The 112,643-nt window shown below is 44.0% G+C and overlaps 3 protein-coding genes across 3 annotated transcripts; 1 reads left to right on the top strand and 2 right to left on the bottom strand.

Annotated features, from left to right (window-relative positions):
• Positions 1-6,455: 6,455 nt before the first annotated feature.
• On the top strand, positions 6,456-16,117 carry tspan33b (tetraspanin 33b). The gene is made up of 8 exons (XM_071900372.1): positions 6,456-6,551; positions 9,269-9,326; positions 10,092-10,219; positions 10,332-10,406; positions 12,931-13,026; positions 13,439-13,567; positions 14,398-14,559; positions 16,049-16,117. The coding sequence occupies exons 1-8, from the start codon at positions 6,456-6,458 to the stop codon at positions 16,115-16,117; spliced, it is 813 nt and encodes a 270-aa protein (XP_071756473.1).
• A 63-nt stretch (positions 16,118-16,180) lies between these two features.
• ttc38 (tetratricopeptide repeat domain 38) lies at positions 16,181-27,426 on the bottom strand. The gene is made up of 14 exons (XM_071900338.2): positions 27,326-27,426; positions 25,892-25,969; positions 25,615-25,696; positions 24,700-24,871; positions 23,286-23,459; positions 21,802-21,877; positions 21,286-21,405; positions 21,050-21,109; positions 20,785-20,823; positions 20,202-20,283; positions 19,596-19,761; positions 17,937-18,096; positions 17,385-17,458; positions 16,181-17,000 (listed from the first exon to the last, which is right to left on the bottom strand). Exons 1-14 carry the CDS (start codon positions 27,353-27,355, stop codon positions 16,913-16,915), a joined length of 1,401 nt encoding a protein of 466 aa, XP_071756439.2. The 5' UTR covers positions 27,356-27,426; the 3' UTR covers positions 16,181-16,912.
• Positions 27,427-27,831: 405 nt separating this feature from the next.
• mical3a (microtubule associated monooxygenase, calponin and LIM domain containing 3a) lies at positions 27,832-89,644 on the bottom strand. The gene is made up of 45 exons (XM_078282841.1): positions 89,360-89,644; positions 73,091-73,506; positions 72,474-72,681; positions 72,208-72,324; positions 71,981-72,082; positions 71,041-71,196; positions 70,578-70,678; positions 68,383-68,640; positions 67,789-67,904; positions 67,293-67,419; positions 67,030-67,123; positions 66,114-66,261; positions 64,780-64,976; positions 64,449-64,567; positions 64,264-64,335; positions 63,944-64,120; positions 62,615-62,716; positions 59,966-60,076; positions 59,395-59,457; positions 59,092-59,205; positions 58,709-58,807; positions 58,018-58,131; positions 57,041-57,142; positions 55,504-55,611; positions 54,870-55,056; positions 54,023-54,117; positions 53,787-53,880; positions 50,889-51,084; positions 48,801-49,087; positions 48,372-48,464; positions 47,538-47,699; positions 46,993-47,055; positions 45,578-45,652; positions 45,334-45,447; positions 45,126-45,208; positions 42,974-45,044; positions 42,325-42,419; positions 41,989-42,183; positions 40,665-40,715; positions 39,740-39,847; positions 39,162-39,255; positions 37,099-37,149; positions 31,542-31,641; positions 30,402-30,475; positions 27,832-30,190 (listed from the first exon to the last, which is right to left on the bottom strand). Exons 2-45 carry the CDS (start codon positions 73,367-73,369, stop codon positions 30,006-30,008), a joined length of 7,557 nt encoding a protein of 2,518 aa, XP_078138967.1. The 5' UTR covers positions 73,370-73,506; positions 89,360-89,644; the 3' UTR covers positions 27,832-30,005.
• Between the last annotated feature and the right edge of the window lie 22,999 nt (positions 89,645-112,643).

Genomic DNA, 112,643 nt, shown 5'->3' with positions numbered 1-112,643 from the left:
CACGATTCATATGTTTGTCAGTCAGGGATAGAGATGTTGGGAATGTGAGTGTGAAGGTGGTGAAGGAATGATTGGTGGATTTTTGTGAATCATAGGGCAGCCATACATCCTTGCAGTGTTCTCAAAATAATTGATCTCTATTCTAGTGCACACATACTGTATGCATGTGAACACACACACACACACAAAGCTACTGTACTGTCACACTGCAGCAGTAGTCCCATTCCCTGTGACACAATACAAATGGTGCAAAATGGCTGTTCATTAGAGCCCCACCAGGACTGTCGAGTGAAGAGATCTAGGTGATGTAGTTCCCCCTTTGAGAGACTGAAGTGTGCGTGTGTGTATGTGTGTGTGTGTGTGTCCGAGCTGCAGAGAAAAACAGCACATAGAAACACAGAGAAGCAAGAGCGGAGGGGAGGGCGGGGGGGAGCAAGAACAGAGCAGACACGATGTCTCCGGGCGTCACTGCTGCCATCAGTTGTGTGAGCGAAGCCTATATTGCAAGAGCCTTTCACTTCTTTACTCTTGATTTCTTCATCCATCTGTTCTGCTCTCCCCATTCCTCCTCCCTCTCTCTCTCTCTCTCTCTCTCTCTCTCTCTCTCTCTCTCTCTCTCTCTCTCTCTCCCCGCTGGCCCTCAACTCCCTCTTGCCTCCATCTTTCTTTTTCCTCCCAATTTCCCTCCCACGTGTCAGAAAGCAACGAGCATCTCTCTGCTGACATTCCTGCTCATCGCGGTCGTCACGCGTCTATACCTCTAGTTTTGTTTTTTTTTTTGGGTTTTTTTGCGACTTCTCCGATTTCTATACGCCTCCTTCTGTTGCAGTCACAGAGGAAGGAGGGGGGGGGGGGGTAGGCAGATCAAAGCCGAGACAGATAGGTATGGCAGCGCGCCATGTAGGACACGTCTGTTTATGTGTGTTTACCACTGATTCTCTGCAGGAGGCCTGAATGTCAGCATGGCTCCATAACAGTGAGAACACTGTGCATCTGGTCTGGCGACTTTGATAAAACTGCCTTTCTATTTTTGCGGTGCATCGCGCTTTCCAACGGCATTTTCTGCTCTTGGCGGCCCACTTCTATATGTGTATGTTCATGCGTGTGTGTATGTGTGTGTGTGTGAGAGAGAGAGAGGTGTAGGTATAATGGACTAGCTCAACATGAGAGAGAGACAGGTAACTGGTCAAAACTGTCCAGTTGTTTACTGCTATGTTGGAAACTGGGTCGAGTAATCATTGGGACCAGAAGTGGCTCTGTTCTGATTATCATAAACGGGATGAGACGTTGCTGTGGATGAAGCCTAAGAGCTCAGACACGGCACACTGCTGCTACACGGGCGAACGGGCGACATAAGAGGGAAGTCAACGACGAAAATTAACCAAGCATGACTTTGAAAGTAATTTGCATTCTTTCACTCTGGCAGCCTGCAAGCCTCCGAGAATCACCTGAAGTCATTCTTAGCATCCCCCCCCCCCCCCCCCCCCCCCCCCCTTGTCTTTATTCCCTTTATAATGACTTCTTCTCCGAGCCCATTTGGGGAAGGTGGAAGGGGGGGGGGGTGTGTGCATCAGAAAGCAACAGATTTTGGGCTCTGATGTGCAGTGGCCCTGTTGGTGGGGGAGGGGGTGTTGGGGGGGGGGGTGGACATGACAGCTGCTGATATGCGCAGGCATGAGCGGTCAGATCTCCTCCGCTCGGCTGCCTCCGCAAACTCCCGACACATCCCCCTATTTACTGCCTCAGTCAGCGGAGAGCCGGGCGCCGCGTACCTGGCAGCACTGACACCGCAGAAATACAGTCGTGCTCTTTGGAGACTTTTCTGTATAAAAAACCCCCATGACTTGTTCTCCCCCCCCCCCCACCCCCCACCCCCCACCCCCCGGTGAGGGAGAGAGCAAGGGCAGGAGAAAGATCGCTTTACCTGCGTTACCCATAAACAATACTGTAAATCAGGCTGCGCTGTCACCTTACTGCAGGCAATAGTTGCACAAGAAACCCATGTGATTTGAGGTGGATAAACATTTTTTGTTGTGTGGCCGCGTCTGGCGTTGCCAGCAGTGGTGGGTGGAGACGCGACTGAACGCAGAGCGGCCCGATTTCAAAGCGAAATACGAGAATGTGGAAGAACAGGGGGAGAAAAAAGAAAAGCAAAACTCATGTCTGTCTACAAATCTGATGTCATACTTCAGAAACTCACACCGCCTTTGCCCTCGCTGATCTGAGGGGATTGCGCTGATGCCATTCTGACACTGTTCTTTCTCGCTCTGCGTTATAAGGCTTCACTTCACTTTCAGCCTCTCTCCCAGTGTCAATTAGTTCCCATTGTGTTATCAAAGGCAATGTTGTTCCGCGGCGTTATTAGAACGCAGGGATGAACGCCTACCGCTTTACCGAAAGCTGATTAATGATGTTATTTTTGTACATTTTGTCGTCATTGTGTCATTGTTTGTTTTTATACGATATGCTGTTGTTTTTTTGTTTTGGGATGTTTTTTCGCCCCGGCTCCGTGTCACACGACAGAGGCTCAATGTCACTCATTGTGAGGACATGACACCATTAAGCGTTTGTTTCCGAGGGGATTAGTCTCCACGATGTTCCTCTACAAGGTGCAAAAATGCCTTTCTGTCTTAACATTGCCACAGGCAGTTAAAAGTAATTTAGTCAGAATTGAGAGAGAGAGGGGGAAATTTGGCATACAGCGTCGGGTGAAGCCCACAAAAGACATACTGCACGCTTGTCGCCGCGCTTCTCTATATTCAAATGGGGTTTTTAATTAAATTAGGATGTGCTAGTATTAGCTGCAGTATGTCTTTTGAAACTGCCAGTGTAAGGCCCATTATGTAAATGCCAACTGCTCATCTTCTAGAGTGTGATCTATTAGATGACACCATCATCTCACTATATCACTCCTGTACCTTTAGCACCCGGATGTAAATATACTCACTTTACAGCTGATGTGATTTACTGTTGAACTGTACCTCTGCCTACTTACATTTGCATTAACGTTAACTTAATTGGTGTCTTCTAATTTTTCAAATTACCCATCAGCCCATGCTCTTTTGACTGTGTATGTACATTTGTGGAAGTCATGTTTCTTTCATCTCCAGGTGTGACTCCTACCACCCCCCCCCCCCCACACCCCATTTTATCCATCCTTTCATCCGTTTGATCATTTTTCCTGTTTGCATTTGTACTTTTTAAGTTCAGGAGCAGTGTAAATTATATGTAAATTGTGTTTTTTCTCTCTTTTTTTCTGTTAGTACGCTTCTCATATGTTATTTTACAGTATTTGCATCTTGTCGTGAAAGACGCATTTTTCATATAAGTTTGTTTTTTTTTTTTGGGGGGGGGGGGGGAGTATAAAATATTCCCTCTCATCCATGGAAGCACCAGTAAGCCACTGAGATGGAAAAGGAAGAACGCACACGCAGTAATTGGGTTTTGTCCGCTGTGAGGAATTTTGAGACATAGCAGCTGTTTTTCTTTTCTTTTTTTTTTTATATATCTTTTTTTTTCTTTAACCACCTTTGACATATTTTTTCAATAATCTCCTCCTAATCCTTCCCCCCGGTCCCAAAGCTGAATCTGAGCAGTGGAAATGTACGCTCTTGACATGGTGTGTTTGATGTTGTGTTCTGCTGGGTGCCACTATCTGATACCTGTACGCCTCGTCCTGTGGAGTTCTTTTCTTTTTGCTACATGTAAAAGCACTCTGAATATCTATACTAGGTGGTGCACTACATTCTCTTCATTCTCAAAAAAAAAAAAAAAAAAAAAACATAACTATTTTTTAAATAAAGGAAAAGAGTGTCACAAAAATCCCACGATACCGTACGCTCATTGCCTTTCATGTCTTTTATGACTTGACGCTCTTGATGTATTCCCTTTTTTCTTGTCACTGTCAACTATATAGACGGTATTTAAATAGTGTTTGAAGCTGAATGGCTTGTGAAATCATTTTTTGGGTGGTGGGGGGGGGGAGGGGGTTTTGGAAGAGAGGACTTGGCATGAAGAGCAAAGTGAAAACGGTGTCACGGCAGTTCCCATGGTGCGCTATATGAAAGAGAGAGTGGCGTCTCCCCCCTTCAAAATGGCCTCTTTTTTTTTTTTAAGATAACAAAACCTGAGGGAGCGCCGGCCTCAGACGCCGAGATCAACTAATAAGTCGTCGGCCAACTGAACAGAGGCTTCATGGAGAGAAAGGAGAGATGATGAAAGTGCTAACGTCGGCCAATTTGTCGAGTATTTCTACAGCATGGTGTGCGCAGCAGAGTATTTTTGTACTGAGCTTTATCCCTTGGTTCCCCTAATTGTTATCAGGCCCCCTGTGTGATAGTGAGTGGAGTTTATTGTGCCATTCCATCCTGGCTTTTCTTTTACATCACTGTTCCTTCTATGCAAAAATATGACCTATTTTAGCCTTTGTACAGATTATTTTGTATTAGTAACATGTACTGAAATAAAGTGAATAGAATCAACGGTGAATACTTTTTTTTTTCCCCTCCCTGGTTGTTTTTTTTTTTTTTTTACAGCATTTCACATTTGTTTCCTCATCCCCGGCAGAAACCCATTTCATTAACCCAAATTGGGAAAGCTTTGGTTTTGATGAGACAGTTTAGTTTGTCCCCACGTAACATGGCTCAGCTTGTTAGCGTAGGTGCCTCGCAGAATGTTTCAGCAGCTATCTGCTCTCAATCTGTCTTCTGTTTCCCCAAGTAAAGCTCAGTCTCTTTTTAACTCAATCGCAGCTAGTCTTTTTTTTTTTTTTGTCATGCTGTTTTGACATATGCAGTCGTGTCAAAACAGCATGACTAATACCGCTGAAGGCTACGCTTCATACCATTTGTTCTTCTTTTAAAACTTCAGAGCTCGCATTTTAAAGTCTACCGTATTTAAATGTCCCTCATTATTCCTATCTGAGGGAGACTGGATTGTGTGCTGAAGTCCGTTTGTGCGAGACGCACAGTGCTGTGATGATCACATAAAATGCAATTAAACTAAAAACTATTCAGACCATTCAGAGATCTGAGGAAATGTTCAGAGACGGAGAAAAGCTGCATTGTTTATGGCATTTGAAAGGTGAAAAAAAAAGAAAAAAGTTTTGAAAACGACAGAGGGTTTCTAGTGAATCGGTGCGTTGGGTTAGAATCAACCTTTATTGTGTCTAGCCATCTAGCATCTAACTCTTCCCAATTACGCCTTTGGACACAGTGTGGGACCAGGCTGCTATCCAGTCTCAAAAACACAGATCAATCTCATTGAGCCTTCATGTCCGTCTGGTAGACACAAGGCAGGCACGACCTGGGGGACCTCATGTCCTTCTGTCACTCCACAGGAGAGACTTGATGTAAAGATAAAAATAATAAATAAAAAAAACCTTCTGATTATGTATTCACATATTCCCCGCTGCCAAGGACAGTTCAGTCGACGTTTGTGAATTCTAAGCAACTCTTTCCCATCATTAGAAACCAGAGAACCACTATACTGAACTTTACTTTATAATAGTGCGATCTCTCCTGTACTGTAACATCTATCCCCAGATAATCACTCTGTTCACTCTGACATATGTTTTCCAACTTTGCCAGTCGATTATCAGTTGAGTTTTACATCTCAATGCCATTACACATTAGTTGGCCCGACATTCTTTGCTCTTTCATTCAGTGGGGGCATTATGTAACATTATGCAAAATTATGGAAATGCTGAAATTCACTACATTTACATCAGCGGTAAGCGCACAGGGATGAACTGCTGGACAGTATCAGTAAACAACATCAGATGTTCTTCTTCTCTAAGATTTGTCTTTGTCCGGCTTCTGTCAACTGCTTTCTTCTTTGCAGGTGTGCATCTTGTCTTTGAAGATCTGATACTATTTTGTAGATGCAAGCAACCAGGTGGACTTAAAGAGGATCACTGGCTCTCTGAGGGGAAGTAAACAAATTTTCTAGAATGGGGCACAAGCCTTTCAGAAGCCGTTATTGACATGATCCCAACTAGAGCGGTAGGCCTCTGTGGGACCTGCACACAGCAGCAGGATCTGGGAACTTTGAGGCAATGGAGACAGCGAGAGAGAGATAGCAGAGAGAGCAGTTTTACTCAGAGAGAGAGAGAGAGAGAGAGAGAGAGAAGGTCTACAAACCAGTGACAGGGCGACAATACTCCAAAGCTCTCGCACCATTCAGCTGCAGTCAGGCCAGAGATATTTTTTGTGTAATCTGACTCGTGGGGCAGCAGAGACAGTTCTGGGCCCTACCAGCGCTGGCAGGGCAGTGTCACAGCTCCATGCCCCCCTTTTTTTAGCCGGCCCGCAGCTCATCGCAAACTTAACCCCTTTTCACAGCTGCTGAGTCGCATGGTGGCCAAATATCTCTGGGGTGGGGCTGGATCTGGGGAGCGTTTCTGGAGTAAAAGTCACCGTAGCTCTGCGTCTCGGACTGTACTAAAGTAACCGACAATGGACAGGAAACTGAATCTGAACCGAGCAGAGACATTCTCTTTCATCAACCCCTGGATCAGATATTTCCTCTTCTTCTTCAGCTTCTTGTTCTGGGTAAGTTGAGTTGCTCGGTTGAAGGGGATCTGTTTTGTAAGCAGTACAGAGAGAAACGCTGCTGTTGTCAGTCCTGGGACAGCAGCATAGTCTGAATGTTTCTGTGTACAAATAAGAAATCAAGGAGTTGTAGCTTTCCAAAAAGAGAGAGAGAGAGATATTTGCTCTGAAGCAAAGGGGAAAAAAATAAAAACAAATAGGCTATATAAAGGCAAAAAAAAATAGCCTATGAATAATAGATTGAGAAATATAAATCAGATAGTAGCCTAAGCTGTAAACAGTAGGAGCACCCCAGCCTCCCCGCTGCTACCTACAGTACTTTAATATGATTTATAATAGTAATACATGCGCATTCAGACCGCCCATACATCAGTGTAACACATGTTGAATGGTGCATTGGGATGCTTATCAAATCATTCCAGTACTGGCTCATGTTGAACCATCAAACACCTGGCAGCCCTGTAGGTTTGTAGGTTTTTAATCAAGTCTGGATGTATTTTCTGACAAATACTGCAACTTCAAAGACATCAACTACTGTATAGACAACAGTTGGATGTGCTACACATTGAATGTGCTGTCTCCTGCGCTGTTTCACAAGATCTGTATGGTGCAGATTTTAAGTCCTTGTTGCATATCGTGGGTGTGAAGCAGTCCCAAAACACATGAGCTCCACAGTTGGCTGTTATCATGAGTGGGTGGCCATGCGACAACTGGGATTGGTAGGGAAGGCGACATAAGAGGATGGGAGACACTTTCATGCAACCATCAAGCAATCCATCAGGCCTTTGTCCTCCATCACCATTGCTCAGCTCGGTGGCTTTCACACACACACACACACACACACACACATATATACACATATATACACACAGTTAGACTCTGACTCACTCACTTTCCTACTACAGATACCACTTTCAGCTCATGGATCATATCTAGAGCTCCAAGACGTCCCTACACCTCCATCATATCCCCGTTCATCCAATCCTACACAAACACTGCTCTAGTCTTACTGCGCGCGGAGCCAATCAACAATAAATGCAGCCAGCCAAACAGCCCCGGCCTGTGTTGTGTTTGTTTATCAGAGACGGGCTCAGAAGTGAACACTGCAGCCCTAATCCATCAGGCCTTTGTCCCCCTGTCCCCGCGGCTCAGTTCAGCTGGCTTTCCCCTCCCCGCACAATCCACCAGGAGAAGCCTGATTCATCCCTTTGAAAAGCCTGAAAAACAGAGCTGGATACATTCACTGTGCGTCTGCTCTACTCCGACTGCACTCGCATTGCCACACATATTCGCACAAACACACACAGTAGCAAATGACAGTGCGGGCGCACACGCTCCGTCAGCCTCAGCCAATATTCCTCTTTTCAGCACCTTGAAGCGCCCGAGACAAATTACAGTATTGCTTTTAAAAACCTTGAAAATACTGCCACTCCGAAGAAAACATGTCATCGATGTGCTGTGTTTTGTTAGCTATTGTCTTGTCATGCCAACAGTTTATTGATTCAAAAATGTGAGGGAGACAAAGCCAGCCATTTCAAAGTAACAATTCACTTTCCCCGTAGCGTGGAAAAGTTTGATAATTCTCTTTCAAAGCAAATTAGACCATCAACCATGGATCCTCTTGACCTCCAAAAGATCCAGAACAGGCCTTTGAAGCTATTGATAGACAGACTCTGGGTAGTAAGAAATAAACAGAACAGTCACGTTTACCCAAACTAAACAAAATGCATTTAGTACACACGCACATAAATGCACGATTGCATGCATGCACACACAATTGCCAATCAGATGAAATGTGTGTGAATTTGGAGGCTGGAAATGAAAGCCAAGCCATGCAGATGGTTATTCAAGGTGAGACAAACAATCATGGATGGAAAATTACTGTTGACAATCCAATCAACAGGAGGCTCTAATTCCACCCATTATCTACCCTGGTTACTGGATAGAGGAATTTACATCATCATCACCTCATAACACCCAACACACACACACAACCAACAACCTGGCTGGCATCAAATAGCCTACAGTCATTTTACAGCTCCACTCTTCTGTGCTACCTGGATGTTCTCTCTGTTTCGAGGCATCATTAGTGAAGCGCTCTTTCCTTCATCCATTGCATGCATAGTGTGGGCCGTCAACACTTCTTTGGCGTTAAATATTTTACACAGTAGGAGCTTGTGTTGCTACTGTAATGATTTTTAAAGCTTTTCCCCAGCACAGCGCTGTAGTCTCAGACAGAGCAACAACAGCGCACAAAGACCCATCTCAAACACCTACACTAAGAAGACCAAAACATCAAGCTGTTGACACAGACCACCTCTCTCTCTCTCTCTCTCTCCCTCTCTATCTTCTCTCTGCCTCTGCATTTCATCCCACTGAAAAGAAAAAGAATTCTCTATAGTAGGCTTTCAACAATAATCGACAAAAAAAAAAAAATACTCAGTAAAGACTGGGCAGACAGTAACCATGGTTTTCTAACCAAGGTCGAGTTCAACTTAGCAGAGAGCTTAAGATAGGCAATACTTTCATGTTCAATACTGCAGAAAGGAGTACTGACTTCTGAAGGTTCTTCTCATACAGGCCTCAGGTCTGAAACTACCATAGGAGAAAAAAACATAAATCAGCAGCCTATCCAATATGACATTAGATTCAAGTTTTGTGTTTCTCGTTTTCTGATGTGGGTGTGAAAATCAGAATATCCTTCTATTTTTCCCCAGGTTTTCTCCTTGTTGATTGTTGCAATAGGGGTGTATGCTAAGGTCCAGAAAGCAACAGGTACGTACTTTCTCCAAGTACACTTTCCAAACTCTAGAGAAAGTGCCTGTAGTCTTGTCTTGACTGTTGAAACAGAATATTTTTTGTTATATTTGAATGTCACCTCGGCTCCTGCTTTGCCATCACAGTGGGGAAAAAAAACAAGGGAGCGAGAACTGTGAGGAATTGCTGCTTGCATACATTACAGTTCCTATAGCTGTGGGGGTGTGAGATGGCGGCCTTTTTATAGTTGCACACGTTGAGTCATGCTGACACGCGTCATAAACACATCATGAACACATTTAAAATGAGCGGGTCAATGAGTTTAAGATTGACATTGTTTGCTGGCGTCATTATATTCACTTGGTTGTATGCAGAGGCCAATAAAGACCCATGCTGAAGTGTATATCGACATGAAATCCATGTTGCACTGTAGAGGAGCGGACAAAAGATTTAGCTCATCCCACTACTTAAGCTTTGACTGTATTATATATCGTACTCTATACTCCACTACAGATTATTGATTTAAAAGAATGAAGGAAGGAAAGAAGAAGGAAGTAGGAATGGAGGACAGGAGAAGGGGAGGAGGTGTGAGGGAGGGAAGGAATGAAAGGAGGGAATGAAGCAAAGAAATATGCTTCAGAGAGGTCTCAGAGAAGGAAAAGGGGGAGGGAAGGAAGGAGAACAGGTACCTAAACAGGGTTTTTGTTCTGAGAACAAAAAAGGAGGGAGGGAAGGAGGAGAAAATGTATGTAAAGAGGATTTGTTTCTGTCCGTTCCTGTCAGACACGGTGCGGGACACGTTCCTGATCGACCCGGCCATCATCCTAATTGTGGTGGGGGTGGTCATGTTCTTCATCACCTTCTGCGGCTGCATCGGAGCTCTCCGAGAGAACATCCGCCTCCTCAAGACAGTAACAGACGCAACAGACGCATTACTAACACTGACGCTTTAGTTTGCTTCTCATAAAGTACCTCAGATTACATGCGTGTGTTTCAACACGTCGCTCCTCTCTGTCTCTCTAGTTCTCCTTCAGCCTGACACTGGTCTTCCTCACCCAGCTGGCCATAGCAGTTCTGGGCTTCTTCTACTCGGATCAGGTATTGTTGCGTTTATCGACTATTCCGCACTCAGGATACTAGTTTAGTGATTCAATAATAATTCGCTGCACTGCCTTCAATAATGTGAAGGCAGTGCAGCGAATCGGTATCAGGCAGCATTTTATGTATCCATCATTCAGAACTGGTCTCCAGTTCTCTTCCACAGTGAAATACACCATCGACCATGGATGCCCCTGAGCTCCACTGATTTTGTGAAATTATTTCCAATTTTTTTGGACGTACTGTACATTTGTAAACTATGTGTGGTAACACAGATACAACTTAAAAAAACCTTTGCCTGGTCTATGTCTAAGCAATGTTTAACTTTTGAAGGAGCACACAGAAAAATGGGTGCATGTACAAAAACAGATACATATATACTTAGGCGCGCACACATACACTCAGTATCACTTCAGTAGAAATCAATGTGTTTGTCTGAGCCCTGCAAACAACCTGTTGTTTGATTTGTACACTACCAGGAAAGGAAGGAAACCGCCCCTCTGTCTCTCTAGCATTCACTTACTTTCTACTTTACCCTCGTACAAGGGTGTGTGTGTGTTTGCATTTGAGCATGTATGTGCTTGTGTACAGTCTAAATGTATATGTGCTTGTGTATGCATGAGAACATGCATCCCTTTAACTGTTTCTACACGTGGTTGTGTGTGGATTTAAGTGTCAGAGTGTGTGTCAGAGCCCCCTATATGAGCCCATGATTGATTTGCAGACTACGAGGAAGGGAAGGATCCCCCCTCTAGCATCCACTTATCTCCTACAGTACCTTCCCATTAGGGCTCCACAGAGAATAAAACGACAACAGCGAGCGGTGGCAGCGTTCCCTGACACCGGCGTCTGGTGGCGAGGTGCCTGGTGCCAGATGATACACCTCTCCTCCTCTCTCCCTTGTGTTCTCTGTCAGCGTTCGCGCTGCCTGCTGCTAAACAGAGCAGTTTAACAACCCTCCCAGCATCCTTCCTCGCTAAATGATTCAAATGCTTCGGCACTTCAAAGTGGAACCAAATGTTCCATTTCAACAGATCCCTTCAAGGAGACTTTGCCGCTAATGACACAGGGAGGTGTGACGGAAGGCACTGAGGCCCACGAGCACGCCATACCGCATGGAGAGGCGGTGGGAGAGAGAGGGAGAGAGAGAGGGAGAGGAAGAGAGACAGAGAGAGAGAGAGAGAGAGAGAGTGCACTGTAAAAACCTTTGCACGACTTCGTAAAACTAATTCATGATGAAAAATCACTCTATTTTGATAATTATAATAATTTGATCTCATAGTAGTTATCAACATAACCTGTTGTAACAAGAGTTGCAACTCAAAATTACAATTCACAAAGCCCTCAGCGAACTGCTCATAGAACTTCATTTCAAGTTTAATGAAATTTGCAGTCAGTTCATTAGCATACATTGGGCTTATTAGCATGTATCAAATCTGAATTTAGTCTGTAATGCCTCCCTTTTGTTTTTAGAGTTTTAAAGGAAAGACACTTGCCATTATCTGTACTCTACTTTGTTTCTAAGTAATAGAGAATAGAAAAATTAAAAGATTAATATGTATGAAACCCATAACTTTTATGGATGCTGAGAGGGTGGCACTGGCACTGCGAGAGCTTACTAATACCCTGAAAGTAAGAATAAATGGATAAAATGGACCTTATCCAATTATAAATGCTGAGAGCTTACGAAATATAGTAGCACACAATGTTAGTATCTGAATCAAACCCATTTATATTCAAATCAATACTTATTACACATTATACCATTAAAGCAACATATTTCATCTACCACTATGCAAAAAAGGGGTTTGTTTATTCAACATGCTGTCGAGCCAATGGAAAATTACCACATTATGACAACTAAGTGATAAGTTGAAATAATTATCCACTGCAGCTGAAATCACTGTTAAACTTTTTGTGTGCTCATATGCCTTGTGTGTATAAGAGTATACACACTCAAATGCATGTGTGCGTGTGTGTGTGTAGGTGTGTGTGTGAGAGTGCAAGCCTGAGTGTATAAGTGTGTGTGTGTGTGTGTGTGTGTGCAAGCCTGAGTGTATAAGTGTGTGTGTGTGTGTGTGTGTGCAAGCCTGAGTGTATAAGTGTGTGTGTGTGTGTGTGTGTGTGTGTGTGTGTGCAAGCCTGAGTGTATAGGTGTGTGTGTGTGTGTGTGTGTGTGTGTGTGTGTGTGCAAGCCTGAGTGTATAAGTGTGTGTGTGTGTGTGTGTGTGTGCAAGCCTGAGTGTATAGGTGTGTGTGTGTGTGTGTGTGTGGGTGTGTGGGTGAGAGGTGTGGGATGGAGTGTTTGATCTCTAAGGAGTGAATGGTCTCATTATCATCCTATTACAGCCATCACACTGCATTAGGAGCTCCTGCTCCTTCGCCATGTTGTCTTGTCAAGATGAATCCCGTTGGATGCTCATACAATGCTAACAAGAAGATGTTACGTGTCTCACTCACACATGTGCTGATGTCATTATACGCTGTGGAAAATCCGCCCTCTCTCTCCTCTCTCTTGTCTTAGACTCGAGATGCTTTGGGGAAGTTCGTGAAGAAGGCCATAGTGCACTACAGGGACGACTTGGATCTGCAGAACCTGATGGATTACATTCAGAAAGAGGTGCTCCGGTCCATTCCGCTCCGGTGTGCTTGTTTCTGTAGCTAGCCACATCACACACTGTCTCCAAACTGATCACAGCTAGCGCTTTATCAAACATGTCAGAGCAGCAAACCAGGAAAACCACAGCCAGTGACCGCAAAGCAGTAAGCCTTATGTATGTTATGTTGACCTCAGCGAGGATTTTCCACATGACAGACTAAGCGCAATATACAGTTCCTGTGCCCTGCGGGTCTCCTCATGTGGTGTTCCTCTTCCATCTGCACATACTGGCACACTTCTGAGCCTGGACTTTCCCCTGGGAGAAACCCAGACTGGCAGAATGTACAGTACAGTGCAAGACCGTGTTTCTAAATATATACCTGTGCTCTTCTTTCTCTCTCTCTCTCTCTTTCTCTGTCTCTCTGTCTCTCAGTTCAAGTGTTGTGGGTGGAACAACTACACAGACTGGTCGTGGAACCTATACTTTAATTGTACGCAGGGGAACCCCAGTTCAGAGCGCTGTGCTGTACCTTACTCCTGCTGCACCCCTGTTCCCGGAGAGGTGGGTTCTTCCCTGCAGAGCTTATGCACACACACAGTATAGAACCTACACATGCATAAAAACAGACGTGTGCAGATAAGAATACACGTGAGCACACAAACACTGCATATGCACATACTGTACATACATACTGTACGCATGTATGCATGGTCGCACACACATGCACACATTTGCACTCCCACACACGGACTCAGACGCACACAGAATGCCGGACCGACCCCAATGCACACACACACACACACACACAGCAGCACAGCTTACAGGACATTGACAATTCCTCCTCGTTTGCACGGAGACAGAAAACTAAAGGCTGCATGTAGATCCATCACACTCATATTGATTATACATCATACCAGACAGAGAACAGTTCACAGCAGCCTTTTTCTACATGGCTGAAAAATCAATTAATTAAACACGAGAAGGATTGATGTGGTGCTGCGGCCTGCTGTCCATGCGCTGCAACTGCACGGTTATTATAGGAATTACATAGTCTACATTGTCACATCCAATTAATTTGGTTGTGTTGGATTTTTATCTCTCTCTTGCCCTTTCCCTCCCTCTTTCTTCCTCCAAGCCCTTGCAGACAACAGGCTTCTGCAACAGTCACCCTCGGCTGTCACAACAGTTAATGTCTGTGTCAAGGCCAAATAACACTGAGTCTTCAAACAGCAGCCTATAAAAGTATCCTCGGAATATACTCTTTCCAATATTTTTGGTTTATGTTGTCGATAAAAGAAGAGTTCAACAATAGGTTAAGGACGATTTTTAAATCTCTCTCTCTCTCTCTCTCTCTCTCTCTTTCTCTCTGCTGGTGCCCATCTGGCATACAGACGGTGATCAACACTATGTGCGGTTTTGGGATGCAAACCCAGACTTACCTGGAGGCGACTAAGTCAATCTACCCAGTGGGCTGTGCAGACAGAGCCGTCACGTGGATCGAGTCTCATCTACTGCTGGTGGGGTCTCTTGCCCTGGGTCTAGCCTTGCCTCAGGTAACCCCACGCATCTCATTCCCTTCTGCCTCAGCATGGGCCTTACTAACCCTACACATCCATGGGCCAACACGGGGCTCGTCTCACCTTAAGTAAACTCACTCACACACACGTGGGTCAATACAGGTATCAACTGGAAGCTCACCAGATTGAGTGTGTAGTAATCAACATATTGATGGGTGCTGCTGCCTCGTAGGTAACCTCACGGGGTGCATTGGACGGGGCTGCGAAATACTCCGAGCAGCACTTCATCAATCAGGACCCATCACCTTGCCTTAAGTAACCCACATGCAAACATCAATCGGAGAGCTTCCAGCCACTGCCCTGCACAGTCTGGGGCTTGCCTGACTTAGAATATCCCCATCCCTGTAAAAAAAAATAAAAAAATAAAAAATAAATCTGCTATTCTACCCTACCCAAAACAAACCTACATAGGGTTAATGTGAGGCTGTTTGAATAAAATCAACTATGCCTAGACAGAGATGACAAGGCACACTGTTGATCCAGGGGATATGAAACTTTAACTGCACATGTGATTAATTTATTGCTTTGCTACTCTTGAGTGAAAGTGCAGGTTAATGTGCAACTAAGGCAGAAGTCTGCATGAGATAATGTGCTGTAGTATAGCTAACAAAGGAGGCAACCGACTACTCCCTCCTACATACTGAGCACAGCACTGCAAATCGCACCTCAAATCCCATGGCAATAACTACTGTTAATAATGCATGCCAAAATCTTAGATTGGCCATGAAATCAAATTTGCACTTATCAAGAACTTGGCTTACTTGTCAAACTTATTTTTTGCTACTGTCGCCCTGCAGACTGTCTCACACAGCGAGCAGCTGAGCTCTGCTTATGCGTCTTTAGCCTGATATGAAATGTTGTCTTTCTCCTATCTGTCTGATTGAGTCCCCAAAGATTCCACAGAGGGGAACGCGTGTGAATTACCCATGAGTCCTGTCAAAACAATTGCATTAGTATTCCAATTGCTTTGATGTGCAGTAAATCTGATGAGGATGTTCCCTCTCTTTTCCTCCACATGTGGTGATGGGGATCGTATTCGCACTAAAAACTATTGTTAGAGCAACTTCCGACGATCAAACTACAAATGTCTAGTTTTGTCTGCACGAGTCAAATTTAAGTCAAGCTGTGTATTATTAACAAGCTCTCATAAAAGCTATATGTGGGTGTTCTCTGTGAGAGAATTGCTTCCCTGTTCAGGTCTATAGGATCTTCTATCATACGAACTGTATCTAGTCTGAATTACGACCTAGAAAGACAGCAGTCGTGTATTATGATCATTTAAATGGGAGTTTACAGTGTTGCAATGAGTAACGCTGGCCAAGCAGCCTTACCTCATTGTTTAGACATTTCATTCCTGTGCCAAATGAGCATTACAACACACCACCGGAGGGACCTTGAGATGTACAGGCTGTACAGTCACTGAGAGTCTGCTCTGTAATCTGAAGTGGCTGCTGCTGTCCTCTAGATTGCAGGCATTGTGCTGTCCCAGATCCTGATCTCTCAGATCCAAGATGAGATTGGCTCAGTGTTGTGAAGCGGCCCGACACGGGGGAAGAGGAAGAAGGGGAAGAAAAGAACCAACAGTACTCCACTCAACTCCGCTGACATCTGCAAGGACATCTTATTTACTGCTACTGTATCGCGGCAACTCTTAAGTACATTTCTCATTCTTTAATGTGCCGTTGCCTGCGGGCATAGTGTGGTGCAATTCTCTGTGCCAATCAACAACCAAGTCATCACATGCAAAGTGTATATTTATTGGTTTTGAACATGGCTTTTGTATTGATCTTGACATGAAGATTTTATTTCTGAAAAGTATTTATTTATATTTAAATGTGATTTGCTAATAAAATTTGGTTAATGAAGTACTGCTCATCATAACAAGAAAGTTATTATGCTCCAAATCATCTGTTTGCATAAGGAAAGCAATAGAAATAATCTTTGCTTCAACATTTGCTAAATAACTGACCCCACTGGTCCATACTGATTAAAGAGCACAGCAATATCAGCAAAAAGAATGCGCTCACATAAAGCACATAATTACATGTATATGCGAGTTTTAGGATTTTCAAAATGCAAATTGGCAACACAGGGTTAATTTTACCTCAAGGTTTTAGCCCTAAGCCTTGTGAGAATTTGATCATTTGTTAGCTTTATAAGGCTACACAGGTCAGCACCCAGCCCTATAATAAGCCAGGGAGGGCAGTGTGAAGGTGCCACCCGTCTTCACGACAGTCCCAAGTCCCTGTCCAAAATCAGACCAACTGGATTGTCTTGGTGCTTTTGATGTTTTTTGGGGAGGAACCGCTCTGTGCAGCTTGCAGCCAGTCTAGCCATGGAGAGCCTGGGCTCTCAGGATCAGACGATCAGTCAGCGGGGAGTTGGGCTTCACAGCATCACGCTCCACCAGAAGACATCTGGAGGAATTCGGTAGAACACAGACAGAACAAAGACGTGAACACAGACACGGAGAGACTACAGGCTGAGAGGCTAATCTGATCAATAAATAAAGGTGTAACATGGTGTGCTGCTTATATAATGGGGGTATACAGCTCATGTTCTGTAGGCGCACAGAGGGAGCGCGGCACAAAGACAGCTAGAGCGAGCAGCAGCCCCAGCAGTGACTTATACAGCATCATGATGAAATCCAGTGGTACGGATTGCGCAAGATCATCCTTTTTCCTCTGCTGCTCCCTCGGTAGCTTATAAAGAAGAAAAAAGAAGCTGGGAGCAGGACTGAAATCGTACTGGACAGAGATGCAGAACCATGTGTTCGACTTCAAGTCCCTGCTGTACATTACCTTGCCAGTTTCTGGTGCTGCTTCTTCTCAGACTTCATGGCCGCATGGATAAGCAGTTGATTGAAGATGTCCCTCTGCAAACAATAGCAAGCAAAACCATTAGGAAACACACAAAACAGTAGCAACACTCAAAATAGATTCCCTCTACCTTTTTAGTGTTATATGTACACTGTTGCCCCTGGAGGGATGGTTTCCTTAACGCACGATGCATGAAGTCCATCAGCATCCATCACAGAGATCCATTATTCATACTGATGCATTGTGCTGTACATTCACAAACTCTATAGAAGTGTGTATTAATGGACTGGGTGGCTGTAGTTGTTATTATGCAGCCCGTTCTTCACTTCTGGCCTAACTCGGCTGTCTGAGATGAGTGGCCTACTTTCACAACAACAGGGATTTCAGTGTCTTCCACATGAACACACCATCCAGTAGGATCAGTGATATCCGGAGAAAGTAAAGCCTCAAGTCTGAGCTGCAGTTCGGTTTGGCTTTTAATTGTTGCTCGTTTGCTGAGGGTTTACCACGATTACCCCTCACTGTGGACCTCACCTGGGCATCGCTGCCTCCTATCTCCGTCATGCGGTAGCGGACGGGGTGCAGGAGCTCCACAGCCCCACTGTAGTTGCCCTGGTCGTACTCCACCAGAGCCTGACACATGGGTACACCGATGGTCTCCGCCATCTGAAGTTGGTAATAGTCCCCCGGCTCTCTGCGAGGTAGAGTACGGGTGAGGAAGAAAAGGCACGTCTCGGTAAGGGAGGGTGGTTAAGAAACTTGGGCAGAAGATGGAATGTTTTTTGGCACGCAAGTTCGGAAGTATACGGAAGAGTAAACTTTGCTTGGCAAGGAGGGTAATGCTGTTTTTTTTTGTACATCTATCTACTACTCACCAAGCTGTTACACCAAGGGGTGGAAAGAGACCAAGTCACGGCTTGCACATTTATTAAATTCACATGAAAGCGCCAAACAATTTTCTAGAGTGGATTTTCTAGGAAAACAGGCAGGATTTTCACCCAGATCTGCTTAGATTTTTTTCAGATTAGCAGCTGGATTGCTGCTAAATGGGTCAAGCCTCTGATTTAAATCAAGTAAGTTCATTTATAGAGCTTTTTCAACAGGATTGTCACAGAGAGCGTTTCAGGAAGCAGAAGAGATAAAAGATAAATAGTTAGCTCCAATTTAGCTGTTCAACACATTTAGGCTCTTGCCATATTTTTTTTTAATTGAGGAGATTTGTTTAGATTCTTGAATGACACTAATATGTAATGTCTTTCATTTTCCAAAATCATCATAGGATGAAATTAATTATGAAAATCAACAACAAATTCTGCAGATAAGGCTCCCGCTTGTTTTATTTTACAGTGTGAAAAGGGTATTATAGCATTACTCTACTGAACTGTGAAAGGCATAATCATCTGAGTGGGTTTCACTCTATTCTGAGGCGAAGGATCCCATACAGTTGTAAGGCTTTTTTGGATTAGCCAATGCTTAAAGGCTGCCACTGCCTCTGACTGCAAGAGCAAGTATGTAAAATGACATTATAGCAAAATGTGGATTATGCAAAACTATGCAAGCCTTCCAAACCAAGGTAATACACGTGACATGGCACAAGTCAGTGATGGAATTAAATGAATGCAAAGCTCAAACATCTCATAGAGCGTTGCCTGATGATTCCAAGTAGAGTGGAGTTAAGGAGAAAATTTCCATCCCTCACTGAGGAATTGATTTTTCACTCTTTCAAGAGCCGCTTTTGCCCCAAAGGTGCTTCATCCTCCAAACTCTGCTGACTTTCTTTACGTTACGTAACGGCCAGAAAAACATGACATTTTCCGAGGACTGGTTTTTAAATGCGGTGGCTTTTCTGTGGGTTGTGTGCGAGGGAAAATGGAGAGCTCAGGCTGCCCGTGGTCAGGATGCCAGAACACATTACAACCACACACATCCACAGGGGCAGCGGCTGCTAGCACAACGCCTGTCAGAGAGGGAAAGCCCTGCTCTCTGTGACGGATTGCAGCTCCGAATTCACTTTTTTTTGATTGCATCCCCTCTGTATCTCTCTCTCTCTCTCTCTCTCTCTCTCTCTCTCCGTCCTACGCTCACGCTCCTTGCCGTCTCAGTTTTACATAAGGCCTGCTCGGCTCCGCTTATGTAACGCTGACAGTGTGTTGAGGTGTGCGGCGGGGAGGGGAGAAACGGTGCGGAACTTACTTAGCCGCCTCCCGCAGGCCCTCCAGCAGACGCCGGGAGGTCGCGGTCTCCCCGGCGCCCAGCGACGCCATGAGGAAGTGGAGGTCGTTGAACAAGGTCACGTGGTCGTCCGCGTGAGGCCGCGTGACCTGGAGCAGCTCCCGCCAGCGGTCCTTCACGCACACACCTGACACACACACACACAGATATCACATGAAAGTGCAATTTCCCTTAAAACAAGTGAACATTTCAGAAAGCAGTTTCACTTGTCTCAGGAGTTTTCGAGTGTCAGTATCTTGAAACAAGGCAGAATAACACAGAACGCTTCACTAGTACTATTGAGAAAATAACACTTCAGTTCAATTCAAGAAAACGCATGAAACAAGTTGATTTGCACTGAAAACAAGTGCGATTATCTCAGTCCATTGGGACCTTTTTTTTTACACTTGCTTTTAGGGAAGAAAAAAAGACTTTAAGGCAATGCTAGATTGTATGACTATTTAAAATGAACATTTCTTTTGCAGTGAAAGGACATGGATATATGGTGGATATCCATCTGTCAGTGGGAAAAACAATGACCCTAGTGCTGACAGGCCTTGTGGACGCCCAGATCAGACTGTATCTCACCCTCCATTTCCAGTCTGTAGAGCAGAGAAGAGGCGTCTACAGTGTCCAAAATGGCTCCAGCGGTCTTGTAGCGTCTGGACACCTTATGGGAACGGGACACAGTTTTACCATCCACCTCAAACACTGTAGACTAGGTATGACAGGAGATAGAACCATGACAAAACACATTTTTGCTGGATTCCACCAAAGTGAATGGTTCAACAGTCAAGAATTTAGCCGGTATAAGAATCAATAAAGTTCAAAGTAACATTACGAAATTTGCTCCGGGACATCATGTGGCTTAGGTTTCCATCTGTGTCTTCTATTTCTGGATAACAACCGAATTAAAAAATCATCACGTGTGACAGGCGACACTGGAAAGGGCAGATGCGTTTGGCTCTCGCGCCGTATGTGATATGTATCGTCAAATGGACTTGACTTCCATTTGCTCACACGTGCCCTCTCAACTCACAGGGGCACAACACATTGCTTTTACTCCGCATCCCCTGTGTATCGGCACAGGCATCGCTCTCGAAAGGTCTCCGTATGTGTTCAGACAGAGATAGCGTTAACGTTTTGATGAAACCTCTCAGCGCTAACCGACCTGGCTGTCGAAGATGTTCAGAGCGGCTTCGTACTGTCCCTGCGGAGAAGGGGAGAGCGGAAAAGAGAAATCAGAATAACTTAAGACAGGAGAGATAAACTAGTGATAAAGTCTGTTGCCTAGATGCAAACACAAATTAATCTCCCAATATAATCAACTCTACACTTCAAATAACCCGAGGGGGAGCATATCATAAATAGAATTTCCACAAACACTCCTACTGCCAGCTATGCGCTTGACTGAGAAAACTCATTATAATCGTCACCTTCTCGATGAAGTATAGCGCCCAGTGCCAATAGTTATGACAGGCCAGCATGTCACATCCCTGAAATTAAGCAAACACACATCTGAAATATGAATTTTCTGAGCGGCATTTCAACTCGTGCTGTTATTTCAGTGTGCGGCGCCCAAGATGGAGCTTGTAAGAAGGTGATGAGATGTGACTCATCAGTGTAATTCACTGGGAAGGGACAAAAAAAAAAGAAAAACGATTGACCGTACCTGCCAGTCTTTCTCGGTGCTCTCCATGAACTTCAAGCCTTTGTCCAGCTCTGCTTTCATCTCATGGACGTGGGCTACAGAGTGGGCGGCCCAGGCGTCCTCTGGGGTCAGAGCCAGGCCCTGCACAGAGGGACGGAGGGAAGAATGAGGAGAAAAAGTGAGGATTGGAAGAAAGGAGAAAGAAGCACGGGTGCAGAAAAAAGGAGTATGATTCTGTGCCACAAGAAAACGCCAATATAACAATATCGGCATGCTTAACTCTCGGTTTCTGTCCGTCTTTGACATTGCGGCTGGCTTGTGCTGCTCCACTGTTTCACACTCACCCTAATGTCACTATGACTTCTTCTTCTGCATCAAGTATTCAGCAGAGACGAGTCATCCCTGTGAGGTCTGAGTGAGCTATTTGCTATTGGACTTCAATGGCAAAATGACTTCAGGCAGAGACAAATTGCACCACCTGATCACAATAAGAGCAACACCGTGTACAACAGGCTGTAATGGAGAAGAAAATCTCACCTCTTTAGCTACTTTCTCAGCCTGGTCGTAGGAACGACTCTCCAGGAGACCAAAAGAATACAGTCCTTTCAGGTAGCTGGTAGCACAAATACAAAAAAAAAAAATCTCATTACAAAAATATATAGGCAGACAGAACTTTTGATCTACCTGTCCAATTTATGATGGGATTATTACGTCTTCCAGGGCGATAATAAGCATGTATTGATTTTGTGGGGAGACACGCCTGGAGCAACAACAAAGACAGTTAAGAGTGAATAAATGGGGCAGAGTTGAAGAGACCCCAATTTGCTTTTAAAATAGTCGATACGATCATTAGATTGGAATCGACTGTTGTGACGTGCTTCACGCGCCAAGTGCCATCGCTAACCTTTGATTGCTCCACAAGTAATTACTGTCTGAGAAAAAAAAAATATATATATATATGGGCCTTTCTTTTCTCTGTGGGAATGTGGTGACATAAATAAGCGGCCCTGTCACAGAGGCGCAGCTTGGAGATATCAATGTTGCAATCACACTGAGGCTTGAATATTAAAACATAAGCTGACTCCTTTCTATACTTCAAGTAGACAGATAAAGTGGAGGAGCACATTCTCTTTTACAATATCACTCCCTGCCAGTTCTCACCCATCAAGGATTTGCATGATTGCAGGGTGAGGCTGTGTTTGCTTTAACTCCTCGCCGTGTGAGGAATGACGCTCTGGAGGATGGCGGCGCTCCATCACCGCCGGCTTCTTCCACAACTGTTTACTTTCTAAGCACCAATAAGTAACCGCCACCCACACACCCATACCAATAAAGGTTCTCATTTGCTGACTCTGTGACCCTGAGCAGCAAGGCTATATTAGTATTTACACTGTCTTGGCACATCCTTGTGTCACTTACTGTCACTTGCACAACCTAACTCAATGACACTAAGTGCTCCGAATGTCTTAAAATGTGTATATTTATGTGTCCCGTCCTGTGATAACCAGTGTTGGAGGTAATTATTGCACTGAAATTACGTTTTCCTGTAACAAAGTATTACTGTTCCAATGTCAGTAATCATATTACAGTTACTGATCTGGGTTGTTACATTCTTTAGCCTCTTTAAAGACTTTAATGGTGTAATATCTATCAAAAGATCCCCCTTGTCTTCTCCTGCCTTCAAGTCATGTTGGAAATATCTGAATTTATGAGCAGAGCGCAGATGAACGAGCCAACAAAGTGGAAAATATGACTCGGAAAGTCGGAATTTAACACTGTGGGCTCTGTCTCTATTAAAAATTAAAAGAAAGATTTTGTGTCTGTCATTATTTCGACTGCTTCTGCTGGTAATGTGAGCTATGTTAGGTCTGCAATATTTACAGCACAACTGTTTTAGGGTGTAACTCAAAAGTAATAATGTCACAGTAGAAAGAAAGTAACGAGTAATGTGTAATGTATTCATTTTCTCCAGTAACAACCCCAACGCTGGTGATAGCTACATTCAGGTTGCTCTTCTGTACCTGTATAGAGGCATATGTGGCTTCCAGTGAGGCAGCACCCGGGCCACGGAGTCCCTCATCCGGGTCTGGGCTCCGGTGTAGAAGAAGCCATCATGAGAGAACTTGAGAGCCAGCAGATCAGTGGGGTGCTCGAGCAGAATCTCTTCCCACACATCGCAGGCTTTGGGAAAATTCCTGCGAGGAACATCAGTAGCCGTTAAATACCGGTACAGTTCTGTGAGGCAATAAACTCCCGAGCGGCAATAGAACCAGCCCGCCACGAGAATCGCAGAGATACCAGTACGCTCCCGTCTCGGATGAAGGGAATCAGAAAAGAAGAGCGTGAAATATAACACTTTTCTCCGAGACAATATTGAGAAGCGGAATGTCTTCTCCGTATAATATATCCTACAGTACCACGGGGAAATAAGACACCGGAGATAAAATACTAATATTACCGGGCCAGAGTGTGGGAGAAAATGAAAAGAGGAATGTCTTTGGCTTATAGACTGCGAGAGATGAATACTCTGGATCTGAATGATGAGACTGCATCGTAGGGAGCGATAAAGAGGAGGAGGAGCCGCCTGGCACGGCAAACACATAGTTGTGGTTTTCTGCGGTGTGACCAGGTGCCGTCCCCTCGCAGGCTTCGCGGGCCTATTTCCATGGAGATAGGCCCGCCATGGAGATAGGCCCGCTGATGTTTTCTCTGGTAGGAGCCACTGGTGAGCGCACTGAAGCCTTATCTGACAGCCTGCTACAGCGGGTCCCCAGCCTTTTCATCCCAAGGACCCCATTATCGATTATAGATCCATGCATTAGTTCATGGACCACCACTTGATACGATTTTGTCTCAGGGACCCATGTCTAGGGCTGGGCGATGTATCATATAATATCGATATTGTGACATGAGACTAGATATCGTCTGGGATTTTGATTATTGTAATATTGTGAAATAAATTGCTGTTCTGGCTGAGTAAAATGAACAATGATTGGCTTTACCTGCTCATCATATGCACATTACTATTGATTACACATTACTGATTACTAATGATCATTACTAATTTTCAAAATGCTCTTGAGTGTAAATATCTTATAAAAGCACAAATACTCATTCCCCCAAAATATCATCATATTATTGATATCGAGGTATTCAGTCTAAAATATTGTGATATTTGATTTTGTCATGTCTGAGAACATTTTTGATATAAGGGGGAATTCTGCACCTTTCTACATTGTAAGTAAGGGATTGTAGCTGAGAGTGATAACTATATTCAAAACAAGCAAATTCACATGAGTTATCTAATACATGTTGGTGAAATGATCCTCTCATGTTCCCGGGAACCCACTTTGCAAACCACTGGCCTGTTACATTCAAATTCCTACTCATAGGTCCATCTCTCCCTGTCTTTCCAGTGGCTACACCGGTTCTCACCCGCGAGAGAAGAGCTCCATGGCCCGGACATGCAGCCTCTCTCTGGGGGTGATGTCCTGAGCGGCGGCCAGCTCCACCGTGCGCCTCACAGCGCCGGCCAGGCGCTCGTTCAGCCGGACGGAGCTTCCCGTTCCCGCCAGCTCCAGTCCTGTGCTGATCACATGGCCCATAACTGCAGGGGGAGGAACAGCACAACAATCGTCTTTTCATTCTGGCCTCTGGTCACTGCAGCACACCGGTTTAAGCGCCAAATTGGACGTGCTGGTAAAAGGTTTTCCCTGTGCTTTGCAGCCGAACAGGAAGAAACCTTCAAATAAACTCATTCAGCTGAAGTCAACGCTCCCTGCCCTCTGCTCAACTTTTGTTAAACTTTAACAAAAGTTGAGGGGGGAAGTGAAAGCTTTTAATCCATGACTCATGAACTATTGGTTCCAATAAATAAATGCCTTTCATATTTTCTTTTAACAAAGGGCATCACCCATTATGTGCTTGGCTGATAAAATGATATGCTGTAACTAGACAGCAACAGCAGGAATAGCTGGTTTGGTGAGGTGATGAATTGACGAGTCGGCATGTCACCAAACCTCACCTCATTGACTGTGTTTGACTGGAGGTTTGTTCCAGATACAAACAATGTTATAATGGGCTAACAAGCACAGGGACGTCTAGATAGCAGAGTGCAGAGGAGGCAGCTGCAGCACTGAGTCCAAATCAGACAGTCTCTACTAGGGATCCAGCTTACAGTTAAGTAAATTTGAATGACATTTGCAGATAATTGCTGACACTAATGGTGTAACAAGGGAATTCAGTATTATGACATGAGCATATTACTTGCAACTTTAGACAATCATTATCTTAATCAAACCACAACTCGTCTCATGAGTTTGCTACTTGATTGACCACATTTCCAGTTACCAAAGTCTGGATCAGCAGCCTGGATCGCAGACATGCATCTTTCAATTCCTCCAAGGGTTTCATCATTACGCCAGGTCACATACTGAGTGCCAAACAAAACAGGGAAGTAGTTTATTAGCATTAGCTTGTATTACTTTAATTGGAGACAGTCTGCAGGCAATGTCAGTGTGTGTGTGTGAGTGAGAGAGAGAGTGGAGAGAGAGAGAGAGAGAGAGAGAGAGAGAGAGAGAGAGAGAGAGAGAGAGAGCAAAAGACACCTGGTGAGTATTTAGGCTACCTGAGTGAGTACGGCATCATACATTTTGCAAGCCTCATTGCTGCTGGTGGACAATGGAAGACCCTCTGCCCTCCACGCCTGTTGTGAACGCAAGTATTTACAAAATACATAAACATGTCAATGCAAATTCTGTATTCAGACATAGAAAGATATACTGCAGCCGTATAGCAGATTCTCATTGATTCAGGTGAGCTGGGGAGATTATGGAAGGTACAGTGGGCTATAGTGCACAAGTTTGCCTTCGGGATCAAAGGTGGAAGTAACGAATTACATTTACTCCCGTTACTGTAATTGAGTAGCTTTTTTGTGTACTTGTACTTTTTTGAGTATCTTTTAAAGTCAGTAATTTTACTTTTACTTAAATACATTTTTGCTGACATTTTAAATCACATCCTTTTGAGCTTTTGTGGCTCTCAATCAGCATCAGAAACTGGACCAGTGTAAATTGACAAATTGTGGAGCCATTCACAGTGAGAAGAGTAATCTGGCTTTACTTTGTTTGTGCACTTTATTTTGTAATTTCTCATTTTTACAATTAAATGAATCAAGCTTGAACTCTGTCCTCTCGTCTTTCTAGAATTGCATGGGAAATATCACATCTGACAACGTTCTCTTTTCTGAAAAGTAACTCAGTAACTTTTACTTTGATTTTAAATGAGCTACTTTTTACTTTTACTTTCTTTTACTTTTCTTTACACCACTGCTTAGGATGCAGGTGCTAGAGGTTCATTACTGTATGCAAATGAAATGTATAGTGAACTGGGGTTTGGGAGAGTAGAACACACGAAAAAGCACTAGTAATCTAATAAAGTTTATCATGACACTGCACAAATATCACAGCAAAACGACAGGTCCTGATTGGAATATCAGAGGAACAAGATAAAAAAAAAATATATTATTATTATTTATTAATATTATTATTATTATTATTATTATATATTATAAACTAACTATCAAGACACAGTATGTGTAGGAATATTATAGTGATTTTTCGTCTGGAATTTGAACTATTTTCTATATCTTATAGCCCTATCTATATGTATACTTTATGTAACACCAAATATAAGTGTAGTTAATAAAATCAAATTAAAAACCTAAGGATAGTTTGCCCCCCAGAAAATAGTTTTTTCCAAAATTTTGCCTTATGCACCATCAGCTAAACCTTATAGACTCTGGTAGAAATTGCAGCATCTCCCTCTCCACAGTATCTCAGAATACAAAACAAGCCCCGCGCACTCTGCCCCATATTAAGCTCATGTGACGTCCGTAGCCTGATACCTTCTAGCGTTGAAAATAATTACATAAACGCCAACTCAGACATTGGTTGGTCTATCGTGGGACAATACCAGAGTAGGCTTTTACTTTCTGGTGTGACACTCTGCTAAAAAGTTTCTCTCTTTACTGTGCGAATAATGCTGAAGGTCCCTCACTTACCTCGCAGTCCCTAAAACTCGAAGCAATCATCTTGTACTTCTGCCTGCAGACTCTTCGGAACAGAGGTTAACTTATCTCAGGTGCGTCAAGTCGAACACAGTGAGCCACAACAACACCGGAACTACCATAAAGTACTTTCAAAATAAAAGCGACTCTAGGGAAAAACCATAATAAAGCACCGAGTTTACAAAATAACAAAAATGATATCGAAATACAAATGTATTTTCACATAACACATGTTTTCGTAAATGTATTATTTTTTGTTACTTGGTGCTTTGTATTATCCTACACAAAAACAAGTAGGCTATAATCAAGTATATTCAGCATAAAGGCTTTCATTTTGAAAATTTGGATCGGAAGTTTGCACATATTGGCTGGATGGACGACAGATGGTTATTTCGACATTCTTTAGTTTTATCAGCTGATAACAGCTGGGCGGAAAAAAATGCCTACAGCCAGCTCCCCCAAAAAAACATTGTATGGACAAAGAAAGATAGGGAGATGAGTTAAAAGAACAACTGCATTGTTTTATTGCCATTTCAGCATACATCCAACACCCCTATGCATTTTAGCTACATGAAGCATTTACATTACAGGTCATGTGTCAACAGAACACTTTAAAAATTAGGGTTCATTTTTCTTTACATATAATACAGTTTTGCACACATGTTAATAAATATCAATACAATCATGTCAAACTTATCACACACCATCTAAAACAACAAAGCCTTGAAATCGTGTAACTTTTTATTCACAGCTCATACCAAGTCATAAATAAAGCCTCTTGCTCTAATGTTTCTGTGCTGTAAAACAGAGACCACCTGGATTTTTACTGTTTGTCAAAAAGGCTATTATTAGATTCAAATGCCCAACAGATAAACGACATGTTCCTGTTGTTGCAGATCGAATGCAAGTTGTTCATAGCGCCTCTTGCATCTCTTCAGCTCTACATTTAAAATCTGCTGTTTGTTTGAAGACCTGTTGTATAAAAGTATTTGATTAAAAAAAAAAAAAAAAGACAAAACAAAAACGCTGACTTCCAGTGGGAAACGCAAACGTGAATACCTCAAAAACAAGTAAACTCAAGAGAAAAAAATTAAAATAAAATCTGAAAACTGTAAAGTATCGACAATGAAATGAAAAAGGCATCTTGTTCAAGGGCAAAGTATTAACACTGCCATATACTGATGTAAGTTCTTGTGTAGTGTGTAAGCTCTTGTGGTTTATTCCTTTAATATTGCAGCATATCCACCAGCGGAGACAGTCCTGTGGCACTAAATGAGCGATGTGTGCTACACCGATTTCTCCCGTCGACAACAGAGAGAAATCAGCTTCGTAAATGATGACATCACAATGTTAACACCATTACACAGTAGGAACCTGAAAAGACAATTCCTTCCCAGATGAATCACTTCAACAGTTGGTTTATCTTGCCACCGTTAACTATACTAGGAATATTGAAACTTTACACATCCAATATAGAATATGGACAAGTGATTGTAAACATGACGGTCGGTATGATATACAGTGGATGGCGTCTAACGGAGAGGCCCCATCGTTACACACTCGCTCACAGTCAGACCAATGCAAGTGTCAAGTGAGAAGCCGAAGTGTCCATATATATATATTATTAGGTATTCTAAGCCTTAGCTGTGCTCACTAGTGTTTTTCAGAGTCAAAAGACAATGTAACACAATGTAGATGCACTTTTTTTTTTTTTTCATTTTTATGAGCCTGCAGTCTTCATTCCTGACATGCAATGGCTTATAGGTGATGGAGTATTCAATAGGAGTAGACATAAGTGCAAGTTAATGAGATTCTGGGCACTCTCCTGTGAATGCAGAGGATATGAAACGAAAATCAAAAATTGTTTATCTGTTAAAAGCAAACAAAGCTAATAAATACATTAAAAAAAAAACACGTGGCCAGATTCAACGGATTCTTAGTGTCGACTCACAAAACACTCTGTGAGAGGGGGAAAAAAATAGTAAAATGAGTTTTTCATGGCCTCCTCGTGACTCCTTAGGATAATGGAAGCCAGTTTGTGATTGGACAGAAAGGCAGCCTCAGCAGAGGAAGTCCCTCCCACAGTCAGAAGTCACCGCTGAACAGGAGACCCGGAGAGTGTGAGACCGCCTCGTCCCTCCGGTATTTCAACACACCTCTGTAGCAGTCCTTTCCGGAAAAAAACCCACCCTCAACCACTGAAAACGTGACGCTCTACACAGCTATACACAAAAACACGAATCTTTACAATTCCTTTACATCAGCAGGACCTAACCGCATTCTTCCCTTTAGATGATCGAGATCGAAATAACTCAAAGTCTTACAAAACATTCTCCCGAGGTCCCCCCCCTTGTTCGAGAGGGTCCGCTTCAAGCCTTGCGACGATCAAGTTGCGACTGTACCCGTCTTTCCCGCCCGTAGAGAGACAGTGAGGCGAGGTGATAACTGGGATATGTAAACGTTACAGACCGCTTCAACTGCAATGTCAGTGACAGCCATAGTGTGTGTGTGGGGGGGGGGGGAGAAACTCTACACATTCACTGCTGCAGGTGTGACAGTAGGACCGAAGGGGCCCGTGTCCGTCTTCATCACAGAGGAAAACATAGACCGCTCTGATCACGGACCCTGGATGACCATATTCCGCTTTTCCCCCGGGACTTGGTTCGCCAACCCCTCAGGCCCAGTTGAGGTTGAAGCCCTTGGAAAGCATGACGGCCTCCAGGTCCTTGTCCTCCTCCTTCTCCCGGAGCCTCTGCTCCTCCAGCAGGGCCACCAGGGAGTCGCGCTGCTCCACCACCTCCAACATCTCGTTCAGGATCTGCTTCTCCTGAGCCAGCTCCTTCTCCGTCTTTAGGTGGTCTGAAAACAAAAAAAAGAGAAGGGGAGAGTGAGGGATTAAGAGGGGAAGAAAAAAAGAGAAAGACGGGGGAAGGAGCATGAGTGCGTGTGGGAAAATTGAAAAGACAGAGAGAGAAATAGAGAGAGAGAGAAGAGATGATACACAGAGACAAGAGAGCAGCTTAGAGCTATGGGGACAAGGGAGAAAGCTAATTAAGATTTCAGTACTCACCTTCCACAGCCATTCGCTCCCTGAGATCCTGCTGCAGTCGGCTCTGACGATCCTCCAGCTCCAGCTCTCTGGCACTTAGGGACAAAAAGGAAGGCAGAGAGAGAGAGAGAGAGAGAGAGCAGACAGTAAGGTTCCTTTCACTGGTGAATCACAGCTTTCAGCATTTCTGAAAAGATTTCAAGCAGTGTTGTGGCAACTGATAATGTAATAATTGTCGGATAATGTAATAACATTACATTATTACATTACTCAAGTGATTATTACCTACAAGGGGTAACATAATTTTAACTGATGACGTAATAACAATATTGAGTAATAATGTAATATCTGTAAGAATAAGAATATTACATCATTAGTCAGATGTGATGCTTGTTGTGATGCAATAAATTGCCAGATAATGTATTAACATCACATTATTACATTGTCAATTAATTATTACTCAATAAGGGGTGAAACATATTCTTAACTGATGACATAATAATGCTGACTAATAATGTAATATTGTTCTTATTCTTACAAGATATTCCATTATTACTCGATACTGTTATTACATCATTATACGTATTTTAACAGATGACATAATAATACAGTAATGTAATATTCTTATTCTTACAAGATATCACATTATTACTCAATATTATTATTACATCATCAGTTAAAAATGTTACACCCCTTATTAAGTAATAATTACCTGATAATGTAATAATGTCATGTTGTTACATTATCTGGAAATGTATTGCATTAACAGGTTTTACTCAATTTTTGACCCATTTAGATTTATATTTTTGTTACAGTTTGACAAGTTATTAAAATTTGCTTGTGCTTTGTTCTGCTTCCTTGTGTTTGTGTTACATCATTCAGTTAGATCTAGTTAGGCTAAAGTCCTTTGAGACATGCTTGTGATAAAAGGCTATATAAATAAATGAACTTGAACTTATTACATTATCCGACCAAGAGTTGGCTTAGCAACCAATAAAAGACAGCGAGCCGTGCTTTATGGAGATTATCAGCACAGTTGGAACTAATCTTTGACCAATCAGATCGCTCGACTGAAACCACTTCTTGTATGACTAAGTTTAGTCCACGTCTGGCAAAACAACTAGAAGCGCATCGATCTCAAGATTTCAGTTATGTGCTTACAATATCATGAGCTCCGACTCGTAGCGCACCAGGGCGTTTTTCTCCTGCACCAGCTTGAACCACTCTTGCATTAGCTTGGGATCGTCTTTCTTGCCCATGCCTGGAGGGAAGGAGGGAGGACAGAGTGGGAGTGAGGGGTCGGCCGGCCAGAGGGCGACACTGAATCTGACTCACACACGGACCGACGCAGGCAATGTGCAAATGAAAGCCAAGCCAGGATGTCCTCGCTGAGGCACGGTGAGGTGGCAGGATGGACTCGACACCAACGTGCTCAGTCGGGCCATCCTGCTGATGACGCACAGAAGATGGCGCGGAGATACAGGTATCAACTTTGGTCCGTGTGCGCACACACTCACACACATACACACACACATATATACTCTCACTCTCACACAGCCAATACCTGTTGTTGCAAAGTTGAGAGTTTGTGTTACCCAGTTTGGACTTGGTGTCAGACACAGCTGCTATGGAAGCAATCGCCTCCTCCTATCTTTTTTTTTTTTCCCTTTCAGAGTGGGTGGCAAGTCAAAAAAGGCCAATAAGCAGCCAAGACATAACACAGAACTATACCCAAGGACCTATGGAAATTCTTCATCCTCCCACTGCCCACATATTGACCCACCAGCAGAAATAAAATCCTGTCAGATCCTATTTATGCTGAGCGGTTCGAGGGGAGAAAAAAAAAAAAAATCCATGAATTATTCTCCCCTCTTTACATAGTCAATTACAAGGTCAAATGTACATGGGATGGTTTATCATTGAGACCAATAGCGAAGTTCACACTCCTCTATTGAGTCTGCCTCAGGGAGAAGCATGTTCAGTACTACTGGCGTCATGCATTGCAGTACTGCAGGTATCGCAATCAGCGCAATCAGTCAGCCACAGACTTTTCCTGCAGTCCCAACTCTACAGAGGAGACCAGTCCACATGGCATGCTTAGAAAGGTCTGCCGCTGCTGTGGCGTCACATTCCCTCTCTCATTATCTGACTGCAGCAGGTGGAGCCAAGCGGTTTCAATGAAACACCGGAAGGCGAACCTCGATGCAGCGTGACATACTTAGCTGGGGAAGAGGAGGCTCTTGCAAAACGAAAAGGAAAAACATCGTACACACATAAATCGCATGGCTGTGGTCTCGGGGGCCGGCTTTCGCTAATTAACAGACAAGGGACAAGAGAGAGAGGCAAAGCTGGGGAGAGAGTTCCTCGCACAGGGGAAGAACACAACGTGGAGACAGAGGAGGAATTATAAAAAAGCAAGGTTGAGCTTCCAACGTATCCTGCAACGGGTGTTCTTTTTGTTTTTTGTCTCTTATTCTATTTCAATCTGTTCCACCGCCAGCACCCCTCAGCCCAAGGCTCCAAGCACAAAGGAGAGAAGAGCCACAGGTAGAACACAACAACAGCAATAAAAAAAAAAAAAGAAAAAAGAAAAACCAGATCGCATACAAAAAACAAAAGCATTTTTCTCTACATAGATTAGAAGCTCAGGCAGAATTTCCACTGACAGGTGTTAGATACGGGAACAGACCAGATGATCCATTAATTTTTCATCCTTGTTTTGTCTAGGACTAGAATATTTATAACAAATCTTCACACCATGCAAATTTCTCACTCTTTGAACTGCAAACTTGCCCGTGAGCTAGCAATTTCTCAGGTGTTCATCACTCATTTCTGTTATTATTTCATGATTACTTCACACACCTATAACGTTGATCCTAAGCTTTGGGGCAGAATTGCTAAAAAATTGAAAAACTAGAGTTGTGCATAATTGTACAACTATTCATTTTCCATTAGTTGAACAGCAAACAGATAACATGCTGTTGATTGAACGCACACACACTACAGCAGAGTAGTTTCCCCTTTAACTGACTGCAGCTACCCACTAATAATGAGAGAAACATCAAATATCTTCTTCCTTTTTCAGTGTTGCTATGCTTGTGGGGTTACATGAGGATACTCCAGCACATCACAGCTAAATGTATTCTGTGATTTGGGTTGGAGGCTTTTGTGATGTGTTGTTGAGCTATAGGCTAGAGACAGCTAATCTCAAAACATGTTAATCCTCACAAGTGGTGTAGAAGGCAGCTAAAAAGCCAACTGAAATATTAAACTGTTGACTCAAACAACGCAGCCAAGATTAAGAATATCATCAAGTCTCTGTGTGCTGTTATGGTACTTAAAAATAAAAGAGAAAAAAAAAGAAACAGAAGACCACCATCTCCAAAATATGTTATATTCTGGCACAGTGTGCATTCTGTGAACCTAATGTTGACAAGGTTAACTTAGTCTTACAGTATCCAGCGATGCTATTTGCATGTTTTCTGTTTCTAAACGATGCATTTCGCAACGTTTTTAATGAATATACTAAAGTTCTTTCCTCGGGACGAACGCCTGAACACTTCACTGAGTTTGGGGGAAATCTACTGAGCCTGATCACACACAAAGGGACGAGGACAGGAAGAGGAGGAGAGGTTGGCAGGTGACCCGGCGGGGAAGGAAGGGTGGGACGGGGAGGGGGGTTCTGCAGATCCTTACGGTTGCCATGGTAACCCGCCACAACCGTCAGCGGAGGCGGCGAGGTTACGTTACCTTCAGGGGAACAGCAGGGGCAGAAGGAGAGAGGTCTTCGGCGAGGAATCCCCACAAAGGGCTCAACTTCCACAAGATAAAGGGAGACAGTGTGAGGGAGCAAAGTGGGTGGGTGGGTGGGTGGGTGGGGTGTAATGGTGGCCAAGAAGAGAGAAAGAAGTGCGGAAATAATGGAGGAGGGAGAGTAGAGAAGTTACAGACAGAGAGAGAGAGAGAAAAAAAAAGTGCAGAGGACACAGAGAGGCCGGAGGAGCGGGGGGAAAGAGAGGGGCGATGAGGAAGAGAGAACATCGAGGAGAAAATCAAAAAAAGGGCGAGAGCACTATGATAGGGAGAAGACAAATCACCTGGAGAGAGGAGATGGGAGAGATCAGCTGTGTGCGGTGTGAGGGAGGGAGGGAGGGAGGGGGGAAAAAGGAGAGTAAAAATAGGAAAGAAAGAAATCTTAAAAGGAGGGAGAGGGAAAATAATCCTCCTGTTTGATCTTTCATCTGTAGCTGTTGTATCTGTACTCTTCAAACAGGTGGGAACGTGACCGTCCGCCGTCAGCTCTGTCTGGAGAGGGACTAACACGGTCTGGTGTTTACAAGACTCCACCAAATGGATTAATCCCATTATAAAAGCCATTATTGATCACTAGAGGAGAACCGCATCTCCCCCGTAGAAGATAATTACTTCATCTTTAAAGATGTTTCAGCTCCTCCAGGTGAACACTACATGAGCTCCGTTTAAAGCGCCGCACTCAAATTTGTTGAGTGTGCCTACTTTTGAAGTGTGGCTACTTTTGAAGTGCAAATTAGGATTTTTTTTTTTCCTCGAGTATGTACCAATACTCTGAACCTCCAAATATTATTATTCTCAGAGAAAATGAGATCACGGATAGTGAGTAGTTGCTAGCATAATAAAACCATCTCCTCAAAATTAAGACGGGAAAATAAGTAGAAAGTGATATAAAAATAACTAAAAATGGAAGGGGGAACCTGAATGGAGATAACTGGGGGAAACAGATTCTGATAGAAACACAGGAGAAAGGATTATGTATCATCACATGACAGAGGAAACTGACACTGTTACGCACAGACTGAAAAGTGAAAGAGCTGGGGAGTGTGAAATGTTGGATAATTACTACAAGGGACTATCACAGAGAAAAAAAAAGTGAAAGGTTGTTGGGAAAACTGCAATGTGGAATATCTGTTTTGAAACAAACTTGGCTATCATGCCCTAACAACTGAGTGCCATTAAGATTTTAAGGCCTATGGTTTCGGCGAATCATAAAAACATGACTATGAAATGCATCTGTAGCACTGAGCTACAGTGAATTATAAAAACGCTGGCAATTATTGAAGATTATTAAAGTAATAAACAGAGATAATGTATTGTTGCTAGAGCAGCAGCAGCAGCTCCTGACCACCTATAAAAGAGACTCCCTGGCTTTAGCTTTTGGCGCCCCCTGCAGGCCTGAACACCGCCACACTGATAAAGCATACATCTAGCCTCTGTTGAAGGGTATTCAGTCAAAATGCAACCATTCCTTATCACTCCACCAAACACGGTAACACAAAGTAACACTGACAAAAATCCACCTACATAGGCAGCATTCCTCCTCCATAATTCATCCCAAAGTCTCGAGACACACCGCACCCAGTTATGACATTCAAAGCAAGATGCCAAACCATTGCTTTCAGGGTTCACACATACTTACCGCATGCAATGGAAGAAGCCGTATCAGACTTAGAGATTTAACTCAAACGGGTTAGAGTTGAGTTGATTGCAACTGGATCATCATGCCTGATCAACCAGTTAGGTAAACAGCTTTCGGGAGAGGTTAGAAGAATTGACACAACACCATATTTCTGTTCTTTTGGGTTAGTATGCACCTCTCCCTGACAAAACTCCACGCAATCTCCTGTCTGATGAGTGACAACAACAACCAGCGGGACAGAACCACAGAGAAGCACAGGCCCTGCTCGAATACTTGGAAATGCACCTTTTCCTCACCTCACTGTCACTGAACCAGAAATGATTGCAATAAACAAACCTAGTTGTCTAACACAAAGCTAGGTTTAGGAGGAAAGGATGCATTTCAGTCATATTCAAACAAAGGCTACAGTCTACCACAGAGAAAACACCAGACACCACAAGACGTCTCATCCACTATGGGACGTGGGGGGGACACTCGGTTACTGCTGGCCAATCACAGTTTAGACAGGACGGCTAGGGGTCAAGGGTCGCAACGCCGCTTCTCAGCAGCACACAACACACACACACACTGGGGCAGTTATGCAACTGAGCAGGTATGAGAGAGTCAGGGGAGCCGTAGCCAGGACTACAGGACGAAACTACAGCAGCACACAGCTGTGAGGGGAAGCCGGTTATCAGGAGCCAGGCCAGCGGTTTAGTAGGGGTCAGTCAAGGGGAAATTATAATACAATACTTTCCAAGGTGTGTGTGTGTGTTTGTATGTATGCGTGTGTGCATGCTCCAACATGTGTCCCTTCTGTATGTAAATTTCCAATAACTGTCAAAGGTCGAACTTCATCTGTTAATTTTGTTCAATAAAATCTAATTACAATTGGATGATAATTGAGCTTGATGTTGAAGTCCAAATTGTACAAATGTGTCTTTCCTAACATCCATGCAAGACCAGATCAGAATCAACAAACCAAAAATGTTAAGACCACATCACTTAAAGAGATCAAAGGGGGTCTTAAGAGGACAACATGAGGCAAGTGTGTGATGTTTATTTGATGCAAGTGGTGCTTGAACTGGCGAGATCAGAGCGGGTGGGGTGGGGCGGTGGGGGCAAAGGAGCAGAAAGTATTGCAGCAAGGCTAAAGCCAGCCAGCCAGCCAGCCAGCCAACCAGGGTAGATGTAAGGGGTACAAAGCTCAAGTAGTCAAGGGGAGAAGGACAGATTGGGTTAGCCATTAGGTTAGTTAGTTGAAAGCGACAGATTTGAAATACATACCGCCCAGATGCAAGTCCAGGATTTCACTGTAATTAGAATCTCCCCAATAGTCTACAACGACAGGGATATATTAGAGATAGGAGTTATTTCACACAGCCCCAAACTGGGCACGCACACAAAATTCTCCAACAACAGCAAAGTCATGCATGTTCTTGCAAACACACAGACACACCTACACACACACACCTACACACAGACACACACACATACACACTGCAGCAACACACAGAACAAAGAGAGTCCATCAGTACTCACCACGGTGCATAATGCAGTAAAGAATAGCTTTTGCAGAACTACATGGCATTTCCCAAAATGATGAGACTGCTACATAGATTTGCTGTATTGCTGTTTACTGGCTCTGTATGCTTAATTTGAAGGAGTGGTGTTTTATACATAGCCACTCTTTCTGAGAACAAACTGTCAATTGTATATTATTGTATGAAATTTAATTTAATCTTACAAAGTTGTAATGAGGATAGGAAGGGATTTTTATCACAGAAGGGGAAAATAACTTCCCCATTCCATTATGTAATATCCAAAACCATGTACCAATGGTCGCTTACAATGATGTAGTGCTTTAATAATCATTACACAGACTAAAAGGGCAACTGAGTGTAAAGTGTGACCTTTGAGTAATATAGATGAAGTCAGAAATGACTCTGGATTGCTGTTACGTACTTCCAACAATACCAAATAGTTGAGTTTGTAATGGGTAAGAACTCAGCAAGTATCCCCATCATGTCACTCAGCCATAGCAAATATTTGCAGAAAATATTTTCAGCTTTTCATAAAGGGATTGTGCACCTGCAAAACCAATTCAAATCTGGTTTCTTACATTGTCAAGGTATTTAGAATAAAATAACGTGATCCGAGTCTTGATTAGAGAACAGAAACTCTCCACATTGAGACAAAACCACATCCAGAATGAATACACACAAATCTATGTCGGGACACACATTCTCCTGATCGCATGCAGCTCGGACGGACGATGACGGACATGTTATGAACGAACAAAGATCAAAATGTTCAAGGATGGAGAACTGTTGCAGTGTGTCACCACAGATGGCACCTACATAACAGTGTTAAAAATGGTGTTTAAAAAAAAAAAGAAACTACAGTAAATCTAATACCTGATCTTCTTTTGTGCTGTTTGGGTAATGTATAAGTACCTTTATACAACCCTTTAAAAGAGTAGAGTAGTAAACAGGTTAAAACATCTTCAAACATTCGATTAGAAAGACAATTGAAAAATTAACTGTTATTTAGTCAGAGGGACAAAAGGCCAAATTCTAATTAAAGACTAGATAAAAAGAAATGCCCTCATCACTATACAATGCATCCAAAAACTATGTGCATGCATTTGCATTATAAAAACTTCTGTTTCATTAGGCAAGCATCACCATTAAATAAATTAGGATGGAATGCATTGTCAACACTAAAAATAACTCAATACTGTATTCATACCAAACCCTCATCACGTAACTAAATTGTTATTGCTACTGAGCGCCATTCATGCTTCACACGCTTATAAAAAAATGTACGAAATAATGAACTGTACTGCTCTCTAACAAATAATGTATTCTCCACCGCGTCAGTGTGTTGTCTGTGATAGTCCCTTGTCAAACATGGTTTGGATTTATTGCTTTGGAGAAACAAATATGCCTTTCCACGCTCAAGTTTACATCTCAATAATGACAGTAATACAGCTCTGAAATAGCCTACAGTACAACTGAATAAATACAGTGCATGCAACCAGTGAATTCAACAATCTAATTGATCGTACAGGGACAGCTTTCCTAACATGATGCAGTCCTGGGCTACATCATCATCATTAGCATTATTATTATTATTCCCAAAGGGGCTCTTAACCCATTTCTGGGAAAACATCCCATAGAGATAAAACCCAGGCTCAGAGGACAGACTGAAACTGCAGACCGGTAATGTGGAATGGATGGAAATCTCCAAACTATCTCATGATCCTGAGACCGCACCACGTGGGCTGCGGCCAGTTCAATGAGAAAAACCAATGAGAAGGGGTGAAGGTATGAGTGACGGGTCGTTACCTGCTTCCCCTCGCAGGGCTTTCTCCACGGCCACGCCCCTCTCCTCCAGCTGCCTCTGCTTCTCCTCCACCTGCTCCAACTGCCTCTGGATAATCTGAAGGGACAAGAAGGTTAGACTCCCATCTTTCATGAAGCGCTCACCCTCACACACACACACACACACACACACACACACACATACAAAGAGAGGCACTAATAGATCATAAGCAACTCAAGTTATCTCACATGGGCACACAGCACCTATCAAATTTACTGCCAATAACTATTTACTTATCTGAAAACTTTCTTAGGGAGAAGGTTGGAGAGGTTATCTCCGACACTCTTAATTGGTTCTAGGTTTTACCCTCATTAAACATTAATCTCTAGCAACACCGTGGGAGAATGGCTAATTAGAATTGTCTTGATCTGTGTGCGAGCCTGTTTTGATGATCATCAAAGACATCATTTTAGGGTCTTGCCCAAAAAAATACATTAATAATTAAAAGTTTTCAAGGTTTAGCAGTTGGACCGAGTTGTGAACTTCAGCCAGTAACTTCTTTATTCCAATGTTTAAGGGAAAGTTCCTACTGGTCAGTTACCTGCGCTCTATGCAGCCTCTTGAGTTCCTCCTGCTTGGCCTGGCGACGCGCAGCTTTCTGGACCCTTCTTGTCAGCTTGGCATTCAGCTCTTCCTCTGTGTAGGTTTTCTGGTGAAACAACAAAAACACGCGTCAGAGAAGCCTCGTCGTCCGCCTGTCAGCGCGGTCTACTTGGCTCCATGGGGCCCGGGCCCTTCAGGCACAAAATGGAGAGGAAGGGGAAAACGTGACTCACAGTAGATCTTCTATAAGGTGAGAGACAACATGGACTAACACAACCTGCTCTAGTTTGGAATATGAACTGGATTCAAGACTTCACAATATGTCTAGAGACTTCTCCTGTGGCTCTATGGGGCTTTAATTAGGAATCTAACACAAAACACCACATCACTGCAGCTCTCACGGCTCTCATAAAATAACAAAAAAATCCTTCTTCTTGCAAAGTTTGTCAATCTTTCATAATAATATGCAATATGTGAATAAGCAAGGGTCCACCCTTATTGACTCATATAAAGATATCAAAAAGCTGCAGCAAAACAGGAGAAAGAGAGAATAGTGTTGAGAAAGCAAACATGTCAGGATTCCAGGTTTATCCAACAGCCGCACTGCAGTAGGAACAGTGCCACAGTGACAGATAGGCAGGTTATACCAGAGAGGAGCAGCCCCTGATATCAAGAGTTGCAGAGATCACTGTGACCAGAAAGGTGAGTAGTGCTGTAAAGTCGTGTTTTAACAGCCTGGACCTGCAGCAGTGTGGGGGCGCTGTGGTCCGGCTGTCACATGCATCCAGAGAGGACGGTTAGTCAATAATTGAATGCCCAGGCTAGACGCACAGAGGGGGGTTATGGCGGTGAATTGGCACATGCGCGGGGGGGTGGGGGTGGGGGGTGACAAGGGTTATCAATGGGAATGTATGTGATACTACCTTTGTGGCGTACGATCTCTTGAACGCCAGTGCGTGAGGGACATAAACAGACTTGGGGAAGACAAAACAAAAAAGGAGGAAACAAACATGATACAGATGATATAATTAAATGGGTTAATGATTATGTTAAAATCAGTCAACATAAAAAAAAATGTAATCATTCAGCTAAATTACTGGTACAATCAGAACAGGCAATGTTAATGTCCCACACCAGCACAAAAGGTCTGACAGGGTGCAGTGACATTTTGTAACTCTATGTTAATCATTAATTAGTCAAACCAGAAAATAAATTGACTAATCATACTGTAAGACCACAGATATTATTTGGTCACAAAGTGGTAATACTTCTGAAACAATCTATACTAGAATAGATCTAATGAATTCACAGCTAGAAACACCACATCTGTCACAGAACACTACTAGAGACTAAACTACGCAACTCCTGTTGGTCCCTATTGAATTACACAAGGCCAGGCAGGCATGGAAGTGCTTTAGGATCCGGTTTCCAGCAGTATAAACCTCTATGACATTAATGGCCAAATCAGAATTCATAACAGTATTTAACAACATCTTTAAGTCACCATACTCTTCATATATGTAGTCAAATTGTCAAAATAAAGAAAATACGATGGGAGCTTGACTTTCAGAGGTTTTTTTGAATGTGTTTACACTGGATAATGAATGCATGCCTCTGGCCCTGGACTCAATGTATCTCTCTAAACTTCCACAGAACGACAGAAACACACAGACCGAGCAGCAGTAGACTGAATACTTTTGAATTTCAGCCTAATGAATGCAAATGGAATCAAATAAATAGGACTCATATTGTAGACGCTTTGTTCATTGTGCCCAATTCTGCATCTCTCAATTTTTTTTCCTAATAGGATTCATACCACAAGCATATCTAATGAATCAAATCTTTTAGGATGTATGAATCCATTCATAATATCAATCGAAGAATGTTTATCCAGTTTGCTAACAGACGTCACTATTTGTTGGTTTAGTTTGGTTTGTTCTGGGATCCACTAAGGAAATAAATTATTTTTGATCATAAATAATACAAATATTACTTTTCAACGGAAAAATAATTACTCAAAATGCATTTGAGGTTAGCCTGTAATCATGTTTCCATAGCTAGGGGCAAACTACATTAACTTGAAGTAGAAAATCTGATCTGCGCCAATAAAACTTTACTATTCATTCCAGTGAGAGAGGTTAAAAAATGCAGTGAGTCCAATATCATTCATCAACATTTCATTTGCAATATTTGCACTATGACGTTTATTTGAAATTCAAAACTATTTAACCCTCTGCCGCACAATACCTCATCCTCTTCTTTCTCTTTTTCTCGATCAACCTCTTTTTCTCGTTCTCTCTGTTTTTCTCGTTCTCTCTCTTTTTGTCTTTCTTTTGCCCTCATTCTTTCCTTTAACTCCCTCTTCCTCTGCTTTTCCAGTTTCTCCTCCTTTATCGCTTCCTTCTGGATGCCTGACACTAGGTCAAAGATGTCCATATGCTGCTATAAATGGAGGAAATTGTTCAAAGGAAAGTGGCTTTAAAAGAAGCAAAACAGAAACAGATGCACTAGATATGATGGTGAGATGTCTAACCACCTAGTGACAAAGATGCCACACCTCTAATTGTGTCTACTGTTACTCACATCTGCCTTAGACTTCTGGGAGGATCTCTCCAGAACATCATCACAGGACAGGTCTGAGTCCTCGGAGAAGCTCAGGTTTCTGCGTGATTTCAAGTCTGTAACGCATAATAAACAAAGAAAGTAAATAAATAAATAGCATCTGTGTTATTTTTCTGTGGAATTCTTGCACATAAGCATAGTATGTAGGGATGGGGCAATCTGTTTAACGCACGATATGCTTTGATAAGCGATATGGGGTTCACGATTCGAGACAACCACGATGCCATGTAATAAATAAAAGTTGAATGACAACAAAGTCTGACTGTGCAGAATTAAGCTTATTTCTGAGCCACAAATCTTTCTAGCGATGGCATTGCCTTGCTAGAAAGTAAACAACAATTTAAAAATGTCATTACAAAGTGCAAATAATATAATTTGGATGAAGAGCTTGTGAAATTGTGATGGGCAAGCCGTCTCATTTGTGATTACTACAGCAGAATAAAATGGAGCTAATATCACTGATTCATTTTTCTTCCCACAATACATATTGTCACATTTTTGTATTGCGATATATTAGAATTTCGATATATCGTCCCATCCCTAATAGTATGGAATAATACATTAAAAAAGCATTTTAAGCTCTTGTAAAACTCTTGATCATCATTCTCACCTGATGACTTCCCAACAGGTGATGTTCTCTTCTTCCCGGAGTCCTGAGTGGTGGAGCTGGAGGAAGGCGTGCTGGGACATGACTTGTCATCCTTCTTCTTCTTGTCCTTCTTGTACCCTGAGAAGACAGCCTTCCACAATGACTTGTGCTTGGGCGGCGTCTCCGTGTCCGTGCCAGAGGGCCTACTGCTCTCATTCTTCGCTTTCTTCTCCTTCTTGTTCTTACGTGGCGAGAAGAGGGAACTCCGTTTCTTGCTCTTGCTCCCAGACGAGCCCTCGGACGAAGCTACAGAGCTGTCCAGACTCTTGTTGCTGCTGAAGAAACGCTCGGGGATCGTCTCGGCCTTCTTGGACTCCAGAGCTTTCACGGCTGACGTCTTTGGAGATCCTGCCGACTTCTTACTCTTTCCAGTGGCATCGGAGGTTACGTTCCAGGCCACTTTAGCTGAGGCACCCTTGGCTATTTCAGATTCTTTCATTTTGTTCAGCTGCTTGGCCATGGCATCTTTTAAAACCTGGCTCTTGACAGACTTTTCTCTGGCCCTCATTCTCTCTTCAGCGATCTCCTTGGCCTCTGGGGAGAACTGAGTCACCCTCTGGGGCTTTGAGGCTGGGTTGACAGGGATGTTGGGTTTACCGTTTTCCATGGCTAGGGCCAGGTGGAGGGGGGGTTTGTCCCTGCTGGGCTTGCTGGTGGGTGGAGTAAAGAATCTGTCCGTGCTCGTTTCTGGTGTCCGCTCGTCGAAGCTCTCCTCCACGTCATCAGCAAACGGAATCTCCTCCACAGTCTCCACAAATGACTTCCTCACCTCCTCCCGCCGAGGTTTCTTCTTCTCCCTCATGACCACCACTGGAGCTGTTCCTGGATCTGTGAGTGGCGATGTCGCCGTTACTGTCCTGGGGGCAGGCTTGGGCGCAGACACAGGGCTCAGCTGGGTCCTCGGCGCAGGAACGGGGGTCTTAGTTTTCGTGTGTGCCAGCTCCTTGGCAGGCTCAGACGCCGGCTTTTCTGTTCCGTTGCTCCAGGACACCTGGTGTCTCTGCTGCCTGAACATGGCCGGAGACTGGTTGGCAGGCACGGGTGGTGGTGGACTGGAGGGAGGGGTGAGCATGGTGGAGTCGGAGGTGTTATAGATGTCACTGTTTGCTGTCTGGCTGGTGGCCGTGCTCCCATTGAGGCCCAGGCCAGAGCTGCTGCTCAGGTCTCTCTTATCAGAGCCATTACTCTTGGGCTCCACAGGAGTAATGGGAGTAATGACCTGACCCTCAAGAGTGATGTTGAGCCTGCGAATGACAGAGCGTCCAGTAAAGGCAGGCTTCAGCTCCTCTGACAGGTCCGGAGACTGGGACTTGGCAGAGGAAGAGTCTTGGGTCACGCTCTTTTCTAGGATTTTACTACTGCGGTCCAAAGGCGTAAGACCCAGGCTCTTCCTGATCTCAGCACTCTTCAGCCAAAACTCTTCAATGATATCCGTCTTTTTAGATGGGGTTTCCTCTAGGGAAGAGTCCATGTCCTTTGAGGGCTCGGGCGTGTCCGTTTTGGCCATGGGCGTGGAAGTGACTGCGGGGACAGGCTGAGTTCTGACGGGGGAGTCGGAGGTGAGGGGTGAGGAGGGTTCGTGGCAGGGCAAGGGCTGGGAACAGATGGGGGAGAGGGGGTTGCCCGTCAGAGGGCAGATGGAGCGCTGAGGGTAGACGGGAGATTTAGGTGTGCAAGTCTCTGGTAGAGGGACAGGCTGGGAGCGGATAGGCGACCCAACTGGTGACCTGACAGGGGATCTGACTGGTGACCCGACTGCTGACCCAACTGGCGACCTGACTAGGGAGCCAATGGGTGATTTGGAGGGGGACTTGGGAGGAGGTGAGGCAGGGGCAGTGACGGAAGCAGTAGCAGGAACAGGAGAAGGGACAGAGGAAGGAGTGTGGACAAGAGCAGGGGAAGGACACTGCGGGCTCTTGGCAACTGGAGACGGAGTCGTCCTCTCAGGTTTCACTTCCTCCGGTGCAAAAGGTTCTGGGAAAAAGCGCGCTGCAGGAGATTTCACCAAGCAGGAAGGAGATGTTTGGGTTACCTGGAAAACAAACAGGGAAGATCAGGATTCAGTCAAAACAAGCATCACATACTGCAGCTTGATAAATGTAGAGATATCTACCTGTGTCTCAGGCTCTGGAGATGGTTTGACTGGGGAGAAGACAACATCATCTTCTTTCTGCATAGGGCTGATGCTGGATGGTCCTGAATGCACAAAATGAACTATTGTACTGCCATTCATTTACATAAAAATAACTACATCTATGAGTGATTCATTGGAAGGAATGATTTGTGAGATGTAGCAGTTTGTGCTTGTTAGAGTTGCTTACCAACACTAGAGGCCATTCCCAGACTTTCTGATTTCCTGTCCTCCTTAGGAAATGCTTCAGTGTGCTCAGACTGGTGCAAGCGAGCCTCAGCTTCTGCATCTGAAGGAATGTCATCTGGAACATAAACATAACATTATGAAATATGTATTGTTATTTGTAAACTACAAAAGTTATTTAGCATGTATAAAACTAACCAATGCAGTTTATTCATCATTTCATTATTTCTATTATCTTGATTGCCCACCTTGATCCATCTCTGTACCAGGCTCCAAATCTGGACTGTCTGCCTCTGCTTCCGGGTCGTCATCCTCACACAGTTCTGGTAAGACAAAGAAATGGCGAGAAATGAGTCAGCTGGCTATTACGCGCTCTGTTCAGTCAATAAAAAGAGTGAGTAAGAGAGAACTTTTCTCAGCTATATAACAACATAACCTTATCTCAACCTTACTGAGGTTTCTGGCTGCAGGGTAAAATAAAAAAACTGAAAATAAAGCGCCAAGGCGCAAGGATGAATTAATTAATGAAAAAAGCTATCAAGACCAATTTGGAGTGTGGAGCACAGATATAGAAAGGGATTAAAAGGTTGAAAGAAGATGAAAAGGGCTTCAAAACCAATTCTACAAAGTCCAATTTTGAAACTTGAAGGAAAAACTTCTGCAAGAAAATCATACTGACATTAGTTTAGCATAAAAATTAAGTCATACAGGTCTGTCAAACATAAACAAAAAAATAAGCACAGAATAGCATTAGTGATTAGATACATGCACTTATCCATTTCTGCTTTAGCAAATGGATGACATTTGAATCAGGCAACTGCGCAATCAAAAGACATTAATGACACTGGTCAAGAGACGAGCAGGAATCCCTCCTCTGAAACAATATTCAGTGTTTTTCTAACGAAAAACTCGGACAGAGAAAGGACCCACACATCTAATTCATGCAATTGTTGACATAGTAAGATTGAAATCTAATATTACAACATTAACCATCACTTCTGAGTAAACTGTTAAATATGCTTTTGTTCATGTGGGTTTACGTACTGTAAAAGCATCTGATTAAAGTGAGTCTGATCACCAGAACTTCAAGAAACTTTTAACCCAGAAAACCTGCAAGCGCTGCCCAAGAATAGAAATGTAGGTGTAGGGCTCACATTCCATTCATTTGGTAATCTAATGTCAAGCTTTTAAGCCAATAAACACAGAACCTCAACAGCCCCATTCCCTGGACTTCAGGAAAGTACAAGTGCCATTAAGGGGTTAGTCCACAACAATAGTAACTGTAACAGAGGCCACAGCTGTACTCACTAATACAACACACCCTACATATCTGGGCCAAAATTGCTGAAAGCATTGTAGGCAAAAAAAAAAAACAGTGATATTAAGTACCTTCTGTCTATCTAATTGAAGAGATAACCATAGTAACCATCTATTGGGACTTGGCAGGATAGGGTGAGAAGTCAGGTTGTGAAAAGTGAAATGCAGGTGTTGATCTGAACCCAAGAGAGCTGAGCTCTCAAGTGTCGCAGTATTACAGCATGCATGCTTGTGAGTCTACTGGTCTCCGCATGTGTTTCTGCATGCTCCAGGACAGGCCAGTTGATAGACAGATAGAATACGAGTCTAAGATGGGATCTCATGATCCCTTTTAAGTCTGTGCTACCTCCGGACATGGACTCCAACCAGACTCTCACTGCCTCGTGTCGGGCGGATGTGTGGGCAGGGGCTACATTAAAACCAGGAGATATAGAACAACGAGGGAGAGATGGCAGGAAAATAACACACAAGTAATTAGACACATGAGAAAGAACAGAGCAGAACACAAAAGAACAAAGCAGAACAAAATTCAAAAGAATTAACAAGGGGGTTATGGTGCACTGGGATGTGATTGGAGAACGTTCTGTTCACCCCAGAGAACCAGCAGCAACACTGAATGACAACTTAAAAGACTGAACACAAAATTAGACATTCCACGGAAAAAGCAACATAACAAAATGAACCAAAATAACAGATGATTATATGCAACAGGTGGGTTAGTGGGGAGGTGGCTCCTCCTATCACAGACACACAAACAGAACAGCAGCAGCCACACTGATAACAGTGAAATACCACGGTCCCCAACTCCCCCCGTCCCCCCCCCCCGGGGCCTACAGCCTGGGACTTGCCCAGCGAAGCCTTCCCAGGGTTCAGCTCCTCTGGGTGGGTTACCTGTGGAGGAGGGCTGCGTGAGCTCAGAGGGTTGGGAGAGTTGGGAGCTTGAGGCCGGTTGGCCCTCCTTGTCTCCCTCCGAGTCCAGGTGTGTTCTCACCAAGCCTGGAATGGCCTGAGGGTCCACAGGCTGCAGGACTTGTTGGATCTGTAGGTTCCTGGCTACATGTGGGTGTCGGGATTTGAGCGAACAGTACATGGTAGGCAGTGATAATGTTGTGTATCGGGGTGTGGTGAAGTCGTATGAGCCAAGGAAGGAGAGAGGGACGAAGAGAGATGGAGACAGTTGTGCAGATACAGTAGAATGAACAGAGGGAGAGGGAAAAGACAGGACAAGAATAGAAGAAAGAAGGCCAATTAGAATACAGTGGCAATGAAAAAAAAATCACCAGAGAGGAGAGGTCGAGGCTGCATGCACTAGAACTGCAACAAAAGTCAAACCATAAAAGTGAGCATCAAACATTTAAGATTAAGGGAAAAAACTCTTATCAATTTGTTGAACCAAATTATTCTGTCACTCTCAACCAAGTAGAATGCAAACACCTACAAATCTATGACATTCATCAGATTAGTGTTTTAAAGCCGTATATTGCACAAAATGGAGGTGTTAACAGGGTAAAAAGGGATGAAATATTTAAATCTTAAAAGGCACACATTTGAAACAGAACACAAAATCCACAATCACAACCAAACAAGAACAACAAAAATGAAAGCCACACTCTTATTGGAGACATCCTAGGAAAAGAAACCCAAACCTGGGTTGTTTATATATATATATATATCAGGCTGATATATCAGAGTTACTGCAAACGCATCCACAGGCAGTGCTGCTACCTTTAAATGTACCAACATCCTCTTCATCTGTGAGGTACTTCTCCAGCCAAAGGCCTGACTGGAGCTCCCTCTCCCAGGGGCAGTACTCCCCCTCTGCCAGCAGGGGGAGACAGAGCCCCGAAAATAACCCCCCCAAACACACACACACACACGCACGCACACACACACACACACACAGTGGACAGGTGGGACACATCGAGGGACAGAAGAAGAGAGGGGAGTCGTGAGGAGGAGGAGGAGAAGAAAAGAGGCAGAGGATGAGGAGACCAATGTTTGAAACAGTGACACCACAGATGAAACAGATTTCTATGAAAAGAGCTCTAGATCGTCCTGATAGGTCTAATGACGTCTGGACAGGGTGTAAACATTTACAGGAACCATGCTGAAACAGCACCATTTAATAATCCCAGAGTGAAAAACGAAATTTACCATCGCTTGACTCTTCGTCATCATCGTCCTCCTCCTCCTCATCTTCCTCCTCCTCGTCTTCCTCCTCGTCCACTTCCCCGTCCCTGCTGACTGCGTCGGCCAGAGCGTCTCCCTCTCCCTCTCCCTCAGCCCCATGGTCGCCGTCTCCCTTCAGTTTGGCGTGGAGCTCCACCGCCTCCTTCCAGGGAACGCCGCCGAGGTCCGAGGGGCTGAGGGGCTGCTGCTCCACCTCCTCCTGGTCCTGCTCCTCCTGCTCGTCCTCCTCCTCCATGTCCGACTCTGAACTACTGTTGGAAAACAGAGGGGGAGTCACAGGAAAGAGTTAGAAGAGGTAGGAGTCAGTGAAGGATTGAATTTCAGCCTATCCATATTTGATAGTAACTGATGTCCATTCTCTGTAGGATTGTATAAATCCATGCCCTTTGGATTTTCCATGTGCTTCTCCTGTGAACTTTTGGGCCGTTTTCTTAGATCAGGTGCTGAGGAGTAGGGATGGGAATCGAGAACCGGTTCCAGTTGAGAACCGGTTCCAAATTGTCTGATCCATCGGAATCGTATGCCTCCGAGGTTATCAATTCCTTTTATCGATGCCGGCATGTTTTTCTGACAGTTGCGCATGCGCATTGCAAAAACTCATGCGTCATGACGTCAAACTCTGCATCTACGCTGCTGGAAACTTGCAACAAGAAGGAGTCATGGCGGAGAGGAAGAAACGGTCCAAAGCGTGGCTTCATTTCACGAAGAAAGATGACAACAGTGCTACTTGTAACGTCTGTAAAATTATCATTTCTGTGTTCACACATAGCGTTTTTTGATGTGGAAAAAGCGCTGCCTGGAGCGCTTTTTGTGAGGAGAAATAAGAAGCGGATCACGGCAACGTCACCTGACGTTAGCTGAGCAGCTGCTAGCTCACTAACCAGCTGGTTCACTTCTAGCAGACAGAACAGTGTTGTGCAACAAGCAAAGGCTTACCAGATATTTCCAATACATGTCCAGTATAATCCATACTGCCTTTATGATCGCTGTTGCGGTAACGGAAATTCACTTATTACAACGTCCAATTTCTCCACCGGCACTTTCACTTTCTCCATATTTGTTGTTGCTATGGGAAACGGCCAGCGTCTCTGTCATCGTGATTGGTCGGCTGGGAAAAAGCGGTTCACGTCACCCGGCGCTTTTCTGAAAAGTTGAACATTTCTCAACTTTTGAAAGCGCTCCGCTCTGACGAAAAAAACGCCGCTGCAGCGCTTTTCGGGAGCCGTCGCCTTTTGTGCGCCTTGCGGCCGCTTCCCATTGCTTTTAATGAGAAAAGGGCGCTGGTGGTTGGGGAAAAAAGCTATGTGTGAACGCAGCCTTAAGGGTGGAAACACCAGCAATATGTTGAAACATCTTAGGGTAACCATCTAAAGATCGTATTTGTTTTCCAAGTTATATAATTTTAAGAAAAGGAGCATTGTAATTTATTTTAACATGTTCAAATGTTATTAGGCAGACATTCTACACTGTGTTCAGACTCGAGATAATAAAACAGCTGCGTTGATGCTGAAAACCTGTAGGCCTACTTTTTTTTTCACACAGAAAATTGATCGGGAATCGATAAGGGAATCGATAAAGAACCGGACCGATAAGCAGAATCGATAATGGCATTGGTATCAATAAAATCTTATCAATTCCCATCCCTACTGAGGAGTCAACTGAAATGTACACCAAGGCCATTAGGAGGAAGATAGAGGGAGTTGTTTGTATCACTGAATGTAATGGAATGTCTTAAAGTGACATTTGGAGAAAAATATGAGAATTCAGCTGTGGCTGTAAAACGATTTCTTCCCTTGCGGATCTACACCACACACCTGCTTCTATTAAGAGCGCTGGTGTTTGCCTTGAGATGATTGCTTTTTTACCTCAGTTAAAAAATACTCTAACCTTAACCCCTACATCAGCAACATAAAATGTCAACAAACAAATCGCGCAAATGGATCAGTTCCAATTTTCAGTATCATCATTTCAGCAAATGAGAAATCCTAGAATTCTCCACGCTGTCCATCGTTCTTGCCAAAGAGCATATCATACATGTCTTCACGCTCTTACCTGGAGCCCAGGTCAGCATCGGTGGCCTTGTCCAGCACACTGCTGAGGTTGTGCTCTGCCAGCGTCTCCTCCGGCACCTCCTCCAGCTCCTCCTCCCTCTGCAGGGAGAGGCGGTAGTTCTCCAACTCGATGCGCTCCGGAGTTCCCCTCAGTCGCTTAGGTAGGCTGGGCTCCTGCAGCCCGTTGACCTCCGGACCTGGGGTTGCCAACGCAAGATTGGAGCATAAGGAGGAGACCCCAGGTTGGAGAAATGATGACGCCAGGGTGGACCGGATGGTTGGAGAGACCAGGGTGGAGGGTAGAAGGCAGAGCACCCACGGCGGAGGAGAGAGGGTACAAAAAAAAAGGCAACTGAGAATCAGGTAGGGACAACATTACAGAGGAGAGGAGAGGAGCAGAGGAGAGCTGGAACATAATAACCCTCTGCAGTGCAGGAGCCATGCAGCATTGCTTGAAAGGACGCGTTTAGGCTTCTAACTGTAACAGCTGGGACTCACAAACTGGACTGGAACGCATCTACTGTATGACCATCTATGGAAAGTGCTGCAATGATAAATTTATGGATAAAAATGAATTTTGGCAATGGCCATTTCAATCTATTATAAGCACCATCAAATCCATCACACATTGCAAATGATCAATGGATCAATATCCAACAATGAAACTAGTGCATAAGTATTTCCTCATGCATTTGTCGCAAAATCACTTCTTCCCACCAAAGACACCTTGCATTCTAAGGACAAATCGACAAAGACACACCAATTAAGATCTATAAAGGAATTTATTGCATTAGATCATTTTCCTACAGCAAATAGTATCGTGAAACACAAATATGTTTAATACTCTATAATTCCTCTACCATAGTACTTGTGTTAACAGGTACAAGGTTGGTGCCTTGCCTTTTTCCCATCCTGAGAAGCAAAATCTTAAAACTGTATTCTTTCTAAAGTTAGTCTTTAGGATTTACTTGGAGATTAGAGAGTGGAATGGGTCAGATAGAAATGCTTTTTAACACATTCTGCCCATTTTTTAATACTTAACATGTTGTCTCTCCACTCAGTTGAGTAGAGATCAACTTGCCCTCCAACTAGGACAAAATGACTGAAAATGCTGTAAGCAATGACCCCATGCAAACCCCACCGAAGCAAGGACTGGTGAGACAGTGAATGTGTGATATTTGATACTGTGGCTTATGTTACCTTATGTAGATGGAAGGATGTGGTCAAACAGCTGCTATGGTACCTTTCTCTTAGGTATTCTGAACTACGCAAGATGACTGAAAATGCAAGAGCCTAATGCATCACCTGTTTCACTCAAGACAAGAAAAGTCCTGCTGCACAATCAGTTCAAATTTTATGGTTAGTCTTCTTATCTTCCAAAACTAACCCTGAAATTAAGACTAAGTTAGACCAAAATAGCCCACGACTTAGTAGATGTAATTTGTATTCAAAGTCATTCCCAAATGTTGTCATGTATGATGAACTGAGGTCATATTAATTTGCTCCAATATTTACAAATAACTATCTCCATTGTTCATGATATACTACACTTGCCACACAATGTAGCAGGCCTACACATTACTTATTAATTCCAGTAGATCGCTGTCATTCTCTTACCAATCTATTAAATGAATTCTTTCTAGTACTATTTTTAACAATATCAATATTTAAATTTAATATGCAATGCAATTAATGCAGCAAAGATGCAGTATATTGAGCAAACACAAGTGGGTATTAGCAGCAATGTGGCTGGGGGTGGGAGGTTGAGGGATGCAGGAGGACCGGGCAGCCAAGAAGGTCTGAGAGAGGAGGAGGAAATATCGCAAGAGAACCAATCACAGGCACTAATTCAAGCACTACGATAGCTCTCAGCTTTAAGCTGCTCTGATAGGAGGGGGGAAAGGTAAAGCTTACAAAGGAACCAATCACGAGCACCGATACAGGCACTTCATCACAGTATGGTGAGTTTCAGTAAGAGGGAGAGGTGCAAAACAGCTTACAGAGAGAGACACACATCACAAAGCAGGCTCTAAACTGAGCAGATCACACAGAAGGAGGTAGAGGTAAAAGAAAGCAGTCACAGGCCACAGGAGGTTACAATCACAATAGAATAAAGCATGGCCTTTCATTAAAATATAGGCAGGCAAAATAATTATCTTTAGGTACACAAATAACTTATATGTCTCTATATGTCAATATTTTGTATCAAGAAAGCTGGCATTAAGTACTGCCAGGTCTGCCGATAAAATCAGGACAAGCAGCTGCAAGAAAGGTCTACAAATGGTTATTATTGCTGTCTAGAGTGCAGCTACAGCAGCAGAAAAGTTAAGCTCCAAACTTTGCCTGACTCTTTTTAATTTCCAAGCCAAGAAAGAGAGAGATTTAAGATGCAGCATTCAATTCTAAAATTGAGCTGCCAGAGAGCCGCTTAACTGGCCAAGGCCAATCGCAAGTCATCCTCTCAGTTCCCAAAAAAACTGGATGCTAACAGGAACAGAAAGAATGCTGCATCTTCAAGGAATAAATCATATACTCAAACGGAGAATCACAAGATTTACATGACCATTCAGCAAGCTACAGTCAGTACAGTCAGAAGAGAACGCTTTTGCTAAATCTATACATTTGAAATTAGTTGGCAAAGTGTAAAAGGAAGTAAGGAAGGAAGGAAGGAAGGAAGGGACAAGAGAGTCATGCTAGAGGAGGTTGAGCAGGACATTGATGGTGAAACAGCAGAAGAGGTAGATGCAGTAGGTACACAGGAAGGGAGAGTCTAGGGGGTTGCGTGCCACCTGGTGGCAGGTCCAGGAGAGCGTGCGGCGGAGGGTACGCAGCGGGACTCCCACGCCCCGGGCCAGACGGCGGGGTACGGCCGCCGCGGCAAGAGAGGAAAGTGGGGTACCTGAGGGCTGGCGCTCGGCCGAGGGGGCTGCGGCTGCCATCGCCCTTCCGGGGGCGTCCACGGTCACTGCAGCGATCTGGGGTGCCTGGTTCTCCTACAGGGGTGAAGAGACAGAAGACATCAAACCCAGCAAGGCGTTGGGAGACACAAGAGCCCTGACCTTAGCGGTAATCAGTGAATGAGTTACTTGATAACGAATTTCATCAGCATTTATTCTAGTAAATGTAAGCAGGTACCTTAGCAGGGAGTGGAGCAGGGGCCGGAGCAGGCCTCTTCCTCTGAGCCTGGCCAGACAGACGGTAACAGTAGTGGGGCTTGCAGTAAAATTTCCCTGCAGGATAAAGGAGACAGACAAACCAATTAAGCAAACAAAGTGAATGCATAATCTCTAATAATAGACACATTCTGCTATTATCACCTCACAGAGTCCAAAATCTTAAGCATTTTTCCATAGAATCGGTTCTGCAGAAGTATACTGTGTCATTCATAGTCAAAAAATCCTCCTCCTTTCCGTCTCAGTTCAGGCCCCCAGTGGGCAGGAACAAGCCATGCTGTACCAGTGGGCTTCAGTCCCACGGCTAACTGGTCTAGGAGAAACAGCCACTCTGTCCCATCTAACAATCTGGTGTCTGTCCATGAGCACAATAGACACCTCCCAGAGAGGAAAAAATATGAAATCATGAGGCTGCACTGGGCTGTGAGGGCAATGTACCAAAGCATAATAACACCGGGGCCATCGCAGATAATCATGTCTTCTACAACAATACCCTTTATGTTGCATTTTAGGTGGAGCATTTACAAACAATCTTTGATATTGTATGCTAACATTGAATACATATGCATTATTAGAACATAGAATATGCTGTATAATACAATTCATAGCATACGTTTTTTTTGCTTGGTTTTTAGCCCAAGCCTTAAAAGTAATAATTCATCCTCATCATTTGCGCTGTTATATTCTAGTTCTGCAATTCATCTCATTTCAGCAAAAGATGAGCAATGTCTGCTGCTGACAATTAAGAATTATACGACAGATGGACTAAAGATAGAAGAAAGAGCAAGTTATCTTAATGTCAGACGTACCGTCCTCCACATCGAAGGCGTAGGAGGACAGTCGGAGTGTGGTGCCGCAGTAGTCGCACTTGAAGCAGCTGCGATGGAAGAACTTCCCCTCTGCGCTCAGCCTCTCCATCACGTACACACGCTTCCGGCAGAAGAAGCAGACGTCGCTGCCCCCGATGTTGACGGGAAACTCTTTCCTCAGAGAGCCCTGCGGAGGGAGAGGGCGCGGAATCAGAGTCGGAACAGAAGGGAAAAGCAAAAAAGACGGAGAAGAAGAGGAGAGGAGAGCCTTGACTGCAACAAAGACGTGAGGGAAATTATCAGACCACAAGCTCACACGAGGCCATTTTTAGATAAATTGGGTTTGGTGCTAATCTGTAGGATCACAAGTCAAAAGTTATTTATCTATAGAAACAGGGATTTGAAAACATATCTTTCATTATTGTACAATTTATTCACAAACAGAATAGCTTCCTAAATCACAGTTAGTTGTTGAGCAAACACACACAGTTCTCTACCGCTAAAGGGAGACGGATCAGGGTTAAACTCATCACCACATATTACTATGTCAAAACAACACTCTCTGATGAAAGAGAGATCCTGATTTGCAGCAACCGCATGCCTTCTACCCTAGTGACACAACAGTGGTTCTTACCAATTCCCTCTTTTCAAGCAGGGGCTTGGGGTCTTCCTGAGATTGAAGCTGATTGGCTATCTGCTCAGTCAATGAGCCAACTCCCCCTGTGTACATCCTTACATAGCGCTATCAACAGCATTGAGAAAAAGGGCAGAATATTGAGAGAAATTAGGAAAAAACGAATGAAGAAGAAAGGCGACACATGGGTACAAGGAGTGAAAAGACAGAAAACGACATTGATGAGATAGAGGAGAGGATGTGGAAGGAGAGACAGTAACAAGCGCTACAGGATGGGAGGTGCTCACAAGCAACAGTGTCTGACAGCACATTGAGAGATGAGAGGGTAAACAAAGCCACGTTTGCATGTTTGGTCGATCATGCGTGTAGATGTGTTGGCAGCCCCGCCTAACGGATACTACTTAGAGCCAAACCAAACATAGCTCATAACGACAACTCCAAAGCTGATTAAATAACTTCAGCCCTCAGTCATACAGTATGTACAAAATGATTCCATAAGTCATCCATTCCATTCCATAAGTGCATTTAGTAGCCCACAAAAAAGCATTATTGGATTTGGGACATTAAAAGAGATCACAAGCCATCAACTATGCCACTTCTTTAATGAGAGGCGACAGCTGTTGGGTGGCTCTGTGCTTCAATGTCCTGTATGAAAACTACTATGCAGGCTTACACACCCATGTACACACTGACATTACTCACTCACATGCACACACACATATTCACGCTGCACTGCCGTGTGACGAATAAAATTGAATAAAAAATGTGATGGTCACTGACTCTTTCACAATCAATGCGGGAAATGATTGTTCATACTGGTTTGCAACCAACTGAATTCAGCAAAGTATGTAGCATATGAAACCTTCTTCAGCTTAAATTCTCAACTGGTCTACCACAGGATTAGACTTCGATCTATTAAAATCCCAAAACAGCATTTTATCCTATGTCCTAGAGGAAGAATTGAGGTCACATTTAGTCCAAAGCAGTCTTAAGCCATGAAAACTATGATTATCATGGATGGGATTTGAGCACACTTTGCTGTGCTGCAGTCCCACCGCATTGCAAAGTTGTGATTACTCCGCCCCAGTTGGAACAGCGCTTGTCCACATGGGAATTACAGTAGATCAGGTTTTTTTTCTGCCAAACTGCTCTTTCAACCCAAAACAACTACTTGGGATTCCCAAGGCAAAACGACTGCAAAGAATTGTAATTCAGTGACAGTACGCCCCACTTGAGAAAATGTCGATATCTGTTCGAAAAGAAATCACTCACAGTCACTGGGACTGATTATTCGCCCACATACTGAGCTGAACAACCACAATGAGCAAGAGATAAGGTATTCAAATCATTCACAGTTTACTTTGTGAGGAGAGAGGTTGCAAGTGAGTTGCTTCACATTTCACAGCCAGTTTTTAAAATAAGTCTCTAGAGAGCTTGAGTCAAGTCAACCCAGACAGTGATGATATCTCCCTGCAGTGTGCAGGTGCAGTGTGTTAGTGTCAACACTCTCCATTCCTCGCCAGACTGAGAGAGCTACCTGTCTGAAAGTGTCAGGGGAGGAGAGGGGAGACTCGGGGGGACTCGGGGCTCGGGCCAGGTGCCACTGTTCCATAAAAAAACGTGAGGGCTTTTTCTTAGGCTCCAGGAAAAGGAAGGAGAGAGGGGATATAGTTAGGAATAAAGTTACTGCTGGAAAATGAAAGATTGGAAAGAGATACGGCAAACAATTGAAAAACCTGATGTGAAAATTCACTTGTACCGTTCTTTGCATTTTACTAATATATTCTGTTTCACTTTGTATTTGCAATACAACACACCACATTTTTGGGGGATTGGCTTGTTGGTCAACTTACCCATTAAGCAATGGCAACATAGACACCAAAATTATCCATGTGTCCCCACTACGCCATTCGCTCTGGTGCTCCATGTTAACACGTTAGCATTCAGTGTGAGTGATAGTAGGTGACTAGCATTAGCCAAAGTAAGAAAGACTGACCTTTTAGCAATAAAAAGTTGTTAGTGGTTCTTATTATGCCTACCTGCAGACTCATAAATTGAAAAAATGAAATATCCTTAACTCAATATAGTTGATGTAGCTACTGTTTATTTTTTAGAACCATTTCAGGTGAACAACAAACTGTGCAGTGATTTTTAGCCATGCACAGTCTCCCATCGCTCTATATAAACAGGGAAAGTAGTTCCTGGTAGTTCAAAACAGTACATCATTTTTGTAATCATATTTCAAGTAAATTCTACCTATCTCATGATTCCAGATCACTTACAATTTAGCTTTAGAGCCGTAACAAGTTCTAATTTCAATGCTAGTCACCTACTATCACTGAATAAAGTGTTAGCATGGAGCAACATAGCCAACAGTCTACTGGAGACACATGGATGAAGTCTCCCAAAAAGTTGGTGTATTCCTTTAACAACATGTATAGAGAAGAAAGCTTGGTGTCTGTGCTAAAACATAAGCTGCCTGACGAAGCACCAAGGTGGATGGGGATGTTTCACCTGTGGTCTGGCTGGCTTGCCTTCAAACTGAGAGGCAAGTTGCTCAGCCCTCTCCTGAATACTAAGCACATGTAAGGGCATTTGGTCGTCAGACCGCAGAGGCCTTGCCTGCTCCTGCAGAGAAATGCGTTATTAGATCACAAAGGAGATATAATGGGAGGAAAAATTCAGTTGTGCTCTCCCTTTTTAGTGGTTTCCAAAAACAGTCGCCCTTCCAAACAGCTTGTTATTGTGGTCAAGGCCATAGAGGGGTTGTTAGTCATTGTTTTGATAGTTTCGGCTGACAGCTTCTAATGTATGCACCCTGGCAGCAATGCAAGTCTGAATAAGCAAACTATGAAAAGAATTGTCCACAGTTAGTAAGGGGATCTAGCACTTATAGGGGACCTGTTTCAAATTAAGTCATATTGTCATTTCCAATGTAATTATTTAGTTGGGTATATTCTCTGAGGAAAAAAGGACCAATGTCTGATGTTAGCAGCTAGGGCATTCTTACAAAAATATAAAGCAAGACAGTAGACCGCACTTAGGTTAAATGAACTGAACAAGCTTGAGTAGTAGAGTTAACAAACAAGAATTAAGCCTCCCAATAAGGTCTTAGTCTCACAGTGAAATTTCCATAAGAGGCTATGATTAAGTAAGGCACTTGGTAATCTGTTAAAATCTCAGTTCCACAGCACCAAGCCCTAACCTTTCTGGGACAGTCGGGAGAGGAGAGGGGCGAGCTCTCGGTCTGGCCTCGGGACAAGTGCCACTGCTCTAAAAAGAAACGGGCCGGCTTTTTCTTTGGCTCCAGGGAGAAAGAGACAGAAAAGAAGGATGGTTCAAACTTGAGAGGATGTGTATACAGAGACTACCATGTGCTTATCATGTAGGTAATATGACACAATTCAGGCATTTAGACAGAGGTATGTCCCAACACGATACAACTCAAACTAATATGAAATAATACTCATACACCACTCATAGCAAAACAGAACCGGTCTGTTAAAACGGCATCAAGCTATGATGCTTACATCTCAAAACCACTCCAGGAAACCGTGCTCCCACAACATGCCCATGCATGGTGTTCACCTTTGGGCGTTTGTCAGGTTTGCCTTTAAACTTGGAGATTAGGCAGTCAGCCCTCTCCTGTATGCTAGGGATGTGAATAGGTCCCGGGTCTTCCAGGTGCAGCGGCTCCCACTCCTGTCGAGGAAACTCTATTGAGACTTGATGGAAAAGCCTGGTTTGGCTGTGCCTGTTCCACACTCTGGTCTGCTTAAAAGCTACGTAAACGTTCGCCATTAGCTCATTAAAAAGAACCAATCACAGAAAAACGGTGCGAGTTAGTAGTGACAAGCTGAACACATATTCATGCGACAACAGTTACTCTACCCCGTAGTTCAGAGGCATCTGGTCATATTCTGGTTTGTCTTCCTCTGGACTTTTACCCGAATGCTTGAAGGCAGAAATGAGCAGACAAGACATATTAACACTTGGGTCTGCATCTAGGGAAAAGAGGACCTTACAAAATGATGGTACTGTTGACTGTTGTGTCTGAATACAGATTATATGCACCATTTCTGGCAGTGCATGACAATGAATTGACACTACCCAATATCCCCTGAGTCTATATCTACTTATAAGGCGCCACATCCCACCTACACACCAGTCAGCATGAAAACAAGCGGCTCCTCTCATATTAACTTAGACTTCCCACTCACAGGGAAGCAAACGACCACACAGTTTATTTTCTCAAGATTGTATCCGCTCTAGGAAGTTAATGCGGGGAGAGGAAGATGACATCACTACATGATTTAGTCTCTACTTAGGCGACACACTGCAGAGGTAAAAGCTGAGGTAGGGACGCGATTAGGGAGACGGCTTAGAGAGAACAAAAGGGGAGGGAGGAGGGGCACAGTTGGATTTGTGGCACAGACAGACAGACAGACAGACTGCGTGTCACCTGTGAGTGGAGAGAGAGCGAGGAGGTGGAGGAAGAGGAAGGGAGCAGAATGGTTTTCTTAGGGCAGCTCCGAGCGCCCGAGCTGGACAGCTGGTCTGTGCTGCTTCTGGCCTTGAGAGATAAGAGATGAGGAACAGGAGGATGAGTGGAAGATCATGATGATGATGATGATGATGATGATGCCGATGAAGATGACGATGAAGATGATGACGGCGAGCCATCACTTAGTAGAGTAAATACGTCGTACCCTCTTTCATCTCCATTGATATTGGCATACTAAATTGCAATATTTACTCTCAAAAGCTTGTAAAATTGAGACACACATATCTCAAAAATAATTATTTGGACATGAACTCAACACAACTTAGTTCTGTTTTTATCAACAGTTTCTGGCAATTAACTAATCTATTGGGTTAATACAATCAGTGTGATGTCCCACTACCCACGATTAGGTTCACTTGGTGCGTTACACTGCAAACGCACTCATGTTAGCGATGCCTGACACACACACACACACACACACACACACAGACCACCCACAAAGTGTATGTGGAAACACAGGCTAAATAAACCACTTTGTGTACCCAGAGTCCAACGGCTGTCAGAGAGACATTTCAAAAAGAAAAATAATCCACCGGTGTAGGAATTAACCCCGTCATAAAGTTTAAAGCCTGGCCTATAGAAACTATGGGAAGCAAGTGTTTTCTCCTCACTGCTCATAAAAACCTAAAGGGAAGCACTGGGAAAAATGGGGCAAGAAAAGCATAAAGACAAGGCATGAAGATAGCATTACTTTATGATGAGTGCAGCTAAGGAGCGACTATAATGAGTTAACTAATATACAAGAAAAACCATTAAATGGAAAAGTGGCATTAAAGAGTCCGTCCCATCCACTTTATGTGGAGAACTACTTAAGATTACTTATGCATATGCCTACTTCAAGTCTTTATAGTTGACTTTCAGCTAATTAGCTCGGCTAAAGATTAACAGTGAGAGGTCATTCAAGAACAGCTGTGAATGAAATCCCCTTAAAACAGTGGAGCTTGAGGCTTTAAACAGCCGATGATGAGAACGCTTAATCTATTGACGGGAAGAAAAAGCCAACTAATCTAAGCATCAAGCAGGAGAAAACTAGCTGGCACTGCTGACTCTGTGTTTCTCATGGGAGAAAGGTAAAGCAGGGTGTCAACCAAGCAAGTGAGCTGGCTACAGCTCTTCTGTTGAGGCTGCAGGAGCTAATGTAGCGCTGGCTCTTATTTCTCTGCAAGCTACATCTGGGTGCACCTACAAGCAGGCTGGTGGGTGGCTATCAAGATCTAGTCCCCTAATGAAGCTAGAAACATATGAGGGAAGCTTGAACTGGAACTCTGAGCCCATAGAAAAGGAGAGGACAACACGCAACATGAAAGAAGGGGAAGGCAGACACCATGTAAGGACGCTTCCCATTAACACCAAAGTTAAAATTCATATTTTCTGTCTCTTGCTGCTTAAGCTGCTACAACTGTTCCTATGTTTCGAAAATGTATACAACATCCTTGTCTTGTGTCTGTTGTTTTTCCAGAAAACACATGCCTAACCCTTAGAACCCACTTGTCTTAAACAACTGAGATATTAACTAGCTAACAAAGGCTAAAGCTGGTTGAAAATCATGACATTAACATACTGTATATTTTCCTATGCTGTTTTTGGAAAGTTTCATGTATTTGTTGTACAGAAAGGGGCTGAGTTAGCACCCAGCATGTTACTGGGTGCTAATGCTAGCTTGGCTATTGTTTTATCTTTTTAACCTCACAACACTGTAACATAATTCCCGGCCTTTTAGCATTTTATGACTCTGAATCTAGTCATGTTTTCATGGTCGTGCAGTTGTCTGACACCAGAAACATAAAAATTAGAAAGCTATATGACACTTGTGGTCATACGTTTGATTGAAACTCAAAATGAGCGATGACAGACTGAGTAGGAGGTAACAGAAAGTGGGCTTCTTAACATTCCTGTTAATGGTCAGAACCCCTTCCCTTCCCTTCCCCTCGCTTCCGGGTTGGAACTCCAGTCCGTTTCCCTCTCTAGGTGGGGAAGAACCTAGAGTTTATGCAGGGGTGGGGATGAGGTGGGGGGGGTTGGGGGCGTACCAGGCCAGCATGGCTAACCATACCTGCTCCCCTCTGTCGGGCAGGGTTTGACACTTGACCCTTTCTCTGTAGCGAATGCTGAGCTGCTCCTGCTGCTGAGTGCGTCTCTGAACCAGGAGAAGAGAAGCAAGCAGGAGAGACCATGACGGTGTCGCACACTCATCTGTTTCTTTCTCTCACCTCTTTCACACACACACACACACACACACACACACTGCGAGATGCACAGCAGCTATCTGATTCAGAGGTTAGAACATTTTGCAGGTTTCGATTCTCAGTTAAATTAATCACACAACAGATTTTCAAGCACCTGAGCTACGGAGGTGATTGCTCCAAAATCACACACACCGTAACAGATCTACAGTCTGTCTACAGGGAGGGGACGGCTCAAGTGGTATAACTACTGTTTTGACACAAAGCAGCTTTCCCCACTATCACACAGCAGAGAGACAGATGGTTAGATGGTCAGTCTAGGGGTTAGAAACAGAATCTCTAAGGGAGGGGGTCCACTCTTTACCTTTCTCCATGCCGGGACAGGCGCCAGGCGGACTGGCTCATTCAGGGGGGCTGGGGGCGGGGAAGGGGACAGAAGGCGGTCCAGATTGGGCAGAGATTCCCCCTTTGTGGTCAAATAAAGATGAGTGACAGCAAGCGTGGCCAACGAGAGGCCGAACAACCATGCGAGCCACCATGAGTCACAGTCATGATCCATGATGGGAGGAGGAGAGGAGAGGAGAGGAGAGGAGAGAGAGAGACAGAAAGAGGGAAGTGAATCATGGGTGGATGGTGTCATGGTGGTTGGAAAATATGTGACCTTGTTCAAAACTCAAAAGGAAATGACAAAGGGTCATAAGGAAAACATGCTGAGAGAAAGAATACTACAGTATTATATGGCATGCATTTATAACAATACCTGGAAATTTTAGACAGTAAATGTCATGCAGAATATACATGAATGATAGAGGGAAAGAAATGAAATCTGCTGTTTGTTATACATAAAGTATCCCACCCACACAACTGCTATACAGTTACGGCAGCAGTGTGATATTACCCAATATGCCACGCAGGCCAACACAGGAATAGCATAAGAGCATAGGCAGGATTGGATTACATCTCGCATTCTAATGGGCTGGTTGGTTGTAGGTGATGAAGACTTAACAAATTACTAATACAGCATAGCCTTCATAGCTAAATCCTCCAAACCTTCCCCATAAACCTTAAAGTCACACACCATTCAGCAACACCCAAACAGAAGCTTTTGTATAATGAAAGATCATATCAGAAGCAGCTATTCCAAAACACACAGCAGACGGACAGAGAAGACGTATTCTGAAACGACAACAGCTGAGAGCCGTCTTTCTCTCTATGTCAACAATAGCGTCTAGTGTTCCCGTGGCCCACACCTCCCTCCCACCGCCTGGGCTCTGTTGGTCCCCGGTAGCTAGCAACCCAAAGCTCTGTGAACCTATTCACCCAGGCCTTGCAAGCCCAGTCAGCACTATGAGGCCACCTACTTCACCCAAGAACAATATCCCACAAGGGCAGCTTCACCAAAATTAGCATTCTGGACCACAGCTCATTAATACAGTGGCCTACGGCTCGTCCATCATGAGACTGAAGGTCCTGTCAAGACGCCACAAAATCTACATGTTCATCGGAATATTCATTGTCAGGACAAACGCAACACAATGTGTGCACGGAAAACCGAGACAGACAAATCTGAACACCGCAATCATCTTTGCCCTAGTCATCCATCTTCACTTGGTGGAAAGCTCTCTCCAAACAAATACTGAAGAGACTCTAACTGTAATACCACACACAGAGAGCCATGTGAGTCTCTCCATACCTGTCTTTTGAGCCCGCCGGACTGGGCGGGAGCGTTCTCCTCAAACTTGGCGAGCAGCTGGGTGGCCATGACCTTGACTTTGTTGTGGTTCCCCACAGCGGCTGAGTCCATCTTCCTCTCCGACAGGGCAGTGGAGGCAGACGGCCTGTCGTCGCGGCTGCTCCTCGATACCTCCTCCTGTGAGAAGGCAGGGGAAGCCATTTAAGTTTTGACCTACTTTTTAGCCTGCTGCTATCAGGAATAGTTGAATCAACAGTTAATATAATAATCACAAGCTCAACATCTGAAAGCCATTTCTGACTACTTTGTGTGCTACTCACATCTTCAGAGTGACCCGCCTGGCTGGTTTTCCTCCTCTTCCCCAAACCGTCCACATCCTTCTCTTTTTTGTCCTGTTGATGACATGTCAGGAGTTATTTTTAAAGCAGACAGAGGTCAACTCCTACCACAACAATGAAATGCTGGAGAATTCAGGGGTGCTGACAGGAATTTCTTGGACACTGACCTTGGGGTTTCGTTTCCTGGATATAGCAATGCTCTGACCAAGCTTGCTGAGGAAGGAGATGGGAGATTTGGTGCTAGATATCAGCGCCGCCTTCTCCTCAGGACTCAGGTTGTGGTTATCTGAACAGAAACAGAATAGAAAAATGACTACATAGGAAATGGAAGATTATGATGAAGAAACAGCAGTTTAAAAATGCCCTCAGGATTATGAGTTATTAAGTTTTCACAACATTTCTGCACTACAGTCAGAATCCCATCCAGACACTCCCATGCATGCGCCTCCAAAAATCAGGTTATGAAACGAACCGACCTTCTGCAACACCCTCTCTTACCTCCAGGGGGCACTGTGTCCTTGAACATCTCATAGAACTGGCTGAGGTACATGACCATGGAGAGTTTGTCTGGCTCTACCACAGAAGACATCTCCTTGCCCGTCATGCAGGGCGAGATGCCAAACTCCCTCTCCGCCACGTCAAAACCCAGCTGGTTGTTCTTCTCCTGGTTCCTCTCATCCAGAGAGTCAAAGTCACTGAGGACAAGGCGGGAGAGAGAGAGAGAGAGAGAGAGAGAGAGAGAGAGAGAGAGAGAGAGAGAGAGAGAGAGAGAGAGAGAGAGAGAGAGAGAGAGAGAGAGAGAGAGAGAGAGAGAACAAGAGGGACGTGAAAGGACAAAGAGAGGTAAGTATGGATGTGATGTAAGGGACATAAAGTAAATGTTAAATAGAAAACAACCCCTGAGCAGTCACAATCTCAGCACATAACTGACCAGCCAGAGCCACTTAAACAGCTTTGGATATAATGGATGTTGACCCTGCTAATGCTGAGCCTGCATTACTTGCAAACACTAATGATGAAGCATTTCTGTACAGCAGGCTACATGTTGCGGGTAGCATTACTGTAAATGCCATTATGGCTGCAAATGCCATTTAACATGGCTCATCAATACAGCTCAACATCACATATAACCCATTTAAAAGCATTAGCGCTGGGAACATTACATCAGTCAAAGTAATGGACCCTCCACTGAGTCCAAAATAAGTGCTTTAACAATAGTTGAAACCTTGTACTGTATGTGTGCACACGTGAATGCAGTTTTCCCATGGTGCTTGTACTTATCGGTCTCCCTCCCCTCCTCCGATCATCTGGCCTATTAAGAGGCAGCAGAGCAGAACTCCAACACCACTTGGTAAAGGTCAGGCAGCACACAGACACTAATAGATTATAATGATAATTGCTGTGTTGCCTTCAGAGAGTAACAACCCGCATTAGGCATTGTGGATGGAAGCTGTGTTGTTTATAGAGGGTTTGAAGGGGGGAGCTGTGCACTCTGTGTGTGTGTATGTGGGTGGGACCTGAGGGGCCATTGTGACTGGTAGCTGTCACCTCGTTTGCAGTGATATACGAACCTAAACCAAGGTCTCAACCAGACAATAAACATCACTCGTAACCAACAAACCGTCATAAACACAGCAGGCAAGCCATGCCACGGACCGCAGCCGTTTTAACCCTTTCACGGTAACCATAATGGGATACGCTTCGCAGAGTTTGCAGAAGACAATTTTTTTTTTTTACAAGAGTCCACAAATTCAAAACAAATTTGCCATCATGGCTTAATCTGTTCCCCTTTTGCCGTGTCTGTGCTGCATGTATTTCTTTCAAATACTCACATGAGATCCGGTCTGTATCGGTGGATGAGGGCACACAGGGCCAGACCGCTCTTCCAAGACATCGTCAGGTCTGTTACATTAACATTCCTATATCCCTCCGTCTGCCTCTGGCACCAGTTCAGCAGCTTACTGGATCGAGCTATGGATTCTGGGATAGGAAAAAGAGAAAGTTAGACACTTGATGCTAAAAGAGGAGGTTGAACAGAGCCTGGACTACACATCACAAGAAATGTAAGCCGCTTCTGGAGCGGTATACATCTCTTGCTAGGCAATCACATGGCCTTTTTCAGGCTAGGTTAAGCAATAAGCAATAAGATTGTTTCATCCACGGTCCCATCATCCATGTTAGTCCCAGTTTTAACCAGTCTGTGAGACAAATTATGAACAGTGAGATGTAAATGTTTTACTGAGATATACAGGAGTGAAGGAATGCAAATGAGAGGTTAGGAGGAGATGCAGAACTCTTTAAACCTTTAAAACTGTTAGATGTGACATTTTATGTTGAACATAACTAGTGAGTAGAAATGACAATATCGATGACCGAGTTAGTGCACGCAAAAGAAATTTCAGAGGCTGCAATCAGTCCATCCACATACCGTACCATCATTCCTCTATTCATTTAAAATAACACATTCATGAGTACATAGCAGATAAACTTTAGAACTGTTAAAACCATTAGGAATCCCTGAAAAGCAACACCATGCATTTAGACTTTGTGTTACCTCGCAACTGCTTGTCAAGCAGGTAATTTTCTAGAGTGAAAATAGTTCATTATTACATTTCAGCAATTGTGATTGCACACTGAGTAGAAACTAACAATCAGCATATCAACTAATGTCTTTTTTAAAATCACACTAATGAAACAGATTACAGTTTCCTTTCGTCAAAGTGTACTGAGTATGTAAAAGTTACAAACCATTCCTGGCCAGCTTGGGTGTCGATGAGTTGATCACATTCTCAATTTCAATGCGCATTTCCCTGGTTTCCCCTGTGTCAAGGAGGTGCCGGAGCTGCAATGTCCACATTAATAAAACATTAAAATTTGTAATTTCATAGTGGTTATCCTTCACTTTATTACTTCTGAGTATTCTTCTTCAGTCTTCAAACTGATACAATAGTTCCATCTATAAAATGAAAAAAATAAATAGACAGAGAGGCAGCGTTTGCCCTCATACCCACCTGGTTGGGCCTGAGGAAGTTAAGGCTAATGTTGGGGTAACGTGTGGTAGGATCCACACTGTACTGGCTGAAGTTCTTACTGACGTTTTCCGGTGTGGTCTGGGGCAGCAGACGGTATATACTCTCCCTAAAGTAAAGAGAGAAAGACATATTCACATACACCATAATCAGAGTCTAAGTAGTTGGGGGGTAACCATGGAAATAGAGGCTGAAACCATGGTAACCTTGTTATAGAAAGGAACATGAGAGTAACTGTAGGACAGAGGAGTCACATTCCATTCATTTCTTATGAGAACCTCTTATCCCATTAGTACAACCAGAGGTGGGACTGACACCCGAGATTTAATACCAGCACATTTCCTAGTAAAGCACTCAAGAGATAAAAGGGTGTGCTGAAGAGGGAGAACGTGTGTGTGCGAGCATTTGGGTGTGCAAGCGAGAGAGAGGGGGAGAGTGAGTCCGAAGTGTGTGTGCATCAGTGTTTCCACTCCCTCACCTCTCTGCCAGCACCTCAAGAGGGGTGTTTCCCTGAGCCCAGCTCTTCACCATCCAGCCCGAGTCCATGGCTGCCAGGAAACCTCGGGCGATGCCGGTGCCCATGGGCCAGAAGGGCTGGAGACAGCAGTAAACAAACACATTCAACAACCAAACACTGCCACGGAGGAATCAGAAAAAGAAAACAAAAGAGGAGTGGAACTGTGAAGCCAGCTTCAAGGGAACAACTTGAACTATTCTGAATTCGCTTCACCGCAACGGCTTTTCTCTGCAGCTTTTACCCTTTGGGGATCACCTAGTTTCTCACGCTTTCTCTCACACTATAACAGCAACAGCTTTAAAGGCCATCTGAAAAAAAACATCCCTTCTCAAACAACACTGATATCCACTTGAATCAAAATAAGCATTAACAGAATACACAATGCATATAACCAGAAAGAAGAAAGAATTCTGTCAAGTGTGAATCTTATGCAATTCTCACTTGGTCAATATCACTTTCCACAGAGGTGGGAGTACATCTAATACAAATTCTCCCTTCCAGCCTAATCCACTTATAATATCAAAGAATAGAACAACGCTACACAATATCGCTCACCTCCAGCAGGCTGTCTCCCACCAGCGCCACCAGCAGCTTGTGGCCGTTGCGCTGGCGCACCAAGGCGGCGTTCTCCGAGGCGTACATGCAGGTGAAGTCGAACATGGCGACGTCGGGCTGGCCGTAGTGGTTGATGGCAAAGTCCAGCGTGGGCAGCTGGTGGTTGGTGGAGAAGTCCGCCGCCTCACGGGCGTAGGACAGCAGCGCGGTCTGGTCCACGTTGGCCCGGGATAGCAGCATCTCCGTGTCTGCATAGTCCTAGAGGAGCAGAGGTAAGGGAACGGGCTTAGATCAGAAGAGACCGTGAAGAAGACTAATGAGAGCGAGAGAGGGCGCTGGGAGACGGACCAGAGGAGAAGGTGGTGATGAAAAGCGGGGGAAGATGCTGAGAATTGGAACTACTAAAACGTTTTGTATCCTTGTGTTAGAGTTTATATTTCCGTCTATCGGTGCAGTATGAGGTCACCATTAAAGATACTCTGTTATCCAGAAGTAAAAGTAATGAGAGTTCAATTCATGGGGACTTTAACTGTTTTGTACATGGGGGAAAAAGATCTTCAAATTGAAGCTACGCCAAAATACAAGCACATGAATCTGTCGGCAGCTGTCACGGACAGTTAGAGACATGGTTATGATAGAATAACTAGCCTCCTTAGCCGAGCTGAGCATGAGGGATAAAAGGCAAAAATCCTAGAAAATTAGCAGACTGAAATCCCTTACAGCAAAAGTCTCTACAATTAAAAAAAAAAAAAGCTGACTGGCCCTATCTTCATCTGCTAGTCTTTCTGAGGAAACAGTGGTTGGTTGTGTGAACAAGAAAGACTCGCTACCTTTGTCTGAGAAGTTAATCTGTCACTATTACGTATTCATGTGTGATGGCAACTTAAGATTCACGAAATAAGTGAAAGAAAAAGGTAGGATGGAAAAAGTATTTAAAAAATGTATTTCAGTATGCTGCAGGAATAACTAAACCTTACCAATTACCTAGAAAATGTGCCTGTGAAAGAATATATTTTAAGGTGACAGCTTCTTTTGCTCTTCACTCTATTACAGAGAGACCTAGTAGTTCCAGTGGACTGAACTGTGTTGTTCGCGAGTCTCTCCGACATGTAGCATCAAATCACTGCATGCTTCCAAAGTGACATGTTTTTAAAGAGGGCGGTGAGAGGCGCATTCTTCCCTCTTCAAGCTCCCTGGTCGGCCCATGCCAGGCAGCCTGGTGGTGACGGAGGTGGTGGAGGTGGTTTGGGGGGGGGGGGGCTAGTGGAAGATCTGAATGGCTGTTGTTTTCTGATTCATGGCGCTGCCCGAGGAACTGTGTGGACTCGCCACCCGTCTGCCAGCCCTCCCACCCCTCCTCCACCCCGTTCCCAGGAGCAGGACACAGTCATTTCCATTGCTATAAAAGGATCTGTCTAGGACATCGCATTAAAAGGAACCTTACAGAAGTTACTGTGCAAGTAGTACTTCAGTAAATTGCGCCTTTTCATGAACATGTGCCTAGTGACTCCTACTAACCGTGTGTGTGTGTGTGTGTGTGTGTGTGTTTTGGGGGGGTCAGGCTACTCATTTGTGGGCAGTGGACCTTAAATACTGAATCGATGACAAATCAACACTCCCATTCTGTGTCGAATCAAAAAAAGCCCAAAGTAATGGAAGAAGAGTAGGGATTGTGACTGAGTTGGCGAAAACACACTTTCAAAAGAATGTGCAATCTAAAAGCCACCACACAACCACACTGCACTTTCAGTAACCTTTGGATATAGAAGCCAGAAATGTAAAGCCCTGAGTGGAGTTCCTAAAGACTTTTTCCGGCTTCCTGGGGAAAGTGGCCAGGCAAAGGAAACTACCGTGTATTATGAGGGCACAAACTCTCAGCAAGTGTGGTTGAGTTGGCAGTTTGTTCCTGCACACTGTTGGCTTGGATAGACCATTAGGCCGATACTAGACAGAAACAGAGAAAGATTGAAAGATGGAGAAAGAGGTAGGGACAGACAGACAGAAACAGAGAGAGCGATAGAGAGAAAGAGAAGTGTGATTTTGTCAGCATGTATGTGCATATTGCATTCATGTCTGTATCAGAGAGAAAAAGAGACAGACTGACAGATTCAACAATTGTCTTTCTCTTTCCCTCTCTCACACACACACACACACACACACACACACACAGTGTGCTGCAGCCTTTGATCACTCACATGCAGAATGACTCCCTTCTCCAGCAGGCTCTGTTTTTTGGCAGTCATCACAAAGTAGTGCGTGTCATCCTTGTAGTAGACAATGTTTTCCAGGTCAATTCCTTAGGAGACCAATAAAAAGAAGTATTGTTATATACGTTCTCAAAAAGAACAATCCCTTCCCCTATTTCTGCGGCCGACCGTCCCTTAACAACCCGCTGCAAACGTCATCATTAGAGGACAACAGCGGCAATTACATGACTCACAGCACAAAACCAAAGGCCTCGGGACACTGCCATGTCAGCAGTAAACTCCTATGGCAGGCCTGGCATCAAACCCGACGTCAAGCATTTTAATTGGACGATCGGACACATTGAGAACAGATCTTTTGTTTCGCTTTCCTTCATTTTACCAAAACATCCTCTTGCAAAACCCCTCCAAATACAGGAACTGGTTGGGAATTCTAACTTTCTATGTAACAGACCTGTTGCTTCTCGGAGGTCTTGGAAGAACTTCTGGTTGAAGATGAAGGCCACGCCGCTGATCTCCTCGACCTTGGCCTCCGCCGTGGTGTTCCTGTTGATGAAGTTTGCCGTGATGGCGATGGCCAGCTTGCCCCGGAACTCCTTACGCCGAAACCCTGGGGAAAAGGAAAGAGGAAGGAGGAAGCAGAGAGGATGTGATCTCGAGGTCAGGAGTCAGGCGGGTTCAGATCATTACATAGACGGTGAACTGTGACACCATACATTTTCAAAGGTTTCCGAAATGGAGGGAGCAATCCGTCAAATCTCCGCACCGGGTTTTCTACCGCTTTAAATGCCCATATTTGCTTTTACATCACATCAAACCGTGTAAATGCATACATCCTGAATGCAACCAGATGTATCACGGCAACATAAACAACTTTCTAGTTTTTTCAAGCTGTGCGAGCGCACTTCATGGCTGTCCCAGAGGGAGCCTGCTTCCCTTCATTGATGTAACAGGCAGTAGAATTGAAAGGGGTCATGGTAGTCTGCTCCACAGGGGTTCGCTATGCCAGTGTGGCTGCCTGTGAGGCCCAGACACTCATACAGGAAACAGACAGCCAATTCACCAGTTCCTGCTCTGCTCTGCTCTGCCAATAGATCACTCGGGAGCAGGCCTAGTCTCTGAAGATGGATGTAGCAGCTAGACACGCACACACAAACACACAGGCAGATGTGCACAAACACACATTCTTAAGCGCACGTGAGGAATGGAGTGAGGTCAGGCGCCCGACCACAGCTGTGCGCAAGTGAGATCATAATTTCTCTGATTGGCCTCCAAGTCAACATGAAAAGAAAAACTCTTGTTTTTGCTTTCCTTGATGAGTCAAGGAAAAACTGTGTCGTACTATAACCGTTTCATACTATTGCATTACTCCCAGTCAGTAAATGTGTACTTGCCTGCTAGGGTGTTTCTCCTTCCATCTGCCCCAATGATGACATCAAACTCCAGCTCGCTGACAGGGTGTGTCTTGGGGTGGATCTCAGCCCTCCAGCCTATCCCTAAGAAAACACAGCATGTGTAATCAGACAGAAATACGTCAACAGAACCAGCTAAGACTCTCTGACAGACAGTTCTCTGATGAAACACAGGGTAATTTTGCCTGGCAGCAGTTTGAGTTACTTACTTTCAGTCTCTTGGTCTTCAGGCGGCTCGATCAGACCCTTGAACTCGACATTTACGTGGATCTCAATGCCCAGGAGGAGAGCCACTTTGAGCAGCATCAGCTGAAGCTGACGAATACCTAGAATGAAGAGAAAGAGAGCGAGAGAAAGAGTCAAACAATGATATAAAAACTGCAAAACTAACAACAAATTCCACTATCAAGAGGGCATTCGGACGATGGTAGTGCAAACACAGGAGAGATGGGAAAAGTCTGTGATGTCCACTCACTGATATGATCGATAGCACCGGCGCAGAACTTCCCATAGAACTTCTTGGCCCCGAGGCCCCTGAGGTCCTGGATGGTGAAGGGCCAGAGGTGGAGCACATTGTTCCTGGAGAAGGCATCCCTCTTCTCCAGCAGCACCACCTTGGCCCCCAGGAACCCCAGCTCGATGGCTGTACGCAGGCCGCATGGCCCCGCACCAATGATCAGACACTAGGGGTGAGAGAGAGAGAAACTAAGATGTTACAGATAGGATACAAGAAGTACGTGAGCAAGACACATGGAAGACAAATCCTAAGAAGATATAAATGCAGGCAAAGGTGAGATGCACATAGAAGAGAGTAAAAAAGCTATGAAGGCAATTATTTAAGTAAACTTTACTTTTAATTTAAGTTCAAATTGTCTCCTAAACAGCAGCAATCAAGGGCTCCGTCATCCCCTTGGTATCCTTTAGTATAAAACAAGGCCAGGTTGGTAATCATGAGCATGCTGTGTGCAGCTTACTGACATCACATTACATGATTTCTAATTATTGAGGTTCACATTTTTGTTGGCTCTCGCCTAGTGCAGCTTTAAATGAGTCATAAAAGGAATAATACCGTTTCCCATAATGCAGACCTACCTTTGAGTTGGCACATGCACGGCCCTTCTTGTACTCTTTATGGCTGGCCCTCTTGTCCAACTTGGCCCAGAGCGCCTTGGCCTTCCAGTAGTTGAGTCTGGACTTGAGCTTGTGGTAGAAGACCCGGTACTCGCAGGGCTTGAGCTCCAGGTGGTCGCACAGCTCCTGGAAGGCCTTGAGCGTGCCCTTGCAAGTGCTCGCCTGGACGAAGTTGTCGAACAGGACATGGGACCGGTTCACCCCGTCTCCCCCGGCCGCACCGACGCCTCCATCCCCCATGGTCCGGACTCACGCAGGGCTGTGAGGGGCCCTTCACCCCCAGACAGGGGTCTCTGGGTCCAGCCCGAGCCCTGGAACTGCCTCTGTCTCTCCGGTGGGGGGGGGGGCTCTAACTGCCGGCCTCAGGCATCCTCAACCTGTCAGGGAGAGCGAGAGAAGGAGAACCGTAAAACTGAGTGGATCATGAGAAGAAAATCAAGCCATGTGTTACAAAGTTAAGTATTGTCTCAAACATTACCACAGAAAAGCAAACTTTACAAAACCAAAACTTCTTCTTTTTAAGCCCAGAACGTTATCAACACACTCCACTTTAACATAAACAGAACTTTAATTACAGAGTAAAGAGAATTCAATCATGATAAAGGAGAATTCAATCTTGATGAAGGAGCACAGAAACAAGTGGGGATTTAAATTGCTTTGATTCAAATCTCCATAATCCCCATGATTGGTTCCTTCCTTTCCTCTATCAGTGATATACTATAGTCTACTATCAAGTTTCTTGTAAAGATACTGATTAAGCATCAGTTCTGTCTGACAGTGGAATAGTGCCCCCAATCTCAAAAGCTTGATTGATATTAAAATGCTGCTTCATCATAACAACTACAAGTAACATGGCTAGCCAGACAAGCAATCAAAGGAGCAATTGACGATAAAAGGCAGGTCATTCCAGGTCTCACTGCCATTCTTCTGCAGACACACAACCTAAAAACAGCCTCTTATCTGTCTAGGAACGGGGCTGCCGGACACAGGCAGCGCACTACTGCACCACACAAAGCCAAACAGGAAGCACACGGGGCACGAGTGTGTGTACACAAAACACTGCGGCACAGAATCACTCCACACAGTCTCCCTGCTCCAGACACAGGAAATATGCGGTTCATCCCAAAACACAATCATATTCATTCAAGAACATAATTTGGCGACAGTTCAACAGTGTTTCTATCCGCGTAAGCCAGACAGCACCTAGATTGCTACCTGCAATTCAGATGACAATCACTGTACTTGCCCCCTGGTGTGTTACTGCCTCCTGTATGAACACTGCGAGAGTGAGAGTTTGACTTCTGTTGTTGTTTTTACCTGCTATGACATGCAGCAGTGTAGCCATTGTGTGTTCTGCGTTTTCACCCCCAGGGGGAAGAGATCACTCTTGCTCTTTGGCGTCTGTAGCTCAGCTGTCAGGTCTGGAATGTCTTTATGGGCTCTCTCTCTCTCCGACTCTCACACTGGATTTTAGCAGAATAGGCAGCCTTTAAAGGTCAGCTTTTCTCAACGTCGATGCAAAGTTTACGGGGAGATAATGGGGAAATGGAGGATAAAAGAAACCTTACAAAGTGCCGCCGTGTCAGTGGCGATGACTGTACAAAACCTCGTCTGATCCAGTCTGTTTGCTGAGTAATGAGGATCGGGCCGAGCATTGTCTCTGTGTTTAAGTTTGCATCAGTTCCCCAGGGCGACGATGCAGAAACTCGCCTTGCCTGCTAGAGGTTTCACTGTGGCTCAGCAGACAGGATCATTTTACGGAGGCTTGCCTATGTAACACTTTGCCATTTGACCTCTAGAGATACTATCTGCAGAATCAGGATCTTTCAAAGGCTGCTTGAAACCATGAAACCATGAAAACTAAGTGTAGGCTATGTGTGTGTAAGAAAGAATGAAAGCAGATTTCCATTTTCGCAACGAATGATTTCGAACAGGAATCATTACGCTATGAATCAGAAAGGAAATGGCAAGTAAACAATGGAGATAGATTAATTATTAAACGTTCTTGTCTAGGGACTGGGCCTATGCTCTGTCTTTGACTGGATAGGGTTGCAGTCTGGTGCCAGGACAGGACAGGACTGGGTGGGGCACCTCATGGCAGGACATCACCCAATACTTTGATCCACAAGCCACAGTTCATGGTCCTCACGTCTCAAAAAAACACAGAAGCGTAAAACAAAAGGTAAATCAAAGCTATGTCTGTCATATCAGATATGACACAAAATTCACAATGGCAAAAATCTTTCCGTAACCTTATATTGACCTGTACAAGAGGAACACCTTCGTCACATACTGAAATGAGTTCGCCTACGATTACTGGAAAGCTGCAAATGTTTCCTGAGGAAATCACACATGAACTGCCTACTACTGTGTAAAAGGTTGACTGGTGACCATGAAGTGGTGTCCGTACACCACTGTCCAGGAAGCCCAGCTAGCTCATGGAAACCAATGCAGTCCCAGTCCCAGTGGCGATACATGATGAAAGGGAGGCAGGTACAGAGGTCGGCGGGCCTCCCTTTCACACCCTGCCAACTCCTCACTGCTGTGTGGAAACAGCAGGCTCTGGGTTTGGCTCGGCCTCAGTCCGTCAGGCCCAGCGCTGGAAGTGCAGTGCCAGCAAAGATGGAAGGGGCCTCTTCCACCACAGTCACTTAAATAACCAGCTACACCCTTTCCTCTATCTCACCCAAACCCACAGCACAGTCCGGTAGTGAAAGCGTACGGCTTGACTCTCACCTTCACAATGAAAAACTGCACACTGTGAAGTCTATCGGCACCTGCAGCAGCTGTGCAAAGTCTGTGGGTATGTGTACACACACACACACACACACACACACAATCACACACAAGTAGGAGCCACGCACATCTATGTTTGCCTTTGTGACTTGCCTGGCCAGAAAAACAATCAGAAACCATTTTAGACTCAATAAATCGTTACAATTAAGACTGGGCCTTATGAAACCTTCCATTCTTTTTGTCTGCGAAGGACCCCAGTGTAGTGTACAGTACATGTAACATACTGTAGTTCCCATACTGTAGTATGACAGTGGAGGTAAGACAATGACACCAACACCCATTTAACAAAACAAAAACCTGAAGCTCAGACCTGCCAAGTTCTGAAGGGAATTCCTCTGCTGTGCTCTTTGACCCTGCTGATGGTTTTCAGCTTAGCGACAGAAAAGGACACAAGGGAAGAGATCACAATTCATCAGCATTTAGACTGCTTTATGAGGCCGAGAACAAAAAGGCAGAGCAGCTCGATTATAGGCATCTCAAACATCTTGTCCGAAGCCTCATGGAACCATACTTAAATAAAAAAGAAAACCTTCTGCGCCCTAAAACAGAGCGTGAGCTTGAGAAAATGGTCACAGAAGGGTAATAAGAGAAACAGCTTCTATCTCTTGCTGCTGCCACCCTCCCCATTCCCAGCTGGGACAAACAATCAGTGGGTCGTTCTCCTCCTCACTGTAAGCAAGGGGGTTCTGGAGGACACATGAAGGGCCAAGGAGGGCAATTGAGCAGATAGTATCACCCCTATGGCACACTCCCGGGGAAGATCGCAGCAAACATTCCTTAGAGGTCTTTGAAGGGGAGGGGGGGGTGCGATCATTGACTGGATGTGCTGTGTCACCAGTGTGTGTGTGTTGTGGAAAGATGCTGCAGTACAGCTACAGATCAGCTGCGACAACGCTATTGACACAGCTAAACGACCAGAGACAACTTGACCTAGACAGAATTGCAGCCTCCTGCAGAGACTCATATGTCCACTCAACATGAAATGCTGCATTGTATATTTTTGCTCCGATTGTATTTATGACTCGAAGAAAAGGGAGAGAAACAGTGCTGGGCTGGGCTGGGCGGCTGGCTGGTTCAGTGGCTTAAGAGTAGCAACCCTGCACTGATAATATCGAGTGAGGGAGGGTGACGTTTATGAAATAAGCGACAAAAGTCCTTTTTTCGACAAAATCCTATTTCCTCCAACAGCACTAAAATTCCCGACCATGCAGTTTTAAGTGGGTAATGCAAAGGAGAATGTAAAAAAACAGCTTTGCCTCGGCGCACCCTCAAAATCTCCTGACATCTGGATGAGCTGCAGGATTTCACACTCTAAAGAATTACATCGCAACACGAATACATGCAAGCCCACACACCCCTCCTCCTCCTCCTCTTCCTCCTCCCCCACCGCGCACACACACACATACATATGGCATGCCTTTGTAGTTTACTGGTAGTATTACATCATCGTCTAATCCAAAAATAGATTCACAGATTAGGCCACTAGGCTACATGTTGGAAGGCGCTGCTTTCATTTAAACACATGCGGTACTTGTTTACTAGTAGTCAGCAAGAAATTGTAAATGAGAACCCGCCTGGATAAATATATTTCAAGTAGTGGTGGCTGATCTATATTTGTATTTTCCTTTTCCTGCTCGGTCACTGTGGAGAACGTATCTGGGGTTTCACACAGTTGCGCGTGTTTATTTTGTCTGCGTTCAATTTTGATTTTCATTCCAGGATCAAAGCCAGAGACTCAAAAAAAGAAGTATAAAAATGATACGGTGTCCAAAAGATGTCATTTTTTCCCCCTGTCACTATGAGAGAAAACAGACGACTGAAGGGATTTTGGCGTGGAACTCTGTAAGTGGAGGGAGAGTCGGTAAAAGAGCAACCAAGAGTTTTGGAGGCGTAAATGCAAGTTGAATTGCTTACTGACTACAACAGAATAACAAACTGGGCTACTGGAAGCTTGCGAGAGTCCGCCTGTATCCTTAAATAGCACTTTGTCCTGGGTCTCGGGCTCTTGGATGAGTGATGTTCAGAGGACACCCTAGAGATGAAAGTAATATCCCGGCCCCGTCTCCTCCTTTCATCCATCAGGAGACTTGGCAGGGAGGAGGTGGGAGGACAGGATGCAATGTGATCGGTCTCTCCGAGCGGTGGATATCTTCAGAATAATGGACGTACAAACAGAACATTTAGTCCTTCTAAACTGTAGCCCTGTTATTGTCCTACACCGCCCAAATCCCCCATCCTAAATGCCTGTAACAGTAGTTGGATTTGACAGCTCATTCCTTCCTGTTTGCCTTCAAATGACAGCTGCATTGTCTTTATGGCTGACAGTTATTGATCCCCTTAATGTTCCCCTCATACTCATTTAAGATAATCACCGGAGAGGGCTACATTACAGTATGACTGTACAGCTAATTGCGGTGCAATGCAGTGGCAGGTGTGGTGCATTCAGGGCCTGCCTGCGGGCTGTAAATAGATTGTACTGTACTAAGAGGACGGTTGGACAGAGTTGTTATCTCCTCTTTCTGTATCTTCTGTTCCACTGGTTATTATGTACACATTATTTAGGCTAGAAATAGGCTAAAGTTCACTGTCATTGTAAATGAGGACACAGGCCAAAGCTGGGCTAATTCGGAAATCAATACAATCTAAACAGCAAACCAAAATCAAGTCAGTTCAAAATATTAACTTCCTAGAAATCCTGCATAATTTAATTGCTTCCTACTATTTTCCCCATCCCCTTTTCCTTCTGTTCCCGCTTCTTTCCAAGACAGAAGTGTGTTGACGCTGTGAACTCTGCAGCTGGTGGGAAGCCTCCAGAGACCGAGACCGTTGCAGAAACAGGAACCACCAACACACACTTTGCTGTCTGAACAGATACACAGTGATGTTATGATGTCGTACAGTATCCTTTCTGTTGGATGATAGACTTTTCTCCCCCTCTCTCTCTCTCTCTCTCTCTTTCAACAAGCAGTCAGGTAGTGGTCATCACATCGTCACAGCATCACCTCTGTCCTTCTCTTGGTGATTGAAAGGTTGATACTTGGGCTTATGAAGGCAACTGATCCGTTAGTCACAATCGGAGATACTTGCACAGAGAATTCCCTCATCTTCAACATGTCCGTCTATGCACCATAGCTGTAAACAAACACCAGGCTTATTACGAAGCCATTCCTCACAGATGGGGGTTGTGGAGCCTCTGGTCAAACTCTGTCCCCATATAAAGTCTGTTACAACAGCAGTAGTGTGACGATATCACATGGGAGAGTTATCAAGAATCTAGTCTATAAACATTCCTGGAGGAAACGTGTTCCTCTTAACCAGCGGATCAGAAACTGGTGCAAGTATAATTATCTGAACCGTCAATCCAGACATTATCACTGCACGTCAACAGAATGATAGCACAAATGAAGATATGAAGTCAACAAATGAAGATATGAAGTCAACAAAGTGGATGAATGACTGACTCTTTTCAGTTATTGGCCAAATATTGCCATTGTGAGCCTGTCGAAACCACTAGGCTGAGCTCTTCACAGGGAGAGCGGTCTCCTGTCCTATTCATCTTCACAAATTCCCCTCCAGGAGTGGAGACAGTTGTCTGTCTATTCAAAGGGATTTCAGCAGACAAAGCCTCAGAGCACAGTGAGCATGCAAACATTTGTTGACTGAAACTAAACTTGCTTCTGGCAAAGCCCGTCTCCGAACCATCTGGCTTTTGAATCGCTTCTGTTTCTGACAATTAGGCTACACCGTGCCGCCGAGCCATTCGCTTTAATTCCCACGACCGATACGGATTTCCGACAGCGGCGGCAACCGAGAGTCTTTGAGCCAAATATATGAATTTCACGTTGCCCTCACTTAAACACTACATAGAAAAATCACTGCCTGACAAATTAATACTCGGCACACTGGAATAATATCATGCACCCAGTCAAATTCATCACTTATGCGGTGTTCTGGGATTCAGTGAACCAAGACGTACACCATGTGCATGCAGCATCCTGTTTTTGAGTACAGCTCATCGCTTGTGCCATGTGTCATCCCCCCCCTCCCCCCCCTTCCCCAATCTTTCCTGTTACTCCACTGCATGCTGCCCAGTAAAGCAGAAACAAGGATGCATTCCTCTTTATTGCTCAGCATGCTTACTGCTTAATGTAGTTCAGCCAATTTTAAAATATATTTCAAGTATTTAAAGGCATTTTCACTCTCTTTCCATCAAAGTAAAAATGTAAACAATGATTTTACACCTTCACTGTACAAGCCACCTTCCAGGTATCTGTTCAAGATTAGAGCCTGTTCAATTATGGATTGTGTTATTTATTGTGCAGTACATAACTGTATGGCTACAGTTGGGCCTAAATAGAAAAACTAACCAAGAAAGAGACCATGACCAGCTACACTTGACCTTCTCACATTATGTAATCTGAAAGTCTAAACTGACTGCAGATCGGAGGCAGTCCTGCTCCAAGACGCTTGATTAATACTGGTCCTGCTCAGTTCTGCTGCCAGTGCACCCTCCAATTCTGTCCAAAAGAGAGAAGGCTTAACTGAATTTGAGCGCTATTACATTCCTGAATTTACTGGCCTATATCAAACTCATTCCAACCATGACAGGGGATTTCAAATGGATTGGTTACAAAGTACAAATAGCACAGCCAGTGAAAGAATTAGCCTCGAGTAACTCAAAATCTCTCTCTCAGACTACTCAGGGGAATATTTAGCGACAACAAAGGGTCTCTCTTATCAAATTTCTATTAGTAATGCCTGCGGGGTAATCTGAGCCTTCGCCCGGACCGTTTGTTTATGGGTGTCCAACATGGTCGATTAGAACGGCCTGCCAGTACTTGCCAGAGCTATTTGATTTAGGAAACCTCTCAAATCCCAGCTCCGACGTCACTTCGTCTACCTTCATGCCTTTCATAACAAAACTTGACCAGGCACCGCAGCTATGCAGCCGTGAAAACAACCATAAGAGAGATCGAGGAAAATGCGGGATTACAGTAAAATGCAGCTATCCCTGCGTTCTGTTATCAATAGCATCGCCCATTCAAATCCACTGATTTGGCTACAAGCTTCCAGGGATTTTGACATTTGGCTATCTCCGTCATTCATTTGCATATTTCACACCAGAGCGCAGTGAGATGGTGGCATGTATCCAGTTACTCATATACTCAGATCTATCCTTCCCAGGAAACTAGGAAGTGCAATCTGAGAGCGGTGCGCAAACATCGCCAACAGAGAGTAGTTTCCTCGGCTTACTCATGACCGTTGCGGAATGGAGGCTGGAGGAGGAGGGGAGGTGAAAGAGGGAAGAAGGACAGAAAGAAGGAGAGGATGCCTTCAGACGGGGCAGCATGCTACAGCACCTTTTCATCTGTGACCCATCTGTTTTATGTAACCGTGCAGAAAGCAAATAGCAAAAGAAAAGAAAATAATATATGGAGCTCTGGACAGGAATTATATTACAACACCAGCAACTGATTCACCTCCAACAATACCTGACATGCCAATCTCAGTGGATCCCCGTTTTTTCATAACAAAGAAAACATGTTCAAATCGATTCCTTCATCTCTCTTCGCTTTAAGACACATGATGGACAGGAATATAAACAGCTGGGCCAAGACTTAAAATAACTAACTTTAGTGGCTCATAACTGGATAGCATGTACAATGCATGTAGGTCAGTTCCATGGTATGTTTCTTATTCTGGCAGGCCATGGGAAACTACAGTACAGCTCTGCTCACCGTGTCAGCTCTCCCCCCCCCATATTAATTACAAAGCCAATGTTTAAACTTCGAAGAGCCTCGGCAAACAGACAGAATTCCAGACCGTTTGGATGGCTGCTGAATATAACCGCCAGGCTGAAAATTACCTACGAAAGGCTGAGGTGAACTTCATATTCCCACTGCTGTGTGACATTTTATGATTCCTTTGTGGGGGGTCGAACTGAGAGGTTCTGGTAAGCCTTCACTGATTGTGATATTCCTACGCTGTCTAGGTTTTTATTCGCAGTCTATTCTTACTGTCATCCATCTCCTGTCTTGATGTCAGACATGGATTTAGCTGTTGTCAACGGTTACAAAAGTGCAAAAACAAAGAAACAAGCTCATTATATTCTGACCTTCACAGTTAATTCAAGCAAGAAATGAAAGACCAAGAATAAAGTTGAGGATAAAAAACTGATTACAGGAACAATGACATTGCAACACTGCCAAAGGAATGATGTCTCTGAAGTAGTCTGCTATGTAAAAAGCCCAGATCAACATTTACTAGATGTATTAAATCCAAATTTATGAACATCAATGCCTCAGACAAACCATTGTGGCTCCGGGTCAAAAGCCCATAGTGCTTGACAAGAACAAAGAATCTAATGGCTGCTTAGCAAAGCTTAGATGGAACAGGCAACAGTTAGACACAGCCAGCACCAGCCATAATCCTGTCACACACACACACTTGCTTTCTCTAATCCCAGTGCGAGGGTGGGGCTGTGAGCAGCTCAGATGGTAAACAAGTGGCAGACGTATGGCGATCGTGAGATGGGGGGAACGGACAGAATGAGCTACCAGGAGTCCGCTCTGCTCCATTACACCGACTACCCACCTACCTACCGCCTCTAACTAGGGCTGCAGTTGCCTTGACCTTTCTCCAAGGCTCAAACAATCCCGAAGATTGACTTGTGACAGCCTGCCAGGCCGCAGGAAAGCAGCTGCAGCAACCTAACAACCCCGAGGGCCTCTTGCACTTGAGTAGGTTGTTTTCTAACCAAACCAACAACTAGGGTGAAGCCCAGGATGCATAGGAGGAGAGTAGGTGTAAACATGCAGGCAAAGCTAAGACTATACTTTGCTTGATATTAGGGTTAGCCAGTGAGAAGCAGGCACTACTAAAACTCGTAATTGTAACAACAAACTGGCAAATTTTTGTTCGCTTTGGTCACTGAAACGTAACTTTTGTTAAAACTGAAGTAAACCAGAGTTTTGAGTTTGAGTTGAGAAAGTTCCAAAAAGCTTATTTTCCATCTGCAAGTCAAACCCTGTCAATAAAACAAGTGAATACACCCAGAATTCAAATTCGGGATTGTGCACATAGGATCCAACAGATAATAGCGTGAGAATATGCAAGAGTGGTTGCTTTCCAGCCTCACATTGCTCAATCATTTCATCTCCCTCCTGCCAGCTCCACTAAACAGTCCAGCACACCCAGGACCGTAGGAAGACAGGCCTTCCTGTGTGAACTGTGCAGAGCCGCAGACTAATCCAGTAGGAAGGTAACCAAACACCCACACAGAGCCATGAAACATGCTGATAGCTTTACCGGAGAAAGCATGAAAACAGATTCCTCCCGAATTACACTTTAATCCCTGTCACATTTTACAAGCTGCAGGCGCTAGACAAATTAATTGTTGGGCAGGTGCAGCACAGACTACGTTTAAACTGTAGGTGAAAAGTATTTGGGTACAAGTCATGTTTCAATAAATAAATACAAATAGGGGGGAAGAACGTGACCAGAAAGGAGGGAAAAGCAGACACCCCATGAAAGGAGACGTCCCACTAATGCCAATGTTAAAATCCAGTGCAGAAAGGTGCACAGCAACTCTGGCACAATTGGCTGCACAACGCAGACAACAACCCACACACAGTTACCGAGTGCTAATGTTAGCTTGTTCACTGTCATTTTCTCTTTCTGATGTCACAACTAAGCAACATAATTCCTGGCCTGTTGTGATCCTGGTTCTGTTTGTGATCCTGAATAAAGTCACATTTTACAGTCATGGAGTTGTCTGACAACAGAAGTAGAAAGATGTATCAAAGACAACACTTGTATAATGTTATACGTTTCATTTAATTTCTCCAAATAAGCTATGACAGCCTGAGTTGGAGAGGTGACGGAAAGTGCACTCAGGGTTGGACATCAAATTCAAGGACTATTCAATGACTTTTAAGGTCTTATTTGGTAACATTTATGGACTCAAAATTGGCATCTTTTGGGATAAGACATGATATTGTTCAAGAAGTCAAGAAATTATGTTGAAATAAATCATTTTAATGTGCTTTTAACTGCTACAGTATATCAGCGCAGATACCCACCTTTGGGTTTTCTGTATTTTTTTTGGGGGGGGTCCAGAGGGCTGAGGCATATTGATGAATTTAGTGCTATACTTTAATTAAGACCACCCATTCCTTTTTAAAAAACATTTAAATCCTTAGTATACATTTTTAAAATCCACAAACTTTCAAAGCTGGGAACCATGTGGACTTCTTAACAGCAATGGAGGGAACCCCTTTCCCACTGGATTGAAACTGTATTTCTATCAAACTGTACCCTATTTCTATCTATACGCCTCACTAAACAGGCATATTATAAAACAACATTCAGGAACAGTTTTATTTTCCTAATCACCTAAGCAATAACACTTTAATGATGCTAATAACCTAGTAATTAGGCTTAAGTCAGGCATAAGCACGACGAATTAGGGTTACCCAAAGTTTCAGCAATGTTTTTTTTAAATATACCCGAATAACCATCCACAGGGGAAATTCTCCCGGGCCCTCCAGTTGGGAGACAACCTTACAAACCACTATGCCATCAGCCTCTCATCCCCACATTTCAATGATAAGACTAGACCTCTACTGCTCATAGCATCAGCTGCTAAGGAAGCGTGGGTCATTTGGAAGTGCCCCCCTGAGCGTGAGCTTTGATGTGCGTCAGGGTCGCTGTGGCCTGGCGCTGGCCATCCCCGAGACAGACCGGCGACCCCACCCTGACGGGAGAAACGATGGGAGAGACAAGCCTACTGTAAGCCTTTTCACTTTCTTCTGGGAATGAACTTTTAGTGGGCTTGTCTCTCCGTCAAGACTGCCAGAGAAGAATTCGCCTCATGTCCAGATAAGAAGATAACAAGGCCCCGGGGCTCCTTCAAACACAACCAGAGAGTGAATGTGAAATATGATGTGGTCTCTGGGGGGGTGAAGGGTTTACTACAGTGAAAGAGCCTGACTTTGGAGGAAGGTTGGGAGCTATAGGCACAGCAGCTGTTAAGACGCTTCCTGAAGCCTGATAGCTAAAAAGGACAAGCTGTTAGCGAGAAAAAACACGGCAAATGCAGGTCTGGGAACATAAAGCTGTGGCAGAATAAGACCTGAAAGGTAACAGCATGGCCTCAATCTATCAGGCTACATCAGCCCAGCGCTGGGTAGCAACACCCTTGGGTGTTATTGCTCTCTAGTCTCTTAGAGGACAGAGACATGGTTTATTAATCATGTGGATCCCAGACTACATGGTCTGGCATAGTTTAGATTTCAACAGGTGAGGATGCGTTTCAGAGGAGAAAGGACACTTAACTTGAGCTCACCGGTGCAGTAGTGGATTCCAGGTTGGCAGTGACTAATGACAGCCATTCCAGAGGTCATTTTAGATGTCCCTCTGCCTGCCAAGTACCAGCATAGGTAGCCCTCTGCATCATGAAACTGACTAGGCAACACATTCCAGTAGAGCCAGTTCCATTCCACAAAGTTATTGGCCTGGAGTCATAAGGATCCAGTGTGCTAAGTGCACATGGGAGTGGAGTTGGCAGTGAAATAGATAGAGATATTAAAGATATCATGCATGCAGTTCATGAATCACTTGATTAACTACCTAGCATGCCAACTAATATGCTGTGTGAGAGACCTGGAAACAACAACTATGTAGACCTGTGTTTTGAAGCTTGTATTAATACTAGATAATTTCATCCTGCACAGAGGTGAAAAATTAGATTGCGCAGCTCGACAGTAGTGATCAAGGGTCAGTAGAGTGGCTAAATGTAAACAGCCTCATTTGACTGGCCTGTGGAATGCAGCTGTCACACTGACCCACTTCTGACCTGCAAGGTATAAGGAACAGCCAAGCAGTTCCTGCTAAATCTTTAATCTGTGGCTGGAGGAAATCGGCACAGTGAATGGACTATGACCACTTACTGTGCTTTAGACACAACTTCAAGCCAATGCATTTGTTAATAGCTCTCCACACCCACTTGACATAATGTTGTGTTTCTAAATTCAAGACTTTATTGCATGTATTTGGCAGCGAGGAGGGAGAATGTGGCGGATATCACCTTATCTGCTCCCATAGCTTTAACTAGAGCCATGCCCTCGCAGGACCTCAGAGATTTGTGAAAGCGGTTGGGATTGACCTTCTGAAGGCCAGGTCCTGGGTTTATACTTTACAGTCTTGGGCTGCATTTTATTCTGAAAATAAACACATAATAACCTTAATGTTGTTGCATCTGCGAGGCCGTTTAGCTGGAGATGTATTGCCATTTCTCTTTATAAGTTATTATCATTCTATTAAAAACATAGCTGGGTTTTACAGTGTGTGAGGGCCTACTTTTCCAGGAGTCCCAGGAGAGGGCTGACTCAGCACTATGGAATAGGCTAACCATCATGACCTCATTCAGACAAGGAAACGTTTGAAAAGCCAACATGACGGTTGGCTCAATATATTGAATTCCTTACAGTAATTGATTGCTGCAGAACATAAACCTCAAACGGTTAACAGCATACCGTGAGCATCCAATTACAGACACGTCTCCTTTTAAGGGCACACAGACAGCGGACTGGACCTGGTCTCCCAATGTGCGGCCCATTATGTCTGCCGTAGCTGGTTTGACAGCACAGGGGCCAGCGCACTTCTGATGAGTCAACCGCAGCAACAGACCTCTGGGCAAAACCTGACAGTTGGGATACATCCAGCTGTTCATGACACAGCAGGAGCTGACTTCAGAGGACTTCCTTCCCCCTTTCCTTTCATCTGGCGGTGTTTCCAAATCCAGGGCACTTTGTAGGGCCATGGGGGGTCAGAGCTAGACAGGAACTCACTCTCTCCCTCTCTTCCTCTGAGAGACGGCTCAGTGAGGGGTCAGAGTGACTCAGTCCGCCTCACCTATTCCCTGAACTCATCCACACACTACCCTGCATGGAACAAAATGCGGAGGATGACACTGGTGCATCCAGCATCAAAACTGCATTAATTCCAAGCAGGACAGTTTTAATACATTCACAATGGTGCATGAGTTCATTTAAAGTCACAAGGAAACTGCATTTCGATGGTGTCTTGCATAATTAAACGTATTTCCAGTTGAAACAGCATGTTGGGTGGGACATAACATAGGGAGTGACTGTTCAAAAGTGGGCAGGTTGGACCACAACAAACCTGGATGAAACTTCAGTGCTTTGCACATGATCTTGAACCATCACAATTTCCAGATTCTTCAAAATTAATAAATTCCGGCCGACAGGATCGCAACCATGGTGTCTTAGGAAAAGTAAAGTGTTTTCAGGGGTGAACACCCAAAAATCATGTTGCCACCCATTTCACTTTGAAAGTTGTGTTCCAGTTTCCAGGTTTTTTATGATGGGAGAGGCAGAGGGGGATTGTTCAAAAATCTGTGAGAGTATTCTGGTACGGTCCTTCTGGTACAGCATGAAGTAACCAAGTAAAAGCAATGTGATTTTGATATAAAAATACTACAAAATAATTTTGGGGTATTTTGGGGTGGCATTTATTGTTTGATAAGTGTATGATATGGAGAATTAGCTAACAAGGTGAAAAAGTCATTTTTCATTTCATTGTGACTTTAAAAAGCATTCATCATGAGTCTGACCAACCCATCTCCACAGATGTACAAGACATAGGATTGAAGTGTCATTGTTCTTGCACCTATACTGTGCTCTCCAATCCATGCAGGGGGGGTTGTAGACCAGAGGTTACATATGCAAGTCTGACCTAGCTTCTTCCACCCAAGTGGAGCCTTCTCCAGTTATCTGTGTGTTTGTGCTGAGTCAGCCAGCCAGCAAACATCCTCCTCCTCCTCTGCTCCACATCCTGATCTCTTGGGAGGGGAACTGAGTTATGATAACACAGGGAGCTGCAGCGGGGCAGCACATCCCGACGAACGTCTGCCTGCCCAGCTATAGCCAGTGACCCCAGAGAAGTTGCCAAAACAAAGTCTAGCATCGTTGGAGCCAATACGGCCGAAAAAGAAACCAGATAAAATGCAACAAACAAGACAAGACTAGAGTTCAATATCACCAATCAATATAACAAATGCTCCATCATTCCGCAAAGACAGGGTAAGAGTCTTTGTCCAGGGGAAGCGCCTGTCAGGTCAGGACCCGACTGCTCCATCTAGCCGCAGGCTGACTCTTGTTACTGTGTGTTGATGTATGGCTAAATCTGGGTCAGCTGGAGTCATATGGTATTGTTGTTGACCGTCGGTGTGCACTCAGTCAACACTGACACCAAAAACATCCATAAAAGCAAATATAACTGAGGCACACAGGACAGTTCTGACAAAAGGGACATTAGTAACAGAAGATGACAGCCGCATATCTTGCACAGTATGAAAAATTCCCGGTCTAACAGGTGTCGGTCTAACTTTGTTGTAGTATATCAGTGTGGCTCAGTAGATCAGTGCAACCCTCAAACTCTTAACAGCAGCAACATCAATGGGAGTCTACTTGTTTGCCTTGAAGATTTGCATAATTCAGTTTGGGACTCTGAGCTCTGACCGTGAAAATAAGCTGCAAAATTACCAAAACATATCACTTCTCTTCTCCATGACACTACAGACAGAAACAGACACTCAAAATACAGAGGTGAGGTAGTTTGCACAAAGTAAATTATGAAGGCATTGGACAATTTCAGCTGGATACCTTCTTTCACTTCCAATAGACACTGGAGCAGAACTGGCTATAAAAGGAGATAAATATATGTAAACATCTAAATATAAAAAACAGAAGGAAATCTAAATTAGGCTTACACAACATGTGTACCCTCAGCAACATCACAGTTCTTACTCCAAACACCACAATAACAATAGCTATTCTTCCTTAAGAGCCTGACCAAGCACTATGTAATTAGCCTATCTTTGCCGGTTAATTCCTTATTGTGTTATTAATGCCATATTGTCACAAGTCCAGCAAGTTCACAAGCTCGAATGTCAACCTGTCCTGAGTGAAAGAGGCACATATCTAAGTGTTTCATGTAAACTATATCACATCATATAACATGTACCAAATCAGTTATTTGCCAAATGTCTCCTGGAATTCAGCTTTGTATACTATATTACTTCGTTCAAGAAATTGCAAAATCCATCGGACTGCATTCCGCAGGATACTAACGTTATCCATACTAGACTCGACTGGACTAGGCTGCTATATTGCACCAAAAAAGCAAGGTTGACAGATGGCCACTGATGCACCATTAGAGAATTGCACATGCTATCTGTAGATATTACAGTCGGTATTAATGTAAGATAATGTTGTTGAGTCGTTAGCTGCCCAATGAAAATCACCAAAGCGTGACATTCCCAAACGTGCAGAGGTGCAGTCCGTGGATCCCAGAGAGAGAGAAAAAATGCACCATGTTTAGCAAGCGGTCGGGACGAATATCTCGTCTTACCTTTGAAGCGTGTGTTTATAATCCATCCGTGTAGCGCGAGGATGAATCCATTTGTAAATGCAGGTTTCCCCCCTAAAAATTCACAGCATTCACTGGCCTATTATTTAGCGGGTAATGCTTGTTAAGGCCAGACCAGGCAGCCACACAGCAGAGAAGGCGCAACTTGAAACTGACAGAGAGGGATCGGTCGAAGCCATGTCGACGGTACGGAGGGGACCGCAACCACGTCTATAAATAACAACACGTTACCCAAACGTTACAGTGTCTCTCATTTCATCGAGACTCATCGTTATATAAACAGTATAGCATCGTATGTTGTCCAGTTGGGACGAAACGATGTCACATTCGCAGTATAATTGGATTATTTTACAGCTCTAAAGAGAGAAACCCCCGCCGCTCCTTGGAGTGAGCGAGCGTGTTTCAACTCAGTTTAATCCGATTGGTCTCTTCCAACGTGACGCTGCAGTAGGCGAAGCGGCAGGGGGGGTAATGCTGCCTTCAGATGCTATCGGAAATATCACGACTTCATACATTTAGAGCGCTGTACATATGACTGAGACTGTAGGCGTTTTCTATCATACACGAGTTGCCGAGATGTGACGTTTAGGAAGCGGGTGGATGAAATGTCAACAACTGATGGTAAAAGTGATGTATTTAATTTAATATTATATTATATGTAATTATTTGGCATTGTTTTTCTAGTACATGCACACACGCACATTTATGTCTAGTTGAACAAATATACAACTTTTGGCTAATTGAAACATCAACTACATGCCAGATGTGTGTTTTTTCTTCTTCATTCTGCCACAGCAGCAAAATAGCACTGTGCCACAATTGATGTGTAGAATACAAAACAGCCAACTAAAAACTACTTTTGTTACAGGTTCAATTTAGTAATAGTAATATTTTTTTGCCATTTTAACACGAGTAGGCCCATATTTGAAATTTGGAATGCACTTGTCACATGGTTGACCTCAAGTACTTCACTTGAGTTATCAGAGTAATGGACGAAAAGCAGTCAAACACATGACACAGCGTTTATATGGCTTAGGAGCTAAGAAGTACGAGGAGCACTTGAAGGAGGCATAATTCTTCCACATGGCTGTGTGACATAAGAAGATGAATAGACTCTAAGATATAATTTCTCAGTCTCAGCGAGTCTGTTGTGTCTGCACATGTGTCTGTCTACCTGTCTGTTACATGGAGAAAACCTGGAAAAATATCATTCCTGTTGAATTCCCATAATTTCTTTGTCTTCTAACAAAGTCTAGACATGCACTGTGCGGCGGTTTTACAGGGGCTGAAGTCTGACTTTGTGGAGAATGTCTTAAGATTACAACTTGGGAAAATTATAGGCTTCACACAATCATTTTCGTATATGGCAAGACATCACATGGAAACAGTAGCACAGAGAGTCTGTGGCTGCTGCCAACAGACAGAAATCCACATTGTCACTGATAGACTCCTTTGTCCTTTTTGAATCAGATCACAATCCAAGACTCCTCCTCATGCTGCTTAGAACAAGCATATCAAGAGTAAACCTACGCGCCAACAGCACAGCAGACCAGACTGTAAATCTAAATAACCCAATAAAAATAGCACTAATAATTATCCCAAGTGTCTTGGCTGTTTAGAGGGAAAGGTCAACGACATGCAGGCCCTTCTTCAAGCCCATTCAACTATCAAAGTCACAGCAGCAGCAAATGTGCTTTTTCAACAACTGAACCGCAGGCTAGCGAAACACCGCATCGTCCAATTGTGACCACTTGAGATAAAGCTCGGACACTCTGGTCAGAAATAGGGTTTTATCTGCTCTCTGGTGAGTGTCCAGGCCACATGCTGAAGAATGTGTTGTTAGGTGTGCTGGAAGGAGGAACCACTCTCCGCCACTATCAGCTCTCTGCACATTACAGGGTCTGTCTCTCCCTCTCCAGCATCCAGCAAGGCGGACACCTTCCTGTCACCTCCTGTCACCGGACAGATAGGCTGGTGCGGCTGCTTTGGAGAGCGCACAGAGACACAAGCTATTTGTAATCCCTCGCAAAGATACTCCGTGAACTTCAGCTTGAATTCAGCCTTGTGGAAGGATCGGTTTCATCCACTATACTTTTGCAACAGCAGTGAAATAGTTAAGTCTGCTGCTAGTGTTACATGATAGCAGACCGTATATCACTCGCCAACTGATGTAAGAAGTGCTGTGCCATAGAGTGCAAAATATCTGTTCCAGACTTCAAAGCCTGCATGTTTATAAAAGATTGAAGAGGAAGAGATACGTGGGGTATCTGTGGAATTTAATGCCAGCCACTACCCAGGTTATCATGAATGGGTCATGCACCATTGGTTCAACAGTCAAATGTCATTTGCCTTGAATAAGTACAGTGCTGCATGGCGCACAGACAAAGACTGTGTTTGGTAGGAAACTAAATAATCATTAGTGTACCTCCAAACAACTATTTCCTCTATTAAATGCTTATTATGAGGATTATCTGATTAAGGACCGGGGTGGAATATGGGCTCCAGGCCATATACCTTCTCCCACATGCTCAGTAAAAACAGAAGCCTTGGTAATGCTTTCTTTTAGGGCGGTGAAAAAACATTAACCTTCTGACTTCCTCCTGCACAGCACAGTGAATTGGGGTCCTGTGCTGCTGCAGGACTGTGTAAGTGCATAATGGCACTATAATGTCTTGTAACTTTACCAGGAAAACAAAAAAATCCTTATTCATTACATGTGTTACCTTTAACAGGGTAAGACAATTGGTCAGTTCAGGGGGGAAAGTGTCTATAAAGAACGGTGTTAAAAAATGAAGATATTTCTGCAATTAAGGGTAAGTGTATAATGAAAAACAACTCTTTTCCATGTAATTGAACATGAAAACGTTAACATTGCACCATGATCTTTCATATCTCACGCTATTGCAATAGGTTAAAACCGAAGCTAGGTCAAAACAACAACAGTTTAACTCGTATTCAGGAAAGCGCACTGTTTCCATCATCACAAGGACATTCCACATTTGAGGCCTCCAATCAGAACAGGCTGACCTAGTTGGATTTGGAAGGTTTCACTAATTAAACAAACCACAGGGGGACACGGGATGTCAACCGAGAGTGAGAGAGAAAAAGGGAGAAAGAGACTTGGCGGAGCAGTAAAAAACAGGGCTGATAGGAGATTAGGAGTCAGGAGAAGAAGAGTGCTCACAGCACATCAGAGAGAGTTTCGCCGCGTTATGAAACTGCCCCTAATTGCACTGAACACCGCGGTTTCCACCACTCCTCTGTTCACCGGTGAGGTTTGTCAACACCCATTCACTCTGGATCAGTGGAAGCTGACTGATGTGTGCAGACAAAGGATTGTCTACCTAAGGTGAGGCGGGCTGCACACATTCCCAACATAACAAAAGAATTATGCGAGGCGTGATGTCATCCCCTGAAATCTTCAAAGACACATCTGCCGTATCGCATTATCAAACACCGATGACAATGGCGTGCATCGAGCATTCATTCATTCATTCTCCTGTGTTGGTGATGATGATGAAAGAGGATAAAAAAAAAGGCATAGTACTTACTGTGGAGGGAAGACAGGCAGCAAGGTGTTCCTCTAGCTGGGATTTGTTCTCTTCTTTCTGTCTGTCCTCTCCCTCCCTTTTCCCTCTCTCTGTCTTTCTCTCCTCCCTCCTACTTCTTCCCCCCTTCTCACCACAGCAAGATGCTGCCTGGACCAGTGCTCGTTGTCATGGCAACCGGGACTCAGGGGTGGGTGGGGGGGGTTGGGGGTTCTCACGTGACCGGCTCTCCCTCGGTGCTGATTGGTCGGACACGGGGAAGCGGGGAGGAGGGACGGAGGGGGGGGGGGTGGCGGGAGCCTCCCAGAGATGATGTCACACGCCCACTGGTTCACAAAGGGAGGGATCCTCCTCACTCAGGCTGCCTGCAAGCACACACAGACACAATGGGCGTCTTTTTTAAGGTGGGGTTGAGTTGGGTCACTGAGGCCAAAGAGAAGCTACTAGACAGTCAAGGAGACACTGATTCTACTTGACTGATTGACTAACTGACTGACTGACTGACTAACTGACTGACTGGCTTGCTGATCAGATATCTACAGCATCGCTCTGCCTCAGCTGTCTCCCACTGTATTTTCCTCTCCTCTGCGATGCTGCCGCTGTGCGCCACCCACTAAAATGTGCTCCGACTCTCTAAGCTGCCAGAGGCCCGGGGATACAGGAATAACACAACAGTTATAAGACATACCAGAGCTCCCATATGTGGCAGCTTGACCTGCCGGCCTACCACAGCACAGCCTCTCCTACTGGGGCAGTGTGGGCTATTTATAGCGCTGCAGAAAGTGGACAGATGCATGGCTGCTGCTATTCACTCTTTAGCTGTGTGTGATATCCTACACTGTCACTATCTGTCACTGTGACCGCAAAAAGGAAAAGCGAATGAGATTATAACAGTTTTGTAGAGCGTACATGCAGGCACATATGTAGGCACGTAGGCACATGACACGCACATACACACACACACACACACACACACACACACACAGAGAGAGAGTTATGAAATCAATATCTCAGTAGCACAAACCAAACGTTTTGTTTGCTATAGATAGACAAAAACAACATTGACTGTTTTTGCCCTTGCTGATAACAAGTAAGTGACCCAAATGGATTTCCTGGATAAGGAGATTACACTAATAATGCACAGTTTAGTTCAACAGCTTTTGCAAAACTCACAGTGAAAAGATCAAGAAACCAACAGAGCGTCATAGGCATGTGCTGAACAGCATAAGTGCCATAATTGCATAATGATAAGAGCCCTGCTGCTATACATTCTACAGGCATTTTACAGACTTGAAAGCGGAGGGAAAATCTTGGACCAAGAGCAGCGGCAATAAAAGCAGCATTTAGCTGGTGACTGAGAGAGAAAAAAACGCTTTCTGTGTTCACGGAGGCAATGTAAGAATTCGGAAAGAGAGCTGGAGTATTTTACGCCCCATTTGAGGGAAAGTAGGTCTCTGTCAATTTCACTCTCGCTCCCAATGATGACGAGGGATCGCGGCCCAGGCTGCTCTCTCAGTTGTCCATGTTACAGACACTGGTCTATAACGGTCTGGGATTGGTCCAGTCTGTCAGCAGTATTAGATGTTTTTTTCTGAGGTGATGTGATGCGACGTCTTCGCCAGATACTGAGAAACTCACAAAACGTCTTGTCAGCATGTCAGAGTAAAGGGGAATACCACTAATCTGATCTCACAGTGTAAAATTCACCTAGTAGTTCCTAACAGACATAAACACATGTTGACATTTGGACACTTTGCACTGTTGAACAGGGAATGACAACAATCCAGAGACCTGCCATCTTTGGGCACTTCATTAATCACACACACCAGCAAAGAAAAACACACACCCTCCACCAGCCTACAGACGTCCAGCTAAATTTCCTAGGTATTTTATAAAAATTAAGGACAGGGTATCAACATCACTCACATGATCAATTTTTATATTTTAAAAACCAAGGTTAGCACTGGAAGGATCCAAAGCTTATTTCCACTGTGGCCCAGAAACAAATAACAATCTTGTTTCCTCTGATGTGTTTTTTCCAGAATGTCATGGCTCTTGGTGGATCCTTGGCTGTCTGAATCAATCAGTAACGTAGCTCAAACGTTGTGCTCCAAAGGCGACCGGGCCCATGCATTATGCAGCCATTTTTCCTCTAATGCTATAACTGGGCAGTGGGAATGTGGGGTTTATTAATAAAACATGCACCCATGTCACAAAAGCCATCTGTTCCTCCAGCCCCGGCAGAAGCTGGCCACACAAAGGTGTTATTCATTCTTAAGGCAAACATTTGCCATAATATAAGTCATTGTTAAAAAAGGTTTACTGAAGCCACCAGTTGCTTTCCCAATGCCTTTACAATGAATTCCTTCCCACTTATGACAATAGCATTTTTTTTTACAGACAGGCTTCATCCTTGCTGTGAGAAGATACAGTATATATTTGATATCCTTCTTGTTTCCATGCTCATGTTGACATTACCAAAGAGAACATAACAGAGAATGCTGAATTAAAAATACAACCATTGCAGATGACAAGCTTGATTCCTTTCTCTTCATATAGGGCCGAAACTCATTTACTGGAATTTCAAACAGAGTCAACAATCCACTCGAATCATCATACTGAGTGAAAAGGTTCACGTCAAGCAAGTGAAACCATCACAGCCCTTCACAGTATTCGCCTACATACCATGTTACTATAAACAGAATCGAGAGAAGGCCAAAGGGGCTTTGAATCATTGAAAGCAATGTGTTTTATTTCTGTTATCCAGTTTTATGCATGTTCATGCAGTATACCAGAGTGTATGCCAGTGTTGTCCTCTTGGCCATACTGCTTCTCATAGAGTAGAGGGACTTGAAAAGACATAAACATGTTCTAATTAGACTCAAAGGAAAAGGATAGACAGTGTGTGTGGGTGTGTGTGTGTGTGTGTGTGTGTGTTTGTGTACGCGTGTGTGCCTGCATAAGTGTCTGCATATGCATGAGGATTTGTGCATCTCAGTTATTGCTGAATGTAGGTTAAAGCCAGGTAATGCAGGTTAAACCCAGCTCTCTGTCAGGACTGAGGTGTCATGGGAGTACATGGACCTGAGCTAATGGGTCCCAGATATAGGGAACGTCCCGGAGCGCATCACGGTGACGCACGGCGAACGAAAACAACCCGTCACTGGCTCGCTCCCACGTCCGTCAGGTCTTATTTGCATATCTCTGCCCCGCCCCTCCTCCTCTGAGCATTAAGAGGCGGGGGGAGATGATGGGAGCAGTCATACTAATAGGTGATCTCATCATGTTCACGGCCTGCCATCAGGACCCTGTTACGGGCCAGTGAGCGCACAGCACTCAACAGCACTGGCTGCTGGGACTGCAGAGGAGAAGAGAGAGAGAGAGAGAGAGAGAGAGAGAGAGAGAGAGCAAGAGTACTACTGCAGAGCAAGGGCATCACTACGGCACGTGACACTTTTTAGTGGAATGGATACTTCATGCATCGACAGCACAAATACAGAAACGTGACTACTATAAATATGTGTTACGGTAAATGGGGAGAAAATGGTAAATGTATACATCTACCTGTCAATATGCACATGTGGAGACTTCCCAAGGGAAATCTGGTAAATGTGTACTCACATAGTAGCACAAAGAATTGTATTTAATCTGTTTACAATGCAGTTTACAATGCAGTTGTTCACTGAATAGGAGACTAAATTAGTTGTTAAGATGGACATTTTTTGCCATGTGTAACCACACTGATATATAAATTCATAGACATCCATATACTTCATTGTAATGCTTAAAGAGTGTTTGTTTGCTTTGCAATAGACAATAGCAACATTAGACAATAGCAACAAATTTTAATTTCAGTGGCAAATAGCCTGAATAACAGAGAGTTTAATGGTCATCCTGGACTAGTCTCTTACTGCTTAGCCATTAGTGTAACAGACACAGGAGAGACGCCAGAGGATTAATGCATGATGCAAGGTGACCGTCATACACTGTAACAAGGAATAGGCTGCACACAGGCAGACACACACACACACACACACACACACACACACACACACACACAGTAGCACAATGTGGGATAACAGGTTTGGTTGAGATTTGCTGGTTTCTCAGGTGTAGACATTTCATCACTGTACAAGACTATATGGGTGGACAGTCTCACTTAGCCAAACAAACACTCACTTGGACAGGTACTGGTGTTTGACTGCAAATAATATCTGAATTCACAGTAAGCCAACCATTAACAAACACAGACAGACTCTGTTAGATCGCTAAGGCAAACAGAACATGTAGAGCTTTTATATAGAAGGTAATTGTTCTTTATATAGAAGATAATTGTTCAAGACCATACATGTATTACACAAAATGAACACTTCCAGTCCAACAACTGATATAGAAGAAGGTCTTCCCAGAATCACATCAGTATTTTAAGTAACACAAAGCCAGCCAGTGCTGTAACTTGAACATTTAATTTCCTCCAGAACGATGAGGACTAACCCTGTGAAAACACTCCGTAAATCAACTCCAGTCTGATCCAGGCTGCCCCTGAGAAGGGTGGGTAGAGGGACAGAGAGAGAGAGAGAGAGAGAGAGAGAGAGAGAGAGAGAGAGAGAGAGAGAGAGTGGGGGTCAGACAGAGAAATCATAGACAGGGAACAAAAGGAGAGAGGGAAAGGGAAAAACACAAAAAGAGAGAGAGGGCAGACAATGATCTCAGATCTGTGGAGGTCTTGCTGTGTCTGTGGTCAGTGCGAGCCAGTCTAAATATAACTGTATGTGTTTAGGAGACCTCAGAGCGGGGCTATGTGAGGCCTGAGGCAGCAGCAGCGGTCAGGCTGCCGCCACGCTGGACACATTTCTCACACGGCTATAGCCATTCACTGCGTCCGTGAACCGCTGGCATGGCAGACTATAAGCCGACCCTTTCCTAGAAATGGAAAGGGTCAAATGTCATGGTCCTGACCCCGTGTCCCTGACCTCCACCTGATCCTAAGTAGCGCGGGCCCTCCCGGTCTAAGTATGGCTGCGTCTGTAATGACTTGGGGTGTTAAGGGGTTAAAGGTAACAGGATGTCTGTATTGGATTGGCTCTGAGTGGTTCTCATGCCAGGCAGTGAAGGTGTCCACGACTAAAACTTTCCTATTCTTCTTCATTTCTGCACCGCACTGTTTTCCAAAATATAGTAGAGTGTAAAGAAGCTGATTTGGAAGAAAGCAGAAGCTATAGTTATGAAACTATTCTTTGATAAGGTTTGATATAGTCTATGATATACTTATGAAACTATTCTTTTCTATTCAGTTTTTCATTACGACTGGATCGCTAATGTCTTTCTCCAACCTGCAGCAAGAGAAAGAGACATGTTGTGCCTGCAGTGTATTGATCAGGAGAATCCGTCGCTCCTTAGCTCAGCTGGCAGAAGGACAGGTTGGACAGACACTAATTGAATAAGGAGCATCTCTCTCCCTCTCTCTGTCTCTCTCTCTGTCTCTCTCTCTCTCTCTCTCTCTCTCGTGGGATTTATGGGGGCTCTCTCTCTCTATCTCAACAAACAGGCAGGGCATTGAATACTAACAGCCAATTTACCCCCACTCACTGTGTAATATCCTGAAGAGCAGTCCATTTTCAATTATAATAAAATCAATGCAAAATCAAATTATGCAACTCAAAGGCGCCCCTCAGCCATTCTGGTCTGTGTGTGTCTGAATTTGTCCTTTGTGTTATAGAAATTTAAGCCAGGTTTCGTGCACACAGTGTTTCAAGGACCTGTCCTAACTAACCAATCCCTGGCTGGCAGTCTGCCTCAGATCACTGCACTTCCCCTCCGACTGGCACGAACAGGGCTTTAAACATGATCAGTCACCATGGCAACCAGATCTCCTTCCCCTCCTGGCCAATATGAGAATCCAGAGATATTGCCAAGGATGTCACATTTCTGGGTGGGAGGGGAGCGCAACTTCATGGAGACTGCACTATACACACACATACAGTACACATACACATCTACATACGCACACATACATGTATACGCTCATGCACACCCACCTACTCTCACACACACATAGACAGAACACTGTGAAGAACTCAGACAGTATAGAAACATATAAAATATTCTGACACAAAGCAACAATGCTGCCACTAACTTTGGGGTTTTAAAGCAAAGTTTGGAGTTTCAGTCTGTGTTAAGACCTGTCTCTCTGTCTCTCTCTCTCATAATGTACACACATACAAACACACTTGACAAACACATTTTTCTGGTTCTACAGCACATGGCGTCTTCTCACATACGTGCAGGTGATGCAAGGGAAAAAGCAGTAAGATGGAGTGAAAGCATTTGTCCTGCATTTTGTGTAGATAATGTGCCAAAGAGCCCCGTCTGGTAGGCACCTCCGACAGATAACCATCCAATCTAATTGCTGGAAAAGTATGCTGAAGCTGAGTCAGACTTCCTACTGTACTCATACTATTTGCTCCTACCTCAGACTAATCTTCATATAACTTAATCTTAATGTAATAGGATCAACAATCAAGCCCGCTATACCAAAGTTAATACCTTGGCAGAGTAAAAGCAGGCCAGACACAACAGAGCATGGAGATGGATAATTACATCCAAATCCACGGCATTAGGTGGTCTAATAAGCAGCATTACACTGTACCGGTAGGTTATGTTGTACACAGTATGAATGTTGACTTGATGGTTCGCTTCAGTTCTCTGGGTCATGCGTTATCTGCAGCAAAGAGCCCAGTGAAAATCACAATCCTATCTAAATGGAAACCCAGCCAACCTACATGAGCTGTACTTTAACTTCATTAGTCAAGCTCATTAGTTATGATAATGGATTTATTCTAGGCTGCACATGTCATGGGTATAGTTATGTAATAGTAACACTTATGACATTCAATCTCACGTGCTTTTCTCCAGGGAAATTTCTATGATTCATAAGTAAGACATATTTTTCTGCGGATTGCTCTGTCAAGCGTTATGAGTGACACGATGTTACCTGCCAAGCTTTGCAGAGACGAAGTGGAGCTGTTCCCCTTATCACACAAACTACCAACAAACACTGTATGAGACCAGAATTTTAATTGCGCTCTCCACTGCCAAGTTGTCCTCTCTCTCTCTCTCTCTCTCTCTCTGTATCTCCCCAGGATCGCCCCCTTTTCCATCCACTCTCCTCCCTCCCTCCCTCGCTCCCTTCCCCTCTCTTTCCGGAGCGGCTATGAAAATGCAGTATTCTCATAAGCCCGATGCAGCTATTCCCCCGCCAGCGAGTGCTTGCTGCAATCAGCAGTCAGTAAACACGATCCTGGGCAAAGCTTTTTCATTACAGCCACAGAGACGATGCAGAGCTCAGCAGCAGTTTACACCGCGACCTCAAAGCTCAGTCCAAATCACTGTGCAAGTACAGAGATCTGCAGTGAGGTCTGCAATAAGATTTGGTCCATCTGCAACCGCAAACCTTCAGCTTATCACATAACGCAACAGTAGCTGAGCTGAAGTGGTATTTTGATATTGCATCAAATACGAGAAATGCTTGACCTTGACTTGACATGAGCCAGACTGCGCTGTTGGTTTAACATCAAGGCTTTCTCTCACGTTCCCATTTCGCATTTCAATTACATCTCATATTGGCAAATGTTGACTTAGTAATTCCCCAACAGACTGAGGTCATGGTTTCGGTCGATTTTTGAACTTGACACACGGTGGCCATGACAGTCACGCTCAGCAGCTTTCAGAAACAGCCTGCGCCCAAACAGCCCAAGGACAGAAACCAAATGCTCCTCTGTCTTAACATCCAGTGTCAGTGAGACACACATGGACTCACATGCACAGGCACACACACTTTCATGCACACCTAATACCCCAGCACACAAACTCTCCTCTCTCTCTCTCTCTCTCTCTCTCTCTCTCTCTCTCTCTCTCTCTCTCTCTCTCTCTCTCTCTCTCTCTGACACACACATACGCACACACATACATCCACCACTATCAATGATGTTTGCTGTTGTTGTAGAGGCCCCCTCTACTACCACAATAGCAGCCCCTGTCTTGTAGCTTACAAGGGACTGGGATGAATGCATTTATCTCTAAACAGTAGCTACATTTAGCAGTCCCTGTAATTCCTATAATCTACAATTCCCCTTGATCATCAGACAAAACTGCCTCTAAATCAGCTGTTCTACATTAACATGCTTGACTTGGCTCCTGTAGTCCTTCAGGTTGATGATTTTCCCTCTCAGTTCCCTCTGTCCTGCTCGTCCGCGGCAGCCTCCTGCTGCCAGCCCTCAGGCGGTGAGTCAGTGTCTGAGAGTCAATAACACAACAGGACATGTCTGCAAGATGTGGGTGGCTGCAGGCGGAGAGTTATTTAAAATCTAAAGCAAGTGGATAGCATGAAAGGCAACGTCTCTCTGCCTAGGTAATAGATTGTATCCCTACCATTGAACCAACACCACTACCACCACATTATATATTACTGTGTAGTGTGAAACACATGTTAATACTATTTCTGATAGATTTGTGCTCCACTAAAAGAAAAAAAAGAAGAATACAGCAGGCTATATAGTGAGTAGAAGTATATACATCACACAGCTAGCGCTAATATTGACAGGTTAAGGTTAATGGAGTTAGTGTGAAGTGACAGCCTGGATGGAGCTGTCAGTGAATCTCCAAACAGGGTTTCTAACACAATCCAATACTGGTGTCTAATGGCAACAAATCGATCTTTATCCAACTGGACATGAGTTCTACATTAAGGGCCACTTTCTTAGGCATCTCTGTTGAAATAAATCTAGGACGCTTATCAGTCCATACAGTGGCAAATCTTTATCGGTGGTATATTTGTGAGTACTGGAATGTACAGTACTATGTAACAGCAGTACTGTAGTGTACTTAATGTACTGGGTTGTAGTGTAATGTGCTGTAATGTACAGATGATACAAGGACGACAATGTTGACTTCTGGATTGCATATCAGTAAAGGAAGAGAAGACGGATATAGATCCCTAAACCTCATCTTGCCCTCTCTCTCTCTCTCTCTCTCTCTCTCTCTCTCTCTCTCTCTCTCTTTCTCTTTCTCTCTCACACACACACACACACACACATATATCTCCCACCACCGCTCACCTCTCCAAATTCTCACACTCCATCTTATCGGACCAGATCTCTGCCCTCTGTGCTGATGGAGAAGAACAAACACACAACTATCGTCTGCAGCTGTTCAAATATTGTGACATGTGATCTCGGCCTGGCACAAAGAGCGCTTTCAAAGAACGACTGGGAGACAAAGGCTGGGGGAACAGGGAGCTCATCTCTCTAGCCTGTCCCCACCTCTGGACACACACACACACACACACACACACACACAGACCAATGAGCTGCATTGTGTCATTTGGTGTCAGTTATTGTACATAGCGCTGCGCAATGTGCTGTGCTGTGGACTCTACTGGCATACCGAGGAATATACACACACTGACGTTACACACACACACACACACACACACACACACTGAGCGCCAGCTACTGTCGCCACTATACCACCCACGATCACATAAAACAAACACGGCAATCACAGAATCAGAGGAGAAGCATTATCCACACAAACCATGTGTTGAATAAACATTACATGGAGCGGCGGACTGCAACAGAAATCGTATCAAAGGGAGAAGGAGTAATTGAATTCTTTATCTTGTAACGGAACAGAAGTGCTTTTGTTCTGCGCTTTGCTCTGCTTTGTCACTCCTTGACAAGACGCTCTGACAGCGAGAGTGCTTTAGTCAGCCCACTGCCAGCTCTTATATTGTGAGTTTGCAGCTTCTATTGCTACCATAGATCTGGATCTAACAAGCTCTAAGGCTCTAAGCTCTCCTGACATCTCTTTTGAATCCTACATTAAGTCATTGCCCTTATCACCTACTGTACCAACATCTGACAGGGTCATGTAGGCCTGAACGACAGCGATATAGCACCGTTCTCTTATCTCTGAGAGAAGAACTGGCCGGTTACCATGGCCACCGGGACTGAACAGACAAAAAAGGACCAGTATACCTACAGAAACTTCATCACAGTAATGGTGACACTGTGTGATTGACAAGTGATCTCTGGGAATTGCAGTGCAAAAACACCACAGCAATGACCGCTTATCACCAAAGATGTAGCCAAAATAAAAAAAAATAAGGGGAACTCGTGGATTACCACTTTAACTGATTCTACTAGAAGGATATCTAAGGTGTGAGAGGCGTGGATGTTAAATTAGAATACCTGCTGGATCACAAACAAAGGTTCATCCAATCAAAAGGGTGGAATGTCCAATTTCAAATAACTAAGTCTAAGTGGGCAACAAGTGTGAAATTGCTATTGAGAGTTCTTGTAAAGGAATCGGATGCCAAGATTTCTCTCTCGATCATAAGCACTGCATGGGATTTTGAAGCCTGTATTCAAGACCGCTGACACATCCACAAACACTCCGTTCAGTGTGTATAAAGCTTGTTCATAGGTTGGAAAACATGTTTGGAATCAAGACAAATCATTACTTAAAAATCTGCATTTTGGCTGCAAAACATGTGCGGCAGGATTACAGTATAGTCTTGTTTAGAGCTGAGAGGTCCTGTAAACTTGTCACGCATGGATCCTTTATGCAGCCGAGAAGCTATGCGAGCAAAATGAACACCACTGTGAACCAAATGCCAAATGCTTCTAATTGTAAAATGAAAAACAGATCCGCGGAGAGTGCAGACTTTCAATTACACTGAAAGAGAAAAGAAAGTCACGTCAGAGTCCAGCTATTCTGATAATCCCGGCGCTGAGGTATGACCTCACGCCGAAGAGGCCTTGTACGGTGTGTGTCATGTCCGCTCTTCATCTCGGCCCGCTGAGGCTCTGCAGACTTGGCTCTTCATGAGGCACGAAGGTATGAAACAACACTGAGGCTTTGATCTGCCGGGGCCTCTGACACATTCGGATCGCTCCGACGTGCCAGGCTACACAAACACTGGCCACGGCTCACTGAGGCTCTGAGACAAACATCATGAAATCCTCGTAGAAATCATCCGCGCTCGTGTCAGGCTGCTTTCACGAAACATTTCAAGAGCCTGAGAAGCTCCCACTCTCTTCAGTGTGTGCTGATCATGCTGATTATCTTCAACTTGCCCACTACTCCCTTTAAATCAGGGGATTCTTCAATGGAGGATTCATAGAGACATCTTGTATTGCTGTTAATGTTCAGTCATCTGCTAGCTATATTCTGATACAAGCATTTAGCTGTAACTGTGTGCAGGCCAGTGCTTCGAATCAGACTACTTTCCATATGGTGGACAAATGATAAATAAAAAAAGAAGAAGAAGAAGAAGTGGAAAAACAGTTTCATTCCAAAACGAGATATCCTAATTTGAAATTAAGTTTGAAAAACATGATTTACAAAATGATTGTTGGCTTGAAAATAAAGCACATTATGGGTTATAATTATAGTTCTGAGTCATCTTGAAATATTATCTTTGAGGATTGACTCGTCTATGATTTTGAAATACCGACTGATGAATTTCAGGCAGTAACAGATCCAGAGTATAAGGATGTACAGTATATGTACTGTGTAGCGCTTTGGAATGAAACCCTTCATAGGAGAACCTCACGGACAGAGCCAGGGTTTAGCCTCAGTCAGGCAGACCGGCCAAAATCACACAAAATCTGGCAGTGCAATCTGACACAAATGAACAACTAAGCAGTTGCATGCTGATGGAAAAATCGAAACTTGTCCCGGTCTATGCAGAAAGATGTATAATTGTGCCTTATTTAAAAGCCTCTCTGGCATCACCGGGCCAATTCACAGAGACACATGAGTCTACTGTACCAGTGGTATTCATTTAGAACATGTTTCTATTGCTTTTCCATATTGAAACAAAATGGAATGGTTTCATCTCAAAATAGCAGTTAACCCAGCTTGTGGCTGCACAGTTGCATGTGTGTGCATGTGTACAGTATATACAGTACTTGCATGTCGGTATGTGTATATATACATGCATGTGTACATAAGCAAGACCTTGCTAGTCATATCCCCAGGCTGTGAGTTTCAGCTGGAGCAAGGGTTGAGGTTTTATGAGCCCTTGAAGATATGTGTGTCTGTGTGTGTGTGTGTGTGTGTGTGTGTCTGAATCATGTTTGGCTCACAGCGCTCGTCATGACATCAGCTCTGATCTGTGACCTCATGTCTTTGTTTTCTCTCCCTCGTTCCCCCTCTCCTCAGCGAACCACATCATTGAGAGCGAGGAAGGGAACGGCTGTTATTATAACTCCTCAAGAAAACTATACCTTTTGTAAGAGAGTGAGTCATTCCAGCATCCACTGTAAGCGTCAGTCCACGGAGAAACCAAATGACATAACAGCTTTGCCTTTCCGGTTGAAGTATGTGCTATAACTTACTGTACTTTAACTATCAAACTGAGGCGACACTGGCGCGCAGCTGGATTAAATGCACGAGAGCATAATTACAGTGCCTGCGTCTTGTATACAAGCTGGATGTCACCCAAAAGAACAACACTCGTCTCAGCCGGAGCAGGCATCCCGTAATTTTCTCATCCAGTGAGGGTGTGGAGCAGCGGGCTGGGCGACTTCAAGGCCCGCAGTCAGCCCGTTGCGGTGTGATTTAACGGGGTTACCGTGGTAACCGTGCGCTCTCGGACAGCGCCCCTGTCAGCAGCTCGTCTCTGTGCGGCTGTTTTTACGGGCACTGCGGCTGCATGGGTCTCGCTACAGCGTAATTTATAATTCCACGTCTCTTCTGCCTCTCTGACCTTCAGACAGACACAAAAAATAGAGATCCAGTGAGTCAGTCAGTCAGTTAGTGAGACAGCCAGTTAAGATTTAAGGACTGATGTGGGACAAGCAGGTGACAAACGGTGGTACTGCAGACAGCCTGATGCAGTGGCCTGAGCTGAACCCGCTCTCCCCCTGCTGAGGGAAAATCTGCTGAAGGCAAGAATAAGACACACTCCAGCCACACCCAGCCACACTGAATAAGACACTGCACAGAACACATCCAGGGCGAAGAAGATCCCACAGTCCATGTGGTACAGAGAGTTCAACTGGTTCAAGTATAGAGATGTGAAATATGAAAAATGGCATGAACGTTATTCCTGCTGAGCCTCTAGGGGCTGAACCTGCATGAGAGGCCAGCTGGAATCCCCGTCCTGTCACACTGACTTCCTCTAATCCAGCGCTGGGACTCTTCAAATCGCCGTCTACATTCCCGCAACACCTCCGCTCCTGCCAAGCTCATACCGAAGTCCACTAGTCCACTTTGACATTTAGTACTGTTAGCATGTTATGTTTAGTACTGTTGTGATGAAATGGCCCAGTCCAAAACATGAAAAGTGAATGATCAGTCATCTCACAACCGTCTGCCAGTATCAAAAATAATAATTTATTTATTGGAATAAGACATTTTATTATAAGGCCGAATATTTGTAGATATTGGCGAGCAATAGTAATAGCAGTGTTAATCATTTTGCATTCGCAGACCAACAAGAGCTTTATGAAAACACTAACTCTTATCTTTGATCTGAAAAATAGCTTTGGATAAAAGCATAGATGAGCATAATGAGGACGAAAACAACTTTATTTTAGGCAGCAGGACTCCACTGGCCTCTTTACTTGCTGTTTAAAAGTCTGGTCACTTTCAAAACTCACTCCGAAGTTCCTGGTCACTGGTTTTGTGTTGGAGGACATCAGCCTGGGCAGCCTACTTACGTGACTTTTATAGTTATGTGGTGACTCAAGCTCCCTCAGTCTAACTCTCTCTCTCTCTCTCTCTCTCTTTCTCTCGCATGCTCTCATTTTTTACAGGTCTCGCCGATTGTCAAGTGTGTGTGCTGATATTATTAAAAGTGTGATTATGTGAAAACCCCTCATATTATTGTTTGTTGCTTCTCATCCAGCTCCCTCAGTGGCGTGTATGAGCACCAGTGATATGTGTCAGAGTATTGAGTGTTGCTGAAAGTGTGTTTGCGTGAGGAACCCCTCGTAGGGCGTTGTGGGGTGACTCTGGGTGTTGTGTAACTGACACCCCGCCTGTCCGACAGTTGATCCCGGTGGGATTGGGGAAGAGAACCCGGGCAGACAGCTGCACTGAAGAGCTGGGATCAGTCCAGTCTGGACTCACTGCACCACCTACTAGCCCCTCTCTATGCATGTGTGTGTGTGTGAGTTGTATGTCCGAATGTGTGTTGCGTCTATTTATGAATGTCTAACCCCATGTCTGACCTCATGCCAACACCCCATTTATACACATACACATCTGCTCCCCTCGGGCCTGTGTATGTGTCGAGGTGTGTAAGCCACTCCTACCACCCCCCCACCCCCCCCCACCCCCACCCCCCTTCATCTCCTCTCAAAGTGCAACACTGGCACATCCTGTTTTCGGCCTCTCTGCCCTCTAAGCCTCTGATCTTTAGTCCTTTACTCCCTGCTGACCTACTTCACACATTCACAAACACAAACAGTCCACTCACTCACTCATAAAGACATGAGCATGGGCACACAGACACACACACACACACACACACACGCTCACCTGGACTCACATATAGTACATGCACATAGTGATGCATATGCGCACACACAGACAAGTACACACACACACAGTCACAAATGCTTACAGAGTGAGAATAAGAGAGAAAGCGAGAGAGAAGCCCACTCCTCACCACATTTAATTATATACATATTTTATCATGTTCTTTTAAAGGAATACACCGAGTTTTTAGGAGATTGCTTTGTGGTCAACAAACCCGTTAAGTGATGAGAACATAGACAAAATAATCCATGTGTCCCTGGTAGATCATTTGCTCTGGTGCTCCATGCTAACACTTTAACATACAGTATGTGAGTGATAGTAGCTGACTAGCATTATCCAAAGTAAGAAGACTCTTTTAGTAATAAAAAGCTGTCAGTGGTTCTTATTATATGGCCTGTATAAATCTTAAATTCAATTTGAGATATCCTTAACTCAATATAGCTGATGTAGCCAGGTTTATTTTGGAACTATTTCAGATGAACAACCACGTATTCATCCACTGAGTAGTGATTTTTAGCCATACACAGTCTACACATTGCCCTCCACCTTCACCCCCTGTGTAAACAGGTAAAGTAGTTCCTGGCAGTTCAAAACAGTATATTACTTTTGTATCATATTTCATGTAAATTTTACCAATCGCCTACACAAAATTGCCAGACTTGGCCACATATCATTCAAGATGACTTACAATTTAGACTTCAAGTTGCCACAAGTTTTCATTTTCTCACTTTTGAGATAATGCTAGTCGCCTACTATCACTCAACATAATGTATGCTAAAGTGTTAGCATGGAGCACTGGAGCCAACGATTTACCAGGGACACATGGATTATTTTCTCTATGTTCTCTTAACAGGTAGGCTAGCCTCCACTGACCAATGGGCCAGTCTCCAAAAAACACTGTGTATTCTTTAAACTATGTGCTGCACTCTGCCCTTCCTCTCATCAGTACTCACCCACATCTGAAACAGGTTAGGGTGCAGAGGCGTGCACAAAGGACAAGTGGGCAGTAGACAACACATCTGACGAGAGGGAGATCTATTGGAACCGTCTTTCCCCAAGACAAATAATGCAAAATACCACAACAGTCACGGCTGCGATCTAAACGACAACAGATGTGTCTTTGTCCATTAGACACCGCAGCCTTGGAGAAAAAAAAACCCTAACTAGCAGTGCATGGTGTCTGTTGTCTTTGTTGACTTTGAGTTTGTTTGCTGCTATGGGCACTCATTCTCACGTGAGGCGTTGCATAAACTCAGTCACGGTTAATGGTTTTTGCTTGAGTGTGTCATCCTTCTTGTTGGGTGTCATGTCAAAAAACGTATCTATGGAACTTGGACATTGCATCTAAGCAGAAACCAGATACGGGAGTCAATAGTGTAATCAGATCATCATATGGTGCCCATATGTTCCCCGTGCGGTACGCCGAACATACGTGCATGAGAAAAGGTCAGACTATTCTTCTTCTAAAAGGGCAAACTGTCGTGTCGGTTTCTCACCATTTCCTTTCTTTTACAATGGTTAGACTAATACATAACACATCCTTTCTTGCCCTTGATCGCAGACTACTGTATGTAACATATAAGGGTCTCGCTCTCCTTCTGCATCTCCTTAACAAGTAAGTGTCAATTCCTACAAGACTTCTGAGAATGCTGCAGATGCTCATGCCATTCACTCCCAGTCTGCTCACAACAGCCACCAGTGCTCAAGGGTAAATGTGCAAGCTCTCTTAGACGTCTAACAAGGGTCACGACTGAGTTTGGGTCCCGTCATTAAAAGTTTCTCCCAGCAGAAGGAGTTCATGGACGTTTGTAATTTGTGAAGAAATCTGTTTACAGGGTGAATAAATACTACAGCAAAAGGAACCGTAAATCAATGCATAGAAGCGATGTGTTTATTTTCTGTTTAATTTGATATGGATTTTCATACAGTTCTGTTTGGAGTGTGACCAATATGGTGTTTTCCTTGAGCGCAAGTGCCGCGGCTGTTAACTCGACCGAGGTGGTCTTGACCGCAACTCCGGTTGATGTTGGCTAAAAAATGTCACCGCGGCTGCCAGATGCCAGAAAGTAACTCAATAAGACTGGCATCAGCGTTGGTTTGAGATTTCAAAAGGGCCTCATATCCCCGAGTCAAATTGGAATTGTGCTGTTTCACACAACAAAGCAGGAGAAGAGGGTGAGACGAGGTCAGCGGCATCAGCCAAACACTAAAAGGAGAAGTGTTGGACGTGAGCTGCAGGGAAAGGAGATAGGCACCGACCCATAGAGACCGCTGTAATCTCTCCCCATGATGGATCCGAGTCCAAAACACAGCTCAGTCCAGGTAGATAAACACACAGACTGACAATGATCTGAGAGACACCGTTCAATTCTCTCTTATCGTTTTCTCTTCTTTTTTTTGGTTTCTTTGTAGACCTGCTGAGCACAGCAGCCCACATTGTGCTGATGTCTGCTGATGAGCTTAATGCTCTGAACTGAACTCCAACTCTCAGCTCAGGAGGAATATGGAAGCCAACAACAAATTGTTCAGCTGGATGGAATTTTTACATACTGTGCATGTAAAGCAAATCTAGTTCAGCATCTGCACTTTCCCACAGAGCCTGAGGGTAATGAAACTTGACTGAGATCCCCAGCTCTTTATTACAGTGGAGTGTTGTGGCTAGTGCTTTGTTTATAATGGGTAGCAAGTTGTCTGGAGAAAGGAAAAATAGGGAGAGGGAGAGAGAGAGGGGGGGAGAGAGAGAGAGAGAGAGAGAGAGAGAGAGAGAGAGAGAGAGAGAGAGAGTGAGAGACAGAGAGAGAGAGAGAGAGAGAGAGAGAGAGAGAGAGAGAGAGAGAGAGAGAGAGCATTCCTGGGTTCCTGCCCAGAAAGTGACCCCTTACATCAACTGGCCCTGGAGAATAATGTGGACACAGACTCCACCCAGAGAACAATATTAAAAACTAATTGAACCCAATTTTAAAATTGACAATATCTGCAATTGGCAAAAAGAAATTAAACAACACAATGAGTTGAAATGTTATGATGACCTACAAAGAGAATATCAACCTGTAAATTCTGGATTATCCATTATTATGGATGGCTGGACAGAGAAAATAGAATATGCTGCCATTGCCAATCAGGAGAGATAGAAACAGAGATTTCCTGCTTTACTGTGAAAAATATAAGAGAGTCAGAGATTTACAACTATCAAGTATTATGCTGAAGATTCAAACTTTCTCTGTATTTACAGAGAGAATAAAGCTATAGGATTTATTGGGGAAAATGCAAACACTGTAGAACTAGCAGCTCAGTTTGTTAGTAAATGTCATCATCTGCGTGAGAAAATATAAATGATGAAAAAGTGTTGTTACAGATTTACCCTCCTTTCCTTTTCTATTTCTGTCTATTTACTCTTCAAAAACTCCAACATTGCTGTCAATTGAATTTACTGTAGAATTGACCTGAACTGATAATGTTATTGAATAGCTTTTGATTATATTGTTAATATGATTATTGATATTTGTTATATTTTGTTATATTACTGTTTATTCATAATTAATTATCAGTCAATGTTGCAATCTTACCTCATTTGAAATACTATATTGCTTTGGTAACATAGGTTTCTGTCCTGTCATGCCAATAAAGCACATTTAAATTTGAATTTGAATTTGAGAGAGAGACAAAAGGAGACAACAAGGAGGGGCAATGAGACTGACAAGTCAGTTTGTTTGTTTGTTCGTTTGTTTGTTTCCCACATATGTCTCTTTTAATATTGTATTTTTATTTGTTTGTTTTCCATGTTCCCGGTTGTTATTATTGCTATTGCATTGTTTTATGGTTTTGTTCTGAGAGAGAGAGAGAGAGAGAAAGAGAGAGAGAGAGAGAGAGAGAGAGAGAGAGAAAGAAAGAAAGAAAGAAAGAAAGAAAGCAGAGTTGCTGAGAATGCCTCTAACCATTGTTCAAACTGACTCCCAGCAATATTCAGGACAATGTTGCCCAAACTGTTGTGGGCTGTGTGGTTTTCCACAGATAGCTTCCACCAGATACAGACCCAGTAGTTGTGAGATTATTTATGGAGCAATGTTTGGTCATAGCCTGTCCACAGTAAGTCTAGGGAACAGAGTAATGATACTTTATGTAACAGCAATAAAAAAGCATTTCCCATAGTTGCACAAGTTAGAAGCAAATTACACAATCCTCTTTGTTTGGGCTTTGAGGCTAACAATCTGACATTTTAAATCATGTAATGTTAATAATTCCTTTTTCTTTTTAATGTGATAACAATACTGCGCAGGTTACTTCTGCGGTCAGCATTGATCCACATGACTGTTTTTGTACAGCCAGCCCAAAATACCCCCTACAGCTTCCATCTGCTGACCAAAACAAAGTCATTAGAGAAACAATAGCTTAACAGGATTATCTGCTGATTATCGTCCGAAGAGTTTACAGGCAAAACATCAGTGTTGAAGCTCCACTAATTGTACTGGATTTGTAAAAAAAGATGTACAAGCATTATATGCTGTACATGCATACAAAAACACACATGAATGGACATGTGTGTGCAACACACACACACACACACACACACACACACACACACACACACACTCCCTCTGTCCTGACACCTACTTGCAGATGATTACTGCATTGCTGTTACACTAGCGGACACTTCCAAGATGAATTGTTTGGAAAACTAAATGTATGGATTAGGGCTGCAACTAACGATTATTTTCATTGTCGATTAATCTGTCGATTATTTTCTCAATTAATCGATTAGTTGTTTGGTCTATAAAATGTCAGAAAATGGTGAAAAATGTCAATCAGTGTTTCCCAAAGCCCAAGATGACGTCCTCAAATGTCTTGTTTTGTCCACAACCCAAAGATATTCACTTTACTGTCATAGAGGAGTAAATAAACCAGAAAATATTCACATTTAAGAAGCTGGAATCAGAGAATTTTGACTTATTTTTCTTAAAAAATTACTCAAACCGATTAATCGATTATCAAAATAGTTGGCGATTAATTTAATAGTTGACAACTAATCGATTAATCGATTAATCGTTGCAGCTCTAGTATGGATAGAGGCAGGAGCGGCTTCTACAATGGCTTCCACTGTACACACTGAAACTCTCATGTACACACTCACATGACCAGTTGTGTGTCCGCTCCTGCCTGGGCTGCAT

This window comes from Centroberyx gerrardi, chromosome 4, assembly GCF_048128805.1.
Source record: "Centroberyx gerrardi isolate f3 chromosome 4, fCenGer3.hap1.cur.20231027, whole genome shotgun sequence".
Classification (NCBI taxonomy): Eukaryota; Metazoa; Chordata; class Actinopteri; order Beryciformes; family Berycidae; genus Centroberyx; species Centroberyx gerrardi.
The sequence above is the reverse complement of the archived record's forward strand: the minus strand, read 5'-3'. Positions and strand labels throughout refer to the sequence as shown.

Bases quoted from the DNA above. Each gene is read 5' to 3' on its own strand.
- tspan33b (XM_071900372.1), top strand. From the start codon at position 6,456: ATGGACAGGAAACTGAATCTGAACCGAGCAGAGACATTCTCTTTCATC. The intron at 9,327-10,091 runs GTACGTACTTTC...CGTTCCTGTCAG, and splicing joins TAAGGTCCAGAAAGCAACAG to ACACGGTGCGGGACACGTTC. The intron at 10,407-12,930 runs GTATTGTTGCGT...CTCTTGTCTTAG, and splicing joins GCTTCTTCTACTCGGATCAG to ACTCGAGATGCTTTGGGGAA.
- ttc38 (XM_071900338.2), bottom strand. From the start codon at position 27,355: ATGATTGCTTCGAGTTTTAGGGACTGCGAG. The intron at 21,878-23,285 runs GTACAGAAGAGC...TTGTGCTACCAG, and splicing joins CCACATATGCCTCTATACAG to CTACCTGAAAGGACTGTATT. The intron at 21,406-21,801 runs GTGAGATTTTCT...CCCTCTGTGCAG, and splicing joins CTGAGAAAGTAGCTAAAGAG to GGCCTGGCTCTGACCCCAGA.
- mical3a (XM_078282841.1), bottom strand. From the start codon at position 73,369: ATGGGGGATGGAGGCGTCGGTGCGGCCGGGGGAGACGGGGTGAACCGG. The intron at 72,083-72,207 runs GTAAGTAACTCA...GTGTTTTCTTAG, and splicing joins TGAAGACCAAGAGACTGAAA to GGATAGGCTGGAGGGCTGAG. The intron at 47,056-47,537 runs GTAACCCACCCA...GTTTTAATGTAG, and splicing joins CACGCAGCCCTCCTCCACAG to CCCCTGCCCACACATCCGCC.